The sequence below is a fragment of the Haemaphysalis longicornis genome, unplaced genomic scaffold (genome assembly GCF_048455015.1).
Source record: "Haemaphysalis longicornis isolate Haplotype H1 unplaced genomic scaffold, Haemaphysalis longicornis Haplotype H1 scaffold_5, whole genome shotgun sequence".
NCBI lineage: Eukaryota > Metazoa > Arthropoda > Arachnida > Ixodida > Ixodidae > Haemaphysalis > Haemaphysalis longicornis.
The window spans coordinates 17,686,973-17,831,151 of NW_027526385.1; the positions used below are offsets into that span (position 1 = coordinate 17,686,973).

Here is a 144,179-nt window from a genome sequence, read left to right on the forward strand (position 1 = left end):
GCGCGTGAATCTTTACAGAAGTACTCACGGACGGGGTGAGTGGCTGTGGGAAAGTTTTGCCCGTGGCTGAAATAAACCCGACGCGCTTGTCACCCCTTGCTTGCGTTTTAATAAAAAGTTGGACCGAAAACATGGGCTAGTTGGCAGGGATTCGCCTTCGATGCAGCGCCTGTCGTTTTACACGCGTTTTCGCACGATCCAGCTAGAAGACTTGGCGAGACAGACTGTACACTCGTAACGCTCGCACCCGATTCCCGCTATTTGTGATGCGAGACCTGAGTGTTCCGTAGCCTTCGAGACGAAAAGCAGGCAGATCGTTTGGGGCCGAAACGGCTGGTTTCGTGCCGCGAGCCGAGCTCTTCCGTACAAGCCGTGCCGCAACTCGCTGAAGGGTTTGGGTAAACTTCGCGCTGTTATAACATAGCACTAAGAGCAGGGTGTTAGAGGAAGGTTAACAAGGTACGTTCCATTTAGAGGCGTTTCATGCCACGAAAGCCTGCGTATACGGTGCGTGTGTGGCGTCGCAATACTCACGGCTGGTTCCTCCGGTCGAAGTCAGTGCCTGCGCCTTCTGATTTCGCCGTGAACGCGTGGTCCGAGCGCCGGTGGAATGTTTCACCCAGTGACCGCGGGACAGACAGCTTGCGTCCGCCACTCATCGGGTCGAAGGACGAGCTGCGCGATAAACGGACTTCTCGAACGGTGATGAGCCGCGGCGGCCGCTTTTCTGATGTACGCGAAAAGCAAAAACGCCCGTGTGTGCGAGATTTCGGCGCACGTTAAAGATCCCCAGGTGGTCAAAATTAATCCGGAGCCCTGCACTACGGCCCGCCTCGTCGCCTTCGTTGCGTCGCCGCGTTAAACCCCACAATCAATCAATCAGTCGATCGAACGGTGATGAGCTGCTGTAGCTCGAGTATTGTCACAGGTAGAGCTTGCACGGCCCTCGTAATGGGCGGTTAAAAAGCGAACGTGCTTTGTTGCTTTACGTGCACGTAGGATAGGTTTCATGTGAGGTGAACTCGACGTATTGAGAGACTATGCCTAACCAGAGACTGCGCCCTGGTTGCTGGGCGACCTTGCGGCGAATTCGTACGGGGCTACAAATGAAAGTACGATATCTAACACGGAGAAGCGTACATTCTTGTCAATAACGCAATAAAGACGCTCCATGGAAGATAATGCATATGCAACTGGCCGCACCGCTGGCGGTTACATCGGAGGACGGAAAGCGTGCATTGTTGGCTCACGGTGTACTACAAGGACAATTCGCGCGAGGTGATGCATATAATATATATGCAGGGACTATCCTGTCGGATACAAGCTTTAAAATCTACCATCGTTCGTGACTCCGCAACGCTGCGGAACCTATGTCGATTTGGTAGCTTTCATTGCATTCGCGGAGTAAAGACCAAGCTATTGGCTGCGTATAATTTGTCAGGCTTGAAAGCCGGTAGCAGTGAGGGCTGAGTCTGGCTAATTCGACCAAGTCCTGCTTCGCTTGTCGCGTTCGACTGCTTGCTGTCCCGGTCCAAGTCGTCTGTAGGAAAAACTGTGTTGATCCCGTGCTGTACGGGCGCGCACACACTTTGGGAAAAAAATTGACAATAATAAATTCGCGCGTGGCTGCAGCAAAGCGAATGGAAGGGGCTAGCTAGGCTTCGGACGAAGGCCAAAGCGGGGCATGGCTGGCGTACGGCTTTTCCAGGCTACTCGGGGGAGCGAGAGAGCTCAGCTAAAGGGGTTGGCGGCTGAGGGAGGGGGAGAGAGAGAGAGGTGGTGGCCTCTCGAAATAGCGCCCGAACCCTGGGCCCGCCGCGGCCTGGCACTGGGACCCTGAGCGCTGCCCATTCTTGGGGCTCTCAGGGCGCCGGCCCGCGCGGCACAGCGCCGCTGGGAGGCTGCGCGCCGCCGGCCGTATATGGCGCTGGCCGCCGGGCGCTCGGCCGACGTCACGTCCGGGTCACGTGGTGCGCGGCGCGCTTTCCGGCGCCGGGGGTCCCCGTATAAAACGGCGGGCCGGTGCCGAGAAGCGTCACTCCGGGCCTCTCGGCGTTTACGAGAAGTTTGTTCGTCAAGGCGGGGCAGCTGCTCACCAAGGTGGGCAGCCGGTCTCATCTCGTGGATTACCTCCTCCTACTACTACCTCTGCAGATTAGCGCCGTGCTCGACTTATCTGCCCGTGTAATCGCCTAGGCTGACGTGGTAGCTGTAATCTTCTGCGACTCTGCTCTCGCTCGACTCGGACCCTCGGGGGAAAATAACGCCGTGATCTACTCTTCTTCAACCGGCATTGGATTATCGCTCACCGCGCGCTTTGATTGCCGAGTGCATTCCCGCGCCGCCGCCATCCTTGAGTTCTACCACCGTCGCGGTGTGGTCGTGAGTACCGGGGGCGAGAAATCTACATCCGAAACTTTACTTTTCCGATTGCTAATTGGCTTGCCGGGGGGATGCGGCGTTCTGGGTCAGCTCCTTTAACGGCGACGCCGCAGCGAGCGGGCACCGCTCCTGGGAGGGGGCGTGGTTCGGAGACGCGAGGGTTAGTTGTTCTTGGGGGCGCGCCAAATTTGAACGCGTTCAACGAATAGGGTCGCAACTCTCGCATCGTGCTCCCTAAAAAGGCCGCGCACGCCTTCTGGGCGCTAGCTTCTCGGATCGGTCCCGCAGGGTGAGGTCTTAGCGTTGCGTTTGTCGTTTACCGCGCACTCGCAGAGTCGATCGCGCTGAATGTAGACCGTTAGGCGGGCAGTGAAGTTGCGTTGGTGCCTTGCGGAAGCGGAGATGAGATGCCACGAGCTTGTGTGGTCGCTGTGTGCCAATTTGTGAGGGCTTAACCGATCGGGCAATGCATAACTACATAAACCTTCGGCACTGTCCCGCCGGGGACTAGCACCAGCGGTAGCTCCTGACGTCTCTCGTGCGCTTTCCGCAGTCTAGCCTCGGCGGACGTCGTGACGTTGGCCGTGACTAACGTGTTATTTTTTTTTTCTCTTCCTTCTCTGTGCAGCTAAACAGTCAACATGTGTGACGACGAGGTTGCCGCCCTGGTGGTTGACAACGGCTCCGGCATGTGCAAGGCCGGTTTCGCCGGAGACGACGCTCCTCGCGCCGTCTTCCCCTCCATCGTGGGTCGCCCCCGCCACCAGGTCTGTATGCCCCCTCCCCCTCTCCCCCCACTTTCTTGATCTGGCTGCAGAGGCCGCGGTGTGCGAACTGTATGCGAGCAGCGTTGGCCAATTCCTTATGCACGTGTGCTCACGTGCTTTAGAATTGACCACCTGCGCAGGCCTTCGTATCGCCACCTCTGCTTCTCGGCTGATTAGCACAAGGGCTACTAAGAACAACCGTCAAGACAGCCATAGCAGCAAGAATTAAACGATTTTGAGGATAAGATTGGCAGCAAAATATGGGCGGCTTAATTAGCGCAGGCTAAAAAGCAAACTGGAACATAGCTGAGTCGGTCGTGGTCATTTGTAATCTATTACGAGGAGGGGAAACGCGCGCAATCTTCAGCGAAGCAAAATTTTAGAGCGTTGCTGCCCGTTCTGTAACTTTCAGGTGGCGTCGGCGATGATAAGAGGCGTTCTATGAGACGAAAGGCAGATACGCGGACCTCCACCCCTCGCGAGCCTTATCGGCGTACCGTGCAGCGTGGTTAACTGTTTTTCTTTCCCTTGGCGTACCGACTGGGGCCGCGCATCCCTTTATCGCCGCTTAATGACCTCCTCCCTCGCCCCGGCACCATTGCCCTCGATCTTGAGCGCATTTTTCCCCCTCCTTGTCTGGAAGCCCGCCAAGTTCACGGTTACCTCGGACGACTGCCCCTTTTGGAGCTTCGCGGCGGACCGGGGGCTTCCTCCCCGCCAAAGCGTCGTCCCGCTTTGGCGGGGAGCAGATATGGCCCAGACAGGTCCGCCGTCTAATTGCAGCTCTCGGCGCGTTCCTTTACCCGCCCGTGTCGGCGTGCCGACGCCCAAAAAGTGGGCCAGCCTTCTTTTTTGGGAAAGGGGTGGCGCGTATACAACGGCAACTCTCGAAGGGTAGGGCTTATGTCACGGCGATAATGGCATTACGCGGCGTAACGAGTAAATGGCGCATAAGCTGCTTTGTTGGCTGTACGCGGGCGCCGTACGTCTGGCCTTAGCGTTACGTCGTCTGGTGGCCGGTTTACGTACGCCACGATTAAAGATTCTCGTCCGACTAACTAGCCTCGGGTTATTGGCACATCTGGGTTAGATTGAGGGGACGTTAGATTATTAAGGGCGGACGTATCGTCGTCGTCGGGCGGGACTGACCGCGATGGTCCCTTCTTCCCATAGGGAGTCATGGTTGGCATGGGCCAGAAGGACAGCTACGTGGGCGACGAGGCCCAGAGCAAGCGTGGTATCCTCACTCTGAAGTACCCCATTGAGCACGGCATCGTGACCAACTGGGACGACATGGAGAAGATCTGGCACCACACCTTCTACAACGAGCTGCGTGTGGCCCCCGAGGAGCACCCCGTGCTGCTCACCGAGGCCCCGCTCAACCCCAAGGCCAACAGGGAGAAGATGACGCAGATCATGTTCGAGACCTTCAACACGCCCGCCATGTACGTGGCCATCCAGGCCGTGCTCTCGCTGTACGCCTCCGGCCGTACCACCGGTATCGTGCTCGACTCCGGCGATGGTGTCTCCCACACCGTGCCCATCTACGAGGGTTACGCTCTCCCCCACGCCATCCTGCGTCTCGACTTGGCCGGCCGCGATCTGACCGACTACCTCATGAAGATCCTCACCGAGCGTGGCTACTCTTTCACCACCACGGGTACGCCTCCTCCCCTTCTCTCATCGCCGCGTCTCTCGCGGGGTGTCGGGGTGGTGGGGCTAAAGAACGCTAGTGGCGAGTGTACTCGGGCGGGAGTAACGGGAGAAATCGACGTTAGCTTAAATATAACTCTTCGGATACGACGTGCTCATCGCGCGCCAGTAGAGTATAACATTATTTTGCGAATCTATCGGCCTAATTTCTCCTGAGCGCATCGTAAGGCGACCACTGTCGCAGCTTTGAAGCAACTTTGTAGCGTTCTCGGGCGTAGATAACCTTATCGTCACCTAACGCGATCTTCTCTCCTCCTCCTCCTCCTCTTCTTCCCCGACAGCTGAGCGTGAAATCGTGCGCGACATCAAGGAGAAGCTTTGCTACGTCGCCCTGGACTTCGAGCAGGAGATGGCCACGGCCGCCTCCTCCTCTTCCCTGGAGAAGTCGTACGAGCTTCCCGACGGTCAGGTGATCACCATCGGCAACGAGCGCTTCCGTTGCCCCGAGGCCCTGTTCCAGCCCTCGTTCCTGGGTATGGAATCGTGCGGCATCCACGAGACCACGTACAACTCCATCATGAAGTGCGACGTGGACATCCGTAAGGACCTGTACGCCAACACCGTCCTGTCCGGCGGCACCACCATGTACCCGGGTATCGCCGACCGCATGCAGAAGGAGATCACCGCGCTGGCCCCGTCCACCATGAAGATCAAGATCATTGCTCCCCCCGAGAGGAAGTACTCCGTCTGGATCGGCGGCTCCATCCTGGCTTCCCTGTCCACCTTCCAGCAGATGTGGATCTCCAAGCAGGAGTACGACGAGTCCGGCCCCAGCATTGTCCACCGCAAGTGCTTCTAGGCGCTCTGCTCCTCTCCCTACCTTCCCCCACCCCACCGCCATCGACATCGAGCGCCCCGCCGGCAGCGCCATCTGGGGGCACGGCGACGCGAAACAAGAAAATCGACGACGAAGAACAGAACTTTCTCTACAAAACGCCGACTTTTTTTTTTCTATGGTCCCGGAAGGCTTTTTTTTTTTTTTTTTCGATTAGGCTGAACTGACGGTTTGGGTCTTCGTTCCCCGCCCTCTTTACCGCGGCCTGTGCCTTCTCCAGGCAGGACTAGCGGCGCCTCTTCGCGCGGTCTCCGGCCCCCTGTGTTTCTTGTGCGTGTTCAAGCGGGAGCCTTCGGCTGCCGTCACGTGCTCGCGCACGGAGCGGCGGCTGTCGGTCGGCCCGTCTCTCTACTGCCTGGGTTTTTCCGCGCCTTTTTGTCTAGCAGGAGCGTCGCGTTAGGGGCGGCGTGTTTCTAACGGTGGTGTGCGCGCTAGTGTGTTTTTCCACGTCTCGTCGACGAGGCGCGGGCGGAACCCCGAAGACTGGCGGAGGGCGGCACCTTGGGCGGAGACCGACCGGTCACGCGAAATCTAAGTTAACGAGGAACCGTTTTTTTTTTTCTTCCAATTGGAGAAATAAAATTGCTTTTTTTCCAGTACCTTTGTTATTGCCTTGGTCCGGTGGTCTCTCTGCTGTGCGGTGTCTGGCGGCTGTCAAGCTGCCTGGACACTGCTAAGCGGAGGGTACTGCGCGGGTCTGTTCTTCTACTGTATAGTCGTGCTGTAAGTGCACCATCCTCGGACTTCATCTCTTCGTGCCAGGTTCTACAGAGGCCCTCTGCTCCACGTTTGGGGAGGGTGTGGTTGCGGTGCCTACAGCGTAGCTCTGCGTTGCAGCAACGTGCCTAAAGACTACTTTCGATGACCACTAAGCTTTGTAGGATTTCCAGCTACGGTGCATCTTAAGCTTGTCTTGTGGCTTTGTTACACTGGGCAGGTTTCCTTCTGTACTGAGTCGGGAACATATCCCTGAGGCATATTATCATCGGGAAATGGGGCCTGTGAAATCTATGTATGCCATAGCTACGGGTGTAGGTTTTCACTGGTATGTGCTTTAATGAACAGACTAGTCCACGGCAAGAACATACTCCCTTTTGGCTCTGGCGCTTATGCAGGCTTACTAGTTCAGAACGGCAACAGCGCATGCGCATCACCCCGCCGAAACAGCGAGGCCATGACGTCAACGCGCGCGTCTTTTGAGTGGTGGTTACGCTCCAGGCGTGAGACCATCAGCTTTTCTCGAAGTTCGTATTTAGCCTGCTGTTATTTTCGTGCTTCCGGAATACTCGCCGCCGTAGCAACTCTTCGCGTCGTGCTGAGGAACAGCCGGTTTCGGCGATTGGGGGTGGGAGGGGGGGGGGGGGGGGGTTGCGGAACTTAACTGGTTAGCATCTGTATCCAGGGTGCCCTGTATCATGCGCCTATAGATTGTGATGAAGCGTTCTGTTCGTAACCTCCTTTGGTTTGGGCATTTCATTCTACTCGTGCGAGCACTACCACCCACCGTGGCGGGTGCTCGGCTTGGGACTTGGGTGGCTGCGCGGTCAACCGCTCCGCTTTCAGCGGCGAGTCATGTAGGTATCCGAGCTTGGGCACTGCCAGTGGCCGGCTAGTGTTGCGCTGAGTAACGGTGCATCCCTCCCTTCATATTGTTGGCTGCCTTCGGCAGGTATACAGTGACAACGCCAGAGCTTGGGGCGATCGAAGGTAAGTTGCGCTGCGGTCAGCCACGGTCCTGGGAATTCGAAGCATACACAGGTGGTCTCACTAGCAGTCGATCATTGAGGCCATTGTTGACAATTTACAGTGGTCGCACACTACCAATTGGTTTAAAGCGACGAAAAAGCTGCGTTAGTAAGTGCTGCCACGGCCTTGTGCATTCGTGCAACAGGTAAGTGCGGCTGGCCTGTTAACCGCTGACAGCTTTTACAGACGATAGTCTTTATTGGGCTACTTGAACGCTGTAATTTTGGTATCTCTCTGTCCCTCGATTCAGCCAACCGGCCAAAGTGATACAGGTGCTGCACAACAGGTTTATATACGCACAGCCGAATCTGAACTGCTAATTCCGGTGGCAATGTTTGTACTTGTCAACATAGTTGCGCAAAAACAAAATATTACTCAAGTGACGTGTTTTTTTATGAAAATACAGGGATTGAATTGAATTGCTTTATTTTCCTAAAATACACATTTTATGGATGGTTGATTTAGTGTAAGTTACGTACATAAAAATAGAGAAGTGGTCGCCCGCGGTCCCCCTAGCGGCATTTTAAGAAATGAAACGGCGACAGTAACGAAATGTTCCGCTAGATAGTTTTCACGCTCCGCGTGGAACGCACGTGCAGTGGTAAGCTAGTGAGGCTCTACGTAGGGTGCCTCAATTCACGCGCGTCTCCGCCGTACGGCAGCGCTGGCGTCGAGGCATTCGGCGTGGAGCAGTGGAACGCGGTAAATTTAAATTGACTTTAGCAAACCGCTACCCTTTTTATCTTGGGAGGAGCGAGACGGGAGAGAGACAGCATGAGGTGAGTAGGAAAGAGAAGGGAGGCATTTACTTGGCAGGGGCGCCAGACGACTATCGTATTTCGTCGACATTCGAACAAAGTGAGCAGATACGCGGCTATTTTTTCCCCTGTAGGTTGTAGTTACTTTAACGCCATTCGAATTCAAAACTGAATCATCGCTATAATGCAAATAAAGGCCCGACGTCCATATAGAAAAGTTACCGATTACCGCACTAGTGCACGCATGCGGCGTATTACAGCACTGGCCGTTGCCAGGCTAAAGAAGAAAAAATGAAAGGGGACGTCAGCTGTGTTGGTTAGCTTCCTTTTGCCTAGAACTATGAGAAGGGAGGAAGTGAGAGTCTTCGGGGTTCCTCCCCCTCAGATGGCGTCATGCAGCCCTTGGGCGCGAGCGGCATATCTGGCCTGTCTCCCTCCCGGGACGGCGGTGGTCGGCCAGTCGTGGCAGCGGTGACCAACGTTACTAGAACGTTGGCGATGACGGCGCCAGCGTAACCGAGGAGCGCTGGACCGACATTCGAATGGTTCGGCTGCTGAGCTCCCACTGTTCGAGCGTGACCCGAGCGCAGTGGCGTGTCAGAGATGTTGGGCGGTCCTAGGGTTGCTAAGGGGTCCTCCCTAGCGTCACTAAATAAGCTAAAAAAAGCCTTTATTTAGTGACGCTAGTCCTCCCTTAGCAACCCGGGTCCCGGTACTGACGGTAAGCACGGGAAACAGGGAGCATACGGAGTGCTAAAACTCTATTGCCGGAACAAGCAGAGGATGTATCCCCGTAGCAGACGGGAGCGGTTCTAGTGCACAGGTAGCGCCTGAAGTTCGCTTAGATGAGCGTGTCGCGGTGAATAACGGGGTAATTGAAGCAACAACACTGCTGACGGGCGGACAGCCTGCACACACGAGTGGCTTCGATCGGGGTGCGTAGTTGGTGGCTAACGTGGCAGATTTGAAGCTGCGGTCGTGTTCAAATTGAATTCGCTCTTGAGCGGGTAATAGTTACAATCTTGCTGCTGATTAGATTAAAAGCCCGTGTGGTAGGAGTGGCGTCGGATCATTAACCGTGTTAGCAAACGAATACACAGAGCCGGTGTTCTTGCGAATTCGAAATCACTTTTATTCAGCAGAAATACGGGATAATTAGCTCAGCTATATAGTTCTGATTGTAGGGTTTAACGCGCCGACGCAACGCAGGCGATGAGGCGCGCCGTAGTGGAGGGCTCCGGATTAATTTTAACCACCTGGGGGTCTTTAACGTGCGCAGAAATCTCGTACACATGGGCGTTTTTGTTTTTTGCCTCCATCAGAAAAGCGGCCGCCGCGGCCGGGAATCGAACCCGCGTCCTCGTGCTCAGCAGCGCAACGCCTTAGCCACTGAGCCACCACGGCGGGTCAGCTATATAGTTGCGTTGGGTGTCAGACGTGGTACTTTTTTGCGCAGAAAACGATAGTTACAGCCGTATTGTAGAGGATATAGAGCCGTCTTGTGTCTCTAGTCGAATTACAAAAGCACGGTCGCTGGAGGAAACTTCTGCCATCGAATGGCCGTTCCCTTTGGACCCCATGTATTTGAAATAAAGAGCTCATGAAATCATTTACTACCTCGCGTTGGATTAACTGATAATAATAATGCAAAAAGGAGTTAGCCGCAGAATAAAACACCGATACAACTCGGGTGGTTCGCGAACACTTGCTTCGCGCGTGAAAACAATTTCGGTGTATGTGGCGCGAAAACTCGCAGGTGCGCACCGGAGGTGGCAGAGGAACCTTGTAGCGGATCACACGCGCCAAATCGCTTGGCTAGAAATAACTTCCCAAGTGCTCCATATGCAGCGGCAGGTATTCATTTGGCTGAAGCCTGTTGTGGCTAAGCTCCCCGTGGCGTGCAGGTAAGGAAACCGGATACAACGATAACGGCTTGTCCACGAAGGATGTTTTTTCTCGTGAAAGGCTGTTTTTCGTGCGAAAAAAAAAAATTGTACATATGTCGAAGACTGGCGAATAAGGCGCCGGCTAGAGAACCGGGCATACAACGCCGCCATGCTCTTCCGCGCCTACCCCTAACGCTTCACTCAACTGCCCGCACTATCAATCCACTGCCACCACTGCCCTCATCGTCTTCCCGTGTCATCCCAGCCCTGATAAGTGGGTATGCGCGCAGGCCAGCTGAAACATGCAGACCTGCAAGCGCAGCCTGAACCACTTGAGCAAGAGGCGGAGCGCAGACTTGTGTGCTGAGAAGTCCATGAACCTTTACTTATTTATTTGTGGCTTAATAAACATTTTACCAACCGCCCCACTTACCTACATTCACAGCTTGTTTTGGCAATTACTTCTGCCATATTCGGCGCCCAAGTGTTTCAAGTGCAGTAGCGATCACAACACCCTTATCGCGGCCCTTCCCTCATCAAGGATCTTCTGCGTTGCCACCGTTTTCTGGTACGCATGCGCACAAGTGAACGCACTGGGGCAATTGTGTTGCAACTTGCATATAACCGCAGTGTTCCCACTAGTCGCCGTAACCAACGAATTTAAATACGTTAGAGTCGCATCTAAAACGCAGCGTCGTGGTCGTAAGCTGCAATAACCCTACCTTCCCGATTTGCAAGCCAGAATAAGAACTCACATGTTAAAAGACCCGACTCTTAGTTGTGAAGCGACAGCAGCATTTTCCCCCCACGCAGTAGGGTGTAGCACCGTCGCGCCGTTCGAGCCACATCGCATCGCCCATCTTCAGCTTGTTGTCCAAAGGCGACCTGGATAGACGAGGTTCAGGTTGCCGCCGTCGTCACAATGCGGAAGTTTTGTTTTCTGCCACTGGGACTACGTCTGCTTACTAAATTAATTTTGATCACGTCTCCCTGATAAAGGCCTTCCCCCCGCCGCGTGCTTTCAATGTACGTGCTCTCAGACGACCATTTGCAGACGATGTCCGTAGCTTTTCTCGACATCGAGAATGGTTACGAAAAATACTCGGTGAAAGTGTCGTTGACAGTAACCTTGGTGCTCCTTACGAATACGCGCTCAATATTCTATATCCTGCACGACACGAAGCCTATACCGGATGACTAGGTCAGTGGATTCTTGTCAGCGGAGGTATTTGTAAAAACAAGGAAGTTGCCCAGTATTAGGTCCTACGGGCCTGTATCATATGCCAACGTTAATGGGTAGAGAAAATGGGCAAACGAGGGATATTGAGATTCAGGCTGCCGATAATAAAAATTCGAAATCTAAAGTATGTTCTTTTTTCTTTAACTAAGAAATATGTGTTGTAATTTGGCTGAAAGGAAGTACGCGAGTTACAACGGAGAGAATGTGTTTAATGGTGAAGGCGAAGTTTAACGTTCAGTGCATGAAGTTTCGTTATGCGTATACGATGTACGACAGTTAAATGACATATATGCTCCCGTAAAATATGTGCGCAATCTTCTATCTTAATTGCTTTCCCGTTCACAATCACATTTCGCGCATGCACAACACCTCTGAGTTGTAGTGGGTAGCCCACAATTAGTGTTACGCTGCTTCTCGCACTTTATGTTCGAGCACCAGGTTTTCATTGTTTATGGCAAAACACTTCGTTCCTTTGAAAATCTCCACACTGCGATAAGTATCGTGGGATCGGGTTTTTCCAGGCAAAAAGCCTTATATGCCTTATGAGTAGAAGAATACGGCGATTCTGATGGTCCACAGCGATTTGTAAGAAAAGCCTCGCGGAACGCAGTGGCTGACGAGAACACGTGATGGCAGGTGAGCAGAACAGGGGCATCCCATCCATAGAAAATGCTGGCTCTGGGTAAGTTGTGGAGTGAAATGGAGGTGACTGCATTTCAAAACAAAATAAAATAAATAATTCTGAGCACATAAGTCTGCAACGTATGGCCAGGAAAGACATAACGATTTCGCATTCTAAGTATGTAAGCACACGTAAGTTCACTGAATAGCGTTTTTCAGGAAAGCGCGAATTTTAAGAATTAAAAAAAATTAAAAAAGAAAAAATAACTATGAAAAAAATTTAGAAAAAGAACAAAGAGAAACGAACGAACAATAATCTGGATGTGAAGTTGAAAGCGCAAATTAGCATGAGCTTGCAACTACGGTCTTGATAAGATTTAAGTCAGAGAACGCATTTTTTACTGCTACTATAAATGTAATAAGCCTAATATTCTCTAGCCTAATATTCACCTAATATTCACAGCCTATATTCTAATATTCACATTCGACTCACTCACTTTGGTGTTGACAAGCCGAAACCGAAACTGAAACCGCTGCCAGCGCCACACCGGAAAAGGCGGCCGCAAGCCGCTCGCACTCGTCTTCCTCTTTCAACCATTATGGCGTTCCATTGAAAAAAGCAGACGAGCGATGGATGCTTCTCGTCGGGGCCTCTACGATGGGGCCCTGCTGGGCATACTGTCCAACGAGGGCCAGATATATCCTTTCCTAGATGCCATTTTCGATTTCCTCTACCGCCGGTGAGTGACTCGGAGATGACATTTCAAGGATTTCTTTCCGCTCGCTCCACTTACCCGTGAAGGTCCCCTCAAACTCGGCGTCGCGGCGACTCAGTGCCGTGATTTGCTCGCAAGACCGATTTTCCCCAGAGACATTTGTGACTTAGAATCTAGACACCTTCCAGGAAGCAGTGTCTGCGTTTCTTCATTTCATAATCACCTTGTAGCGCCCGGCGCGCCAGAAGGCAGCGAAGGCGTACGAAGCGCCGCTAAATACCGATTTACAAACGTATAAATTTTCTTGGCATTTCATTTAGAAAGCAGCGGAACGGCTTCGCGAGTTTACTGGTGTTGTCATTTTTGGGTTTGTTTCTGGCGTTCGTTCGAAAGAGAAAGGAAAATGCGAGTTTGGTTGTTTTTGATCCCTTCAGTTACCCAGCTGGGTTCAGTTACCGACACCTTCGGTCCGACACCTAGAGACTGCTATTCCTCGTATTTCATGGTTGATAAAAAATAATAATAAACAAACTTTGCCAGGGCTTTTCTAACGTGATGTGACCGGTGGCGGGCTCCGGGACATGGCGGCGGGAGGCTCGTGAGATCTCGCGCCAGTTCAGTCCGCTTCCGAGATGTGTTAGAAAAGCCACCGCCTCCTGTATTTTTACAATGCCAAACGCATCGCCCGCTTCCCAGTGGGAGTGAGTGGTACGCCTGTAGTGCCCATATGTCGCAAGGTGGGGCCCCGAGCTGAACCGGGATCACCCAACCGTAACTGAATTCGAGATCAGCTTGTGCCTGGTTGCCAAGGCAACCTATGTTTGAGATCGCCGAAGGAGGGGCGCCCCCCGCCAGCGTCAGAAAACTCAGGCTCGCGGTGGAGCACGTTTTGCCAACGTTGTCGCCTTCCACCACGCGCTACCCGGGATGAACCGGTCTCGTGACTAAAGCGCTGGGAAGGCTAGAAGATCGGGGAGAGTGGCCGGAGTAGAGGCTTGGTTGGCCGGTCCGGGCTGATGCGTTTGGCATTGTAAAAATACAGGAGGCGATGGAAAAGCAGACGACGTCTCGACAACGTTCTTACTTACTTGCTTATGCTCGTATTTATTCCTTAATGGTGTCTACGAACGTGTCAGTGAGCTTCATATTTGCTGCTGGTTTAATCCTGGACGTGTTCAGCCGTCTTAACTAGCAGAGATACGCACTAGGTACGATCAAAGGATCTGTTTGCTGGGGCGCGTAGGCAATCGTACTGCGTACGGTGACCTAGGGCCGTATTCCGAGTTCCTCCTCCCCTTTATTTGCTCCTTCCACTCGGTTGAAGAGAGGATTCCGCAATGCTTATGCATGGGAAAATCGACTGGAGGCTTGAAATGCTGAATTTGGCTGATGGTTCATGGAACTAGCTCGGTTTGGATGATATTAATAATAACTGGTTGGCAAATCCATACTGCGCTGCTGCCGTCCTCAAAAGCCCCAGCCTGTTTTAAAATTAGAAAAAAAAAATTGAAGAAAGGCGCGACAAGATTTGCATTCAGCATGTTTACTGACCTGGCATTATCTTGTTCGAAGAGAAAAAAAATCCCTGGCCATCTCCACTGACGTGAAACCTGGTGAGGGGCGAAGCATGCAGTGTAAAAGTGTATTCTTGGTGTCTTGGTGTTTTTTCCAGCAGAGATAAAACCATTGAAGGGTACTACAGCTTTGCTCTAAAAGTCTCTTGTCTTTGAAGCACGAGGCTGTCTAGCGCAAGGCGTAAACGAGTGTCCCGGTGTTTTTTAGTAGGCGTTACGTTCTAGCATGAGGCGTAAACAAGTTTCCCGGTGTTCTAGCCCCAGCCCCCAAGCGGCTTCGCCCCTAATAAGAACTATGTTGAGTGGAGTACTCAAGAGTGTGTCAGACATTAGTCTGCATTGAACTTGTGGAGGATTTTCAGCTGCTTAATAGAGATGTGCCCTCATGGTGGTTCATGTTAGTGGATGTTGCACTCCTGTACGTTTCTCCGCATGCAGCTGCTCACCGAAGTGCTCTTGTCACGTGCCTCACGCAGGACTGACTTCTACCACATCATATCTTCCCCGACTGACAAGACCGGTTTTCCTCCGGGAGTGGCAAAGCGTCTGGTCAGAGTTGTAAGTACGGCAGTGCGCACGTGTGCTTTGAGAGCCACACCAGTGCAGTGAAGTGGCGCACATTTGATATGGCGAAGCACTTTGTGTGAGCATCGTTTCTTTTTGTTGCAACACTGCAGGCCTTCGACAAGTACAACAATCTTGCTAAAGAGAAGCGAGAAAAAGAGAAGAAGGATGCTGCTCCCCTGGTGCCAGATTCTGAAGGTATGTTCAAACAGTTAGTGTAATGAGACAGACATTGGAAGCAACTGTACCTGCTGTGTTGTAAACATTAGTAATGTCGCCAGCTTGTACACCATGAATTTTTTTGCTGCATTTGTCAAGGTAGGTTTACAAGGTTGGCTTTTTCTTGCTGAAGCTCAAAGAGTACGTCCTAATACAAAACTAATACAGTGAAACTTGAGTAATTGAAATGGTGCCAAGTCATTGAGAGATATTTTCGCTGACCTTGTTTTTTGCTACAAACAGCTGAAATAGTTATGACCCATTGGTATGTTGTAACATGAAGGCTTAAAGCTTTGAAAAACATTTACACAGCAACAATGCTCAGCTGAAGGCGAGCATGCAGTAAGCATTAGCGGACATCTTAACTCGTAAGGGAGTTAATTTGCACTTACCAGACACCCAGGATGATCTGCAGCAACAATTAGCCAGTGCTTTGAACACAACCCTCTGCTTGTGAATTTTGGTGTCAAATTCCCAAAACAAATTTTCCTTTGCTGTGATAAGTCTGCGAAATCCCGGAACGTATCCGCCCCATCCAGTGATGTTTGATCGACTATATTGAAACCACATTTCAGATGCTTGTGTTGCTGCCAGGCAACTTTTCAGAAACGAAAGATTGGGCAAGTTTGTACATTTTAAAAAGAATAAATGGTGCAAAAGCAATGAAACACAGGAAAGAGTATGAACAGACACAGAGCTATGCCTGTTCACATTGAAGTGTTTAGGTGTGCTGTTTGAAATGCAGATGCAAGATGGACGGGAAGAACAAGCACAGATGAGTTTTGTGTCAAACCGTGCACCTAAACACTTCACTATGATCCACAACCAACTAGCCCACCGCCAAGCTTTCCTGAACCTAATTACCATATTTTCGCAGTTATAAGCACCCCCTGGTTCTAAGCACCCTCACCTACTTTCGGGAAAACACTTTGCTTGCGAATCTTATCTAAGCAATCATCGTTACGTGGGTGTCAGACGTGCGGTAGTGGTCCCAAGTTGACGCTGTGGCCAAGTAATTTATGAAGTTTTCAATTCAATTACAAACCGCTTCAACGGAACAGAAGATGGCCCTTTGGGAAATACTGAAGGCAATGGCCCAAGCGGCACAGTGGACTCGAATGTTAGAGGGGGCAACACTGAATACCAGACGCGAGCGGTGGGTTGTATCTGTGCCTATTTTTTCATGTTTGCCACATAAAAAATTATTTCTTGCGCTTGTCTCGTCGAGATGTGGCAGGGTGGGGGGGAGGTAATTTAGGTCTTTTGAATCTAAGCAGCCCCCTCACTTTGTGCATCACGATTGTAGAAAAAAGGAGGTGCTTAGAATCGAATAGATATATCTGTTCGTACTCCCTTTCCTGTGCTCTATTGTTTTTGCGTTGTTTATTCTGTTTACAACTTGTCTCCTGCCATCGTTCTAAAATGCAGTTCCGGTTGCTGTCGAGGTTGAAGTCGAGACGACGAGCTCGGACAACACATTGGAGTCGTCGGCGGTCGAGAGCGTCGCGGCAGAGCCAGTCCAGACGGTCGCTCCTGCTGCCAAGTCCAAGTCCCAGTGCTCGCAGAAAGGAGATGCTGAGACCGTTGTTGAGGCAGCAGACGATGGTGGCAAGGTGGAGGGCAAGGCAGATGGTGAAGCAGAAGACAAAGTGGAAAAGAAAGCTGGTGGCAAAGCTGAAGGCCAGGACGACGTCAGCGGGCCGGATGAGGCCGGTGCAGACGACAAGGACGACTATGATCCGTGAGTTGTCTTCAACGCAAGTTCTGACGTTCGGAAGCTAGGTTCAACCCTTGTGGTATGGTTTAGCGTTCTTTGCCTGCAAGTTGCGTTGTCTTTGCAGGGAAAGAAAGCTGAAGTTTAACACAGGAAGCGATTGCTGTGTGCGAGAGTGAAGAGTTAGGTTTACTGGACAGCAGGCATCAGTGGGAAAAAAAATGGATGAGCATCTGTGGGAAAGTTACGTGGAAGTGCACTTACATAAATGAAAGTGCAGATGCGGCCGCAGGTGTTAATTTTTAAAAATTACTGTTGGTATGTCATGCCTCAGGGGATTTTGTTGGATGAGATAAAACGTGTTATCAGAGATGGGGACAAAAATTGAAGATTTTTGCAACATTAAAAACTCGGAATGTTGTCATGCTCAGATGGACAACTGCTGAGTAGTGCTCAGTAGGAATAGTACTTCAGGGAAGGGTGCAGGGGACAAAGAATCAGTTGGCATTCACATCGAAACTTCATTTCTTCAATCTGCATTATTGTACTCCCACTTTCTGTGTACTTGCATTCAACACTAAATGCGGATATAGAAACAAAGTGACGAGTTCTCTTGGAGCAGGATCAGTGGAAGTCAGTGCAAAAGGGAGTAAAATGAGGCTTGCAATGGCAACAGAGCTATATGCAGAGGGGCAAATTGCTCTGGAGAGCATAGGGTAAAGAGATGGGGCCGGAAGTAGAGGCACTGTTGATAGGGGGAAGGCCGGGATGCTGTGGAAACAAGTCATCGCGGAGTGAAGAGAATTTCCTCATCGGGGACCAGTGAACATCTGTGGGCAGGCACCTTTTGCAGGTTTACAATTGCGATCAAAAGTTACGGCGGTGTCAAAGGCGGACATAGGGCAATAAAGACTGTGCGGTCATGTTGATTAATCATTTCCATTTAGCAGCATTATGAAGCACACTAGAGTCGCAAAACATAGTATTGACGTAGTGTATGGTGCGTTACTTGCTACGAGGATAAAATTATAGTGACGTTTCACTTTGCTAATGTGGGTTACACACAAGCCTAGCAGGTGCCTTTTTGCCGGTTCTGTTCAGCTGGTCTTGCACTGGGTCCATGACCAGTAATGTGCACGTGATCGGCAGCTGGCTGCTCTTATGTCCAGATCTGACTATACACCCAAGTAACTCATGTGGGCTACTCCTTACTATGCCGTGGGGAGGGAGGCATGTTGAGGTGCTTTTATCATCACCATCACCATCATCATCATCATCATCATCAGCCTATTTGGGTCCAGTGCAGGACGAAGGCCTCCCCCATTGACCTCCACCCGTTTCTGTCCTGTGCTGCCCGTGTCCATGCCTTGCCTCTAAATTTTCTTATTTCACCTCTCCGTTGAGTTAATGGCCTTCCTGTTCTAGTCCCGTTTCGCGGTGTCCATTCTGTTGTCCTTGTGGTCCACCTGTTGGCTGTTCGTCGTACCACATGGCCAGCCCAAGTCCATTTCTTTTTCTTAACCTGGACTATGACATCATCTATCCGAGTTTGCTCCCTAATCCAGGTAGCTCGTTTTCTGTCCCTAAGTGTTACTCCTAACATTACATGCTCCATGGCACGTTGAGCGGACCTAAGCTTGCTTTCTAAGTGTTTAGTAAGTCGCCAACTTTCCGCTCTGTATGTCATCACGGGCAGGATGTATTGGTTAAATACCTTTCTTTTTAGGGATAGAGGCATCTTACTTTTCATTATTTGCGAGTGCTTGCCGAATGCACCCTATCCCAGTCTTATTCTGCGCCTGATTTCTTTCTCGTGGTTTGGGTCTGCACTGACCATCTGGCCAAGGCAGTTATATTCTTCTACTTGTTCCAGTGTTTCATCTCCTAGTCTAAAAAAGGCGAGTTCAGCATGTTTGTTCATCATCACTTTAGTTTTATTCATATATATCTTTAGCCCCACAGCGAAGCTCTCGGATTGTAGTTCCTCAATCATGTTTTGGAGTTGCTCTATAGATTCACTGAGCAAGACTATGTCATCTGCAAACCTTAAATGGCTCAAGTATTCGCCGTTTATCTGTAAGCCTAAGTTTTCGCAGTCAAGCCTCCTGAATACATTCTCCAGACATGCTGTGAACAATTTTGATGAGATGGTATCTTCTTGTCGCACTCCTCTTCGGATTGGCAATTTATCGCTTTGCTTGTGAAGTGTAATTTTGCCGGTGCATTCCTCATATATGTTGTCTAGGGGTCGTAGGTAAGTCTTCTCTATTCCTTGGTCCTTTAAGGCGTCCATCACTGTGGCGGGGCTTACTGAATCGAACGCTTTTTCATAGTCTATAAATATCATCTAAAGTGGTTTATTATACTCTGCGCATTTTTCTATTACCTGGCTGATGACATGGATGTGATCCATTGTAGGGTATCCTTTTCTGAACCCAGCCTGTTCCCTGGGTTGTTGGAAGTCTAGGCTGGCGGTTATGTGGCTAAGTATTATCTTGGTAAATAGCTTGTATACAACCGACAGAAGGCTGATGGGTCTGTAGTTCTTAAGATTTTTGTTATCTCCCCTCTTGTGAATTAAAACTATGTTGGCGTTTTTCCACGCTTTTGGTACTTTTAAAGTCCCTAAACATACTGAGAATAGTTCAGCAAGCTTTTCTAGTAATATCCCTCCACCCTCTTTTAAGAGGTGTATGGTTATGCCGTCGTCCCCGGCAGCTTTCCCTCTTTTCACGCCCTTAAGTGCCTTTTCTACCTCTTCTTTCATTAGTGGTGGAACATCGCAAGCAACGCTTGTAGGCTCGGCACTTAGTCTCGCTCCAGCGTCGCTGGCATATAGCCTGGTGTAGAACCGTTCTGCGATTTTTATTATCTCTTTCATATTGTGCGTAATGTTGCCCTGTTCATCTCTAAGTGCGTACATTCTGTCTCTGCCAATAGCCAGCTTCCTCCTTGTTGCCTTCAAGCTTTCTCCTCTTTCTAAAGTTTCCTCGATGGCCGCCATGTTGTACGCACGAATGTCATTTGTTTTACTTTTGTTTATTAATTTTGACAGCTCCGCTAGTTCAGTTTGATCCACCGTGCTCGACAATATCATCTTCTGGTGCTGCGAAATAAGTGCCTTTGTTTGCCTAGTTAGTTTTCCAGTTTGCTTCCTACATGCTGCTTCTCCAGTAGCCGCTGCTGACTCCGTGATTGCTGTTGTTAGGTTATCATTTAGTGTCCACACTGTCCTCATTCTGACCGTCTAGAAGTGCGAACCTGTTCTGAAGGGTTGTTTTAAACTCATGCATCCTGTCTCTTACTGACCTGACGTTGGGCTTCTTACGTTTTACGAGCTTCCTTCTTTCTTTTTTGAGATTTAGCCTTACTTTGCACCTAACCATCCTATGATCACTGCACCGAATCTTGCTTAGTACCTCCACGTCTTGCACAATACCTGGGCTGTTTTTTGTAATCCCGTCAGGACTTTTCCGAGTCCATTTCCTACTCTTGCGTTTCCAGAAGAATGTGTTCAGTAGTTTGAGGTTATTTTTCTCTAAAAACCCACCGGTGTGTCATCTTGACAGTTGCGAGTGCCTATTCCAAAATTTCCCACTGATTTTTCTTCTACTCCCTTTGCACCTACTTTTGCGTTAAAGTCTCCCATTACAATTGTGAGCTGCGCGGATCCCTTATTCATTGCTGACTCGACCTCTTCATAGAAACTATCCCCGGCCTCGTCCTCGTAGCTAGCTGTTGGCACATACCCTTGTATTATCTTTCACCTGTACCACTTGTTAAGCTTGGCCACAACGACTCCAACCCTTTCATTAACACTGAAGAATTCTTCCACATTTCCTGCTATTTCTCTGTTGATCAAAAATCCTATCCTGTGCTCTTTCTTTTCGTGAGGCCCCCGATAGCACAAAATATGCCCGCTTGTCAGTACTATGCAGCCTTCTCCTGTTCTTCTAACCTCACTTAGCCCAATAATAGCCCACCTAACGTCTTTGAGTTCCTCTAGTAGTACAGCTAAGCTACCCTCGCTAGAGAGGGTTCGTGCGTTGAACGTTGCCAAGTTCAAGTTCCATAGGCGGCCTGTCCGGATCCAGAGATTCTTAGCACCCTCCGCTGCATCACTTGCCTGACCGCCGCCGTGGTCAGGTGTTCCACAGCTGCTGGGGACTGAGGGCCGAGATTTGGGTTGGTCACTCATGAGGGGGTTGGGCCAACTGCTACACCAGGGTGGCCAGATTCATCTCCGGTGAGGGAGTGCTGTTTGTGTCACCAAGAGCCTTCATGGCATTGTTGAACCTTTCTTTTGTAGCCTCCCAGTTAACCGGGTTGGCGTTTTACTTCCGGACCAGACAGCACTCCATACCTGGGATATTTTGGCATGGAAAAAAAAAAGAAAGAAAAGAAAAAACTGTCAAGCGCGTGTTTTCATAATAAATCTGCTGCTGAGCGGCATGTTAAATTCTCATACGGTGCTACGGAAAACATTCTGCGTCTATCTAGAAAAGTCGCAGTTGTTGTTTGGTCGTTGTAGCTTTTACTTACATGGTGTCGGGCAATTCCTAGTAAAGCTGAGCGAGTGAGCAAATAAATTCTGGGCGTTTTATTTTTGATGCACGCCTGCTTTGACTTTGACCTGTGCGTGCCCTTCCTCCTCCTTCATCCTTACTGCTTGCTTTAACAAAATGAATTATACCCGTGCCACACATACAAGAAAATGACATTAAAAGGCCTTAAGATACCAGATGACATTTGGGCAGGCTACACGCGAAAACGCAAAGGCATTAAATGTGTTGGGCATCATGGTGATGATGACCAAAAAGAAAAAGAAACGCACTCACATTTTTGAAGTTTTTAACGTAAAGAAAAATGCCTTACAAAGGTTAAAAATGTTTTTTGTGAACGAAAACATTATGAGAATTCGTGTTTTCTAAAAAAATGATGCGAGCCGTTCCTAAAAGTGGCTTCAGCAGCTGCCGTCGCCTGCCAGCGGTAGCCAAGTCCTAAAAATTCAAAATGACGAGTAACACGATGTTTTGCCTTTTGCCGCTGTTTTAGTGAATTTTGTCTTCTTCAGAACTTCGCCACCAAAAATCTTCGTGCACAAAAAATCGCCTTATGTCGAAGTTTAGCTACGTTTCCGCGTCAACACTCTGGTGCTGAGAGTTTTGTTGGTTTCATTTGGTGCTTGTCACGTTCGAGAGTAGGCAGATATAAGGTGTTCGTGAAGGCAAATGAGTTGTGCAGAACTCCTTAAACCAAAAATGACTTTAGAGCGAATGGCACTAGGTTTTTCCTTGTAGCAGCGAATTAATGGCATTAAAACTTAAGGCATTAAGCACTTAATGTCATTTTTCCTGTGTGTGTGGCACAGGTATTTATCAAGCAGTGGAATGGGACCGTGTGGAATTCGGCAAACTTACCCGCCGCGGTGGCTCAGTGGCTAAGGCGTTGCGCTGCTGAGCACGAGGTCGGGGGTTCGATTCCCAGCCGCGGCGGCCGCTTTTCTGATGGAGGCGAAAAGGAAAAACGCCCGTGTGTTCGAGATTTCGGCGCACGTTAAAGATCCCCAAGTGGTCAAAATTAATCAGGAGCCCTCCACTACGGCGCGCCTCATCGCTTGCGTTGCGTCGGCGCGTTAAACCCCACAATCAATCAATCAATTCGGCAAACTTTTGGGGTCGACATTCCTGTTGTTATCGCTGGAAATAGTTGCTGGGTTTTAAGGATTGGGTGTGCAAAGATATGCGAAGAACAACAGTGTTTCTGTGCCGAACTTTGCAAATGCCTAGGCATTTGCAAAGTTGGGCACAGGTTCTAGTAACGAAATAGCTAGCTAGCTATTTCGTTACTAGAACCTGTTCTGAGATGGCTGAAGTTTGTCATGCCATTTGTATCCCTAGTGTCAGTTTCCACAAGATATGCAGTCCTACTAAGTTTAGTTTCACCTGTACGTTCTTCAAAAGCAAGTCCTGCCATAAGCAAGGATGACATCTTATGGTTTTGTTGGATGCTTCCTCCTCTCTCCAAGTTCAATTAATAAAATGCCACCAGCATTAATTTGGAGCAGGGGTGGTGTGTATCCTTTCATCTGTACTCTTCAAGTGCCAAAAAAGGGAAGTTTTGTTTTCAAATCAGGACTTTGTGAGATTGTGGGGACATAGAAGGTCTTCATGGGAAACTCCTTGCTCAGGTTAAACTATTTACTTCACTATGCTGTCCTGAGGAACGGATTTTGCACAATTAACCCGGTTATATGTAAACCGTACACTTGAATGTTTAAAAGCGCAGTTGCATACTGCACAGAGTTTTTGTTTCAGTGGTGTCATTGCCTAATGCTACACAGAACACTTCTCTCTACGCACTCTTCCACTAGTCAGTTTCTTCTGTAATGCAGTGGGGTTTCTTGTTGCAGTAAAAATTTCCACGATTAAATGGGTTTGAAGGGAAATGCTAGGTGTCCATGCATCATGGTTGGCCACTAGTAAAGCAGTGAACAACATATGGTACTGTATAGGAGTAATATCATACTTTTACCGAGATGGACTTTGCAACAAGCTTTTGTGTTCTGCCCTCAACCATGTTGGCGGCAATGTTTTTTCATGTCAACTGGACTACCGGGTAAGGATGGTTCAGTGAAAGTCCATTACAGTACACTGAAAATATCTTGTAGCAAAACTGAAACATTACTTGCAGCGCAAAACTGCGTGTTCAGCTGCGTTCATTTGGAGAGTAACGCTTTCTTCAGATAATTTACAATTTTTATCACGAACTTTATTAACGTACTATGAACCTTTGTGGGATAGTTTAGCATCTGCTGACTGAGGTATTGGCTTGTCAAGTGCTGTAATTGAAATATTTTAAGATGAGCGGTTATGAACTGCATGGCACCTACGACAGTTCATTTGGGATTGTAAAAAATTGATTGATTGTAGGGTTGAACGGGCCGACGCAACGCAGGTGATGAGGTGCGCCGTAGTGGAGGGCTCCGGATTAATTTTGACCACCTGGGGATCTTGAACGTTCACCGAAATCTCGTACACACTGGTGTTTTTGCTTCTTGCCTCCATCAGAAAAGCAGGCCACGTGGCCGGGAATCGAACCTGCGCCCTCGTGCTCAGCAGCACGGGATTGTAAAAAACCTTCTACTTACAAAAAAAAAAAGGCTGTTTGGCCAATCCCTGCACTGCTGACGACAATGAAAACTGTTTTTTTGATATGATTTCTAAGCTCTTGATGGGTCTATCGTATCGATATAAAGGCGATGTTGGCGAACCCAGCTGTGTTGACGGGGGCGCACGTTTTATTTCTAGCTTCTAAGTGAATCTCTTGCGGCAATGAAGAAATGATAACAATGATATTGTTTAGATTTACGTCCTTATTGTGTATTGTGCGGATAGAGACGATGTCAATGAAGGGCGTGTCAACGTGGGGAGCACAATTTCTATAGGTGACTACAAGGAAAAGTCACTTGGCTTTACTACCGCACGCTGTAATTACAGCTCAAGTTTGAGTTTTTAGTGTACTATGCTTATATGGCGTTTGAAGCGTACTAAGCATATTTCACGCGACATCTCCAGCAACCGATAATGCCGGGAGGCGTCAAAAACAAACTGCACGCTGTGTCTTTATGCTCCAACGGGGTACCCTAGTTACTCTGCCCTGTTTTCTCGGAAGAGTAATTTCATAGCTTTGTGTCCGCCGTATACATTCAAGCAACCAGCCCACATCGCGTCCTCCGGTTATTGTTTTGTTCTTGCCGCGTAAGCATGACGCTGCAAGTCATCAGAGGTCAGATTTCTGTCGCGCGGGCGAGCCTAGGGGGCCGGCGCAGCCGACAGGCGAAGTGCGGGAGTCATGCGTGCCCGGTCGTTGGCCCGTTTCCGTGCCCTTTCCTCGGGCGGCCGTAGCGGTTCTCGTGCCCGTTTCGTTCGCCCCGCGCCCGCATTTTGAGGCGCCGCGGCGCGATGTCGTGCCGTACGACGACGACGAGCTACACCGCCGACTTCAAGCGGCAGGTGATTCTGTTCGCCGAGGCTTCGAACGACTGCGCGGCGCAGCGAACGTTCGACGTCCACGAGAATCTCATCCGCGGCTGGCGCAAGCAGAGGGACCGACTCTTCGCCCCCGGGCATGGCGACGACGACGAGCTGGAGAGAGAGCTGCGGCTCTACGTGCTGGACGAGCGCGCCAAGGGAATGCCGGTCACCTACGAAGACATCCAGGTGAAAGCCGAGCAGTTGGCGCGCCGAGACGGACGGCCGGCGCTGAAGGCGAGCCGCGGCTGGGTGCAGCGGTTCATGCGCCGAAACGACGTCTTTTCGCAGCGTCGGAGGACGGCGACTGCGGCCACGACGACGTGCGACGAACGGCTGACGTCCGACTCGGACGCGGCGGAACTGAGGCCCGGAGGACGCCACGCGCGGGACGCCCGTGCCGAAGTCGGTGACGGCGAAAAGAGCGACCAAAGTTTGCTCGCTGACAACGGGGATTGAAGGAGAGCACACTGTGAAGTTAAGCCCGGCCTGGTGCATTTCAAGTTGCGTGGTGTCGTCAGAAGGCGAGCTGAAACAACCGCTGCATTGAATGAACGACGCGATGCTGGTACAGCCGTCAACCGAACTGTATGACAGCGAAATCGCAGAAGAGAGATTCCGCGGTGGGTCAGTGACGCCGCCAGATGTGCGAATGACACCCCTGTGTAATTGCTTCTGCAAAGAACAGTCAAGTATCGCATCGCGCGGTGGACGCTAAACCGTCTACTTTATGTGTACCGACGTGCTCTTGGCTGCGGTGGTTCACACGGCTGTGTAATGTAATAAAGGTTTGTCTGCTAATAATTTTAAGTTGACACGCGTGTATGTCTGACCTAGTTTCGGGTGTTCCCATTAATTCCCCTGTTTGCCGTGCTTCGAGGTCGCGCATTTTTTTCGCGGCCGGCTCATAGAAAGCAAAATGTAGGTCAGCCGACCGAAATAATTGCGAGTCTGGTGAAAGGAAGTCCTGATTTTAGAAAATTATTTCTGAGGGCGCTCATTCTACTCAGCATTATAATCCTTTGATACATTAGCGCACCCAGGATTTTTGTCGGGGGGGGGGGGGGGGGGGGTTGAAATTTTGGCAACAAATATAAAATATAATAATGTAAAAATATAAAAGAGCAAATATAAAGACAAATGTAAGTAATACAAATAAATAGAAAGAAATAACCATAAAGCAGAAAATATATAAAACTATAATGAGTAGGTGAGTTTTTATTATTTTACACGAAAAAATTACGCATTAAATCAGCCGCCATGCTGGAGGAATATAATAATGGGTGCACCTTCACATAAAAAAAGAAGATGCGCGAAGCCTTTTGCCATTGCCCGAATCCCCAGACCCAGGTTTGGAAGTAGAATTGGAAGGAAGGGAATTAGAGCACTGCACGTGCCCGGGCCGGCCCAAAAGCCCGGGCCCGGCCCGGCCCGCCGGCCGGGCCGGGCCGCCCAAAGTCGATTATTGGTGGGCCCGGGCAGAGCCCGGGCGCAATGCCGCGGGCCCGGGCCGGGCTCGGGCTTGAATTCATAGGCGCGGCCGTTAATAGGTCCGACGTGAAGTGTAAGAAAGAGCATCAAAATGAATATTCTTGGTTTATTGTTGCGCGCTTCTTGGTGTATTTGTACGCATTGTTTTAAAAACGTGTTTTGCTAGGTCTGATGATCATTATACTGCAATTTTAATGACATTTCTTGTACTGCATCGAGATATATTTTGGTGTATAACATACCAAAGATACGATTACAAGGAATACCCAAGGGGGAATGAATTAATTCAGATATCCTGGAGCTTTGCAGCTATGTCTATTTATGTACACGTGTGTTTTAGATGTCGCACCAATCAAAATGCGTCTGCCGTGGCCGGGAATCACACTCGCGTGCGAGAGAAACACCACCGCTTAACAACCTCTGCAGGTGAAGTATTTCAACGCGCGTACAGTACTCGTTGATTCAAACGCGGATCAAAAAATTTCAGCAATACCAACTTGTGGCCTAGACAACCACGTGAAGTTGCCAAGAGTCTGGTAATCAAAGGTGATGATGCCTCTCGTGCAAGAATACGAGCTATTATTACGCCGATGTGGCGTCAACTGCAGACGGCGAAAGCCTAACTACGTGCACTTTTAAACCCTTATTTTTTGCGTTTCAGTTCATGACGTGCTTGTACAGACTAGATGCTCCGTCTGATCGCCCGGAATATAATAAACAAACTTTCTTCAGCGTCAAAGACCGGGCCTGGTCACACACGCGTGGGCCATCCCTAGGCCAAAAAATAGATTACCGGGCCGGGCCGGGCTTGAGATGGCGGGCCCAGGCTGGGCTCGGGCCAGGCTCACTTATGAATGCCCGGGCCCAGACCGGGCACAGGCTAAGTGTTACGGGCCCGGGTTGGGCTCGGGCTTCGCGAAGCGGGCTCGGGACGGGCTCGGGCCTTAAAATCAGGCCCGTGCAGTGCTCTAGAAGGGATGACGGGAGATCAGGTTGGGGAGGAAATAGAATTAAAGCATTCCTGAATGCCTTCTTCACTGATGAAGTAAAGCCAAGAGTAAAGCACGTGCAGCCTCCTCGTGACATTTATTTTTACAAAAATGCAGAGAGAAAAAACTTCGCAGTACAGTTGACTTTATGTAACGACGAATTGTCCCTTTTCTACCGTAGCATGGTGATCGGCAGGGAAGCAGTCGAGAAGTTCCAGTATTTTTAAGCTAACTGGTTCAATATACTAATAACATTGGCAGATCATTAATTACACATACAAATTTCAAACAATACACTTATTACATGAAACAAGAAAATGGCCAAGAGAGTGCACGTAGCAACAAAATTTGGCCAATAACTGCCGCTACGGCAGCATGTTGGTCGAGCGGTGAAGCAGTCGAGACGTTAATTTACTGATCTAATTTACTGATGACCTTGTCTGATCTTGAACACATACAAATTTGAAACAATACAATTATTTAAAGAGAGCAAGAGTGCTTAACGAGGCATGGCTGACAGGATCGTGGTCTCCTGGCGAAAGGGCTGAACGGCGGGCGGAAGCGTTTCTCGAATGATTTCCTGGTGCAGGGCCCCCTTGCAGCCGGCGGAGCGAGTTTATAGTTACTTCAAGTGAACCCGTGGAAGAAAAGCAAATTCTGGCCCTACTTTCTGCAGCCAATCCGGGAGACACTTATGGAAACCAATCAGCCATGTTCCCGCCAAAGAGAAAAAAACCAATGACACGCAGACATGAAGTTTGCACTCGAAAAGGTGCACTTGCAGAATTATTGACGCAAAGAATGTAGTTCAGACAAAACACACCAAAGTAAACAGTGGAAAAGTCAGCAAGGTCGTTTGAACTAGACTGAGTGCCTGGAGCTCGAAACCGGCTAGTGCCGACGCCACGGGGGGTGTGGAACGCCGCTGCCGCGCTGTAACCCAAGCTGGGCCGATGACTCCCCGTAACAGTCGCTTCTTTTGGTCGGTCGGCGCGCATAGACATACTCCGCATGCATTTCTTAGAAAACCTGGACCTTGGCGGCTGAAGAAGTAGTTGAAAGAAGAAAGAAGCAAATTGAACAGGGGCTTTGCGACAAGAGCAAAAGTACTAAACGGAACATAGCTGATGGTGAGGGTGTGGACCAACGATGGGCGGCAGCGTTTCTGAAGTGAGACCCTGGCGCCGGCAGCTGCTCCCCGTGAACCCGGTGGACAGGGCTTTGATTTGTTTCGACCGGGTTATTGAAAAGGAAAGCTCATTCTGGGCACACTTTCCGCAGTCAATCAACCATGGTCCCGCCAACAACAAATTAACCCAACACTAACAGACACAACGTTTGAACCCGAGAATGCGCGCTCCAGCAACAGAATTATTGACTGAGACAAAATAGTTGAGACAAAACAGGGAAGCAAAGAGTGGAAAGAACAGGAACGGCTGTTGGAAGTAAAGAGAGGGCTCGGAGCCCGGAGCGAACACCCCAAGGAGTGCAGAATCTTCTACAACGCGGATACCTGATGCCCTGCAACACTCGGCCAGGACGATCTCCTCACCCCGTAATAGCCGCGTCCTTCGGTCAATTGGCGCGCAAACACATGCTACATGCGTTTTTTAGTAAAAAAGGGGCCTTGATGCCCAAAGTAGTTCTAAACAACACGGAAAGACGGCAAACGCAACGAGGGCTGCACAACAACTTTTCGCTGCTATACCAGATACTAAAAAAAGGCTGTTCGCCTGTCTACCAACTGCAAAATACGGTTTACACGGCGAAGCCAGTTTCGAGGAACAGACTGGGCCCAAACTTAAAAAACGTCTGAATGTGAAAGTTTACTCACATTCGATCTATCTGCAAGTGAACGAAATCTGTTTGTACAGGTTGGCACAATTTGCACTGAACAGTCACATTAACACATATTTCTGAAAGCAACACAACATCATTGTTATCCGTGATCAGTGGTTTTCGTAACTGCGCACGAAGCGTTGCTGCCTTCCTGGCTATAATGTTACAAACTCAGGCGATATATATAAAGGAAAACCTTTTTTTATTCAACGGGAGAGGGAGGGCTCGCACAGTGCTCAGTATTGAAAAAAAAACAGTTGTTTAAGCTTTCAAACGAAATAAAATAACTTCGATCTGATCTTTCTAGATTTGATTTGAGGCCAGAAGGCAAGCTCGACAATACTGAGTGCCAACCTATGGGAAATTTCAGCGTCCTTTTTTTTTTCTAGAAGACGACGAATGATTCAAATCTCGTGATGGAAGTTGCGCACAGAAGTTCAGAAAGTGGTATAATCTGGCCCTACAAAAATTGTGCTACTATTTGCGGTTTAGCGTGGGCTATGAGGCGTGCCGTAGGGGGGAGGGGGGCTACGGAATCATTTAAAACCCCGAGGGATTCTTAAGGATTCAGAAATTTCCTGACCACGGACACTTTTTGTGTCACAAAAATTTTTTCTCGTTCTTTTTCTCAAACTGCTTCAAGTTATATACGCAAGTTGGTCCGCACAGTCTTAAAAGCGCAATCCTAAAAGCTCATGCTCTAGTGTTATTTTATTTTTTAATGCCGGTCATACAATATTCTTCTTTGAGATTTAACTGTGAATGTCCAATAATAAAAGCTTCCGAGACTACACACTTCGCTCGGTGGACTTCGGTTTCGGTTCGGCGGAAGAGGTATGCGGAGGGGGTTTGGGTCGACGGACCTCTGGGGGGGGGGTCACTGGTCACTACCCCCAAACCCCCCCCCCCCCGTGGGTGCGCCACTGCTTTGATAAAACAAGTGAATTCAGAGGACAACGGAAAAACAACAAAGTGATAAAAACAGACTTGCATGTTGTTTTGGGCTAAACATCCGTCCACAGTTTGGACCTAACTTTAAGCGCCAGTTCTGTCTGAAAATAAACATAAATGAAGGAGCGTAAAAAATTGGCTCCAATCCACGCTGTGAAGGTGGTCGGAAAGCAAAGCCTTAAACAACACCCACAATAATTGCCCATGCGACGTCACTTGAATATTCACACACGTGGCTCTACAAAGAGTGAGACAAGAGATTCAGCCAGCCGTAACATCGGTTTCGGGGGAGCGGCGACCCGAACGCAGCAGTGTCGACTACGGCCGGGTTAGAGCGATAGGTGCCGCTGCCGTAGCCTGGCCGTGCGTCAGCAGAAAGAAAACAGAGAGGAGCGTCTTTCGAGGGGTGAGGCAGCGGAACCTAGCCATCCTGATGTGCTAGCTTGGGGCTACACCACCACGGGACACAGGCGTAGACACCGAAACAATTTGGCATGTGAGCTTAGGGATCCCCATTTATACCAATTTAAACTAGTTAGTTTAGTAAGTTTGAGGACTGCGAGAACGCTGAGGGAACTTTTATAATCACTATTGATTAGAACCAGTTGCTCCTTTCGTCTTGTAATATCTGTTAAAACACAACCGAATTGGTATTCACCAATTTAGAAAATGGAGTCCCATTTGTGGAAAGCAGTGGCAAAAGGTAGCGTTTTCTAACAGCCGTATGTCTGTATGTGGTCTCTACATTTTTTTTTCCCGCCCTGCAAACCAATCCTTTAAAATTAAACCTGTACAAAACACTCGTCCGTTCCAAATTAGAATACGCATGCGCGATATGGGATCCTCACCAAAGCACGCTCACCCTGGCTCTAGAATCTGTTCAAAACCGTGCCGCTCGTTACATATTATCATCTTATTCACGTCTTGCCAGTGTCTCATCTATGAAAAATACGCTTAATCTCCCCAGCCTTTCTCACCGTCGCAAATGCTCTCGTCTTTGTTTGTTTCACAAAATTTATCATCACAACCCTACTTTAAAGGATCAACTTATCACTCCCCCCCATTACGTGTCATCTCGAATTGACCATTTCAGTAAAGTTGGTGTACCATATTGTCGTACTGATCTGTATCATGAATCATTTATCCCCAAAACCAGCGTAGAATGGAACCGCCTCCCTCCCACCATCGCTGCCATTAATGAGGCCACTCTCTTTAAAGCAGCCATTCACAACGCTTCTTGTTGAATCGCTCTTTTGTTCTTGATTTCTGTTTCTATGCCGTTTGTGTAAAACAACTGCACCTTATGTATTTATCTTACCACTCCTTTCTGTTATGCCCTATGGGCCTTGAAAGTATTTTCAATAAATAAATAAATAAAAATCCTTAACGTATCTTTGCCGTACGCCCACTTAATTCCGTCGGGTCCGAGTTACCCAGGAGGTGCTGTCGAACAAGTTAATCAAGCCGTGCGAAGGAAGTGCGCAATGGACGCGAAGCTGTGCCAAAACAGGCCAAAAACAACTGTCGCTAAAGCAGACGACAAAGCCGTTCCGCCGACGTGCCCGCCGGTGTGAGCAGGCACCTGCACGCGGGGAACGCTGGGTAATAGCGCCCTATCGCTGAGCCATCAACATTGTGCTCCAGGAGTGAAAATTGCCCTCCCTCTCTCTAGCAGCGTCGGGAGTTTCTTGTTGGGCATGCCACAGAGGAACAGTTGGGTGGTAGAGGCAGAAAGCTTTGCTTTATAAGATTAGCGGAACACAGCCATACACTACATTTTATGTACATTTGATCAGTGCGCAGATAAACTGCATTCTTATTCTGATCCTGAATTTGGCAATGAAGAAAAGTGAAGCTCAAAAGGATTTTAATATTCCTGGTGTACGTACAGCCGAACCAACTGTATCTGCTTGAGGTCACACCAGGTGGTTTGGTGAAAGGTGATGATGTCGGCAGATAATAATTTGTGACGGGTTGTGGAACTATCTCTTCCTTGCAGTGGTAGTCTGCAAGCCTGTAATGGACAGTCCTTTGGGGGAAAAAGCGGCGATGTATAGGAGTCTCCTTTAGAGCACTCACGGGCCGGATTTTAAGGCCCGAGCCCGGCTCAAGCCCGCTTTGTGAAGCCCGAGCTCCACCCGGGCCCGTAACACCGAGCCCGGGCCCGGCCTGGGCCCGGGAATTCGTAAGTGAGCCTAGCCCGGGCCCGCCCTGGGCCCGTCGTCTCAAGCCCAGGCCCGGCCCGGGCCCGGTCATTTATTTTTGAGCCTAGGGAGGGCCCGCGTGTGTGTGACCAGGCCTGGTCTTAGACGCTGAAGAAAATTTGTTTATTATATTTGGTCCATTGTCTTCGTAGCGGGAAATTAGACGGAGTATCTATGTAGGCTGTACAAGCACGTCCTGAATTGAAACGCAAAAAATAAGGGTTTAAAAGTGCACGTAGTTTAAGCTTACACCGTCTGCAGTTCACACCACATCGGTGTAATAATAGCTCGTATTCTTACACGACAGACACTATCACCTTTGATGACCAGACTCTTGGCAACTTCACGTGGTTGCTTGGTCACAAGTAGGTATTGCTGAAATTTCTTGCTCCCCATTTGAGTCCACAAGTATGTGCGTGCGTTGAAATATTTTCCCTGCAGTGGTTGCTAAGCGGTGGCGCTTCTCTAGCACACGAGTTTGATTTCCAGCCATGGCAGCCGCATTTAGATTGGTTTGACAGCTAAAACACACGTACATAGACATAGGTGCACAGCTCCAGGTTGTGTTAATTAATTCCTTCTCCGCCAGGACATTCCTTGTAACCGTATCTTTTATATGTCATATACAAAAATATGTCATATACAAAAATCTTGATGCAGTACATGAAATGTCGTTAAAGTTACAGTATAGTGACTATCAGACCTATCAAAACACTTTTTTAAAACAATGTGTACAACTAACATCAAGAAGCGCGTATAAAAGCAAACTCAGAATACTCACTTTTATGCTCTTTTCTACACTTCACGTCGGAACTATTAACAGCCGGGCCTATGAATTCAAGCCCGAGCCCGGCCCCGGCCGTCGAGCCCGAAACCGGCCCGGGCCCGCGGCACTGAGCCCGGGCCCGGCCCGGGTCCGCCGATAATCAACTTCGGGCGGCCCGGCCCGGCCCGCGGGCTGGGTCGGGCCCGGGCTTTTGGGCCGGCCCGGGCCCGTGCGGTACTCTAGTCTCCTTAGTGTGAACACGTTGGGAGTCCAGAAATATCCAGTAGCAAGAGTGTACATGTGGTTACTCGGTGAACTATGTTCTTGCCTTATTTTTTTTATTTATTTAAAGCCTTGTGGGTTTTATTGCATGGAACAAGGACTGCCATTCACAAGTGGTTGAACTGGCAAAACAATGGTTGTAAAAATACGACTACTTTTTGTTCTTGACTCCCTTCTTGTGTACGTAGCAACGAAAGCTGAAAAGAAGACATAATAGCGCAGAAGTTCTTCTGCGTACCTCTCCATGAAGCAAATTTATGTCTGCTGGGGGGCTTTTCTTTTCTGTTCCCGTTACAGTAAATACATCTAATGCTGACCAGATAAATCCCTGGCCATCTCCACTAACGTGAAACCTGAGGTGGGGCGAAGCGTGCAGTGTATAAGTGTATTCTTGGCGCCTTGGCGTTTTTGCCAACGGAGATGAAACCGTTGGGGGTAGAGGTGTACAGCTTTGATGTAAAAGTCTCTTGTCTTTGAAGCACGAACCTCTCTAGCGCGAGGCGTAAACGAGTGTCCCAGTGTTATGCGTTACGTTCTAGCACTAAGCACAAACGAGTTTCCCAGTGTTTTATTACCGTGACTACATGGGGTGATGAGTATGACGACGACGACAGGAGACGCCAACAGCCTCAGTCCCTCAGGGGCTTCGCCCCTAAAAGTGTTCCTTTATAAATACTGATCAAAATGACATTTTACGTATAGTTATTTATTGCTCAGTATTGTTGTGGTGCTGAAAGAAAGAAATGATAAGAGATTTTGGTGACTAGAGACATTTTGATGACTCAGGATACAGGTGGTTGAGCGGCATTGTACAGTGCCCAACGCGCTGGTCTATAGCAGCGAGTTCAGCTTCAACAAGTTACATCTGAAAACTGCGAGAACAAACTTTTACAAAAAATGTTGGAGAGAAAAGGGGCGGGATTAGAGTGAAGAACACCGCAGCTTTTTGCAAATCCCACTCAGGCAAGGCAGGATAAGGCGGAAAGTACCAAAGCTGTGTTGTATACCAGTGCTGTATTTTCGCGCGTATAACCAGCACTCAAAATGCGAAAATTTCAGCGGCAGAAAAGGGGTGCGCGGGGTTTTTCCTTTAGTGCAGCTTCATGGAAATGTGCGTTGTGCCATGAAGCTCCCACGCAGTAACACTGAGTAAGCCTTCCATGGCACAGCAACTGCGCAAAACATACTAGGACAAGGAAGGAAAAACAAAAACGAGCACGCTCTAACAACTGAATTCTACTAGTGAATTGCGACTTTCGCCTTGCAGTCGGGTGTATTCTGCTTGCTAAATATACGCTTTCTCTGCCTACAGAGTACATGATGTGTTGCTTGAGCAGTAGCTTTGGATCAGCCTTTCCTGTATCAAATGTACGGGCAATATGCGAGGATTTTTTTTCTTTTCCAGCGGGCGGAAAGTGGGGGTGCGGATTATATGCAGGGGCGGGTTATACGCGCGAAGATATGGTATGCTGCCCCCTGTACATCTGATGATGATGATGACGCGCCTGTGATGTGTGTCCCAGTGTGCAGGCCGAGTTCCAGAGCCACCCCGAGAGCTACAACGGGGCCATGCGGGAAAACTACTGCTGGAGCCAGAGCATCTGCGACCTGGACGTTCGAGTCAAGGTGCGACCAATCACCAGATGGTTGTCGTCCTGTTTTTATGGGTTGTGTCCGGCCTTTGTGGGGAATCATCCATTGGTGATCAATCTGGTTTGCACCCTACATTGTATAACACAGTTGAACGTCACTTAGAACATCAAGCAGAGCTACATGCCAATGTACCATTGTCCTTCGGAATGCAAGGGTGCTGTTGCATTTGGCTACCTTGCTGTTATTCCAGGAGCCCTGTAAGGGGGAGCTCAGGGAAGAGGGGGTTTGAGCCCCCTCTCTATCATCAAAAACAAGAGGCTCCCCCCCTTGCCCTCCGGGTTTTGGCATGATTAGACAAACCGTGGCTCTAAAGCAAAGCCAAAACTGGCTGGAGTGGTTTAAAGTGGGAGGCTCAATACGGCTGAGTCATTTGCCGACCAATCTGCCAATGATAATCATCACTTAATTCCCGATCTCATTTTTTTTTCTGCTGTCTTGTTACTGACACATTACTATGACTAGGGTTCTGTTACTGTGAGGAGTAAATGATTTGCTTTTCATAAATGTATTGAGGATGCCGATTGTATCAGAGTAGTTAGAGTGCAAGTCAGAGTGTGCGATTTCTCTTTGCTAACCAAACAGTCATAAACTAATTATTATAATATATACAGGATTTTGAAAGGGGATAAATAGTTGTTAAAAATAAGTGGTGTTTGATTCATGATTCAAGGCCAACCCCTGTGAGAATACAAAAAACAAGAAAAGACAAAGAAACAACAATCCATTTCAGACGCCAGTAATCACAACCAGAAAACCACCATCATTATCATAATGCCGTAAAAAGAATAATGCGCTAAACAGGAAAGGACAAAGGTAGACACAAGCAACAGATGACACCCTGTTCTTTTGATTTTACTACAGAAATGAACCAACTAGCTGAACAAGTTTTGTTAACCCATTATCGTCGTCATCATTGATTTTTTTCAGCCCCCCTCCCCTCCCACCTTCATAACACCTCCGAAGCCGCAAGTGGTAGCCGCTTATATGCTCTCTCTGTTTCTGCCCTGTGTCATCGTCGCAGGTGGGTCCCGAGGTGACCTCGCGGAACCAGGTGAAGGTGACCATTGGCGCGGAGCACCTGAAGGTGGAGCTGCTGGACCTGGCCACCAAGGTGTGGTCGACCCCCGTGGACGACGCCCTGCACAGTCGCGTCAAGCTGGATGAGTCCATCTGGACCCTGGTGCCGGGCGACCACGTCCTGGTGAGCGTTCCTGACCACTCCCTCTGTTCCACCATTAAAACTGTTCGCTCCGGTATTTGGGAGAACGTGACGAGTAGTGAATGCTGTGTGAAGTAAGTTTTTCACCAGTAAACAAATAGCAGAACAAAAAAAAAATTGTGGTCCAGCTCTTGAAGGACTTAGTATGGGCAGATTATGACAACATTATGGAGATGGAGGAATGGGATCACGAGTTTGGCTTGTCATGTTCATGATATCATTCCCTGGTGTGAACATTGAAGGGAGGTTCTTCTTGAACCTTGAACATTGAAGGGAGGTGTGTGACGAGGGAAAAACCCAGAGTGAGTAGAGTCTCTTAAAGGAAAGTGCACTGCAGTACTGAAGGGTTAGAAAAAGTGAACGCACTATTTTGACATTGTGAAATGTGAAGGGTTCAGTGACCTGCATTCAAAAGCTGAGAGAGAAAGTATTTGCATCAACGACTAGATGAATGAGTCCCAAACTCAGTCAGAATACTAAAGCATAAGAGTCCCGCAAAAATGAAGCAGGAATAATACAAAAAAAAAAGGTGTTCTCACGAGAGTTCAGAGTCTGATGTCAGGCAATACAGAAATGGGTGGTGGCAGTGAGGCAGTGTCGAAGCATATGTGCATTGATGCAGTGCAAGAATGCAGTGCACTTGTGTCTCTCGCGTCAACGCAACCACCCTCAAACCCCGAGGTGGTCTTTCATAGGGCCATTAATCGCACGGCGCATTTGTGGTGTGTGCAGTTACGAAGTTGCACCGTTTGCACCATTGCCACACTTGCGCGTGTAGAATACAAGCACCGAGTGAACACCGTCGACTCCTACAACTTGTGGCAAACCTTACTGGCTATGTGATGTCCCCCCCCCCCTCCTCTTCCCCATTTGGCGCCATCCTAGTGTAATTTACCACGAAAGCGTCATTTGAGTGCACCCTGAATAGAGCAGAGAGGCAAGCATTATTGGTGGACAACCTGGCATTTCAGGTGAACCTGGAGAAGGCCCAGGAGCTGTGGTGGGACCGGCTGCTGGCCAGTGAGACCCCGATCAACGTGCGGGCCATCGACCCCACCAAGCCCTTTGAGGACCTGGACCCGGAGGCGCAGGCCAAGATCCAGGAGCTCACCTACAACCAGATGCTCAAGCGGGCCGGCCGGAAGACCCCCAAGGAGGAGGTGAGGGGTTCGCAAGATTCAGTTCCCTAGTGGGTACAAGCACGCCACTTCCTGTGCACACCCAGTGCCATCTACTGGTTCGCTTAGAACATTCCTCTTGTTGTTTTGAACAACTGCTGAAAGGTGACAACTGTTCACCCTCGGTAGCGTAGGGGTAGAATCGTGGGTTTTGGCACGAAAGACACGGCTTCGAGCCTCAGCAGTGCCAATTTTTTTTTAGGCCGTGTCTACAGTGCCGTCCGACGGTATTATAGGCACTCCACTATATCGACGTCCACCGGCGTTTTGTAACAAAATTTCTGCGTCTGGCACTACATCGTTCTAGATAACGTAAATCTAGGCAACCTAACCTAAACATAACATAACGTGACCTAACACGCACACAGAAATCATTTAAAACACCAAAACTAACCTAATCCATAAAAAGTATAGTTCAATTTAAAGATGAAAAAAAAAAAAAATACCGAGGGAAAAGCCGGTCTCGAACCACTGTCCTTGGGATCAAGAATCTAAGGCGTAACCTCTACACTGCCACGACAGACGCTTTGGCAGTTGCTAGCCCAGTCTTAACTATTTAAATGTTGCCAGACGGCACTCTAGCCGTGCCTGCAGCGATCAGCTGGAGTGCCGTCGGACGGCACTCTAGACACTGCGTTTTTTTTAACTTACTTTTACTGGGACTTACTTTCTACTGTAAAATGTTCTTCTAGCTCAATTCTACGCATTATTTTTATAAATATTGCAGTTTAGTATCATTTACATCAGTTCTGGAATGGAATGCGGCATATCAATGCTTTACACGTTCCTAAACCGCGCTGTGTTAAAAGTGAAACAGACAAGACAAGAGCACACAAAGACTGAGTGATGCGCGACTCAAGTGCAGTTGATGAAGCGTGCTTCAAGAACATGTATAACCAACTAGCCCCCGTTTTAGCCTTGCTGGCAGTTATATCAATGTTTTAGTTTAATTTCTGCACCACACGGGAAGTGCCTGGCTTGTATCTGTTTCTAAACAGAATATTGCGAGGGGTTCAAGCGGCAGCTGCTCATAGGGGGGATTGGCCTAGCGATGCGGCTGTCGCATGCTGCTATGAGGGTGATGATTACTATGAACTGAAGAGAAATGACAACCACCCACTCAGGAGGATTGGTCAAGAAAGCAGCTGCTTCCCGTTCAGCTGCTTCCCTATAAAGAAATTTTAGTGCCCCTCTACTATGTGAAGAAGGTTGGCTAGCGTAACTGGGTGCAGTGCAAGGACTACACAAGACTAAACACATCTGTTTATAATTTGCAATTGTGCACACTTCCTAGTTGATTAGCTGAATGAAACTTAAAAGGACTTGAGCTTTATTCCAGGGGACGAGCTTATTTCCTCATGTAGAAGCCCATGTAGTGACAGCGGATGGGAATTCCACAATGTTTACAACTTCACCGCGAGCTGCATATTTATGAAAAGTGAATGAAACCTGGCATAATGTCAGTCTTTTTTGCAGGTAATTGTCGTATGCTTTATTATGGGACAGTTTCGCAGAGTTCTGGTTGCAATTTAGGCTATAACAGTTGCGCTGTAAATACTACTCTCTGTTGGTCGCAGCAAATTTCAGGTGGTTGTCCATCAGTTTTTCGTCTCTTTCGCACTTCTGTCTCCTCCACTACCGAGGGACCTTTGCTCCAATTGCTGTCAAAGTGCTGGGTAAAATTCCATCACAGTGCTCTGCCCCCTTCAAATCCGGTGGCATCCACCTGTCAAAGGGCCTCTCTCTACAAGGTTTTCTTTTCTCCTTCCTTCAAGAATTTCTTGGACACTGTTGTAATAAGTCAGCGTTACCCAGTATACCCCCCCTTGGGGAGGGCATGTAATGGGAAGGCGAGATAACCGTTGGCCATTAAGGGTAACAGAGTGGATCCCTAGAGAAGGCAAGCGTTGCAGGGGCGGCAGAAAGTTAGATGGGCAGATGAGATCAAGAAGTTTGCAGGGATAAATTGGTCGCAGTTAGCGCAGGACCGGGGTAATTAGGGGTTAAGAGGAGAGGCCTTTGCCCTGCAGTGGGCATCGACAGGCTGATGATAATGACCCAATATACACCAGTTGCGAAACTCAACATAATCCATGTATGAAAAAATATTCCCGGGCCATGTCCACTAATGTGAAACCTGGAGAGGGGTGAAGCATGCAGTGTACCGGGTGCGCGAGGTATTTGAGAACAGAAGGTTGGTGTCAGGCACAGCAGAATATCTCCAGCAAAATCAGACATATTTTCACCATACTTTGTGAAGTACTTCTGTTATGGTTTAATTCCATAACTACTCAATGAATCTGCCATCGGCAGCGATAAGTGATTCGACAGGGCTTTGCAAACGGCTGCATACACGGATCTGGTGCTCCTTAGAGATGTTGGCCATTGAGTTAGAAATGGCGGCCCTCAGCCAGCATTTTGTATTATACGGTCCTTTGTTGGCCTCTCTCTCAACGGCGCCCCAGACAGTAGGATTTAAATCTGGAGAGCTAGGAGGCCACAAGTTCGTAGCGATGGGGTCGCAGACGTTGCTAGCCGGGCAATATTGGGTGACGCAGGCAGTGTGGGCGGGAGCCGGATCTTGCAGAAAGATATATGATCTTTCTTTCGAAACACTCTTTATCCATAGCTTTACAACAGTAGCAAGCAGATTCATGTAACCGGCAGCATTAGTGCGGAGTCCTGACTTTGTAAATGAGACTTCGCTCCTTTCATAATGGTAGCAATTTCCCATTTGCTGTGGTGCGCGGCCTAGGCGACGAGGACTGCATGGCATTTTATTTCTTGCTTCAACTTGTACACTTCCATCTCTGAACAAACTGCGCAGTATGAAGCATAAGGGGTCGATGAATAAGAAGCCGTACTTCTAAATATATATGATGAGCCTGCTGGTGTCTACGGCGATAAGGAATAGCGTCCTCAAATACCTCGCGCACCCGGTATAATGGCGTATTCGGTTGGCCACTCCGGTCCTCTGGCTCGGAGTCGGCACATACCAAGGCGGCTCGCAATCAGAGCGCGAGAGGCAGCGTACCAACTGAATGCGTCGGCGATCTCGGAGCAGCACGCCTGTAGCGCCACTGTGCAGCCAACGCAGGAAGCCGTCGGGTAAACCGCGGCGTTTTGTGTCACGTGACCCGTCCTCCCGGCCAGACCGCACCACGCTCTCACTTTGAAGTCAGAGCGGTTGGGAGCGGTCCGAGTCGGACGCTGCTGCTCTGAAAGAACCAACCGAAGGTAGTTCGAGCGCTCGAATTCTACCAACCGAAGGCGCGGCCACTTTTCAGAGCACTCCAGAGCGCTCGTAAACGCCCAACCGAATACGCCATAAGCATATTCTTGGCGCCTTGGAATTTCTGTCAACGGAGATGAAACCACTGGGGGGTGGAGGTATACAGCTTTACTGTAAAAAGTATTGTGTCTTTGGAGCACGAAGCTCTCTAGTGGGACGTGTAAACGAGTGTCCTGGTGTTTCTTTAGTACGCGTTGTGTTCCAGTGCGAGACGTAAATGAGTTTCCTGGTGTTTTAGTATCATGACTACATGAGACGAATGACGACTATGACGACGACGACAGGAGGCGCCCCTCCGTATAACAACGATGGTAGTTAAAATGCAAAGCCTTCTTGCATGCTGCAATCAAAGTCAAAGTGTCTGTGATCAACGTACAAACTGCCTGAGAGTCAAAATCCAAATACATATGAATGATAGGAAACAAATCCCTCATGAGAAAGCGGAGTACCTCCCAATCGTCGTCGTTCAGAGTGAAGCGTTCAGATTTGCTCTAAAATTCAAACTGCTTCAAACTGTGTCATAATGGTGCAATCGGATAGATGTCAGCTTCATGATGCGAGGGACCCAGGTTCGATTCTGACCACAAGAAGCATTTTTTAGATGCGACGCTCAGAGCATCTCTTGCCGGCGGCCCTGTCCTTCCTGCGTGCGTCTGTTGTTGTCCGCGGCGTGCGTCCGTTGTCCGCAGCCACTCTCCCGCTCTCCTCTCCGATAGCGAACACTCTCTCGCGAGGGGCACTGGATTGGATTCGATTGGATTGGCTTGGATTAAAGTGGATTGTGTTGGATTGTGTTGCATCATAGCCGCGGCAGATGCACTGGCGCCAGCGCGTGCCCAGGTGAGAGCGTGTGCGGCCCAGCGCGCTCTCACTCCGCCGGTGGGTGGTGCTGCGCGCGGTGCTGCGCATGTGCAGTACTCTCTCTCTCCGCGGTTTCCTCTCCTTCAGGCGCGCTGCGCATATATAGTGCCTAGAATATAACTGGTGTGCCGCTCTCCGGCGGCCTTTCGGTCGACGGTTGCTCTTCGCTTGCGCTTGAACCCCCTCAGCGTCGCATCACACCAGGGTTCCCGCGAGGGGAAGTGGGCGTAATTTTTCTTGTGTCGTCATCATCATGCACACTCCCATTGTATGAAGTTGTCTTTGCTGCCGTGTGTTTTGGTTGCAACACCGCCATCAGTGAGACCAAGCAAGATTTGCTCTAAAGGGGCCCTTAAGACAAAATGCAACATTGGTTTTTTAGAAAGATGGCCTCATTAGAGTAACACCGACACCACTTTTAACGCAAAATTCACTGCAACAAGCTCTATAATCAGAAAAAAAAAGAATCACCATGGCATTCACTAGCTCATTTCCCTCAGTAGAACTTATAACGTGTTACGGGCATTGCTATTGGCTGAGGCAACCAAATTCATTGCAAATAAAACAGGGCATAAGCTTGCAGAACGACCTGTTTGCACCTAAATGTAATGCATATTTTTTTTTTATACCCATAAGATTGTTGGGCTGAGCAATGGAATTTACGAACCAATTAGACAGCAGCGCACACTATGCTGGCTGACGCTGCACAGTCGTCGAGCGTGTTGGGCTTGTCCGACACTTCACTGCCCAAGTGGCACTTGCTGACACTGACCTACTGGCACTTAGTGACATTGCCACTTATGTGGCCTTCCTGTCGAGTGATACACAATATTCCACGACACAATTACTTCACTACCAAGCGTAACAATAAGCCAAGCACAATTCTGGTCAGAAAAAAAAAAGATACTGTGTATGGACAGTGGTTCTTCAGCGATATTGTCACGTCATCTATGAAGGGCAATGGTAACGAGGCTATCGAAAAATGTTTTTGCCGTGAATGGCAGCCTTAGTCAACCTACTAACGTCTGTTTTATAAACCTGCCCTGGGCATGTTATTGCTGACAACACGAAACACATGATGCGGCTGGAGATGTGAAATTTGGGCTTAAAAATGTTTAATTTCTCAGTGTATAAAGCATCGTTTGCTGCCAGACAAGCGCTGAGGGCACTATAAAACACCAAATCTTTTGACTAAAACAAACTTGTATTTTATCTGCATGGCCCCTTGTGCTGGTTGCAAATGGGCAAGCTTGGGTCCAGTTGGCTAGATTGCCATTTGTCGACAAGACGGTGAAGTAGTATTGAAGTGCTTGCGGCTGCTTCTGTAGTCATAAGAAAACTGTGGAAACATGGGAAAGCGTTACCTAATTAATTGTTTCAAATTTGAAAAGCAGGCTTCGTTTTGTCAAGTTGCGTTATTAAAAGTAAGTGTTGAGCAAAGTCCATTTTTTGTCCTCTATTGGACCGCACCAATGCACTTCCCCTTCCTCAGCTTCCACGAAGCGGGGGTACTGGTGCGACCGAGATTCTGAAGTGGAGTTTCTCAACTGGTGCACATTGAAGAACTCTGGCAATAAGTGGGGGTGCCTTCTAGTGGACTTATCCGCCAAGCCGGCTCAATTTGCCGGTTCTGAATGGTCCTCTGACCGTCAAAAAGACTGCCGTGAGGCGTACTGAGGCATTGGAAGACGAAGATGAGTCCTTTTGGGCAGCCGTGCATGAGCACGGTGAACCTCGAATGCAGAAGCCCGAAACTTGGCATTTTTTGCCAAGCTTGACTGATAACATCAAGTCAAGCAATGGCAAACATGCTCAAAGTGGTGCACATGTGAGGCTAGCTTAAAATCTTTTGAGACTGTGGCCAGAAAGTGTCGGAGAGAGATTCTCGAGGATGTGTTGACTGCGACATCATTTCTCTGGATGAAGCCAATGCCATCACGCTAGAAGGCCCCGTATGCGACTGGTTGCAGTAAATAGGAAGACTGATGTTATAGCCAAACATGTACTTGTGTGCCACGCTGGGGCCAAGAAGACAAGAAGCAGAGAGGCGAATGCGAATAGGAAAAAGTTGTGGGTGAACAACAGGTCCGACAGGACGAAATGGAATTTGTTTGAAAGAGGCCTTCCGTCCTGTTGCTCGTGATGATGATAGTGATCGTCTGCCAGTCAGAACACAGCTGTTGTGCAACTAACCATAAGTTTGGGTTACTGTATAATAATAAACTGATGTGTAAGGAAAGCATTGAGGGTGACATGCAACTGAGACAGCTTTGTGCTAGGGTTACCAGCAACCTGTCACTTGCCTCAAGCGGTGGGTTCACTCCTACAATCTGAAGAGGGCTTCGAATTCAAAGTTTTGGGCAGGGCTGTACAGCCTGCATTCAAACACATAAGTTGTATTCTTTTTACAAAATTCTTTGCACTGTCCCTCTCTTGTGGGAGAGAATGGGTGCACATTCGAGCAGAGGTTCCCCTCGGGATTACAACATTCAGCTGCATGTTTGTAACTTCTTCTGATGCTCTTGGTTGTGTGCAGAAAATGGAGAGCCTTCTGCGAGATGCCTGGGACAAAGAGGGGTCACCGTTCAAGGGGCAACCCTTTGACCCGAGCATCGTCTCCAGCTGCGACGGCTTCTGACCACTCCTCTCTCACCGGCCGCCAGCTACACATCTTGTCGGTGGCCTGCCCAGACTACGATGACGACTGCTGCTATCTGTAGTGTACACTGTAATGCAAGACTCCTGAGCATCCTGCAATGGCTCGTGTGTTTGTGTGTGTGTCTCCGTGACCTCCCCTGACCTTGAAGCGACCCCATGACCTCCTCTGACCTACAACTTGCGTCTTGTGATGAGTGTGCCGAGGTGTGTGCAACGAACTTCGTGTCTGCGTGTGTGTTGTGTGTGCACTTCAGCAAACTGCCTGTGATTTGGACAAACCTGTGTTGTGCGACCTCTGGCTTGCCGACGTTGCCTCACAACGAAATTGTACTTTTAAAGATGCTGCGTCGGTGCACTCTCGTTCGTGCCGAAATCTTGGAAGATGAAAAAGGCGCTGAGCTGAAGACGGCTCAATAACTTCTGCGAAGCTTTTTTACCCCTGCTACAGCAGCGTGTTCCTGCAAGAAGGTTGCCAACTTGTGTCTGCGGCTAACAACCCTTTGATGGTGTACAGACTTGTGGCTGTTTGACATCAAGTTGCTAAAGCAAAATGAGTGTACAGACCTTCTCGTGACTGAAACGAGGAACTGTGGTGATGGTGGGCAGCCGAAGGTAGTTGCTCCTGGGACTGTTTACGGGCAATACTCGGAGTGCCAAATGGTTTATTCGTTACCTGCATTTGCCCGGCACAAGTGTAAAAAATCTGGTGCATTCTTGCATTTTTCGCCTGCAAGAAGAAGGGTGCTGTAGGAAGCGAGTATGTAATTGATAGTAAAAATTTGCGTTGCACTAAACGCCGAGTGTGAGGCGCGTGAAAAGTGCTTCTTTTTTTCTCCCTCCGTGTGGTGCAAGCTAGAGACTGTAATTTGTTGACAGCATAGTCTAGTTTTTAAAGATTTTTTAGCAGCTTTATTTTGGAGACACGATTCAGTTCTCTCGGATCAAGCTTGGCAGGCAAGGAGGCAGGTTTTAGCAGTACAACTTGCCGCAGCAGTCGAGACAAATTTTATTCTCGTTGGTTCTCCAAAGTGCAAAAATAAAAGCACTGCCACAGATGCTGGAGCGCAATTAGTACGGTTTTGTGTCTTAGAAGTCTTGATTTGGTACTGTTGTTGTGCTCTCTGCTCCCACAGATTCCCTCCCACTAACACTTGCACACGAAAAAATGAACATATAATTGTTCTCCCTCATATGACAATCATTTTGCACTGTTTTTGTGGGCTCAAAATGCTAACAGGATTAATGGAAAGCAAAATACGTGCTGCAGAGTGGTCAGTGCACTGTCTGAACGCATTCAACATGTCCAAAGATTAACTGTAAGCAGTTAATTGCCCTCTTAACCTTGCACTATAGGTTCCCTAGTGTCCTTCATTCAGTGCTGTACTCCAAGGCGAGGTACTTCGCACTTCTACTCACCTATGACACCTAAACATTTTCAAAGCTGAAACCACACTCAGCATTGAAAAGTTGTGACTGAAATTACTGGGTAGGTAATCAGCGCAACACTTTAGCATACGAGCTTCGTGTATGCTATGATTTTTTCTTTTACTTTGCCTAAGGCCAGCATTTATAAACTAGAACGGACCACGAGTTTAGTTTACACTGTTTATGCAGGCTTATTCATTTATGCTTGTTTCTGCTGGAGTGGCGGCTCCAGTGGTACACTGGTACACTGAGTCAGTCTGAGTGTGCTCCGGTAACCCCCAATGTTCAGATATACCGCACAAAGGTGGAGTCAAGGCAGCCCCCTCTGCCCTTTGTGCACTTAGAAAAATTTCAGCGATTATGAAAGACCATTTAGCGTGTGCGCTCTCTGCGCGGCGAGTTTGTTTGGAATGGCAGGATCTAGACGGGAGTGTCATATTTCTGAATTGCGCATGATGTATCAGTGGCTCGCTGCATCAGGGATACTTGAAATACCGTATCAGCACAATTCTAACCTGCACCTTTTTTGCTAAAAGTAACCTTCAAATTTGTGCGTGCGTTACAATCACGTTCAAAGCTGAAAGCGGCTTCGAAACAGCCAGCAGCATTTCCATGTACACGAACACCTCCAAAAATACAATTCAATTCAATCCAATCAAAACAAACATTTCTTTTTCAAAATTGTCAAGGTAATCTTTTCTGTGCGTTACATTTGAAGGTGCGTTAAAATTGTGAAAATACGGTATCATCTAGGCAATTTCTTGGAAGTTAGGGTTAGCCCACTGCCCAGCTCGTTGGCCGAAGTGCAAGCTGGTTGTAGCGCAGTGCTAACTGCAGAAACAACAGTGAGCAGAGGTCTGTGAGCGCAACATTTTATGTACAACTCTAAATTTACAAAAGCTCAGAGCACACACCACAAGTAGGCACTTCTTCATCGCAATGCAAACAACTGCGTCACAAAAATAGAGAAAGTGCAACATGCTTGACAAGCAATGTGAAGTGGCATTAAACTTCATGCCACCAGAAATACAATCGCTGTGCACTCGCTCAGTTAAGTATGCAGGCGTTTCGCCTTAAAAGCAGTCTTTGGCTCTGATAAAAAATCTTGGGTTACAGCATGGAACTTGTGTGATACAATGGAAGGTCCAAATCGTGGATGTGAATGGCACGTCGGCAAAGTCCATATTCAGCGGGAAGGTGCTGGTTCATCTCAGCACAGAAAGGTGATGATGACAATGAGAGCTGACAGAAGGGCTATTAGGGACGATGCTGTTCGCAAAAGTACTTTGTTCTGGTAACACAGCAAGCATGAGCAGAAGTTTGCAAAGGCTGCACAGAAGCCTGTCACAAAAGTTAGCTCGTAAGTACAACAAATCACCGCATAAAGCTTATAATAAATACAAGTAAATAAACATGATAATGCTGAAAAAAAAAACACAGTCTGAAACAATTACTGAAAAAAAAAAAAATTAACTGAATGCCATTATTTCATCACACGTGCTATTCGGAGCGTATTCTTAAGCGTGTTGTTTATACAAGTGCAAGTGCTAGTACGAGTGAAGATGAGCGCAGCCTAGTTGAGAATCAACATTCACGGTGGCTCAAACCTAGCATGCACTGGTTTAGCATAGGGTCCCTGCTTCTAGAAAGTTACAATTCTATTTAGAGCCGCCCGGAAATCTCGCAAATTTGTCTTTCTCACAAATGGGTGGAAACTTGGCTGACATTTGGCCAATGCAATCGTCGTACAAGCGCCGAGTCTCCCAAACCCTGATCTGGTATCGCAATGGTACGAATGTGACCTAGAATCTCCAAAAAATGGACCCAACTTAGAACAATGGACCCAACTTTGAGTAGTAACAGTTCCTCCTACGTTTGGACATGACTGGTTTCCCAAATTTTTTTTCCGTAAGGCTGTTTAAACAAACAAACGCAGTTAAGTTGGAGTTATACTGTACTGCTCCCGCAAAATAAGCATTTGAATTTGCTCTAACTGCTGTGAAACTGAGCAAGTGCAATTCAAAGTCACGCAACCATGTCATGTCTAGAGCCCCTAGCTTTCCGCGATTCCGCGAAAAATCGCGGAATTGAAGTGTTTTCGCGGAATTCCAAAAAAAAAAAGTCAAAAGTGTGGTGCTACGTCTCCAAAACGATATATTCGGTGAAATGTGGTGGGAAAGTGGTATTTTCTATTAGTAATAGCAAAATGGTTTCTATTAATTGTCTGCAACGTTTTTACTGTTGAAAATTTAAATTTGCATCTGCGTATTCCTACCTTATCAAATAATAAAAGTGTCTAGGTGGCGCAGCCTCCACCCGAATCAAGGGGCTTGGCCATAGCCACAGAAAGAGAACATCACACACGACAAAGCCGATCAGATTATAAAAACAAATGAAGGGTGCAATGAGTAAAGCGGCTAGCAAGGCGCTAGTATACTTGGAGAACTCTTCCACTTGGAAGTTCTTCAAGAATGTGAGGTGCTTGGATCCCCAGCAAGTTGGGTGTCTCTCAGAGTAGAGATCAGAGTTAGGGGCCGTTCCTGGATTTATAGCCCTAGCTGCTAAATGGCAAGTAAACCTGAAGTCTGCCCAATACCTCAAGTCTAGTGACAGGGACTTGGCACCATTTCTTTCTAAACAAGAAAAACCAGGTGGAGATTTTGATGTCCTGGCTTTCTGGGCTAGGATGGAACACCTGAGTCCAACACTTTCTTCCATTGCCCTTAAATACCTGTCAGTGCCAATCAACTCTGTTGACGGAGAGAAGTCGTTCAGTCACTATGGTGGCATCGTGCTATTCTCTTGATGAAGAAAGCACAAAGCATCACCAGATGCTCAGCCACAACAGCTTTCTTCAGTTGTAAATAAAATCTAGCATGTTAGGAATCTGAAGTGTCTACGTAATAAATGAACTGTTACATGTACCTTATGCCGTTTTAATGTTGTCGTGGAATTTTGCAGATTCCCCTATCTAGAATTGCAGAATTTGAAATGTTCCACCGCAAAAAGTAAGGGGCTCTAGTCATGTCACAAAAATTTCATGGACACCTCACCACATACAATTTAATGGAAATGCTGCCTGATGTGAATTGCGTTTCCATATTCACCAATTGCCAAACCTCACTTTTCGTGGTAGTCGACTGTTTTTCATCTACCATCCCACCCTGCTTCGCTGCTCCTTCTAGACGTTCGCATATCTGGCGGAGCTCTCTCAGCATGATCCTTGCCATTGTTTTTAAAATGTTAAAAATGCAAGGCAGTATCATGCAGAGCAAATGCTGGTTACGTTTCCCGCCATAGTTAGCATGGTCATTCATAATAGATAGTCCTGGAACTTGGCTTTGCTACCTACAATAACAAAAACCTTCTCCCACTGTGTAGCCAAATTTCCCAGTGTGGCAGATACAGCGGAGTTTTTTTTCGTCTGCACCAAAGCTGTGGAACTTGAAGCTGGGAACAGTTGCGTTCTGTCTATTTCTTACAATTCATGTGTAAGGAAAATTACGAAGGAAAATTACAACAAATTTGAAAGAACCAGGCCTTGGTAGATTACTCAACCTAATTCCAGCCCTGAAAGATGTTTTTTTAACAAAAAAAAAAAAAGACAATATTGAATTTTCACTCAGTGCAAAAAACTTTTGCAATCTTCATTCCTGGAGCAATTAGCTGATCGTACAGCAAGGCACAGCAGCCGGTGAAACATGCAGATATGAGAGTGGACAACATTGATAGCAAAAACAGTGCTGACATGTCGCTCATTCGACAAAATTTGTATTCCAACCTCTGCACAGTTAGTTCATATGTTAAGTTTAAGTTTAGCAATGGTTGAAACGTTGCCAGTGCTTTTGAAACATGCACTGCCTTCAAACCGGACAACACTGCAGTATTGCAAAAACTGCCAACAAAAACCCACGAGTTAAGAGGCTTAAATAAAAAATAATTTTGGGAATTTCACGTGCTCAACTACACCTCAGCTAGGAACTGCGACGTCGTGGGGCCGCCAGACGAATTTTGGCCATTTGGAGATTTTTAACGAGCACAAAATTTTGATACACGGGTGTTTTCATTTATACCCTCCATCACAAAAATGGCCGGTGCAGCCAAAAAACTGGCTTGAATTAAAGGCACTCACAGACAACAGTTTTCTAGAAGCGATTAGGCACATAGTTCATAAAGCAGCTGGAAAACGGTGCTTAGAATGTAGCAATTTAAAATGGTTGTACATGTGCATCTTTGTTGCAAAATTCCCGTACAACCCACACGAGTAACCACATTCTTGATTTTGTGATGCCACACACCAACTTACATTTCGCTGCCTCATGCATAGCAGCAGCTTGGACATGTCTACAAAAAACACTTTGGATCACTTTGAACATGCGGCAATGCAGATACCAATACATGTGCCACGTTAATGACGTCCCAAACCAACTTGTCTTTTACCATGTTTGTCCGGACTCACTCATAGGCAATTAGCCCACACCAGTTCCCCAACTCGATGCCTCCTCCCCACAGACATGAGTGCAAATGGGGGAGGGGCTGAAAGTTGAGCTGCAACCTTTGAACATGCGGCAATTTGGCCCAACAGGCCACAACCGACGACGTAACCTTACAACACGTTTCAACAATACACCTCTTCAAACTGGACTTCAGCATTCTTCCTGTAGTCAGCACACCACACACACAAAAATCTAAAACCAGGCCTCACAAGAACATGTGCATCTGCAGTAATGTGCACAACCATGTTCACATGCACAAACATCAATGCTCGGAAGTGCACGCATGCACACACACCAAGGCAACCGTGCCTTTAGAACAGAATAAATGTCCAGTGCTTCCATTCGTTTGGTATGGTTCCTTATGCCACCATCAGAAAATTCTCCCCTTCATGTTCTGGTGCTCCAAAAATGACAGGAACCAACTAAAAACGTGCAGCCTGTAGACAGAACTAAGAACACTCCTCACAAAAGTTTACGCGCTCAACAAATATGCTTAACACACACGAGGGAACATTTGACAGAAGCCTTTTTCAGTCGGGTTGACCACACTGTCGCTCGAGAAAGGAACAGAATTGTCTCGCGAAAAGTCAAGGACCCCTCCTTTGTAGATCTTGCTTCGGGCTTGGCTTGGCTTGGCTTTGTAGGGCTTGGTTCGCACCTTGCTTCGTTTGCATTCAACGCACGCGAGTGCACCCGCACACGTCGCACTCACAACTTTGCACTGCACGTCTCAGCGTTCGTCTGCGCCGTCGGCCGCTTGGCCCCCTTCTTCTTGGACGCCACCTTGCCGACAGTTCTGGCCACGCGCTTCTTGAGGCTGCGGAAGGGCGCAAACGTCTTGCTGGCGGGCTTCTTGGCGCTGTTCGGGGTCGCACTGGGGGCCTGGCGCACTGTCGCCCACTCTGGAAAAGGGGCGCCAACATCGAAGGTTTCCGTCCACTCGCCCGAGAACTCCGACTCCTCATCGCCCAAGGCTAGCTCAGCGGCATGCGAGGAGGCAATGAGAGAGAGATGGAGGGAGGGAGGTAGGAAGAGAGAGAGAGATGGGAGAACACAAGGGAAACTATTGAAGCGTGCAGGAACATCGTTCTTATAGCAAAACGATATTACGGATGCTCATTTACGACATACGGATGCCAGCTGTATTTGCACGATTCTAATGCGCGCTGTTTCTTGCTTCGAATTAGCCTTCAAATTTGCGAGTGCGTTACAATTTGGCTCAAAGCTGAAATCAGCTTCAAAGTGGTCAGCAGCATTGCCATAGACACGAACTCGTCCCAAAATCCAATTCTAAATCTGCGCGAAGAAATTTCTTCCAAACTTTCCCACATAAACGTACCTGCACGTTACAATCTGGGGTGCGTTAGAATTGCGCAAATACGGCACTGATTTGCCAAAAGAGAGCAACACTGAGTTTGCAAAACTTCGTGCTATTAAAATGAACTAGAAGTTGCCTTAGGTAATGCAAATGTCTCAACAGCCCCAGTCTTGAAATAAGCAGTTTGCTTTTACTTCAAACACACTAATCGGTAAAACTGACAGTGCTGCGGTCTATATCTCCATTGTGAAGTTACACACATTCTGCATGATCTCCATTAATTCTTTTTTTATTTTGAATAAATACAGAATGCATAGCTTGGCATTTAAATGCTCTCCGTTGCAAGAGATTGCAGAGTCTAAAAAATTCACGTTTAGTTCGTTTGAAAACAAGACGGCAAAGGCCAGTACTTCACTAAAGTGGTGCCAACTGCTAAGCCCAACTAAAGACAAACAATGCTTGGCTACTTAATACATCTTTACATTAAAATGTCTGTGCAGTAGCTGGTTTCCGAACAAACAAACAACTCCTGGTTGAGCAGATGGCGATTCTTGCTCCTTTCTGCACTGTAGACAAAACAAATCTCTGAAAGCAGACACCTTATTGGCCGCTTGTCCCGTCAGCTTTCAGACTGCCAGTCTACGGTGCAAATCAGTACAGATGCACAGTTGTATTGGGAGAACATACAATTCTGTTTTTCTTCGATATAGGTAGTGAAAAAGAAGCAAGGAAAAAAAATCAAGACACAAAAGAATCAGCACTCACCTCTTCGCCACTTTTGATACTCTTTCTCCATCTGACGCAGTTCGTTTGCAGCCCTGCAGGGAAGCCAAGGAAGTGCTTTGAGATTTTTGTCACCACAGTTGTGAACAATTTTTATATCACAGTTATACCCGCGCCACACGTACACGAAAAATGACATTAAGTGGCTAAGGCCTTAAGATACCACATGACATTATTTGGACGGGCTGTGCTACATGCGAAAACGCAACGGCATTAAATGTGCTCTAGAAGTTTAGAAGTTTTTAATGCAGTGAAAAATGTCTTACGAAGGTTAACAATGTTTTTGTGAAACAGAACGTTATTAGAAATAGTGTTTTTTTAAAAAATGGTGTCAACCGTTTCTAAAGTGGCTTCAGCAGCTGCCGTCGCCTGCCAGCGATAGCCAAATCCGAAAAATTCAAAGCGACGAGTAACATCACGTTCTGCCTTTTGCCGCTGTTTTAGTGAACTTTGTCTTCTTCAGAACTTCGCCACCAAGAGTGAACAAAAAATCGCCTTATGTCAAAGTTCAGCTACGTTTCAACACTCTGGTGCCGAGAGTTTCGTTGGTTTCATTTGGTGCTCATTGTGTTCGAGAGTAGGCAGATTTAAAGCGTTTGTGAAGGCGAATGAGTTGTGCGGAACTCCTTAAACCAAAAATGGCATAGAGTGAATGGCATTAGATTTTTGTGCGTAGCAGTGAATTAGTGACATTAAAACTTAAGCATTAAGCACTTAAAACATTAAGCATTAAGCACTTAATGTCATTTTTCGTGTACGTGTGGCACTGGCCACCACTCTTCGCCAAGTGTAAAGTAAATAAGTACAACAGCACCAGTTTCCAAGAGTGGCAAGATATTGGCCCAAGTGAGAGGAAAAAAAGCCTGCTAAGCTGGCATGCATCATCATGGAAGATAATCGGGGCGTTACGACACAATCATACGGATAGCGGCTGAGAATGCGATAGGCAGTTGGGCTTACCTGCGTTGCTCGACATGGTGTTCGGCCAAGATGGCGTCCCTCTTGTTCACAATCCGTACTATCCTCACTATCAGGTCGTGTTCCCGATCCCGAACCTGCGCCGTCTGCTTCTCGGCTGCACGGAACAGACGATGACGCGGAACGTTAGTTGTCCGACCGTTACACACAACAAAGATGGCACTGTACAATTAGAAGACTTATCCTGTGACAAGGCAGTTCAGTGAAATCACAAGAGCATTCATCAACTTCCACTGCAAACAGCAGCAGCAAAATCCAGTCGTTTCCTTTCCCCAAGCTCTGATTTGATACAAGGGGAAAGTTCGTTCTCATTGACATCTCTCTTTTGTGCATGTTCTCAATTTGTATTAATAAAAAGTTGGCTCAAATACTTGCTGTTCGGAAAACGAAAAACGGAAAAATTTTGCTCCTAAACTACTAATACGCTTTGAATCGATATAAGCGCCCGTTTTAACTCGCAGCCCAATAGTTGGAATGAACAAAAATAGTGCTTATGCGTTCGATGCTTTCTGCATGAGCACGCTCACAATGATGAAAACTGGATTGGCCAAGAAAAATGAGGCAATTTCGCAAACAACTACAGAAAAAAAAAGATCGTGATACCCAGATGAAGCGCACGACAAAGGCAGGAGTCGAAACACGCTGCTGACAGCTCTTACAAGCCGTTGTATCGTCGCTATGCAGCTCTGCCACCTTCCTGAACATTTTTTCGTTTCCTTTGAAGTTTAAATACCAAAGACAATTTAAATAACAGCGCTAACGGCCCATCAAGAAATTATAATACGCAACCATGACTAGCAATTAAAGGTATTTTCGCTGTTTTTCTTCTCTTTGTATATCGCGGCGTCCCCCGAAATAAACTTTCAGTTGCAAGTCAGCGCGGTATGTTGTTGTGTCGTCGTTTTTTAACAAATTTGCGCCAATAACCGCCAAGACTCAATTGAATATTAACCGTTGGCTTCGGGAGACAAGCAATCTACGCGTGCTCCTTACGCAACGATGGATCGTCGGTCCCTGAGCGGTCGCCGACGCACGAGTCTCCGTCTCTGCCGCTCCTCGCGTTCCGGGTCCGCGGACTCCGAGCTGCTGGTGCTGCTGCAGCTGTCGTCGTCTCGAATGGTCTGCAGAAGCCTGACGTACATGAGGTCGGATATCTGGCGGCTCGTCATGATGGCCATCAGCAGCGGATTCGAGAGAATGTCGTTGATGCTCATCGTGGGACGCCAGCCGCGCTGCTGCGACGGCTCGGAGGACTGCTCTTCGCTCGACTCCGACGATCCGCCGCTGTCCTCCTCCTCTTCCCGCGCCATTAGGATCAACATCAGCTCTTCGATTTGGTCGAGAGTCAGCAGAGTGAGCAGCAGTCTGCTCGACATCAGGTCTTGAAGATTCATGGCCGAGCGAAGAGCTTCGGACTTCGCGGTGCGCGGACAAACACGTTCCTTGTCGTCAGGCCAGTCAAAGAACGCACGTGGAATACAAACAGTCGTAAAAACAAATTTGCGTACAGATAGGCTTGGATTGGCTCGCGAGTTGTCTTCAAAAAAGATGAAAGTCGGTTTCGGTTTTGGAAGGTACCAATAGTTTCGCGTGAAATTATTTGCTCCTTCAGGCTTTGTTCTCATCGGTGTAAATGGACGTTGACCTTCAATTCATGGAGGATTGAGGGTTGATGACTTTCGTGTCACATTACCGACAGACGAACGGTTGTAAATAGTGGGGGCTGCAACGGTATTGAAACTGAAAAAAGTCCGAAGGACGCCCAAGCACTTGCGGGTTATGAATTCGAAATCATGAATGTCCACTTGAACTCCTGGGACGCCTTGCTTCCGCCTTACGTTGTCGAAGGGTTTTGTAATCTTTGTAGCCGGAGAGTTGACGACAACGGTGAATATCGCTTCTTGTCTGCTCGCCCGTTCGGCTGCGTTCTTCCGCTCGTTTAATCTCTGGTGTACTTGCCTCGTTCCATGGAATGATTTCGATGGAGTAGTTTTTGTGTTACGGACACCAACTTCCTCGCTCAATGGGTCTTTCATTGCTGCCGCAATAAAAAATACCGTTCCTCTCTCCCTTAGTCGGCACACATACAGGGTGTTGCAACGATAACTGGAACACTTTAAAAATTTTTCCTGAGTGATCCGCCGCTCTGTTCGCGCTCAAACTTCACACAAAGGTCGCATTTTGTGGTCTATTTTGTTTGACACCGGGAACAACAACGGTACTTACCTGTTTATTCTGTAAATAAATGAAAACGATTTTTGCCTATGGGAAAATGGCCGCTGATTTGAACGTGCGAGCCAGCGCAAGTTGATGTTGGAACGACGGAACCACCTGCAGAGTGAAACGCACGTTTGGGATTCACGTACGGAGCCAAATGGTGCAGCAGACGATCAGAAAATGCACCTAGAAATAAGCGAACAGACGATCAGAAAACCCGGTTTTCGGGCTCGCACGTCCAAATCGCCGCCATTTTCCCATAGGCGAAAATCGTTTTTATTTATTTTCAGAATAAACAGGTAAGTACCGTTGTTGTTCCCGGTGTCAAACAAAATAGACCACAAAATGCGACCTTTGTGTGAAGTTTGAGCGTGAACAGAGCGGCGGATCGCTCAGAAAAATTTTTTAAAGTGTTCCAGTTATCGTTGCAACACCCTGTATGTATGGTTTCGATTCCGAGCGGTCGATAAATCCAGTCTTTGTCAAAATTTTCTAGGCCTAACCTAAGCCTTCCGGACCACAAAGAATTCAAAAAATGAGCTTAACCTTTAACTTCCACAAAATTATTTTACGACAGCAAGAAAGAAAAGTGTTTTCTGTAGCTTTCCGGCATAAAACGTTTCAGCCTCGCTCGAGACGTAAGCTAGCTTGTACATTGGTTTTTTTGCGGCCTCTCCAATTTAGTCTTGGCCTGGAAAATTTAGACAAAGACTGTACATCCGTACGATTACGAACCTATTGTAGGGGCCGGATACACGATGGGGCTACCTTGAAGGGGTGACAAGCAAATTGAAAGGCTTTGGAGGTAAGAGCGGCTGAAACAGCGCCCCGCTCGATACGCCTGCAAATAAAGTGTTGCCAGATCGCAGTTGGAAGCGCAATTGCCAGTTATTGCTCATTTTCATTGCAGTTTCCAGTGGTATATTTCGTGAGCATGGCTGAGGGTCAATCATTTTCCCCCTTCCTGTTTTTGTCTTTTTACCCCACTGGCCGTCGGCTTCACTTCCACGTGTGAACCTCCTCTCCCACCATTTAGCCAATCATCGGCGAGTCCTCCTTCCTCTTGCTGACGGACAAAGCTTGAGCTTTGTCCGTCTGCGTTCGCCGAAAAAAAAAAAAAAAAAAAAAAAAACATGCCAAGAAAAAATGCCGAGCGCGCGTGAGCGTGAACCTCATGAGGAGCGCCCGGCATCGTCCAACTCTACCTTTGAGAACATTCTGCGCAGCGTTCGGGGCGTGATCTCAAGTGTGGAGCACAGACGCCGAGTTCGCGATGCCGGTTTCCGCCGGTCCTAGCGCGTGCTAATGCGGTCCACTTTAGGAGAGATGTGAAAGGCTGGGGACAAGAGGGTCCGGGCCTCCCAGAGATGGAGAAATTTAAGCGTCAAGTTGGGAAATCCATGTGAGGTGCAACAGCCGGGTCTCCGACGAACGTAGAGGGGCCGCCAGCTCTGCTGTTGTGCAAGCTGCGCCATTTTTTTTTTGTTTTGGCTTTACATTTCATGGCCAGAAAATATTGAGCAGCTCGCCAAACAGTGTTTCACGTTATAAAACATGTCAGCTGTATATCTGCATCGTTAGTTGCAAAAACACCGGCATACAGAAACAGAAAACAATCAGGTAGTCGACGAATTGGTTGGTTCATGAACTTACGAGGCAGTGTTGCGATTCGATGCATCTGTTTCCTGAGCCTGTTGGATTCCTCTTGGAGCAGGACGTCTTGCAGCCTGCGAGATATTCGAGTTCTTACATTATCCGATTTTGTATACCCGACAAACCTTATCAGAGTTACAGACGCAAAAGTCTCGTGTTGTGACACACCAACATAGTGCAACAAACTTGGCAACGGATCTCAAGGTAAAATAACTGAATAACCTCTACAGTACCTGCTGTATCAATGCCAAATGTTCTTTCACATTGCGCAGTCCTTTTAATTTATGTATGTATGTATCAAGGGGCACGGGCCCCGTCAATCCTCGTTCTCGTTTTTTGTCGGTTCCCCTGACATTTGCAACGCCAGCGCCGAATAAAGTTTGAATTGATTAGACTGTTCAGTTTTTACGTTTAAACCAACAAATTAAATGACGGACGAAACAGCCTCCTAACGAAAAAGTACTGCTGAAAATTATTTTCATAAAACGACTAAGAACACTCGCAAAGCTAAACTGGGCTCGAGCTTAAAGGGACCCTGCAACACTTTCGATAAGCGCTTTCACTCTTTTCTTCACGTCTGGAACCACTGCGGAAGATGTAGTTATCGCCAGCACGGAGCGGCACTGCGCGTTTCTCGTCGCACAAGATACCCCTTTCCTGTCCTGCTTTGCTTTCGTGGTTTTTTTTTTAAGTTGCTATCGAAAAGCGTTCATTGCTACAACTGAAGGAAAAGCGGCCAACAGCCGCTACATGGCCTTAGTGACGTAATTCGAGCCATCGAAGGACGTCAAGGCCGGGAAACAGAAAAATCTTTTGGGCGAGTTTACAAGTTATCTGATGGGCATATAGCAGTAATTTTTGGCTAGGTACTTTGCGACCCCCTAATCTAAGTTCTGGATGTGTTGGGTGACTACATTCTGCAAGCATTTAGGATTACAAAAAAAGTTGAAAGAAGTGTTGCAGGGTCCCTTTTTTAACGTCGTGACCTAACAGCATAGCAACAACTGCGCCTTTACTAAGTACGCACAGGCAATGCTCCAGATATTAAAAACTTAATTATCTTTGGGTTAAGTATAAAACGTTACAGGGCGAAATTTCCAGCTAGTCCAATTCATGTCTGCTTGAAAGCGTTCATTTCGAAAGAGCCCTGATTGGCTGAAGGCAAACGACTCGGATGTGACGCGGCGCAAGCAAGGCACCAATTGTTTCTTTACACGTCTTTGGTCGGAGGCCTCGCAAGCGTGACTACGTCATGACTGAACCATTTCAATCGCGAAATGAACATTTTTGAAACGGAGGCACCCAGAATTCCGCTCCATGGTCTCAACTGCATTGAAGTGCAGTTTCGTCTAAAGCGACGTCAACATAGCATCACTACGTGACCACAAAAGATTAAACAACACTTTTCTTTTGTCGCTGCGAAGTCAAATTAGGATTGAGCGCCACAGAAAAGTTTGCTGGCACTTCGCAGATAGCCGAATCGAAAAACAGCGGCGCACAGGCCCCCCACCTGTAGACGAGGTTGTTCGCCCTGGCAACCATGTGACTGTGCATCCGCTGGATCTGGAACAGGCCCTCCTCGACCTCCTCCACGGTCTTGCGTCCCTGGCTCGAAAACTGGCGCAGGGCCCCGGTGTCCGCAACGGTGATGCGCCGGACGTTGCGCACTTGGCGTGCGTAGGCCACGCCCATCTCGGTCAGCAGCTCCATCTCGCGGAAGTGGAAGGGGTCGCTGTAAGAGGGGCCGCCCAGGGGCGGCCGCGGCTGCTGGTGCAAGAGCTGAGGCGGGGGCCTGGGCGGCACGCCGCAGTTGATGACGGCCACGACGCCAGCCGGCGTCACCTCCGCTGTCCGGCGTCGGCGGACTGGGGGGTCAGGGGGCCCGCCTCCTCCGGCTGCGTCACGCATAGAGGACAAACAGACGGGAGATTGAGGACGGATCACGATAACTCATGTGCGCAGTGTGCACCATTGTTTCCTACATATCTGAGAGGGTGCCTGTATAGGTGATGTTGATGATGATGATCCTACACAATGGTGCATACCCACTAACACGGAATTGGCCAAGAATTTGGTTTAGTCAATGACTCCTCTCCTGGTGCAATAGCAGCCACATACGTCCTCTTTAAAGTAAATACGTACTCATCATCACCGCCGTAATAATCGCTACAGTTACATAACGATAACCATCGTCTTCCCAATAATCATAAGTCTCACCGCAGTCGTAATCATCGTTATCCCGTTGATATTATTTAAATTAATTAGAGCACAGACGGCGCTGCGCGAGAATAAGTACAATACGACCCTTTTAGAGAACCGCAAGCTAACCGCAACTCAGCTGGAACGCTTTGAGGCACTGGACCACTAGATGAAGACCAAGGCGTGCCCAGAAAGGTTCTGCAGTAAAAGAGGAGGAGACCACGCTGTGGTTGCCAAACTAAAGATGAAGAACTCCACAGGTTTGGCTAATCTCCTGTAGGGGTATGTTCCATTCACCAATCATTAGTATTATCATAATCAACCACAGCTATCGTGAGCATACACCCGAACAAGTTCGAGACCGAGCGGGAGTCGCTCACTCTAGGAGTGAGAAAGAATGCTGGCAATCAGGAGAGGGTGTAAAAAAGCCGAAGGCCCTGCAGCTGAGCCCCTGAACTCGAGCCGCTCGTGCACATACTGGACAACGGCACTGTCCAGGCTTGCGAGATCGGCAGGATCAAAAAGGACGTCGAGTACTATACATCGACACCTGCCAAGACCCATGAGAACGATCACCCGGAGCTGCGCGACACGACGGATTTACTGACCAGACCGTGTCCCAACCAGGAGCGCGAAGACCGATTGCAAGCTAAACGCGGTTCCCACTAACGAGAACGCTGCAGAGCTGCACTGAAGACCAACATGCAAGCGTCCACAACATACCCAAGCAGCCACAACATCTCATCATCGGCCACCTCTCCTCAAAGCCACGCCTCATGGCCTTTCTATGTCGTTGCGGCAGGATCCACAAAAGGTGCTCGCATCCTTCCCCCGACGTCGACGGCACCCTTCTTGAGCCGACCCACGGACCATATACATGCGCCACTTGCCTCTGGAGCCCTCGCACTCGTCCCGTGACAATACCCACCAGCAGGGAAGGTGCTCCGACCGTACACTTTCAATTACTATGGTCACACATAATCTGAAATGCACTACTGCTAGCAGTTACAATAAACTTTATTTCAAAGAGCAGACGGCTTGTTTTCCGTCCTGAGCTGGTGGCGTCTCTACAATTGTGGAGATCAGTGGTCTCTACCCCTGAATGTCATGGGCCCCGGCCGCCCGCCTCACCCTGTCCACCAGCTAGGGTTAACTTGGTCCTCAGGATCGATGCGGCCAGCAAGTCCTCCCGCATGCTTTTTGTTTGGCTAGGTAATGGGTGGGACTTCGAGGCCCGCAAACTCCTGCATATATGTAGCACCATTGGCGGATCCAGAGGGGGGGGGGGGGGGGGGGGGGGTCCGGATGTCCTGACCCCTCCCTTAATTTTTGAGTATGTACCCCCAAGATGATGACCCCTGGGGTCGTAGAAAAAGTCTAGTTGAAATTTTTTTCTATTTGTCTAATTTTTGCTTTTCCAAAATATGGGTGAATAAAAAAGGCTTCTCCTCCTCCTAATCATCATCATTATCATCACTGATGGAAGCTGACCCCCCTCTCAGAAAAAACCTGGATCCGCCCCTGTGTAGCACAGGGTGTTTGGAATAGAGCAGTGCTTGCAATAGAAGTAGTTTACCGGATACATCGCATGCAGTAGGGTGCCGTACGGGAACTAGTTGGTACATTACGATAATGAAGAACCCCTCAAAAGACGGGGACAAAACGGCGCCGTTTGTGTCTACTTCCCTTCTTTTGTCCACATCTTTTGTGCAGTTCTTCATTGTGGAAACGAGTTCGCTTGCAGTCGCCTAAATGGGACCGCCTCTTCTCCGGTGAGGCGACTTCAAAGCGGAGTCGCTCCGCTTTACTAAGCAACGGCGCTCCTTCCCTTTCGTTTTATCAGCGCGTGCTCTCTTCGTTACCTGCGGTCGCGTCCGCAACCTGAGAGACCCGTCACTCACGACGAGGCAGAAGCGCTACCCTGTGAAAATGTATGCCCCAACCTCCATTTTTAAAGACGATAGTCTTTCTTGGGCTACTTAAACCCATATATTTTGGTCTGTCTGTCTGTATGTCTGTCTGTCTGTCTGTCTCTGACTCGATTCAGCCACCCGGCCAAAGTTAAACAATGGCTGCGCAATAGTCTTATATATTCATAGCTAAATGTGCACGTCTAAGTCCGCTGTAATGTTCATACTTGTCAATATTGTTGAAGAACAACAAGACATTACGCATATATAAGACAACAAATTAATACAGAGGTGATATTTGCAGCGTTCCTTTATAAAAAATCATACATGTTTGATTTTGGCGAGAATAAATACTTCATCAACTGAAGAAAAAAAATAACTCCGCCGTCGCCTGCTGTCGCCCGCGCCATATAGCTTCTGGCGGCATTTGAAGAAATCAAGTGGCAAGAGTTACGAAAGGTTCCACTAGATAGGTTCCACGTTCTGCTTGGAACGCACGTGGACTAGGAAAACACGGTTCTATAAACGTTGAAGTAGGGCGCCTCGATTCACACGCGTCTTCGCCGTACGGCGGCGTTGGCATCGAGACACCCGGTTTGGAGCAGTGGAACGCGGGAAATTTAAAATGATTTAAGCAAACCTTTGGCGTCTTTACCTTGGGAGGAGCGCGACGCAACAGGAACAAGATGAGAGGTGAGCGGGAAAGCGAAGGAAGGCATTTTCTTGGCAAAAGTCGACAAAGATTATCGTCTTTTGACGACATTTGCAACGAAAGGAGCAGATACGCGGCCAATTTTTCCTTCTCGCTCCATCAGAATACGATGAACGCCAGCAATTGATCGCTGCGGCGGCGCACAGCTTCGCAAGTCTCCAAATCCGTGGAACAATGGCTTGGGGGTATGTCAGGTCACCTGATTTCGCCGCTCCTATTTATAGGTGGTGTCTGGTGGCTGATTAAGCACTGCAGCCCAGCTACGCAACAAAACACACTTTCGGCGCCTCCAAAGGTGAGTTTTGCGATGTTGAGTGTTTTGAGCATGAGTAGCGGCGGGAAAGAAAAGCAACGAAAAAAAAAAAAGCAAAACCTTCCAAGTGGGACATGTCAGATAATCCGTAAGAATATACCACTCCGCTAATACATTGAGCCGTTTTAAAGTCAGCTTCACTACCATACACAAATAAATATCTGGAGAGACATTTCTCAGGGGGGGTATTACCATAAGTAGTCTGGCATCAAAGTATGAATGGCTTGGAGCCTTTCATTAAATGCGTCCACAAGAGCACATGTCCCGAGCGGCGCACAAATCTTCTTTAAAGTAGGCTTAAGAATTATACACAAATGCGTTGCTGGGGAAACATATTTTCCGGGGCAATGTTCGCTATCTGATATCCAAGCGTGAAAGGCCTAGAACCTTTTTAATAAATGCATGCATAGGACAGTGAACCCCTTAAAGTCAGCTTTTTTACTATACACAAATACCTGGCTGAGAAGATATATTTAGGAGCAATGTAAGAGCAGTTTTCATAGGAAAATGAGGGCCCTAGAGAATTTTAGCAATTGAATTTTGTTATGCAGTGAAAGTGTGACGCAGCAAGTGTTACAGACGGACAGACGGATTTGTTCGTTGAATCCACTTATAGAAATGCTGGCGCATTTAAAGTTGGCACATAATTGCGGCATACTGTCGCGGTAATTCCAACACGCCACCCTTGCCAACCTATTCGAACCTTTTCGGTACTTTGCGGACACCCGTTAGACTGGCCGCTGCTTTGACTTAACTTATAATACTATAGCGCAAAGACGGCTGACTTCAGGTAGGCTACCAGATGACGCCAAAAACATCCAGTGGCAAAAAGCGTGGCGAATTCTTCCCACAAAAGACAGATTATTTCGCTGGGGAGTAACACAGAACTCTTCCTGTCCCAACTGCGGTCAACCAGAATCCACGGCTCACACGTTCTCAAGCTGCACTGTTGCGCGTTGCTTTTGGCGCATCATACACCGTGCCGCTCCAAGTTTGGGGCTTACACGGTATCAACTGAGAGAACAGTGCCCTGGCACTCCCCTTGGCAAACTATTCGTAGTGATTGGCGATTATATACTATGGCGTAATCGCTGCAGGGCTGTAGCACAGAATCGCAGGCTACGTATGCAGTGGCCCTTGCTTTCCTTCTTCAGACAACACCTCGTGACCTTTTTGGAAGGCGAGTTGGCCCTTTTGGGTGAGGAAGAGTTTTTGCGACATTGGTCTACCCGGTTTATTGAGGTTTCAAACAAAAGGGTTATTATTCATGCCAGTTTTCCAGACCTGTGTCCTTAGGGATTTTCGTTGTAACAATTGATCTTGGTGTTAGAATTGAGTGTTAGTGCGCTACAGTACCCGTTGTGACATAAAACCAACCTTGTTTTGTATATTGCTGCATTCTTGAAGCGAATGTTTTTGTATCATGGTTTTCCTCGCATGTTAATATTTTGGTTGTAAGCAACTCTAAATTGTTTGTATGTTAATCTTTTGTCTACAATCAACTTGAAACTGTTTATGTGTTTCTGTAAGTGTCTGTAACTGGCAGCTTTCGCGCTCTATTAGTTTTGTAGCGACAGGCGCTGCACTTGTTTAATTGTTTCTGGTTGTTACGTTGTATCATTGATACCAGGATTTTTTGATAATAAATTTATCCTTTCAGAACGGGAAACGAAGACAAGTAAGACGACGGGACGTTTTCGTTTCGAAGACGACGGGACTTGTCTTCGTTTCCCGTTCTTTGCGCTATAGTATTACAATGATGTCCTACCAACTTGCCCAACAGTACTGCTTGCTAAGTTATATTTGACTTAACGATGTACAGATTTACGTGTGTACAGACTGACCCGCTCGAGTTCTTTGGGGGTACCAGTGCCTTGTTCCGTCGCGAATTCTTTCGAGGATACCCATATTGAACGTTGTGAATCCCGGAGAACAGCTGTCGTAAATATCCTCGCACGCCGTCACGCCACCGTTTAAAAAAGTAGCGTCATCGAAGCGATGAGACTGCTCTCAAAGCGTCCCGAAAACCAGCATTTTCCCCGCAGAAGGCCGGGGCTTCTCCGGCTCCACGAATTCGCTGCTAATTCAACGTCGATGTTAAGTTGTTTCATTCTCTAAGCTTGACAGCAAAGAGCGCGGAATATAGAAGACGGCGGCGCTGGCAAGACAGTATGCAGGGCAGCGTAAATGCTTGATATTTATAGAAATATATTTATAGAAATTTATAGAAATATTTATAGAAATATAAATCAGCAGCCTGGCAGTCCTCTATGCTGTTTGTATCGTTACTTTAACCAGGCAGTGGCTGTGGTCGTGTGATGAAGCGTACACGGAGCCTCCCGATGTTGCTGGAATTGGTTTCCCTGTCCAAGCCCTGTGTCATACCTACACATCTCCCTTACAGAACAGTGACAAGGCAGGTTGAATCCGTGTCCGATCCAATATCGATGGTGGTCCGTATACGCTTGGGATGATTTATAACAATAGACGGAGGAACGCCGATTATAAACTAGAACGCAAAAAAAAAAAAAAAGGCCACATGAAAAGCTAAGAAGGGGGAAATGAAGTTATAATTTTTATTGCGTTTTACAGTATCATGTTTCCCGGACCACGTAGCGGGCCGAACATTGCCAAGAGCGCGCGTACCCGCGAAAATCAGTATAAAAACAAACTCTATCCCCATTAAATTTCGTGTCTGCGAAATTTCATTGCCCTTCGCAGGTTGATAGACACGAGCAGGAAAAATTCTGTCACACTTATTTTTTTGTGCTTGTTACTTTTGGCATCTGCTTTCTTTTTTTTTTTTTTCATGCTTGTCAGTGTTTTTCCAGATTGCGCCGGCGTCTGCAATCCACTGACGTCCCCAGACCAGCCCCTCCGCGTAGAGTTGTCGCGCAAACAAACGCGAACGAGTCACCCGTGGACGATGGTTAAAAAAAAAAAAAGAACATTTTTATTACGGTGTAGGCTGATCCGCCGACTATCGGAGTGCACCTGTCAACCTGATAGCATCACTGATCTGCTGGAGACTTCACATGGTAACAGCGAATCAACCAGCCGACGTCGGTCCGTTCAGCTTGAAATGTTTTAACGTATACCGTATTAACTCATTTATAGCTTAACCGGGAATTCAGCCCGACGGAAACATTATACAGGCCGAGGAAGACATCATTAAAAAATTATTACCAATACATCGAGAACTCATTTAACGTTGAGTGCAGCTTTTAGTAGACAACTATACCTGTTTTGAGCGCTTCGCTTACAGGAAAGCAACTGAACCCTCGGCGCCCTCGCGATATTGTCGCCGTTTTCACGAGCTCCATTACAGGGCGTCGCGTCACTTCCACGTCGTTACTTTGTTCCACCCAGCGCCTTCACTCGTAACCGAGCCTTCCCGCAAAGGAGCTGGAAGGTTGGCTTTGCCGCGCGGCATCAAAGCGAGGCGGTTGAGCTTATCGCGCGTTGAAACGAGAAATTAAATGGTTATATGCGTATTGTATAGTTTAATACGCTTATGAGAGAAGAATAATGGCATTCTGAAGATGGGCGTTTCGGGAAAACAATCGACCGGCTTCGATTCGAGAAAATGCGGTGTTTTCAATCGAAGTTTTGGACTCCGCGTACCGACCACAGTTATGCTACATTTGCAATCGGACTAAGCTGGGGTACACCCGCACTAAATAACACTAATAGCTCGATTACAGATAAGGTCATATCTGGATTGGAGGCAACGTGGTTATAGTTTCAGCTGCTGAACACAGCTAACCTTGCTAATCTTGCATGATAAAACAACAACAACGACAACGACGACGACGACGACAACAACAACAACAACAACAACAACAACAACAACAAAAACGACAAAAAATAATTCCGGTGGCATTTTTTTTCGAGGAAGCCTTGCGAGAGTGATGAACAAAAACGTGGGAAAGGCGTAAACATAAAGAAACCAATCACAGCGATATGTCTCACAGAACGATGATAAAAACTGAATAACATTTTTTTTAAAAGGGAAGCCTAACAAAAAAAAATACATTCCCAGTTTCAAATATCCATTCAATCATTTCGCAACTTTGTAATGTGCTGACTAAAGTATTAAAATTGTTGAGCTGTCATTTAAGTAATTTTTCCTTGGATCTTTAGAGCGTCGAATTAAAGGGGTTCGAATGAATTCTCGTGCCGTCAAATGGACAGTTCCTTCGTCGAAACACGGTACGATTCAAACCTCAATTCAAATCGTGTGAGAGAGAGAGAGAGAGAGAGAGAGAGAGAGAGAGAGAGAGAGAGAGAGAGAGAGAGAGAGAGAGAGAGAGAGAGAGAGAGAGAGAGAGAGAGAGAGAGAGAGAGAGAGAGAGAGAGAGAGAGAGAGAGAGAGAGAGAGGTTTCTATTCAAATCACAAATCCAGTACCGCGCGAATTTGTTCTGAAAAATCTGCGTTTCAAATGTCTACCAACGCACCCACACGCAAAACTCTCAAGATTTTTTCCCTCGCATTTCAGCCTAAAAATACTGCTGCGTTGTCAGCTATTGCGGCGTATGCCGCTCGAAAAGTTTCCGTCGTAACATTCTCACAGGAAGTACATTTCATGCGCATGTATTCTCAAAGAAGTGTTCGCATAGACAGCGGGATGAACATTCCGACAAGCTCGGCAACGTTCTTTAATTAGCGCGACTAAGGCGTGCAGACAAGCACGGGATTATAATAATTAAGCTTAAGGGAGTAATTGCATACAAAAAATGAACAGTTTGGCACGCAAGCCCATGCAAGCGTATTTGTTATGCAGTTTGCCATGCAAGCGCAAAGCGAGACTTTAACAAGCACATTGCGAAGGGCACACGAACACCCCAATGCATGGGAACTCGTGCGCATGGATATCTGTTGGCCCAAACTGCGGAACGACTTCCAACCCGCACAAGACAGACAGATGGCACTTGAGTATTAATGAGAACTGATTTCACTGCCAACGTACCCTTTAATACAATCTCGTGGTTCAGCTTCACTGCATTGTACTCCATTGACCAGCCCATTAAACCAACAATGGTATTTCGGCGAATGACGGTGTCGAGCACACGGTTTGACTAGAGAGTTCAGTCTGCGCGGTGGCGCCACGCAATCGCAGGCATGACGCCTTCTGCATTGCGAGGTGCCGCAGCTTGGATCGGATTTGTGATTAAAATGGCAAGTTGCTGTTATTTGCCGAATATGCATTGTTGGTGGCATGGATTGGTCACTCCAGTGCCTTGTGGTGAAGCTGAACCACGGGATCGTCTGAAAGTGCAGTTGGACACTGGAGTTGGAGTTGGAGATTGTGGAGGAGTGCTGCTGCTGAAGCAGCTTCTGTACTTGTGTGTGTGCGTGTGTGACCCCTTTTACAAGTGTGCTGTGTCCTTTGTAGATTCATGTGTTGTCTATATCTGTAGTGTTTCTCTGTAATGTTAATTTTCCCAGTGTGTAACCCTTTTTTTTTTCTCTCTTCTGTGTTTTATATTTACCCTTATTCCCCTTTTTCCTTTTTTTTTCTCTTTTGTGTTTTATATTTACCCTTGCGAGAGTTACATGCATTGTAATGTCAACCTTCTCCCCCTATCCTCCTATTCCTATGTATTCTTTTCTCCCTATCCTCCCCCCCCCTACACCAGCAGGCGTTCCGGTGTCCGCCCCCTAGGCGAGACAAATTACGCCTGTTGGTGGCTTTTCCTTTTCCTAAGTACAATAAATACATACATACATACTCACACTTGCGCACATATGCTCACTCACTCACTCACTCACTCACTCACTCACTCACTCACTCACTCACTCACTCACTCACTCACTCACTCACTCACTCACTCACTCACTCACTCACTCACTCACTCACTCACTCACTCACTCACTCACTCACTCACTCACTCACTCACTCACTCACTCCACTGAGCGCTCACTCCAGCACTCGAATAACCTCCATAAATCCATCCATGCACAACAGACACCTCCGCGATAGCGGACGACGGCGAAACAGCAGCAAAAGCGACCACGTCTCACAACGATGCGGGCTCCGACTCACATGTGCGGCGGGAATTAGCGAAGTGGGCGTATCCGACTTGTTTCGCGCGCCCGTACGGCCGACGCACCGATCCCATTCGCCTTGATCTCGACACTGGCAGGTATACGCGTCGCGTCGGATGAAAGTCGAGCGAGCGCTCGCGCGCTCTGCACCTGTGGCTCGTTTGGCAAGGCCGACTCCGGTGCGTGTGTGGTGGGACGGCTTGCGCGCACACGGGGCTGAAAAAACACTGCGTGCGTCGCGGCTCTTGTGCGTATATAGGAGCGCTTGGCGCTGCCACGCCAGCGCCACCCCCGATGTGCACGCGGCAGCAGGCTTGTAGCGTGTACGCACTATTCCTTCTCTCGCTCTTGTGTAACATGCCGCGAGAGGGAGGAGGAACACCTGAGCCGGAAAACTCGCTTCTCGTAGGGACGGCGAATTGCTGACGATTACGGGGAACTGCTGACTGAATTTCTAGCGGATTCGTCATTTTGCACTGCCTAGAACTAACTGTTCCAGAGCAGCTCCCTATTTCATTTGCCCATGAAATTTCTATCGCGAAAGCAGTTCTGGAGTTGCACACGAACTGCTCAGATAGTGAAATGTTAACGAAACGATGTCGATTTAGTGGCCGCGGGAAGACATAAGCGAAGTGTGGGGTGGGATAGATGGAGTGCACTGACAAATGCCGAATTTTTATCTGTCACTGCAGGTTTTTTGTAACGCTCGCCATAGGCTGTCCAACCAGGGTTCAGCTGCGCTATATACGTTATTTTTGTCGGATGTACCAGACTACCTGTCTTTTTCCGTACATTAGTATTCTTGATTTTTCGATTTTCGTCGCGAACTTTAGGTTTAAAGTAGTCCAATTTATTGTTTATGGGTATCAGCTGCTACAGGAACGAATAACCTTTTCTCAGCACACACTTCAAGTCATTGGTCCATTGAGAAGCAGGAAGTGTTCATGACTGCGGCACGGCTGATGTACGATACAGTTGCTTCTTGTTCTGTCTCGAAGCGTCAACAAAGTACTCCCGGACTCCAAAGACGTCGGCTTTTGAGCCCTGTTCACCAGTTTTACACAGGACAGCTGTTCTCTTCACGCAGAACCTATCTCTAGTGCTAACCGTTAGGGTGGGCCATGAGGCATGGTTTTGTAGCGTAAGCTACACTGGCCGAGGTTGAGCAGTTTCGCGTGTGCCGTTAAGGGCCGTTCTGCGCAAGCGCGAGGGACATTAGATTGGATTGGGTTGGATTGTCTTGGCTTGGCTTGGATTGGGTTAAAGTGGATTATGTTGGATTGTGTTGCGTCATAGTCGCGGCAGACGCACTGGCACCGGCGCGTGCCTAGGTGTGCGCCTCAATTGCGCAGTAGCCAAGTCGGACGCTGCACCGGAGCCGCTGGATAGCCGTTTCGCGTGGCTCGTGAAGAGCCGTGCTGAGCATGCGCGAGCAGCAGTGACTGGACAGGACAGGACAGGACAGGACTGGACTGGACAGGACAGGACAGGACAGGACAGGACAGGACAGGACAGGACAGGACAGGACAGGACAGGACAGGACTGGACTGGACTGGACTGGACTGCTGAACCTTAGCTCACGCTACGTATATCCTGGCATAGCAGAGCTAAGCCACTACTAATTTTTTGTCTGCGGATTAGTCTGGACCGTATCTGGCGATCTACATTCGCTGCACTTGTTTGGGCGCAAACGAACTCGAATGCACAGGACAGTTACACGACTGGGTACTCTTCGGCTGTATTCAAAGGGTAACCCGGCAACTACGCAAAATTATAGTTTACAACATCTAACGTTGTGGACACCTGAATTTTTGTATCTTGAATTACAGGCGGCTAAAGAAAGGATTTACCTGCAGGAAAACGTAGGTAATTAAAGAACCGTTTAACAGAAATGGCTCACGTTAAAATTTCTGAAGCAATAGTTATCACGAGCGGAGCAAACACGTCATGCACACAGTGTTTCGTGGAAGTTTTCCTCTGCTTGAGATTTCGCAGCCTGCCGTCACGCTATATCTATAGTTGGATGATTGGGTTCATCCTCTCGCTTGCGCTGAAGGGTATACGCGCAGACAGCTCAACCGGCGCGCCATTAATGGCGGTACTGAGGGACCTAGCGCTGGGGAAGCAGTAGTTAAACCGTCGCCTAGTCACGTGGTTCGCTTGCACTGAAGCGTACGCACAGACGGCTCATCCGGCGCTGAGCGATCAAGCGCAGGGGAAGCAGCCGCTTCATCTTCGCCTAGTCACGTGGATATATCGCAGCCGCGAGGCTCCGAGCGAGCCAAGCGATAAGAAAGGCGCTGCTTGTGCTCCGGCGGCTGAAGGTCACTCGCGACGCGATGAATGACCTTGAAAGATGCAGTCCAGTAGAGCTTTCGCTCTAAAAATCTTCGCGCCACCTGCGAAACTGCCAGTCTCCATGAACACACTACCACATGATTTGGGAATGCTCCCAAACTCCTATCCTCACTATCATTCCCTGCCCTACCGTCGGTCACTCGGCAGGCGTGTTGACCAGCTCGGACTCAACCGACCAGCTTCGCCTGGTCAACCGCACCCGCCCGGCCACCACAGTCCTGGACTCCTGGACCAAGGAGCCTGTATACGTTAGTAAGGTCCTAATAAAGTTCGCTCCTGCTCGTGCGGCCTTGGGTGTATTTCAGCGTTTAGCGATTATTTTAGCCCTTGCGCTCTTTTTAAAAGCAATAAAAACACGTCCTTCGCTTTCGCATTGGCTCTATAAATGTTCATTTCAAGCTACTTGTGTCCCTTGCTCGAAATCATCCGTGTGGAGAGGCACCCCTTCGTGTAAGCGTCTCTCCCACGGTTCGTGGCATTAGTGCTAGCATGTTCTTCTTGTGGACGAGAAAAGCAACTACGTAAGCGACACAGGAAGCCGCTACATTGACGTACATACCACCCACAAGAGCACGAGGAAAAAGGAACGAAAACCGCAGACAGGCGGGCAATCTCTCCGGTTGCAGCCGAATCATTGACACAGCTGCAGAATTAGCTCCTCTCTCTTTTCCATACTTCCTTCTTTTCCGGGTGGCGTATGCGGGCGCACCAGTGATGAAACCTTGGCGCTAGCAGCAGCTGACTCGCCGTTTAGAATGGAACGTGCAGGCTATGTAACACGGCGCCAGTCTTGTTGCACGTACTGCGTGCGCTTATTATGGCATGAGCGGCGTGTCCCCCAAATGGACTAACTCGCGGTTTTTGTCCGGAGAAAAATGTCTAAAACTTTGCATGCCCCTAGGATAACGTGGCTTGCAAGCGTAGTGCAGGAATTGCTCTCCATTGTGTTCCCCAGGTCTTGAATGCTGCTTGTTCCGTTCAGGGGTAACATCACCGGACACCAAGGGGGCTGCGCCAGATTATGTTCCCCAGGACACACACACACAAAATTCCGGGCCATCTCCACTAACGTGAAACCTGGGGAGGGGTGAAGCACTGTTACGAATCGGCCCGCCGCCCTACTTTCCTGCAACACTCCTCGGCTGTGCGGCAAAGCCTCCAGTGCGTGCGCCTTTCAAGCAGGCCCCCCCCCCCCCCCCCCGTGTCGGTGACTAACGCTTGCACGTCTCGACAAGCCTAGGATCTCTGGCGCCTATCTATCGGCGCGATCAACATTCGGTGGCGTGCCGACGCAACACGTGGAGACTTGCCCCAAGGACACAGAAGCCCCGCGTCCGCTGCAGCGACCTCCTCTCTCCCCTCTCTCTGACTCAGCGTGCGCCGCTACTACCGACTGCTCGCGAACTCTGGAAAGAGTGTTGTGTGTGTCTGTGCCGTTCGTGTCGGGTGCACAATCTAGAGGGAACACTTGTTTCGACCGTTAGCGCTTTGGGTATAAATACGACCCCTCCAAGCGCTGTATTTCATTCCTGTTTGAGCAGTGAATCAATGCTGTCACTCTGCTCGAGTTCTGTACTGTAACCTCGCCCGTCGGGGCATTGTTCTTTGGCTTCGGCTCATCTCTCGCTATGAAGTAAACAAGTTACATTTTGCCTACGGCTTCTGGTCTTCTTCACGGCTGCAACATTGGCTGGCCGCTCGCTTCAAACCACGCTACCACACGTATGTCGGAGGCGACGGAGCTCGGCTCGGGTCGGCCTTCCCGTACGCAGCAACGAGTTGTCAGCGGTCGGATGACAACGTTGCAACAGCATGCAGTGTATAAGTGTATTCTTGGCGTCGTGGCGTTTTTGACAACGGAGATGAAACCATTGGGGAGTGGGGGTTGGTAAAGGTGTACAGTTTTGCTGTAAAGATCTCTTGTCTTAGAAGGTCGAAGCTGTCTAGCGCGAGGCGTAAACGAGTGTCCCGGTGTCTTTTTTTTGGTACACGTTACGTTCTAGTGCGAGGCGTGAACGAGTTTCCCGGTGTTTTAGTACCGTGACTAAATGAGACGACGATTACGATGACGACGACGGATGACAGGAGACGCCAACAGCCCCGGCCCCTATGGGCTTCGCCCCTAACAAAGTCCGTCACCAGAACGAGATTGGTCCCTCAGGAGTCAGGTGTAGTGTTCGCCTACATCCCCCCATTTCGGGAGAAGCCTTTGCCCTCCAGTGGGTGTAAATACGACGACGACGACGACGCGAGATGATGAAGTATGGCTACGCAACGTCGGTGTTCCGTGGAAATGGAATGACGCGTTTCGGTGGGACGAAGCAACGCTTTATTCCTAGTTTATGTCTGTATCCTTTTAATACATCTGGCCCCGAGCTTCTGGGAATTGTAGAATCGGGAATCAAGGCTTGGGAATAGTGCTAAAGGCAGCATTTTGCGCGTTCCCCACATCTCCTCTCTCTCTCTCTCTCTCTCTCTCTCTCTCTATATATATATATATATATATATATATATATATATATATATATATATATATATATATATATATATATATATATATATATACATATATATACATATATATACATATATATATATATATATATATATATATATATATATATCTATATATATATATATATAGATATATATATATATATATATATATATATATATATATATATATATATATATATATATATATATATATATATATATATATATATATATATATATATATTTATCTCTCTCTCTCTCTCTCTCTCTCTCTCTGTCCCGGTGCAGAATAGGTGGCCAAAGAACTCCTTTAGGATGTTTTTTTTCTGTTTATTTTTCTTGTCATTAATGCTAACTTGCACTCTTCCCCACGTTGCGGACTGTTTAAAAGTAAAGTGGCAACAACATTCGGCGTACCCTCCCAAACCCGTTATGGTGGGTGAAAACGAGTCAGCTTTGTGCAGCGTACTTCGAATGTAATACCAAATGCATGGTCTAGGCGTTGCCAGGCTGATATAGCTGGTACTCCGCTCTCCTTGGCTCCACTGTGAACAAGGTTTCCGGAGAGCAGCCCGAAGGTCTGTTGTTAGTTTTTTTTTTTAGACTTCTAGAAGTCTTATTTGCTCACTGTCTGCCGTTTTTTATAAGTTGTATTCACTGACGACGCACACGCATGCAGGCAACCATGTGACTGCGCCGTCACTGGTTACGTCGGGCTCCGCGGGATGGCGGCACTTGCCCGTGCTAAGCACATGATTTGTGTTGGACGTTCCAAACTCTACCCCACCGAACGCGAAGTAATCCGTATAACCCAATGTGAGCGCGAGTAATAAAATCTCTGTTGACACCACCATTGATAATCGGGTTGAAACGGAGCAGACGACGCACGCCAGTGCTTTTTTTCTTCGGCGTGCGGGCGCAGTGGCACAAGCCGCGCCATGTCCGTGGCCGTTTCCAGAGTTGCCAAGCGAAGAAACTGAAAGCTAATCTTTTCAGTGAATACCATTTATACCTTCCAGTTTCAACCCTACACTTCAGCTGGTATTCTGCGCTGAATAACTAACACGGCGAATCCGTTCAGCACAATGGCATAACGGGACTTTGTCGGTAGGTGTTTGCACGAGGCGTTGACCAGACGGGGATTTGCGAGCCCTCGGAAGGGGACAATGACCGCGTCGTAAAATTCCCGACAAACAAAGCGCAGTTAGCGGCTTTCCTCTTTGCATAGCGCGAGCAGGTGGCGAAGTCCACCGAGTTTCCTGCACGCGTAGGTGGAGATGTTTGCGTCGGGCGAGTTCTCCACAAATGTAAGTATTCGCGCGGCTCACCGCGTGCGTCACGGCCGTCCTTCGCTTGTACTAGGGCGGATGGGAGTTCGGTGCCTTGAATGCCGCTTACGTCTCCCCGGTGGCGGCGAAAAGCTGCCTTTGCAGGAATGCACGCGCGAATTCACACAAGGTTCACCATGAACTGTTGTATGAATTGTGACCTTTCCCTTTCTCTCCCCCCTACCCCATCCTTACTTCCCAACAGGGCCTTACGGACTCTCGTCTTTGATAAGGTGTTTTACGCCCTAAATGCTTTTTTATAGCGAAGCTGTCTATAGTGCTCTTTTAGTGGGCTGCTTTTGGTGGGGAAAAGATACAGTAAAAACTTGTTAATTCGAACTCGGTTAATTCGAACTTTCAGTTAATTCGAACTGACGTTCCCTGGTCCCGGCACAACCCTGAATGTTTCAATAGGAGAAAACTCCCGATAAATCGAACGGGTCGGTGTCCAAAACGGTTAATTCGAACTGGGGTCCTCTGGTTTCCGTCGCTCCTCGCAAAAGTCGGCCCAGGAATCGGCCCAAAATAGAAGTAATCGACCGAGTATTTTTTTAATTTTGATTGTCTCGAACCTGCAAAGTAAATAAACGTTTTCGAGCATACACAGCGTCGTTATTTCGAGATTAGATCAATCAATTTTGTTCGCTGTTCGAGCTACACGATCATTATTTACGAAATCACTTGCCACACACGTGTGGTAGTGCCTAATTCGCGATAACGAGTCCAGAGGTAGCTTCTTCGTGTTCTACCCGAGAAGTGTGGCGGCATGTCCATTCGTTCTAGCGCCCACCCGCTAATTCAAACTCCGCTTAATTCGAACAATTTTATGTTTCCCTTGGAGTTCCAATTAACGAGCTTTTACTGTAATACGAAACAAAAGCCTCCGCGAGTTCAAGATTTCGATATTAATCTATAGCCCTCCACTGGAGCTCTATTGGACATTTGCTGTGTTGAATTATAAGGAGAGCGGCCCAGTCTCTCCGTCACAGACTAAGGGAGCGCACGATTGTTTGGCAGAGACAACAGCATAGGCGCTATACTCGGTGACAACTTAAGAACGGCACCGGAAGTTGCCGCTGTGCCTTATCACCGTAGCCGGATGTTTCTCCGCGCGGCGCAATTAGGGCGTTACTGGGAATATTTTGAACATGGCGTGAGCCGTTCCCGTGATTTTTTGGACTTAATATGCTTTTAAACGACTCCAGTGACGACAAACAAACTGCGTGAGACAAGGCAGACGATATCACGCATTCATAGCAAACCCCTTTCAAAACGCGCGCGCACTGACGTCACGGGTCCGGCGCTTTGGCGGAGTGATACACTACATGAGGTGGTGCCGTTCTTGAGTTGTAACCGAGTATAGTGCGCCGCACAGGGGGCTACCGAAGAGGGCGCGGCATTGCGCAATTGCAGAAAGGAGAGCACGCCACGCGTTGCGGCGAACCGGGAAAGAGGCGGCAGCAGTGGAGAGGAGTATATAGTGGGACTGTGACTGTGATTTTTTTTTTTAATACATGGGGCCTATGGAGAGTTTTGCAATTGGTGTATATTGGGTCATCATCACCAGCCTATCTACGCCCACTGCTGGGAAAAGGCCTCTCCCATTAATCTTCAATTACCCCGGTCTTGTGCTAACTGCGACCAATTTATCCCCCGCAAACTTCTTGATCTCATCTGCCCATCTAACTTTCTGCCGCCCCCTGCAACGCTGTCCTTCTCTAGGGATCCACTCTGTTACCCTCAATGACCAACGGTCATCTTGCCTTCGCATTACATGCCCTGCCCACGTCCATTTCTTCTTCTTAATTTCTACTAAGATGTCCTTAACACGCGTTTGTTCTCTGACCCACTCCGCTCTCTTCTTGTCTCTTAATGTTACGCCTCTCATCTTCCGCTCCATTACCCGCTGAGTCGTCCTCAATTTAAGTTGAAACCTCTTAGTGAGCCTCCAAGTTTCTGCCTCGTAGGTGAGTACCGGTGACCACACATCCATCCGTAAATGGTCATGCTTCACTGTGCGAGATATGATGCCGGAAAGCCAGCTTACAAAAACCAAGCTTGCACCGATCCTTTTTAAGGTAGGCTTCACATCTAAGCACAAGAGCATTGCTAGGAAGACGTCTCTCCAGAGGCGTTATACGCCGTCTAACCGACCGTTTTTTCGGGCTCCGAAAATTCGGACTTGCTGGATATTTCGGAGTTTCCCGAGGAATCACCAGTTGTCCCATATGAGTAGTGACTCACGGATCTTTCGGACTGCTCTTTTATTCGGACTATTTCTCGTTCCCCTCCACGTTCGAAAAATCGGTCGGCTACTTATATGGAGGTCCTGGGAGCTTTTAAAGCGAAACTTTTTACGCCTCACTGATGGCGTTCCATGCCGCGCCGGAACGCAACTACAGGAAAGCCAACTTTATACAATGGGTCTCAAAAATATGATAACTGAATGTATATCAAGCGCCTCAAGAAAAATAAAAACTCCTCCCGTATTCCGACATGGTCGAAGCAGTTTGGATTTTGGAGTTTGACTTTGACTCAGGTTGCATGGGAATAAGCTTCGCGTTTTAACCATCTTTCTCTTAATAAAGGGGCTTTGATATTTTAGGGGCGAAGCGCCTTAAGGGCTGGGGATATTGGCGTCTCCAGCCGTCGTTGTAATCGTCGTCTCACGTATAGTCACGGTACTAAAACACCGAGAAACTCGTTTACGCCTCGCGCTGGAGCGCTTCGTAACGCGTACTGAAAAAACACAGGGACACTCGCTCACGCCTCGCTCTGGAGAGCTTCGTGCTTCAAAGACAAGAGACTTTTACAGCAAAGCTGTATACCTGCACCCCAAGGGTTTCACCTCCGTTGGCAAAAACGCAAAGGCTCCAATAATACATTTACACACTGCATGCTTCGCCCCTCCCCAAGTTTCACGTTAGTGGAGATGGCTCGAGATTTTTTAAAATATTTTTTTCCTACGCTGAACACACGCCTCTGAGTAAATTTTTGCCGCCGTCGCGAGACCCTGGAGTCATATAGCCGTGTACAGGTCCGCTGGAATAGCGTTGGGGATCGAGTGCTATTTTTGGATAAGCAGGCGTCGTTTCCGTTTCCCGCTTGTTCAGCCAACCCTACACCAGACGCTCACACTTAATGATACAACAGGCGGTAATGATTATAGCGCGCAGTGCTTTCACGAAGAGAAAACATTCGAAACAGAGAAGTCCCTCGAACGACTGCTTCCTGTGGCCTGCAAACTGTATGACGCCTGAGGAATCGTACATCGTTAACCCCAGCAGCCAAAGGGAAGATTTGCGCTACCAGTAAGAGCTACTGCAATGTCTGCAGTACTTCAGCGTGGCCAAGTACACAGTTCACGCATTTATGGAAACGGAAAATAAAACGCCGTGTTTTGTGCAATCCCTTTTTATAGCCACGTGTTAAATCGAAAAGAAAAAGCCAATGTGCTCGGTTTTATTTTCTGCCCTATACCCCGGCCACCTTAATTGTCTTTTACCTTAACTGCTTAATTCCATTTACCTTAACTTACAATTTACCTTAACCTTTTTCTATTTACCATTTAACCTTTGACCATTTACCTTACCAGTTACCTTAACCTCAACTTCCATTTACCTGAACATTTACCTTACCTTAATTCCATTTACCTTAGCTGCTGGATTTTAATTCCATTTTAATGATCGCCCATCTTTATAAAAAGGTTTTCTTCTCCTTGGCGTTCTTTTCCTTTTTCTAGCCTCACACCATCGAACAGTCAGCTATCGATCGATAAATTCAAAAAAGGGAGAAAAGAAGTCCTTTATCAGATAGCGCATAAGATGCGTTCTTTCTGAAGGCTCAGTTCCGCGCATACACTTCTACGTATATTTGCCTCGGAGGCCCCGTGCCCGATGTCCCACGACATTTCATTGAATGCCTTTTATTGCGTACCCCATCAAACCCGTGTATTCCTGCAGAGCGCAACGTGTCGCGCGTCGCGGACGAACGGACGGACAGGTTTCTGCGCGGAGTCACCTAAAAACGCTTACGCAGTACAAAGAGGATGTAACGCCGCAACGCACCTGAACCTGAACAACAAAGCCGCTGAACAAGGAAGGCGCTGAACGCACCTAAACAAAGAAGCCGCTGAACAAGAAAGCCGTTGAACGCACCTAAACAAAGAAACCGCTGAACAAAGACGCCGCTCACCCGAACAAAGAAATTGCTGAACAAGGAAGCCGCTGAACACACCTGAACAAAGAAGCGTCTGAACAAAGAAGCCGCTGAGCGCACTTGAACAAAGAAGCCGCTGAACAGGGAAGCCGCTGAACGCACCTGAACAAGGAAGCCGCAACGCACCTGAACCTGAACAAAAAAGCCGCTGAAAAGGAAGGCGCTGAACGCCCCTAAACAAAGAAGCCGCGAACAAGAAAGCCGTTGAACGCACCTGAACAATGAAACCGCTTAACAAAGAAGCCGCTCACCCGAACAAAGAAATTGCTGAACAAGGAAGCCGCTGAACACACCTGAACAAAGAAACGTCTGAACAAAGAAGCCGCTGAGCGCACTTGAACAAAGAAGCCGCTGAACAGGGTAGCCGCTGAACGCACCTGAACAAGGAAGCCGCAACGCACCTGAACGGCCAGTCACTGCGTCCGAGGCAGCAAATTTGGCGAGTAACGAAGAGGCCACACAAAGGTTCTATTAAATTAAAATAAATTCAGTGCCCTACCACTCTACAAAGAAGGACGACCAGCGAAACTGGGCGAGATCTAGGGAGTGCACGGAATAAAACACGAAAACACTGTTGTTTGCGAATTGCGATTGACCATACTTCAAAAGCTCAATGAAACTTTGAAGGACGCCAGCTCAATTCCGTCCATTCCACAATGTTTACAACTCCGCTGTGAACAAATAAAAGCCGGTTAACCTCAAAGCAATGCTAAAATCGTCTTAGCGCCTAATTTTCGTATAGTTGGAATAGTTTCTATTTCTGTCGCCATAACATCTCCATCCTCCGAGACGGTCATGCATTGGCAGCAGACGGAAATTCCATAGCGTTTACAGATTTACTGTGAACTAATTGCTACAATAAAACTAGGTTTAATAATAAATTAGTATTAGCAGTCAATTTCAGTAAGACTTTTTTACAAGACACCTACGTTATATTAAAAACTACAGGGAATTTGACATTAGCTATGGAAACAAAAATTTTTATTCTATGAGGCTTTGTTGATGTACGCCGTTTTGGTCGCAACTTAGCCATGAACAACTTCGCTGTAGAAACGTAGCTAAAGGAAATACGCCATTACAGTTGACCAAAACAGCTGTTAGAATGCAGACGCAATTTGCAAGCTTCGTCACTGGTCCTGCTTTCTCTGATTATGTATGAAGGACAATAGGACTCGATCTAGTAACAGACCTGCTTATAATGAATCCGCTATAACGACTTTAATTAAAATATCGTACTGAGGGGTTGAAAGGGGGTGGGTAGATTGTTTGACTCTTGTGGTGCGGCATTGCGTTTCACCACACGGACGCCGCATGTGTTTTTTTTTTTTAAGTTAGAGCATTCAAACAGCTCGATTCCTGCATTAGTTATTCTTCATTCTTTTCTATTCCTCTACGTGTCGTCTGCATTAAGGTTTGCACTAGCCACCGATGTGTGTTCATATGGAAAGAATGGTGAAGAAGCAACTCACATTGAAAACAAAACAAAACAAAACAAAGTTATAAACGTTGTCTTTAACCACTTAGTAACATTATTTATCTTGTTCTCTCTCAGGCTTTTAGAGGTTTCCATTAGCCCGAGCATACCGATGAAACAAGCGTGCCTGACAACAGGCGTCCCTGCAAAGGACGCCTGTTGTGAACGATGCATCGAAGAGCAAAATAACTGTTTACCCTTTTCATTGTCTTGCGAGCACTACAACACACGATGACAAAAGGAACATTACGAAAACAAAGCATTTCTCACAATCTGCACTATATTTTTTTCCACCACCGCTCACCGTACACTGTAAAACGGGAAGAAGTGGTTTACTATAAAGTAGTGGAGCTACAAAAAAAACACAAAAAAAAACACGATTGGTTACTGTAGGTTTTTCGCTCAAGGAGGATATACATGCCATTTTTCTCAATCGCACTAAACATATCGGTTCAACCACCTTCCTGATCAAGTCGAGGGTTTGACGGAAGCCCGTCTTGTCGGGAGACATGTTCAAGTAAAAAACGGAGAAACCGACCATAACTTTAATGACTTTAAAAATAACAAACAAGACAGGGTCTCCAGAGAACCGTTTCCTCGCGTGGTCTGCAAGATTTCCTGCGCAGATTGCGACTACGCATACATCGGTGAATCGGGAAACTTTAAACAGAGATTCAGGCAGCATCAGAACGACGTTCAAAAAAAAAAAAAAAAGCGAATAGCGTCGAATGCTCTTGCCGAACTCGTGGATGCAACGGGCCATAACATTGATTGGGATAATTCAAGAATCAATGGCCAAGAAAGGAACTTCAAATCGCGGCTTTATCTCGAGACACGCCACACGCTTAATGGGCATGAAGGGTCCCTCCCCCCGTCGTACACGCGCTGCTTACGTCACGTGCTGCAGAAAACATAAGCGTCCATGCACTTTCTTTCACCCCATTGTGAACAAGGCTTCCGTAGCGAAGCCGAAACGTATTGTTTGTTGTTTTTAAAGTTTTTGAAGTTTTTAAACTTTTTAAGTTTCTTATAGTCGGTGCCTCTGTTTTTTTACTCGAACTATTCCTGATCAATACGTTGATAGGACCTGCACCACCAACAGTGTTTGGCTGATCACGCCCTGTGGAGACGTGTTTTACTCGTGCGTTTTTACATTTGAGTTTATGCCCAGAAGAGGTTTTGAGGAACACGGAGCGAATGGGCTCTTAAGAAAATACATTGGGAGTTCTTTACAATGAGTATTTTTTTACCGTCTTTTCATCTTGGAACGAAATTGTGTCTGCTCGTCTCAGACGGATATGTCAACTGTCACAAGCGCACCTGAATTAAAAAGAAACAAGGAGTCTTTTCTTATTCTGTTTCATAAACGCAGTGAACAAGATGAATTCATACCAAACAACCTTTTCAATGGCAGATTCCATAGGTTAGGTACGTGTTCGTGGCCTTGTAGAGCTGTTTAACAGCGGTTCCTAAGCGGATTAGGCTAGTTTGCGCCACTTGGTGTAAACGGGATACATAGGTGCGCGCAGGGGTAACATGCAGCGAATTTGACGTCACTGGATTGCGTTCAAGTCAGCCGACGACAAACCGGAAACAGCCGACTCAAGCTTTTCGATGAAGCCACAGTCGCGACGGTAACAAGTGGCGGAAGCGAACGGCACATGTGAAGCGTATCGTGAACGTGGTTTATAACTGCACATTGAAAATATTAAATCCAAATAAATGACAGAAAGAAGAGAAAAAAAATCAAAATTACTACATAAAGGAGCCGACATTAATTATCTGTAGTAAAGAAGTGATTATGCTGTAGGGTTCAAGGGTGGTTGAGTGGTACTATCGCAACCTTTAGGAACGCAGCCCATACGCAGATCACAATGGATCTTACTCGTAGCGAAATATACTGCAGAAGAAGTGACGACTGGGCTAGTTGGTAATGCATATGGGACATCTTGAAGGTAGCGCACTTAAACACGGACACTAGGGAAAGAAACGACAAACCACAGCGCTCTGGTTTGTCGTTTCTTTCCCTAGTGTCCGTATTTAAGTGCGCTACCTTCAAGATGTCTCGTAGCGAAATCTTAGTTTTATTACTGATAGCAACAGCCTCCTGTTTAAGCTAAAAGGCAGAGAGAGAGAGAGAGAGAGAGAGAGAGAGAGAGAGAGAGAGAGAGAGAGAGAGAGAGAGAGAGAGAGAGAGAGAGAGAGAGAGAGAGCATTTAATACGAGGAAAGGGGTACTTTCAAAATCTTGCGCCTTCAGGATCTATCCGGCATTATTGCGTGGCCCTACGTATTGCTCGAAGGTTACAACCGGAATTTTAAACATGTAAACTCTATTGGCAGGATAAAAATTCTGAAGGGTGAAAAATAAAGATCACGGAAGGCATCGCTCAAATCGTTGAGCGATAACTCCAAGAAAATAGCACGCTACCGCAGACAATGCTCCCCTTGTAAAGCGAAAATCACGGGATTACAACAGGTCCCATGGCTCGAGTCACGTAAAAATGCGCGAAAGCAGAAATAGCAATTAAGCTTACCCATGTGTTAGTTGGGCCCAAGCCTACACAGCAGGTAACTCCGCGCACTAAGAACTTGGAAGCGATGATCCGCTCACAAACCGATCGCGAAGAGTTGCCGGCGACACTATATACACTCGGCACAAGCAGCTGCTCACGTCTGTTCGCCGTCGGGAGGTCGAGCGGTGATCCGGCGGTGATCCTGTATACCGTCGTCGTCAAAGCGCATGCACTTGTCGCGCGTTTTCGCGGAAACGCGAATTCCGGCCGATACGCGGCGCTCCGGGGGTGCTAGCTACGCAGGGCCGGTATCGAGAACGCAGCGCGGCAATCGTTTCCGAACAGCGGCTTTGCTCAGCCGTCTGTCGTTGCTGCTGCCTTTTTTTATGTGCAGCCGCTCTCGTTGATTCAGGTGTACTGCAGGCGTGCGGGCTACGTGCGATGCGTGGACGGAGAAATTTCGTGCGCGAGCATCAAACGCGCACGTTGCACACACTCACACAAAACATCTACGTTATTTCACGAACGTAACATTTCCTTTTTTCGGGCATAAAATGGGTTACGCGCTACGCTTCCATATATGGAAAGGCGAAATTGAACATCAACCCGAAACGCAGCCGTAGGGCTCAAAATGAAAGCTATACGCCGCTCTCAGAAACATCACCGTGTAAGAAATATCGTGACACATTGCCCTCTGTGAAGGTGTGTGACCATGCTTTTTATAAAAGGAGCCCAGGACGCAAAGGTGGCACATAAATTAGATGAACGGTACGAGAAAAGTCCATTTCTCGTGGGCTTTGATGGTGGCCGTCCCTGTGAAAGACAAGCTCAAACTTGACTCTACTGACTTGACTTTTGGCAAAAGTGATCTTAAGAATGATGGCTCTTGATAATTAATCTACACACAATGCATATGTAAGTGATGAGACGTGAAAACTTCATGTCCAAATCATATATTGAACGATTTGGGTATTATTAAATAAAAGTTTGGGGCATGATTCAATTCCAATTGGGACGATTGGGGCATGATTCAATCCCAATAAAAGTAAGTAAAAGTTTCAATACAAGTAAAACTTTTATTGAAACGGGAGACCGATGGTCTAAACAGGGAGAGGGACCGGGGAGAGGATAGTTAGAGTTCTGGGGCAATGGTCTTGGATGGTGGTTGGTGGTGGTGGTGGTGGAGAAACATGTATTCAAGCGAAAGAGGTTCGCGCTTGAAAGCGGGAGAAGCCCTCAGTCCAGGGCCCCTGCGGCGGCTGCGGTTCTGCATGCCCGGTCCACCAACTGTCGCTGGTCCTCAGGATCCGAACTGCACAGCGCGGCCTCCCACTGCTCGAGGGTGGGGGTGCGAATAATGGGGGCTGCTGGTGTGTTTTGGCAAGCCCACGTGGTGTGGTACAGTGTTGGATGTTCGCTGCAGTGTGGGCATGTTGGTGGATACATTGTGGGGTGTATGATGTGCAGGAAGCTAAGGTGGGGGTATGTGTTGGTCTGTAGTTGCCGCCAGGCTACAGCCTCCTCTCGGGTGAGCTTCTGGTGCGGTGGTGGGTAGGCACATCTGGCAAGGCGGTGGTGTTGCAGAAGTGTACGGTACTGCTGCTGGACAGGCTCTGGGTCACGGAGCGACTGGTGCGGTGCCCGGAGGGTGCATGCTCGGGCTGTAGCGTGTGCTCGCTCATTTCTGTCAAGCCCTGCGTGACCGGGCGTCCATATTAGTACAGTTGGGTTTAGGGTGTCCTTGTGCTTTTTTAGAAGTCGGAGAGCGCATATTGAGATCCGACCGTTGCCGTAGTTTCTGCATGCCTACTGGCAGTCTGTAATTATATGAAGTGGGCTATTTGAAGTTGGAGACGTCATCGCCAGTGCGATGGCCGTTTCTTCGGCTTCAACGATGTTTGTGGTTTTTACGGTCGCAGTGCGAACGACATCGCCCGAGCCGTCAATGACACTAACTGCTGTGGCTCGATGGGACGCGTAGTGGGCCGCGTCCGTGAAGCGCACATGCGGGTGGTCAGAGTACTTCCCTTGCAGGAATTGTACCCGTGCTTGTCTGCGCTGTACGTGATGCTCAGGATGCATGCAGAGTGGCAAAATCTGGAAGAGTCCCTGGGCAGTGATCACTATATTGTCCAGACTATCATCCCGACCGCTCCTTTACGTCGAATACTCAAGTCCACAAAAATGACTGACTGGACCACCTTTCGCAAGCACAGAGCCCAAAGCGACACAACCGTCATAAGCTCACTTGAGCAATGGATCGTGGACCTGCACCACGATGTTAACAAACACTCGAAAGAGATCGCTCTCACCACAGAAGCGCCTGCAGTGGACTCCCACCTCCTCCATCTCTGGGAAGCACGCAAAGGCCTCCAACGAAGATGGAAGAGGCAGAAACATAACAGAAAGCTAAAATGCAGGATAGCAGAGATATCGCGGCAAGCAGCGGAGTACGCGGCCGAGCTCACGAGACAAAACTGGCGTCAGCTTTGCGAGAGCTTACAGGGTACTCTGGGAATGGCAAAGACATGGAAGCTCATCCGCCACTTGCTGGACCTCGCGCAGAGTAAGCTGGAGAGTCAAAAAGCAATCCAGCGCTTGCTACACTCTCATCATGGCAGGGACGAAGAGGTGCTGGATAAGCTTAAAGACAAGTACATTGGCACGCCTTTACCTTCCGTGCCTCCACGCACGTACTCTGGCCGTCCCAACCCGGAGCTGGACAAACCAATAACGACACAGGAGGTCTGGCAGGCACTTCAAGCCCTGACCCGCAACACCACTCCGGGTAAAGACAAGGTCACTAACGAGGTACTCAGAAACCTCGACAACACCAGCATCCAAGCCTTAACGGGGTACTTCAATGAGCACTGGGAACGGGGCACAATACCCGCTCAATGGAAACACGCTGAAATGGTGCTCATTCCGAAGCCAGGCAAACCTACGAAGCTGGACACATTGCGCCCCATATCGCTAACGTCGTGCGTAGGGAAGCTTTTTGAGCATGTGATCCTTGCCCGCCTACAACCATACATAGAAGCCCAAGACATTTATCCACACACATTGTTCGGCTTCCGGCCCCACCTGTCAAATCATGACATCCTCCTTCAACTAAAGGAAGACGTCTTGGCGCACATTTCTCCTCACTCCAGCAGGGCTATCCTCGCTCTCGATTTAAAAAGGAGCATTCGATAATGTGAGCCACGACGCCATCCTCGAAAACCTAAGTGACACTAACTGTGGAAAACGAATGTTCCAGTACATCCAGGCATTCCTCACGGATCGCACGGCGACTGTGCGCATCGGGCCACTTCGAACGGCCCTTCAGACCATGCCCAAACAAAGGAACGCCACAAGGAGCGGTGCTTTCTCCAACATTATTTAATATAGCTATGGTGAAGCTTCCACAACAACTTAACACCATTCCGGGGATTAAACATGCGCTCTACGCAGATGATATTACGATTTGGACTACTGGTGGGTCAGAAGGCGACATCCAGGATGCGCTCCAACAAGCCGCTGACGCAGTCCAGCAGTACGCCAGTGTGCGCGGCCTTGAATGCTCCCCGGAGAAGTCCGAGCTGATTATTTGGAGGCACAAGCCACGTGACAAGGCCCTGGAACCCACCACAATACAAATAAAGCTCCAGGGTAGCTACATCCCCGTAGTCCCAACCATCCGCATACTGGGACTTTATATCCAGCAAGACGGAGGAGGAACGCTAACAGTCCAGCGCCTCATCCACCCTGCCTTGCAAATCATGCGTACGGTAAGTCGAGTCACAAACCGTCACCAGGGTTTGAAAGAGGATGACATCATCAAGTTGGTGCAAGCACTTGTTGTCAGCCGCGTGGTGTACTCTACGCCTTACCTCCCGCTGAAACCGCGGGAATTGGACCAACTTGACATACTACTGCGGAAGGCGTACAAGCAAGCGCTAGGCCTCCCTCCTCACACCGCCACTAGCAAGTTGGAAGCGCTCGGGGTGCACAACAAGGTGCGGGAGATCATTGATGCCCACCTTGTCAGCCAACTAGAGCGGCTCAGACAAACTTCGACCGGTCGCACGGTGCTGAGGCAGCTAGGCTACCGGATAGCGGACGCCAGCCACCCTCGTCCGGAAACTGTTCCTCAGGACATCCGCGCGCTCATCAGGGTTGCTCCGCTCCCGCGAAACATGGTCTTGGATTTCACTACTTTTTGTTCACGCGGATCATTTCTTGTCAACACCATTCTTGAACGATGGGCTACTTTTGTGGTGAACGCGTGCTAGTTAAAACACACCCCGGGACGTTCGCTTTCCAACGCCTCGCGCTGTAGTACTTCTCGCCTAGAGCTTATTTAGTGACGCTAGTCTCGCCCTTCAAAGACAAGTGGGGCTTTCGGGAGTCTTTGTTGAGAAATACACGAAACCCTAACCTTATAAGCTTCGCTTAAAATCGTCACTGACACGGGATTCATCGTAGACCAGGACAAATTCTCCAACTCAGCTTTCCTTTGTAGGCGTATACGGCTGCTTTTAAGGTGGATGTTGAATTCTCCCTCCACAGAAACTTACTCCACCTTGGGGGCTTTCCGTGAAACTGGCCGACTTTTCATATGTCTTTGAAGATGTACAACGAGCACAGCTTGGAAAGCAAAAAAAAAAAGTGCAACCCAACTGGCATTGCAGGTAATTGATGCCTACCGTGAGTACTGTGCACTCGCCGACGTGCAGGGGGCAAAGCGTAAACGAAATAATCCTGAAGTGATTCTTAGACGTGATTCTACTTGCATTTTAAAAAAATGATAGTCTTTCTTGGGTTACTCTAACCAGAAAAGAAAATTTTGGTCTGTTTGTCTATATGACTGTCTGCTTGCCTGCTTGTCTGTCTGTCTGTCTGTCTGTCTGTCTGTCTGTCTGTCTGTCTGTCTGTCTGTCTGTCTGTCTGTCTGTCTGTCTGTCTGTCTGTCCATTCATCCATCCGGTCAAAAGTTAAAGGAATCCTTGATCGAGAAGTTTATAAAAGCATAACTTTACCGAACCACTAAATTTGGAAAGATGCTGCATACCTGTCAACATTGTTGAGCGCGAAGAAAACATTGGGCATATTTTTGGCAAAACGCCAATGCACAACCGGTACCCGCAGTGTTCTTTTAATTGAATTTAAATGTGTGCTTTATATTCCAGATAGGAAATTTACAAAGAAATACATTTGAACCTCGTTATAACGAACACTCATATACTAGCAAATTATCGGCTATAGCGAACTGAACACAGACTTTGGTTGGTCACGCTTTATTTCAATGACACTTATTCTTTTATAACAGGAACTGAAACCGTGAAAGCCGGGTGATGTCGGATGTAACGAAGAAATATTTGACCAGGGGGCTAAGAAACTATAATTGGAAAAACCCCCCGTAGTCCGAAACTGCAGCAGTATAAAGGCCTTTTGTTCGTGGACACTATGTAAAACTTCATCCTGCTCAGTGCTGTGAGTAGCCACCACACAAAGATCACATCTTTCCTCGAAAAAATAGGAACGCAGGCCTGTTTTGTCAAGTGATCTTTGTTCTGTTGTAATTTCACGTACTCATGTTCCAGTTCATTGGGCTCGGAATGCAACAAGGAGAAAGGTAAGGGTTGCCTTGTGTATAGTGGGTTCGAAACCTCCAAGTATTTTTCCGCGAGCCAGGTTGTCGATTTGTTATAGCCAATTTTCACCTCTACTGTTATAACGAATATCGGTTATAACGAACTAATTCGTTGTCCCGTTATAACGAGGTTCGACTGTACACTTAGGAAACAATGTCGTGAATAAAAGTACGAAAAGGTTCGCGGCCAAGCCAAGGCAACGTGGCGGCATTCCAAATCCAACAGCAACAAAAAGTTCCAATAGATGGCGCGCGAGCAGTGGAACGCGGGAAATTTGTATTGAATTGAGCAAACCTCTGCCGCCCTTATCGTGGCAGGAGCGAAACGGGAGGTGGAGGGGGGAGAGAGACAGAGAGAGAGAGAGAGAGAGAGAGAGTTGAGGGGAAGGGAGGGGGATGTCTACGTGGCAGGGGCGGCAGGCGCCTATCGTCTTTCGACGCCATTTGCAGCGAAGTGAGCGGATACGCGGCCGATTTATTTTTACGTCCCTTTTATTCTCTCAGCGCCGTCGGCAATATTCACGTGAGTTGAGGAGCCTTCCCGCTGCCACAGAGACCGAATGGCGGTTTCTTCGGTCAATGGGCCATTTAATTCTTTAGGGTTAAGTGTTGCGTCATAATTTTACCGACCAACTTCATAATAGCCGGCTAACCACTGGTAGCACGCAGAATTTATATCACTATCACTGACACCGCAAACGCGCGATCACGAACGCCATTCCCTAACACCTTAGTTCCCTTCAACTGAGGCGTTTTAATTTTCGTACTTTCCGGGCACAGTAACTGCATGGAATCCGCCTCTTTCATTGCGGTGTGCTGCCACCTAGCGTGCCTAGCGGAAGTTGAAGCCGTAGGGTTTGCCGGCGTTTCCTCCGGCTGCGTTCTCGTTGTATGCACGGCAATCCCACATTACGGCGAGGAGCAGCCGAAGTTTTTCTTCTGTGTTGGTGTTATAACGCCTTAAGATGACAGCCCCTGGTCATCACATAATACCAGGCGGCTTCTTATCACTGAATGAGGGCTGGCAAAGAAATCTCGGACAGATCCGTGTGCCCGATGTGCCGGCCGAGTAGCAGAGCGAGCAGTACTTGGAGTCGCCTGGCATGAAGTGCGATCGCCAGCTCAACAAAGGCCGGCAGTTCGCAAAATGCCTTTAAGCGCTGGACACATGTACGATTGGTACACGCGATTCGCATGCGACTGATCGTTACGACTGTCGCCACGACTAGTCGTACGCGTGAATTTGAGACGGCCCGATGCGCGCATGAGATGCGTCGTCGGCGTCGCTCCGCCCACTGTTTTTGCTCCATGGTCAACTACGATGATCGCTGAGCTGAATTTGTAGATTCTGCGCGTTTGTTCGCAAGAAATGGATAAAGCAAGCAATCGTGAAGCGTTTTCTGCCCTCGGAAACAGTCCGCGCACACGCCGGCCGCGCCTGCCAGCTCGGCACACTCAGCGGCTCGAACCGACGCAGACCACGGTAGCAACCGCGCTTGTCGCTGCTCTTCTGAATCAATCTGATCGCTAAAAAGTTCCACATGCGAGAAAGTAGGTGTTAGTGTGGTGAAAAATTGTGCTAGGGATTGTTGTCAGGGCTTATTTTAAAAGCGGCGATCAGATATATCTGCCGCGATGCAAGCGTATACGCTGACCGGTCGCCGCGGCGCGCGTTGCGCCGAGCGGCCCAGAGATGGCGATACCTGCGCGGAAGCATCGAAACAGGCTACGCAGATGTCTCGGTCACCGATCTCTCAAACGGCAGTTATAACTTAAATGGAGTTCCACATGCGAGAAAGGGGATGATAGTGTAGTGAAAAGTTGTGTTGCGGATTGTTATTCGCAGTTGCACAGATAGCAGCGATCAAATATCCGCCAGGATGCCAAGCCTAATGTTCCCAACACCCGAGCCGACGCGAGCGACGCAAGCCGCCGTAGCCGATCGCGTGCGGCCGACGGGAAGCGATACAAGCCGACACCGTTCCCTTTTCGGCACTCCGAGTTACAGCGGAACGCAGCACAAGTTGTGGGCATTGTTCCGCGCACAACGAGCACACACAAAAAATCAAACGATGTAAATACAACCACGACCCCTTCCCGCTTGTGCGGGAGCTGTGGGGAATGTCGTCTGCTGCCCCTACTGGACTGCTTAGGGACTTGGCCGCTAGGGGATTGCGCATGCGCAATGGGGTTGTGAAAGAGGCGGATTCATTAGCACCACCAGCATCTCCTCACTGATGATACAGATTGTTCTTGCTTTATGGTATGCCGTTTTTTTCCCTCTCTCTCCGTGCGTTGCCTTGCTACCTGAATGTCCACCACCCTGCCTGAATCTTCACACTCTGGAGGACAAACAAACAAACAAACAAACAAGCAAGCAAGCAAGCAAGCAAGCAAATAAATAAATAAATAAATAAATAAATAAATAAATAAATGAATAAATAAATAAATAAATAAATAAATAAATAAATAAATAAATAAATAAATAAATAAATAAATAAATAAATAAATAAATAAATAAATAAATAAACAAATAAATAAATAAATAAATAAATAAATGTTCTGCTCGGTGTGCAAGTAAAGGCACATTGTTTGAATACTCGTTTATTCAACCTCGTTTCTCCATCTACCATTTTTAAGCCTTGGAATTCGTGAATTAGTGAGTAAGGCGACAAACGCGACAAAGGAACGACCGTAGAGAAACAGCGTTTTGTGCTTCCTTGAGGGAACAGCTTAATCGTATTCGAAGAAATTTTAATGAAGGTGCACCCCTGAACTAGTTGGGGTGATAAATGCCTGGATCTAAACACATTCCACACCTTCCGGAAGTCCAAGCAAGCTGACAGAGTTATAATGCCAATGACGCGTGATAACAGCGCCGCGGTTCAGGTGTCAGCCACGCCATTCACAACAAAGCCGCAACTCCGCATTCCGGAGGCGTTGACATTACCGAGTGAATGTTACAGACACCTAAGGGTTGAATGCACTGTGCGGCATGGTGTCGCGGTACTTTGCGGGTGCGGAAAAGCTGCTTTTGTTTGGGCGAAGTAGAGAGATAAAAAGGGAAGCGACTAATGGGAGGACCGCAGTGAAGGATGCGAATTTCCAGACGCGAGTTAAAAAAGATGCCGCGCATTCAAACACTTTCGGCCGTAACTACGATCATTACTCGTGACAGCACATCAAGTGAGAACGGAGTTGGCGAGCTCGGGGCGGGGCTTAGACGCCGCTGAGGTTGTTGTGCGCACACCCGCAGAAGTTGAGAAAAATGACAATACAGTAATCCTTCGTTATAACGAAACCGCCGGTACAGGAAACTGGATTCGTTGCAAGCGATGCTTCGTTAAAAAGATTATGAATTAATTCCTATATGCACTGCAGTGGAGACTATGACACGTTTCGAGTCGAGCGAGATTTAAAATAAACCGAGATCGCTATAACACGGTTTTGTTGTAACAACACACCAATTCTTGTCTATTGTCGGAATAGAGATATTATACACTGTATGGTATAGGAAATCAACGTTTTAGAACGTGCACTTTCAGAAACACTCATTACTTGCAGAGCCCGCACCGATCGGTCGTATGCATCATCGTGCCTTAATAATCCATCGGAAAACTTACAAGACCCCCCTCTCCCACTGTTGTATCTATGTATGATTCGGTTCATTCCTTGAAAAATCTGATGAATTATCGCAAATTAATGAACTATGACCACAGACGGAAGCGCCAAGACGAAAGCTTTAAAAAAGTGTACTACTATATACGAGGGTATGTACTATACTGTATTGTACAACACTGTATACTTTTCCGTACTGTACCTCACCGTATTGCACTGCGCTATGTATATGCTGTACTGTGACGTGCCATACTATAGGCCTCGAGCGCGGCCTGTAGGGGCGCCACTGAAATCCCCCTAGCGGCCCGTTTCGAAAGCAGGCGCGGGAGTCCCCGGCCCGCTCCCCCCTGTCGCCGTTGCTTTTGGGGCTCGTTCAAGACAGCGATTTACCGCTTGTCCGCGTTCGAAATACCGATTAACGTGGAGCAGGCACTCTGTTTGCAAGCGGGGTGTGTTCACGAGAGAATAAACGTTTATGACGCGCTCTTAATGATATCTATATGAGCACCAGGCGTGTGTCACAGGCCGGCGTCCCGAAGCCAGCATTCGCATGCAGCTGATTGCAATTCCGCTGCCCTGAAATTTAGTGGCAGTGTCTCCGTAAGCAGTGTTTCCTCCGATGGTCATGTTGCGGCCATACACACTATGATGTAAATCGACTTTGTGCACTTACAAAATCCAGCGGAGCACTCATACCTGACAGCACGCAAGTTACGGCTGTCAATATCACATATCAGATATTGATCAGTACCATGAACACGCCAATGCGGCATAAATTTCACAAAGATTGTACCAAAGAAGTACGATGGATAATGCAAAATTACACTCCGGAGTCAGCACACGACGACAAATTTAATGCTGGGTCGTCTTGTCCCGAGGTGAGCGCTCGCAAAGATTCATCTGTTACATTTGTCCTCCACGAGAAGCGCAAAGATGCGCTTATAGAGTAATCCGCGTCCTCTACCAAACTCTTCTTTGAAACATCGTCGTATGACACAGGGAGACTGCAGAATCTAGCATAAACCGAAATCAGAGACCCTTATCAGATACGACGCTCTTCCAACAAGCCCGTGTGTACAAGATTTCGGCGCACGTTAAGGATCTCCAGGTAGTCAAAATTAATCCGGAGCCCTCCACTACGGCGTGCCTCATCGTTTCCGTTGCGTCGGCGCGTTAAACCATGCAATCAATCAATCAACTCTTCCAACGACACCTCGTATCGCTTGTGAACTGCCTACCCTGTATTCTTCAAAAAATGCGTCCGCCGAGTTATCAGCCGTTCGTTGAAGGCGAAAAACAAACGAAAAGGGAACACGCAGCTTGTGTGTGTGATTACTAAAACGTTCATTCGTTGATTTCGCTCCGCATTTGTACACAAGGATAGTTGAGCGTCCTCCTCCTCACACCCCCCCCCCCCCCCCCCCCCCCCCCCCATGTCAAGCGAAATATCGGTGCATTTCGCATCCAGTTGGTGTGGTGAATACTACAAGCTTGCTCAAACAAACGTTTTTAGCATTTCAGAAGCTGCACTCGTTTTTTTTTTTTCATTCCTGTACGACTATTCTATTTATTCCTCACTTGCAGACCTTTCATTTTCCCGTGGTTTCATTAACATATACCTTGGATCTTACTATAAGGCATGAGTGGGCACATATATGACAATGCACAGCCCTTGAGCGTACTTAACATTTTCGCGTGGCTTATATTCTCATAAAAGGCACAAGTTTTGTCAGCTATTGGGTTATCACATCCCCGACACATATTTTTCTACGACGTACATATTCGAAGCAAATGCGCATTTGTCGTCTGTGCTGCAAAACGAACCAACCTCTTATAGTGCCAATATCAGGTCTAAACGCGGCGACAATAAATAGAATTCACTTTTGCTGACGTCTTCGAAGGTGACAGCGGTGATATGCTGCTGCCGTCGCCGACGCCCGCAAGAGCGGCCAAGAAGCGCGCAGAACCGCCTCCCCGGGTAGCTCTTGTTGGCATTAGCAGCGCTCTACCAAGACGCAGCTGTTTTTTGTAAGTGCCCTAAACGTGCAGTTAGCTTACAGACGTCACCATAACAAGTTGTTTAGTGCGCGGAAAGGCAAAGAGAAGCGAAAGAGAACCAAAACACTGCATGACCACCCATCAGCCACGCAGCGCTAATCCCGCAAACGCCGCGGAGAAGCGGCGGCAGGCGGAGCAGCGATCGCGATTCTCGAGGCGTATACTGCACTACACTGCACTATAATATACTACACCGTTGCACGGTATGATATGCTATACGGAAGCGCATATGCTGTATTAAGGAAGATGTTTATAAGCGAATGGTGGTCGTAAGGCTTCGAGAAAGGCCGTCAAACTTTGTTAGACAAAACATTTCACTTTCGTTGCCCTACATAGTATTGAGTGACGATGGTAGGCGTAAGGCTTCGAGAAAGGCCGTCAAAATTTGTTAGACAAAACATTTCGCTTTCGTTGCCGTACATAGTATTGAGTGACGATGGTAGGCGTGACCGGTTTATTCGGACACTCAGGTGAAGGAACCCTTCAAGCGGTGGTGATGATTATGTAAAGGTCATGATGATGCCAAGGTCATCGAAGCTAGCCCTGATGATAGTGTGCTGAGTATGAGGAAGTGTCGGTAACGTCGTGAAGAGTATACAGGGAGCGGGGTCAAAGTGTCTCACAGTATTTCCACTTCTTATTATTTCTCGCGGACGACTGCCTGCCCAAGCTACGACGGTAAAACAACTCTGCTGTTCGGCGCCCGAAAGTAGCCGGTATACGTAGCACTACGGCGCCGTCTATAGAAATCCACGAAATACGAGCGCGTAGGACTTCCGGTAGAACACACGTTCTCACCTGCTGTCTCGTTCCCGCAGAAACGGCGCGACGATGGCCGCTCTGTCTCCACCAGAAATAAACACGGATGTTGCCCGTTATCTTCTTGGCGGTCGTCACATGGCTTCTCCGCACAACGCCCCAGCCTTTCCTGTGTACACACATCCGTGGGAGAATAAGCAGAAGGCAGCCGGACTGGACGGTTGGCGGTCACCGATAGGCCTTCACGTGCTACCTGAAGGACTAATCTATCGGTTGATTTTTCGCGCCACTATAGCACGACAGAGTTTGAAAGATTTATCGGTCAGTGCGAACAACAACAAAAAATGTGAACGAAGGGAACGATCAACACTAGGGCTGAGTACCAAATTTTCTGAAAGATGCAATTGACAGTAGGCATTTGTGTATAGCTCTGTCGTTTCCCGTTTCAGCTGCATCAGCTGAATCATATGTACTAGTATAAGTTAAACTAATATAGGGTAACGATTCAGCAAGAAATATAAAGGGGTGTGGAAATATTAGCCAATCCCAGTCTAAAATGACAACAGGAATACCGCAGAAACCTAACTAGGATTCCTGTCGTACGACAAAAAACTTTGTTGTGACAACAGAAACCCTGTTGTTACGACAAAGCCATCGGTTGTTACGACACGAATTTACATGTCGTAACGACACAGTCAATTATCTCAACGACAAACATTCCTGTAGTCCCAACAAAACTGCCTGCCGCTACGACAGTTATCATGGCGTACCCGCCACGGTGGCTCAGTGGCTAAGGCGTTGCGCTGCTGAGCACGAGGACGCGGGTTCGATTCCCGGCCGCGGCGGCCGCTTTTCGATGGAGGCGAAAAGCAAAAACGCCTGTGTGTGCGAGATTTCGGCGCACGTTACAGATCCCAAGGTGGTCAAAATTAATCCGGAGCCCTCCACTACGGCGCGCCTCATCGCCTGCGTTGCGTCGGCACGTTAAACCCTGCAATCAATCAGCTATCATGGCGTCGTGACATAGCCAGCTTCCAGAATCACGACAGAAGAATACAAGACGACAGTACGACGCGCAAAAATACGACAAACTACAGGGATTTTTGTTGTCGTCATTCTCGATGCAGGGTTCTTCCCGTTCACAAGGTTTATTAGAGCGAACTTGCGCTCCGCTGCAACCAAGTAAACATAAGCGGCGAAGAAGCGGTCAACAAAGCGATGCGCACGGGTATATTGAATGCCGCGGCGTTTACCCCGCGAGCATTTTGCGTTAGTACACTTTCTGCAACCGTCGAATTAGGTTGAGAATAAAGAAGAAAGTTCCGGTCTAATGAAACAGTGCGAAACGCTCTCCCCATCAAATAAGATATACTGGGGTGCAACTTAAGAACGCGTCAACGGTAGTTGCCGCCGTGCCTCGTCACCGCAGCCGGATGTCGCTCCGCGCGGCGCAAGTAGTGCGTTACTGGGAATATTTCGAAGATGGCGTGAGCCGTTCTCGTGATTTTTTTTTTTTTGCTTACTGTGCTCATAAGCTACTGCACGACAAACTACGTGATAAAAGGCAGACGACATCACGCATTCATAGCAATCTCCTTTCAAACCGCGCGCGCCCGTTGACATCCGGGTGTGCGCTTAGGCGGAGTGATACCGTACATGAGCTAGTGCCGTATTTAACTTGTTCTCGAGTATAGCATGTGCGGCATACAAATGAGAGGGACGGAAACACGCACTTCGAGGCCAGCCGCTGGCAACACAACGCACAAATAAACAAAACAGAAGACATATGGTTCGTGCCGATATGATGAAGTCGGAAGTGAATGTCAAACAGCCAAGTTGACAAACAGCCGCCTAGTATAATAACAGTAAAATTCTATATGTAATGGGTGGATATTGTTATCCCCAACTATTATGCAGTGATACCCAAACCACGGGAGGGAAGTCAGGCGAAGGACTAACAGTAGCTGGAGCCGGTTCAGTAAGCGCACCCAAATAACAAGTAGCTCTTCACTGCCATTAAAAACGCAATTGTAGAGCCCATGCGTATCTTCGTTATTCGCTTGTGGAGAAGAAAAATTTGGTATTACGAAGCGCCTTGAAAGAAAAGCTCGGTAAGCTCAAAAAACCACCCGCCGCGGTGGCTCAGTCGCTAAGGTGTTGTGCTGCTGAGCCCGAGGGCGTGGGCTCGATTCGCGGCGGCGGCATCCGCTTTTCTGATGGTGGAAAAAGAAAAAAACGCCCGTGTGTCCGAGATTTCGGCTCACGTTAAAGATCCCCAGGTGGTCAAAATTACTCCGAAGCCCTCCACTACGGCACGCCTCATCGCGTGAAGCTTCGGCGCGTTAAAGCCCATATAAATCAATCTCAAAGAACCATGGAAAACGATGGCGTACTCTATTCAATCTCGAAGATACAACGCACCAACGGTAAATTGAAAAACAAACTGAAACGAAGGAAATTCTGGGTAAAAATTGAAAACAAAAATGCTAGCTTACCCGTCAGGCCTTTTCGGTACAATTCTGCCATTTTGTATACAAGTGACACGATTTCGCTCGACATCTTGATTTCGCGAAAGATCTGCGGAACACCCGAAGCGCGTGCACTTCCTCGCCGCATCTGGCGCCGTTGTGATCAACATGCCGTATGATCCACGTGCGATGGGCGGTCGGTGGAAGCGCTTTACAACCTCCATTAATAGAAATGTGTTTTCGATGTTCGCCCTAAAACGAGATCCGCGAAGGCACGTGCGTTGCGCGGAAGCGGAAAAAATCGTGACGTCACTTAGCGTTGCACGATACGGACACAACCATGCGCACGTAAGGCATCGAACAAACCGTGCAGCTGCGTGGGTTGACGTCACAAGCGGACACCAAGTGCTAACAGTGGGGTCTTTCCAAACGCCCCCGACGTAAGACAAAGGCCGTAATACAGGAGTCTCCACCCGGACGCGATTGCGCCGCTGTGATTGGTCACATTTCATTGACGTCAGGAAACGTCACCAGGCGGTAGCGTGCGCAGCCAATCGTATTGCGTAAGGCGGCGGGTACGATGTGAGGCCTGGCCGATTATAACGGCGGTGTTGGCTGTGATTTCTTGTCTCCGCCGGAGCAACCGGAAGTTGGTAACCAGACGGCGTCTGGCTGCCGGCCGGGAAATGAGCTTACTGTGGCTAGAAGTAAGACTCGTGTCAGCTGTGCCATACCTCTAAAGTGAAAAATCCGGGAGGCTAAATGCAGTCTACTAATGGCGGATACAACTTCCAGCCATCCGGCTGTCGATGGAAGGTGCGCGACATGGGTCATGAATGGAAGAGCTCGAGGCGCCCTTTGCAGCTTTTGTGTGTATAGCAAGAGCTCCTTAGGACTATTGTATAGCCTACGCTTTGTGACCGTGAAACGATTGAATTAAAACTCTCGCTACTCTCAGGAGAAAACGCCGAGGTGAACTCAAAGATGCGAACTTGGCACTGACTTCGCAATTTCGTGCATTTTGATGATGAAACACCCTGTTCACCCGAGGCGATATGCCGGAACAAGTGGAAAAACATATCCTGGGCAGGTTGTAAATGCTGGGTCCAACAACGAGAAAAAAAATAGCAGTGGCTTAGCTCGGCTAATTGCCACCTTTCGTTGCAAAGCTCGTTAAGCTGACTTAAGTTTTATTTTTATTCCTAAATCTTTGGTTCCTACCGCATCACTGGCACTACGCACTGTTTGTATATATACTACTCTTTTAAGTCATATGGAAACTCTACTATATACACGTTTACTCTTCCCGAGCACACCTTGGCCCCTTCTTATTCTTTTGCGGACTTTTTGTAGCGGAAGCTACACTGGCCGAGGTTGAGCAGTTTCTCGTGAACCCTGAAGGGCCGTGCTGCGCAAGCGCGAGGAGCATTGAATTGGATTAGATTGAATTGAATTGGATTACATTGTATTTGGATTGGATTAAATTGGATTGTATTGGATTAAACTGGATTTGAGTACGGGTGTGTAGAGAATTGGGTCTGCACATTCGCCGGTTGTCTGCGCATTCCAGACGAGTGACGTCATAGCCGCGGCAGACGCACTGGCGCCGGCGCGTGCCAGCTGTGCGCCTCCGTTGCGCAGTAGCCAAGTCTGACGCTGCGCCGAAACCGCTTGATAGGCGTTTCGCGTGGCTCCTGGAGAGCCGTGCTGCGCATGAGCCAGGAGCAGTGACTGGACTGGACTGGACTGGACTGGACGGGACTGGACTGGACTGGATTGGATTGGACTGGATTGGATTGGATTGGATTGCTGAACCTTACCTCACGCTGCGTATATCCTGACATATTAAGAGTAAGACTCAAAGATATGAGAGAGAGAGAGAGAGAGAGAGAGAGAGAGAGAGAGAGAGAGAGAGAGAGAGAGAGAGAGAGAGAGAGAGAGAGAGAGAGAGAGAGAGAGAGAGAGAGAGAGAGAATGCTCTTTAAAGGTCAGCCCTGCTAGGGAGGCTTGCTACACCAGATTGGGGGTGACTACGTTGATGAGTGGTGAATATCAGGCGTTAGGGTTATAGCAGGAAGAAGACAAACATGAAACATTAAAAAAAGGACAAGAAAAAACAAGAGAACACTGCCAGCATAGTCCGGACATAAAAATACAACTGAAAAAAAAATCGTTAATGGAAAGGCTGAAAAAAAAAATGAAAAAGTAAACGACGGGCAAAAATGAGTAACAACACCAACCCAAGAAAAATAAATAGATGAACGCCACAGTGCGAAAGAGTAGATATCGTGACACACTTGCTCTGTCTGACATCTAGAGAGATTTGTCCAGTTCGGTCTCTCGTAGGAACTGGAGCAGAACTTTTGTACCTAAGGTACTGTCAGCACTATTGGGCCAGGGCCCAAGAAAATGAAAAGTTCGAGACTGCCTCCATGACGTACACAAGAGAGGGATCTCGCTGCAGTTTTTCTCGCAGTAGCGAATCGAGGGCAGACGCACAGCAAATGGTTTACAGGCTCACGCAGAGCGCAAGTCCGGCCCAGGGGGGAATTTCCCCAACCTATATTAAACTTAAAATTCCGAGTAAACGCCACATTCAGGCGCAGTCGGTGCAAAACTCCTTCACACCGCTTGTTGAGGCCGCGTGGAAAGTGGAAGGGTGGAAGTCACGGTGTGGGTCAACAGCCTGCAGTGGTAGATACCTGCGGTGAGGGTCCTGTCACTCCGACATTTGTGCAGCCCATCCACTTGCGAGGATAAGGGCGTTGCTGTCCTCTCGGGAGAAAGGTAGCTGGGTCGTGTTGCTCATAAAGTGGCCTGCGCTGGCGGCTGCGTCGGATCTAATATTGCCTTGTATGCCCGAGTGACCAGGCAGCCACTGAAGTCATGACCTTCGCGCACTGGAATTGTTTGAATTTCGCCAATTTCACATACAAGCTGACTGCGGTTGTTGTGAAGCTTTCGAAGCGCTTGTAAGGCGCTGCGCGAGTCGAGGAATATTACCCATTGCTGGGCATGATGTCCGCTGATGTAGTGAAGTGCAGCTCTTACAGCTGCCAGTTCGGTAGCAGTCGAGGATGTTTCGTGGCTAAGTTTTCTTTTGATAGTTCACCGGGCTGATGGGATCCACACGCCGATGGCGGATGAGCCCGCGGGCGAACCGAGCCATCCGCATAAACATGTGTGTAGCCGTTGTAAGTGCTGGAGATATACTCGAGTGTGAAGAACTTGAGCGCGGCCACAGGCATGGCAGACTTTTTGCTAATTCCGGGTATCGTCGTGCAAATTTTCCATGGCGCCAGTACCCACGGTGCTGCTATCGACTTTTGAGGTCTTTGAAAATTCGCCGGAAGTAGGTCATTGAAAATTCGCCGAAAAATTTGCCGGAAGTAGGAGACAAGAGGAGACGGCCAGCCGTTGCCACAATACTTTACCGCCACATTCTCTGGCTGCCGTCTTATCACGTGACGGGCTGAAATGGAGGGTTTATTTAGTAGCTCTAGATGAAGCGGTGCGGGTGGTTTTGACTATTTTTTCCTCGAAGAAATCGTAGGCAGGTGGACCGTAAGTCCTCTCCCCTAGGGGACATGGGGAGGGAAGACAATAGAGAGTTTTAGCAGTCCGTCTGCTCCATCGTGTACGTAGTTACCGTGTTTACCGGGACCCGACACCGCCTGCGCGCGCGGATGGGCGAGGAGGCGCATCCCACCGTGACGAATGCGCGGACATGGCGAAGGCCGGGCCGCGGAACTAATCCCCCCTGCCGCGACGAATGCAGAAGTGCCCACACGGGTCCCGGTCAGCACAGTAACTACGTACAACACGGACGGAGCATACGCAGTGCTAAAACTCTCTTATGGTTCTTGCGAAGGGGTAGGGTTACGGGTTGACAGACAGGCGGTCACCGCGGCATTTCAGGAATGCTACCGCCTTTAAAACCAGAGCAGGCGATGTTCAGAACTCGCGACTAGCACAGTGAAATAAGCGCGCGGTGGAGAGACTGGATAAATTCAGTAGCTTGCTGATGTTGCACGCCGAATGGACAAGTATCATGTGCTTAGAGAGGCAGTGCACTTCTTTTTTGGCCTTGGCCTTTTCACCAGAAATGAAATGCAAACGAGGCTTCGTCTCGACAGGCCTTACTGCGGTTTCATTATCGTCTGCTCTTGCAGGAGTCCACGTTTTTTTTTACTTTGGTAGTTACTTATCTCTCTGTTTACGCAACCTGACTTGCTCCAACCTGCGTAACTGCGAACCTTTTCACCATAAGAGGAAATGAAGCGAAAATAAAATCGCACGGGAAGCAAAAGTAAGTCCGTGAAAGTGGCTGGCTGCCACCAACGAAACCGTCACCATAAAGGCTCGAAAGCGTGCACGATTCCATTGTAGTACGAGATGCGACAACCTAAGTTTTACACAGTGTTCCGCTGATCTCTGCCTAGATTTAAAAAAAATACTCTGCTAAAGTACGTCCGATGTCACGACTGACCAGAGGCGGAAAACTGTGGGGCGGGGGCAATTAGCGGGCCTCCCTCTTATGTGGAAGGTGTTGCTCTAGCTCGCGCACATGTGCGCCGTTGACGCAAAAGAGAGCGCGGCACGTGTATTACGCTTACGTAGCGACCTCCGCATGCAGTTACCGCATTTGTTGATCACTATTTTTGTGAAAAGCCTGGAAGAACGATTAAAAGTTGTACCACAGTTTCACGAAATGTCTTATAGCCTGGAAAATTGAAAAAAAAAGAAAAAAAAAGAAAAAGAGAACGTTGAGCATGATCTTAGATCCAGGATAATGTCTGCCGCACCACATAAGTCTTTCGAGCTCCTGCGCCCTTATCTCTGGACAGAAAGCCCGCAAAGAGAGGAGTGTATACATCAAGCGGCAAGTGATCAGCAAGTACATTAAAGGCCCTGCATATCTGCCCTACCACCCGAACACAGAGAAAAATTTGTCAGACTACAGCAGCAAGGCGGCAGTCCTGTAAATTTTTCAACAGTTTGTGGTGGGTAACCAATTTTTAAGTTGTTTACATATATTAAGAGGGCAAGGTTCACCCCAGAGGTCGACGTTCAGGGCGACCGTTTATTCGAACGCAGAACCAGCGGGCGCACGCCATTATGACGGGTATTTGCAGAGATGAATGAGGAGGCGTACATGCGTTTCCTAGTCAGTACAGCCAGCCGTCACCTGAGCTTGCTTATGTGGGTTATATCACAGCGTAAACGTACCTAAAGCATACTAAACTACCCGAAATGAAATAAATAGCACACAAAAAGGACCTGCAACGGTTGAAAACCATGGTGTAGAAAAATGTTCAACAGAAATAGCCGAAACCGACCTAAAAGGGGAAAACTTGCAAAAAAGTACAAGAAGCAGTGGCTGAAACTGACCAAAAGGCAACGAAAATACCCGTAATCCCATTTATAATGCATAGAGATGTCATAAAAAGATTGTATGCGTGGTAACCAATGTTAACATTCAAACATGGCAAACCCTTGAAAAGGAAAAAAAAAAAAAAAGCGGTGACGGGATTTGATCCCGGGTTAGGATGTTTGCTTCGCAGAAGCGGAACCACACGACGAGACCAAGCGGTTCTGAGCGAATAAATTGAGGGCCATATGCACGTGGACATAGCTTCAAACCTGCCCCTAGATGGCGTCACGCGTCGCTTGGCTGTGCTGACTAGGAAACGCCTATACGTAATGAGGAGAGGCATGTAAACTAGGGGTCAAGAAAATGTACAGATGAAGAGGGAGACAATATCGCTAACGATGAAACCGCCGGGAAACCGATTCGCTTAAGCGCTATTTACATATGCCTGAAATGCAATCCCAAGCAACAATCTAGCAAGCTATATAGCACGACCAATCTTAGCCTCCTTGATGATTGTGTATAAAGCCATCCTAATGACAAATATTTCCGTAAAACAGAGGAAAAAATTGCACTTCAAAACTTCCGCTAAGTATCGTAGGAATATTTAGTGTACAGACACGGACAGCAGATATGCCCAATCTCCCTTGCGACAACATGCGGCAAGGTCCATTTTCAACACCCATTTTCGTGGTCTGCACCAGGTGCTCTGGATGGTCTGGCTCAAGGCAACTCCAGCTTTACTCGATTCGAACGTTGCGTCATAAAACAAGCGGGTGTCGGCTACAGCACCAGATCCGTATGTGCAGTTAGCATGAAGCACGGTTGCATCGCTGCCAAGCAACAGACACGTCTCCTTTTTATTTTGTTTTGATTTTGTCGTATAATTCTGCCTTTATAGTCGGCGTCAAAAAAACGAGCAAGTGTGGACGTTGCGTCAGTAGCCCGGTGTGGTGAATTTCGGGGAAATGATGCAAGATAGGCTTGTGATGATAGCGGCTGCCAGCTGTGCAGGTATACGACTGCACGAATACATGTGCCATATGTTTTATCACAGCGCAGTACCATACGCCACCTTCCGCATAACGCAACGTCGAGCGCATGCATCTGTCCAAGTATTCAGTGAGGAAACGTTAGAGCTTTAGATTAAAGTGACCCCAGAACAACTTTTTATTCAACTTTTCTCACAATCCGAAATCCCTTCAGAACGTAGTGAACAAGCGCATTCAGTACTTAGGTTAGGCGACCGTTAAGTACACGTTAAGTGCCGTCTACGAAACCTCGGGCCTCATTTTCCAATGTGGTCGACGCTCACTGCGGAAGCCTCTCCTCAAGATAGACAACCGCGGAACGACCATCATCACCCCTTCGATGCCTCTCGCAGTAACAAGTGTACCTAAACAGCCCAAGAATAACCAAGAAAGCGAATATGCCACCGCAAGGTCTTCAACATCTCTCCACGCAATTTTTACATGAAGCCTACTGAGACCGGATTCAGGTCTACACTAATGGTTCGGTGACGAACTCCACTACCGCGGCATTTGTAATCGTGCAAGCGAGATCTGTAGACATTCATTTCAAGCTGCCCAACTTAACGACGTCAACCGCATCTGAACAGCTATTCGCGAGGCTCTTATGTATATCAAGAAAGAATCGCTACAGAAATGGGGTGCCTTCTGCGACTCTAGGCCAGCTCTTCAAGGCGTGCAGTCTGCTCTTCGCTGCGGCCCGTTCGAACAGCTTCTGGCCGATATCTGTCATGATTATGACCTCCTGGTCAGACATGGACTTTACGCTTACACATGTCACAAGTACATGCAGAAAAACAGTATTTACTGGGCTAGCAGGCCTTGTAGACGACACACAAGCTTACATTGGAACTGAAGCACCAAAAGCTGAAGCGCTGTTGTTGTTGTTGCTGTTGTTGTTGTTCCTTGATATTGGCGCATACCCAATCAGGGGATCGGCCAAACATCAGTCATTAATTCGAATGAGATTACTGCCTAGGTGGATGATTCAAAGAAAATTAGAAAAATTTGGAAGCTTTTTTTTTCTTGTGTTGGAGTAATTGAAGCGATAGCTCGTCAACCCCTTCGTCTTCTCCGACCCTCCATCTTTGAACAATCGTACATACCCCGGTAGGAAAAATGGCCTTGTGCCACAGTTGGAAACAGGGAATACTTGCTGCAATATTATTTTTCAAAGGCTCCCAAGTCCACTGCGGCATTTCTGGGAATAAACGTGCAGACAACGCGGCTCATTCTGCCCATGAAAGTGCCAAAGTGGCCTGCATGCCGTTATAGCGCCATGACACTGCAGGTCACTGCGCTCCCTAGCCCGCAAAATCACGATTACTCTTTGTAATACGCCGGAGTTTTCAAGCTCCCGCTTGTAGTCGCTCGACCCCTACCTGCACCGCCACTTACGCACTGACTTACGCACGCGATTGGATGCCACCCTACTGTGCCGCCTGTGGGTAGGAGCCGCTTTCCCCAAGGCTTACTCCTTTCGCTATCGGCATGACTGACAGCCCTGCTTGTGATGTGTGTGCCACGGACGAAACAATAGAACACCTCTTGTGTCACTGTGCCCGGTTAGCAACGCTGGGGCAGCACGTGTCAACCGCACTCCGGAAGCTCGACAGCCAGCCATTAACTGCGCAGGCTGTTTTATGTCACAGGCGTTGCCCATCGCAGTCCCAAAACCCCACAAAAGCACTACTTCGTTTTCAGAAACACATGCTTGTCAGAACTATTGCAGGGGCACCGTGTACCGTCTTTTATTTGCTCATTTGACTAGTTTGCCTGTTCTATTCTAGTCCTTATCATCGCCCATGTTTTTTTTTTCTTTTTTTTGTTACCTTTTCTGTTTCCGCCCCTCGAGCTCCGCTTCCCGTATCCTTACGTACCCTTTCTTTCTCTTCAAATCCCTCCTTTCCAACTTCCCATGTGTAGGGTAGCCAAGCGGACTCTTCTCTGGTTAACGTTCATTGCCCCGATAATTATCATCCCATCTCATTAACATCCGTGTCTTGCAAAATGTTAGAACACATAATATGTTCCCATTTAATTGAATTTCTTGAATCCAATAACTTTTTCACTAACTGTCAGCACGGATTAAAAAAAATGCTTTCTTGTGAAACGCAACTACTAACATTTACTAACGATTTGCTCGCAGATGCTGATTTGGGAATTGAAACCGACTGCATATTCACAGATTTCGCTAAAGCCTTTGATAGTGTCCTGCATGATTTATTAATTTTTGTGCTCAGCAAACTAAACATTGATCGCACAATTTTCGAATGGATTAAAGACTCTTTTCAACCCTTCCCAATTTCTTATTGCTAATGACCACTCATATGCTTTATCTCCGGTAGAATCAAGCGTGCCACAGGGATCGGTACTAGGACCACTTCTTTTTCCTTGTTTATATCAATAACCTTCCAAACTGTGTTCGATTCTCATCAATTAAGCTATTCGCGGATGACTGTGTAATTTATCACAAAATTGCTAACCCTGCTGATATTCAAAATTTGCAAAATGACCTTAACAGCGTAACAGTAACAAATGGCACATGAAGCTTAATAGTACGAAGTGCAAAAGTATGAGGATTTGCCGGCAGCCCAATAAAACATATATGCATGCGTACTTTCTTCACGATATTCCTCTTGTACAGGTTAACTCATATAAATATCCCGGTGTACATATATCTGATAACCAGTCATAGAACATTCACATTGATCACGTAATAAAGAACGCTCGTTGCATGCTAGGTTATTTGCGCCAGAATTTTTCTTCTGTAACTTTATCCTTAAAATTAACCCTGTACAAAACACTCGTACGTTCCAAATTAAAATACGCATGCGCCATATGGGGTACTCACCAAACCACGCTCACCCTCACTCTTGAATCTGTCCAAAACCGTGCCGCTCGTTACATATTATCATCCTATTCGCGCCTTGCCAGTGTCTCATCCATGAAAAATACGCTTAATCTGACCAGCCTTTCCCACCATGCTCTCGTCTTTGTTTGTTCCACACACAAAATTTATCATCACAACCCTACTTTAAAGGATAAACTTATCACCCCCCCCCGTTACGTGTCATCTCGAATTGACCATTTCAGCAAAGTTGGTGTACCGTATTGTCGTACTGATATGTATATATATATATATATATAGTATATATATATATATATATAGGGAGTAGTAGAACTTTGAAGATGGTAGAGAACACAAGAGAAGAAAAACTTCGAACAAGGTAAAAGCACGATTGTGGCCTACGTTTCAGCAAAGAGAACTTGCTTTCCTCAGGGCAATCTCTCGCCTGGCAGGCAGTGTTTATATAGGGGTAGGACCCCAGGTGAAAGGAGAGGGAAAGATGGAAGGGAAATTGAGCAAGCTGATTGGTTTCGGAGTGTGTCGGGGGAGAGATTGAGGGGCCAATAAGGTTGTCTAGTTTAAGCCGCGAAGTAGGTCACACGGAAGTCAGCTGGTGGTTGATATTCGTGGAATTTTTGGACAGACAGGATGAGAGGGTGCTTATTGACCCGCCGCGGGGTATAGGAAAAGGATCTCAGAACCGCCGGAAGCAGACCTGGCGGTGAGGGTGGGGTCCTTATCAGAAACTATCTGCAAGCCTCAGGTCAAAAGAAAAGATAGAGACTGGGGGAAAACTAACTAGGTCAAGAAAAAAAGAAAAAAAAAGGAGAAAAAAAAAAACAGGGAGGGAAACCACAGAAACCCACACACGACCCGGCAACTGAAATGGCACGTGTCACCCACGGCAACATTCCTGGAACAGGCCTGTCCTGAAACTCAAAAACGAAAAGATAAAGTTAGAGTGACGTACGGGGCACAAGACCACGCGGAGTAAAAAAAAAGAAAAAAAGAAATTAAATAAATAAAATTGAATTCAAAAACAAAGGATGGAGGGATGAGGGCGAGTATTAAGCTAGACGCTAAGGAATAAAAAAAAAGGGGGAAAAAGAAATTAGGTGACCAGGTACGGAGCAGAGTGAACGGTCATAGTCTTTGGATGAGGTATATGCACGAAAATGCCTAATGCTGCATTCCCGGTGAATATCGCAAGGATTCCAAGTTGCCCTTAGACGCATTAATTCCAGCAGGTTCCATGGAGTTGAATTTGTGAATTAAGTAGGATTCTCGGTATTTCCTGTCCCCAGGAGACTTAAAATTTGACTGAAGTATATATAACTTAAGGTCATCAAAATTGTGGCCTGGTTGGTTGAAATGCTGCGCTACAGAGCTGTAGCGCAGCATTTCAACCAACCAGTTTCTATATATATATATATATATATATATATATATATATATATAGCGAATAAGAAAATGGGAAATGAGGGGTTCCGTGAAATAAGACAGAAAATAAGGGTTGGCAGTCAAGAAAACCTCGGAAAGCAAAGGGGCGCGGTTGTGGCGGGTCATAGAAAGAGATGAAAAATTTTTCGAGTCGAAAAGAAAGTGGTGAAAAAAAAAATATATATATATATATATATAATGAATTGTTTATCTCAAAAACCAGCGTAGAATGGAACTACCTCCCTCCAATTACCGCTGCCATCGCTGATGCCACTCTCTTTAAAACAGCCATTCATAACACTCTCTGCTGAATCGCTCTTTTGTAATTTGCTCTTGGTTTCTGTTTGTATGCTATTTTTGGAAAACAACTGCGCCTCATTTATGTATGTCACCACACCTTCTTGTTATGCCCTATGGGCCTTGCAAGTATTTTCAATGAATAAACAATAGATAAATAAACCTCCCTGTCTTTCATGTACTGTCTTATACTCCCTTCCTTCATACCCCAGACAAACAATACTGCCCGTCAGATAACTTGGAAACTTCCTCGATTTTCCTCCCTGCCTCGGTGTCAGAATTGTTTGCGCGCTCAAACGACGTTCTTCGAGCGATGTCGGAGCTATTGGCAGGCTTTCTTTAATTTGCACCAATAACCCATTCGCTTCAAAGAGTATCACAACCAACACAAAGCAGGAGCTGGACGACGTGTCTGCTGCGCTGAGTGAATCACGCACTGTCGCTCTCTGCTGGTGATAACGCAAAAACCCGGTGGCATCTACCAGTTCGCTCGGAACACTCCCTCTATTCCATTGAGCAGCTGCTAAAGGAGCCCCGCTGCTCCAACTCAGTGGCCTAGGGGTAGATGCGCAGGCTTTGCCGCGATCGGCCTGGATTCGGGCCCCAGCAACGCTAGAAGTGGTTATAAACGGAATATCGCGAAAATTATGAAGCGAATATCGCGGCGATAGCTATAGCAGTCGCATTGCTTCCAGGCCCGATGGAAAGATTTAGATCGTTTATTCGCAGTGCAGCAAATTTTCTTTAGGTACATGCATTTGCACCCGGAGGGAATCGCCACGATGGATCAATGGCTAAGGCGTTATGCTGGTAATCACAATGTCTAAGGTTTGGTTCTCAGTCAGCTGCCATTTTGGATGGAAGCGGAATGCATAAGACCTTGGGTACATTAGGGTATCCTAAATAACCACAGCGCGTCCGGTAAGGATGGCCTGGTAATATATGTGCTGCTTCTTCGAATAATACTTAAATTAGGCATGTAAGTTAATATTTCTCTTGGCGAGTTCCTTGCGTGTATGAATTCAGAATCGCGGGAAGGAGGCGTTTGAGGTCTCATCAGCGGCTGCATTATTTGACAGGTTAACTGAGACTCAATTTCTCGATTTGGTTGCGCTAAAATGCCGTTCTGCCACGATTAATTTCGGGACACGCCCGTGAGATTGGCGCTCTGGTGACACGGGTTGTCACCACCGCGTACAAAGTTCAGAGAGCAGTCCGCGTTCATTGCGTCGAGCCCGCACACATATTGCTGCGGTGCTTGACTGCCAGCTTCTTCAGCGGCTAGCCTGACCACCCCGCAAAACAAGAGCAGCACAACGCAGTTAAAATAAATGACATGGCCGGTGACGGTTCAATACCTCTGACTCCCAGACAAAATTACAGCCGTTCCACTCAATGTGAAAGCTGTCGGAAGTGCAGAGCAGTGATTCGCCATAACGGGCCGTGGCACCGTTATCCGCTCACTCTTACCACTCTTCACGCTTTTCACCGCCCTGTCTCATCCCTCTCCTGATGAATCCAGCGGAATTTTGTCCAGCGCATTTCAAATTTCCCGCCTTGGCCTTGGTCTTTCACCAGGTCTGGGCCTGGGAGCATTGACTACGAAAATAAAAGTTGATTTGTACAATGTACGCACACAGTCTTACGTCTTTCTTAATGATGTAATGGGCGAACTTTCACGGGCGAGTTACGGTTACCGATGATCTCCCCCTCTCGAGCTTCGCCCCACTTATCATCATTCATTCCGTGGATATGGCGGGATTTTTTTTTTTTGCGCTAAACAAATGTTTGACAAGCGCCAGATGTTCAACGACTTTCGAACGCTTATGACTATGTAAAACGTTTGTCTTTCGAAGCCTATGTGGGACGCCGCGACCAGCACTGCTACGACGGAACGCCGTGGGGCTATATACTTGGGTGAGCGAGCGAGCGACGACGACAAGGCGAGCCCCTAAAGTGCTCTGCACTGAAAAAAATCAATGCAATTCCACTCTGTGAAGGTGGATGACCAACGGAGGTGTTCCCGTTCAGCACGGGCTGTAGCGCCGGGGAAGCGTGCTGCGGGATTGAAGTCACGCCAATGCCCGTTTTCCGCCTCACGGTATTCGAAGTCTCGACGGGCACCGCGTTTGTGCTTGGAGCCCGCGGCCCAATCGTCGTCGGAGGCCTCCTTCACCACGTCCGTGCCCATTTCCGCGTAATTTTCCTATTGAGTAGGCTACACTGTGCAAATCACAGCGTGAGAGAGCCAGCTCGCAAATCCCTAGTTTACACCGCTCGCCCTGAGGTCGGCTTCACTTCTAAACACAAAGGAGTTGCTGGGAAGACCTCTTTCCAGGGGCAATAGACGTCATCTTGTATCAATATATGAAACATCTGAGACAAGCAGGTGGCCGAAGGGAGAGAGTGCGCATCCAGCGGGGAAGGAGAACACGTTCGGTCAGCCACGGCACTTGCAGAGAACACCGGCCTTATAACAGCTCCGCTGTAAACATTACAGCAGCCTCTGACTACACGCGCCGTTTCGTCACGAAAAAATGTCTGTCAAAACAGCTTGCATCACGGATTTGAGAGTGAGCGCCACTTATACATATATAGGACGTTATTAGAGACGTGACTAAGGGTGTAGGATGAGACGAGACTGCTCAGCGAAGCTGGTAATGTGATTCTGCGGGGCTACCTTCAGAGCTTTCTTTGCGGAATGGGGAATCCTTTAGTACCGCCCCGGTACTGCTTCGCTGCACCGCACTACGTTGACCTCATGTTGGTGACGTCACTGGTAGTGTATGTTGCGTCACAACCAACGGCGACGCGTCCCCTTTCATCGCGACGTCAGTAGTGACGTCACTTCCAACAAATACGTCACGTCTGCTGCTAAATAATTCTGTCGGCGCCGATCGCACATAACGGAACCATTTTAAAGCCAGCCACTTTGCAACGCCATTTTCGTCTCGTTGAGTTGGCGTTTCTTTTGCACGACCATATACGGTCACCACTACTGCAGGTTAAATCATGATGAAGTTTAATTATCGACTGAAGCTTTATGATGGGCGTCATAATTAGCTCAGTTAAATTTGTTGGAAGCAGAGGTTGGTTATTTAGGTGGATTGTGAGGAAGAATACCAATGAAACGTTTTTACCATGTATAATATCATTTGAATGAGTTTGTTATTGGCTGTATCAGTTCACAGTGCTAACCCTGACACTTCACCCATTACTTGCTGTGGCTATCTGGGATTTCCATAATTTTTTTTTCGAGGTGCCACGTGTGGCTCTAATTTTTGTGCCCTGGGAACCGACACGACCCCGTTCTTCCAAACGACCCTAGATGAACCGTGGTACGATCGTTCAGGTAGCCAGTTGCTCGTACAAATTTATTACATACATTATTGCAGCAAGTTCCTTCCGCCAGCCGCATGTTCACTGTTGGCTTCCTGCTTCGCACAGAGAAAAAAGGCATCGGATCGCCCTCGTGAGTAAGCAGCAAACAGCTCCGGCAGCAGGGATCAAAGCACTGAAGAACGCTTCCCCGAAACTTTCATAACCGGACTGTTCTAGGTAGTGCTGCACTTAAAACAGGCACAGTGTACTTCCGTGTACGAATCACTCGAATTTGTTTAGATTTGCTTCATATTTCAGGATGCGTTTAGACTGCAGCTATACTTTTGTCAGGTTTTCTTCGATCATCTTTAATTTCGTACTCTTAAACTGGCTATAACTTGTTACGATATGTAGGAATTCAATGGAAATTCTATGGTTTATGTATGGTCGATATAATGGGGAAGGATTTTTGTTACATTTGCTGTAATTTACTCGCATTTGTTTACGTCTGCTACATTAGCTGAATTTATTTAAATTATGTAAAACAATTTGGATTCGTTTATACTACATTAACATTTGAAGGGTTTTTTTATTTTTTTAAACCGTTAGTATGTGTTTATGGTGATGGTTGCAATGATTTATTTGAATTTGATAAAGTATTCTTTGTGATTTGCTATGGTTTGCTGGAATTTGTTCATATTTTTCATATTTTCTGCCAATTTTTTTACATATATAGTAGCAGTGGTTGACCTGTTTAGGTTTTTAGGGCTTTGGTTCAAATAAATCTGCTGCAACTGGTAAGGATTGTTCAGATTTGCTATGAATTATTCTTACGGCTGTCTCACAATTGGTGTTTCCTAACTTTACTTTATATTTGCTAAAATTTACTTGAAATATTCAGAGCCGCTATCATCTCCTTGGAATTTAAAGGGGGTAATTTTGCTAAGAGTTCACCGGCGTTCTACAGAAAGAGCAACATCGAGGGGTGTCTGCTACCAGTTCAGCGCAAAAGACTTTACCTTAGGTGTGTATAATTGCCTAGGGTCTGTTTACACTGTCTCTAATTTGCTAGTATTTTGATTTGCTGTAGCTTACTGGAATTTAGTTAAAGTTGTTATTTTACAGGATATGTTCGTATCTGCTTATTTTTTGGAATTTGTTTATATTTGGTATTGTTTTCTGGTATGCGTTCACTGTTGGCATGATTCTCAATAGTACGTTGACATTTAAATAGCTTGGTAGATTTGCGTAGGCTTGCCATATTTGCTAGGATTGTTTATATGGTCTATGCTTTGGCGGATTTTGTTTATATTTGGTACAGTTTGCAATGATTTGCGCATATTTTGTAACACTTCGCTGGGATTTGTACAGGTTCCACATACTGTGTTAAACTTCGCTTGATACACTGCAATTATTTGCTCGTGTTTGTTCAGCCTCTGTTGATCCGGTCGTGCGGTGCTGGCGCAACTACGTAAACCTGTGCCTGTCTTATTACTATACATGCTGTTCAGGCTTTTAAAGTTTGTCGGTATGATAAAGGTGTTTATTTTGCAGAATAAATGATTGATCGTAGAGTTTAACGCGCCGACGCAACGCAGGCGATGAGGCGCTCCGTTGTGGAGGGCTCCGGATTAATTTTCACCACCTGGGGGTCTTTACCATGCGCCGAAATCTCGTACGCACGGGCGTTTGTGCTTAAATTTCGCCTCCATCAGAAAAGCGGCCGCCGCGGCCGGGAATCGAATATTTTGCAGAAAAGGTTGCAGTCCATTAACCCTACATTTATTATGCTTCGCAGTGGATTCTACTGAGGTGCGCTTGCATGTTTTATGTTGATATTTAAATCCCCACACATTTTGGAGCTTTGTCAGATCCCACGTTAACAACACGCATGGTATACAGGCAGTTATTCGCGAAAATGACACGGAAATTAATGAAAAACAAAAAAAAAATTATGGCTGAATCATGTTCCTCCCGAGTTCGAAATGACGACAGAATATTACGAATTATATATTTATTTATTTATTTATTAGTAATACCCTCAGGGCCAATGGCATTTTAGAGGGGAGTGGTTACATTCATAAGTATAACGAAAAAGAAAGCAGTGAACGAAACACATATCAAACAAACATCTTATACGAAATAAGGCAAAACAACAATAAAAGAAACGCAGCAAGCAAGCATAACTGCACACAACAAAGCATGAATTACACAATGTTGACTATGGCATTTTTGAAATGCGTGTGATTTACAATGGTTGCTGTAGGAGAGGGAAGGCGATTCCATTGTAATGACGTACGGGGAATAAACGACTGAGAAAAAGCGGTCGTTCGGCTTGATGCTATACCGACTTTGTGAGCCTGATCAAGGCGAGAAGAAAATTACAATGGAGGCAAAATGAGTTCCTCATGCAGATGTTGGTGATGAAATATTTTGTGCAACAACGAAAGTCGGGAAATTTTACGTCGAACTGCTAGGGATTGAAGGTTAAGGGTAGATTTCATTGTTGTTAAGCTGGCAGTTCGGTTATAGTTAGACAGGATGATACGTGCAGAATTGTTTTGTACCATTTCCAGTGAGTTTATGAGATTGTTAAAGGGACACTGAAGTGAATTTGTCAAGCTCCCGTTTTTGCTTGCACTGCGTAGACTGGCTCAAATTAGCACACTTTTCATCGTTTATCCGGTTGCCAAATCGGTAATTATTTTACAAAGCGCGAAAGAAGAAAAACTACCATGCGCGGTTTGCGGCGGCCGCACCAACTAAAGCTGTGACGTTAGGAGGAGCGGGCACCGTGATTGGACGATGCCCAAGGTGAGCAACCAAACAAGTTTCGGTTTCGGTTCTGTAAAACACAACTGGTGGCGTTGTTGGATGGGCATTCTCAATAACTCAGTAATCATCGTACCGCGCTTCTGCCATGTTGTCAGCTGTGAAAATACATAAAGATAAGCCTCCCAGGACGGCTTGGAATCGTAGCATTCACTAGCCGAGGCCTACGCAGTGCATGGACGCCCTCCGCGTACCCGCAGACGCCCAAATGTCATGCGCTTTTCCCCCATATTTGGAGCTTGCCTCACTCATGCCTGTACCGTAAAAAGCGTGTTCGCACCAGGCCAAGGGTCTGTTCATTCTGGCCTGTGCCCACTGCCCGCAAGCAGTCGGTGCTTATGGCAACAGCACGCCAACGAGAACTCGCTAGCGCGCCAGTGCCAGCCTGCGCGCGTTCTGTGAACTAGTTCGTGGAGCCATGAACGTTGCGGCCCAAAAAAAAAAGGTGAACTTAATGTAGAAAACATCGGCAGAAAACGAAAAAGTTAACTTAAAAAAAAAACACGTACCCGCGGGGACTCGAACTGGTGACTTGCAAAACACTTGCGACAACACAACTAGCGCTCTAGACGACTAGGCCACGAGACCGGCTCAGCCGACCTTGGTAATATAAGGTATATATTGTACAACACATTTACACTTTTATTTAGTTTTGGCATTTCAAGCAGCTTAGGTGACTATTTGTTGTATTGCGCTCGTGCAGTAAGCGTACCCCGAGTTTCCACAATAGCTCACGTCTAGCAATTGCATTTCGTAGACGGAAAAGCGTTCGCAGATGCGTAGTCGTGCTGCTGACCGCTGTGGTTGTTCGCCCAGGGCAAAAAAAGTGCTTCCCGCACCCTAGTTTTACGCTGTACGGTAAAAATATCAGTTGATTTTATTTCCTTAGTACCTATATTGACTTCGCTGACTCTTCTCCCGCCTTCAAGAGGCCTTGTATTTTCCTACTGGCGTACCAGTCAGCGAAGCGTCGCATGTGCGCTTGTGCAGCGCTTGTGTGAAGTGACCTTGACTTCGAGCTAGATACAGTGTACAAACTAACCAAGTAAAGAAAGGCACATTCTTACATTCACAAACGTGTCCTGGCTTCGTTTCAACTGAGCGAACGAATTGCGACGACCCGTCGGCGGCCGGCGGACGAAACGCTGGGCCGACTGACTCTGTCTGAAGACCGGGGAGCCGTGCAGTAGCGCAGCCAATTGCGAGCTCGGCACCTCCTGACGTCACACGAAAACGCCACAGAAAATGGGTGAGCGTAAAGAGAGGAGGACAGCATTTTCGAATTAATTTTTCTACTAAATAAAATCGCGTAAACGCGCCCAGAGTGGTCGAAACATGGCCTGGGGACTCCGGGCTACAATTTGCGCTAGTAATCCCGCAATGTTTACATGTCACTTCAGTGTCCCTTTAAAAGAAGGATCCCAAATAGACGAGGCGTATTCTAATTTAGACCGAATAAGTGTTTTGTATAACAGTAGTTTGATGATGGTGCCTTAACAAAATTACGCCTGAGGTAACCCAGCATGCGATTTGCATAGTTAATAATATGTTCTATGTGAACGTTCCAGGTGAGGTTGCTTGTGATGTTAACACCGAGATATAAAGGGGAAGTGTATATTTTACGAGAAGAACTTCGTTGCAAGGTATAAAATGATTTTCCCAGAGGCCTAAATTAAAAGGACGCATGTTAAAGGTATCTGGATTTATTTATTGCATGTCCAGGCTCTGGTAGCTGGATCTCGCTGGTGAGGGGGTCGGAGAAGATCATAATTGAGGTTGAGATGTGCGTTTCGGGGCACTCCCGCACTGTGTGGTAGAGGGTACGATGTATACATAATTTACAAATTATTGGAGAGGGTATCTGGTGTGTAGACAGGGACAAGTACGGGTCACGGGTAAACGCTGCAGAATAATTAAGACACTTATGGTTTACAGGCGACACTATCTTGTTCAGGGAGTCTGAAGAACACCAGCATGAAGTGGTTCATGGTGCAGGACATGTGCTCGGAAAGCTCCGCAGTAGCGTCCAAGATGAATAGGAAGAAATCGAAAGTAACGTTAAACATACATGGAGAAAACATCATACATAGCCTCGATTATAATAGGTTTGAATATGTGGACTAATATAACCATATTCGACGCGAGAAAGAAATACAGCTTACAACTAGTGCGGACTGAGGGGCAAAATGAGGCCCTGCTCCGACGTTTTCGCCTGAGGGTGGCCCTCGCGCCGGCTGTGACCTCAGTACCACGCCCCGTTTGACTCAACGCGCCCCTTCTGCTCCGCTCCTGTTGAGCAGGCCACAGCGGAACGCTTGGTTTGGAGCATCCCTGCCCTGCATGCGAAGCTTACGTCTTGTGCACATCGCCTTTCGCGGCCCGCGCCCCTGGTGTCCGCCAGATTTCATGGCGTGGGTATACAAGGTCCACATCCTGGACCCCCGCTCCGATCCCGTGCATCTGTACATATAGTTTTTTTTATGCTGTATAGCAAACTATCGCAATAAATTTTTTTTGCCATACAGGCGGGTACAGGAGGAACCCTCACATAAGACATTATCGCGATATGGTAATAGGAAAGCACACACACGAACGCATACACACGCATGCACGCACAAACGTACGCACGCGCGCATAAAAATCCAGAAAACGTGACCGCACCAGAAAACGTGACCGCACCATTTTCTCTAACTTCGAAATCTTCAGCTCACGACCAACGATCAAGCACCAATTAGGACATTCACACGCACTTAGTCACTACACGACAGAGCAGGATCAGTGGCTTACCAAGTAATCATCCCTGAAGAATGAATTTGACCTTCCGGGGACTAAGCAATGCGGGGACGCATCGCCGGTTGAATTCTCCACTCAAATGCGGAATGCAGTTTTTTATCCGGTGACTACACTTAGACGGCCCTGCAACCGACCATCCACCGCTCCTCCTCTCTAATGCAGAAACGTATACAGTCCATTGCCTCTCAGTTGTACTGCGGATATGGCATTTCGGTTCTCTAACGCACCTATATATGTCTGTCGTACTTTCACATTCTACAGAGGTTAACGGTTACGTGCATCTCTCAATGACCACTCGTAAAAAAATACGGATATTTATTGCTTTGAGTGGCTATACGACCCGCTGAAAAATCACCCGGAAAACACAGTTTCCGGGTGTTTAATTCTGAAACGGCTGATACTCGGGCCGGCTCAAAGTAGGAGCACAATGGGTTTTTACAACCGATTTTCCGTCGACCCCAGCACTTTATAATACGCGCTGTATGAACTCACGAAGCGTTCACCTGATACCGCATTGAGTAGAAATATAGGGTTACCATCTATTCCCCGAACATACAAAGACGTCCACTACCGACTCTTGCGAACCTACCAGCGACCCACGACAAATTGACTAATTAAGAGGCTACGACGTATCGACGCGTCGTAACCAACACGTACGTCCATGGAACCCTCTTCCACGCTATCCACCCCACCTTCTACCAGGCCACATACGAATTTTGGGTGGCGGGACAAAGTGACACGTGGGCTACTAGTATAGTCTTCCATTACGGCGTGCCTTACAGCAATAGAGCAAACCGTACTCACTAAACTTTTTTATACCTTTATGAGTGCTAAATAAGTTTATTGAACATTTTGCACCCTTTCTGCACCATTCGAGCACCCAAATTTGCCTCCGACACCTTAACATGAGGGATGTTACCAAATAAGGGGTGCAAACACTGTAAAAGGGTGCTACTAGAGTTTGAAAATGTACTGCAAGGTATTCCTCAGTGATTAGGGTTTACAACAGAACCTTATCCTCGGGGTGCTTGTATTCTATAATAGTGAATCGTAAATACGCCACAGGGCCGTAACGACGCGCCGGATGGCTTGCGTTACCAACACCACGTGACATTGCCTGATGTATGTTATCTGTTTTCGCAATAAACCTAATTTTCAAGTCACCGCCTGTCGTGAAGCGCCGCTGTTGTGGTCCGTGGTCTCGTTGAACGTTGATCTGACGAGATCATCATCATCGTCATCATCCTATCTACACCCACTGCAGGGCAAAGGCCTGCCCCGTGGATCTCCATTTATCCCGGTCCTGTGCTAACTGCGTCCAATTTATCCGCGCAAACTTCTTGATCTGATTTGCCCAGCTAACCTTCTGCCGCCCCCTGCCACGCTTGCCTTCTCTAGGGATCCACTCTGTTACCTTTAATGGCCAACGGTTATCCTTTCTATTACTCATTATTCGATTACTCATTAATCTATTCTATTCTAGTCTTCTATTATTCTATTATTCTATTACTCATTAATCTATTACTCGTACCACCATCCTGTATATGGTTCAATATGGAAGAAACATTAGATGTTCTTTGACGTGCGCCGAATTCTCCTGCGCTCGGTTTTTGTTTTGTGCCTGTGTCAAAAGGGAACCGCCGTAAACAGCTATGCCTAATATCAACGAATTTCACTTGCGACAAATGCTTAGTACTGTAAGGAAGCGCAAAAGAAAGTTACCGGTATGTCACTTCGCTTTTAACAACGACAAAAATGCGCAGCTGTGAACGCGGCAGGGGTGACTGTCCGTCTCACTCTGTCGTTTAAAGAGGCACATTTTTGTTCAACGCAACCAACCGTGCTCAAGCATGTAGGTTTACGATTAAGGCAAGACCCTAGAAGCCCGCACAGAAGATGTTGGTGCCCTGTTCCTAGGAACTGCAGAAGATGCTATTGCGAGGATTGGTGTAAATTTTAGAGATGTGTAAGCCTGTCACTCTTCATTAAATATCAATACATGCTAATAAAGCTTCCTAACATGGCGCATAATCTGTAATGTGTAAATTTGCACAACATGTCGCTGATGATCGTCACGAAATCGTAAATTGCACAGCACGTTAATTGCACGTTAGTTGCACAACAGGTGCGAAAGCAACAACAAAAAGTCTGCCACAAAATATCAGACATCCAAGTGTTTCTGATCTGAGAACACAAGAACAAAATAATTAATATTTCGTGTTTTTCGTTTTCCCATTTGTAAAACAACAAAGTATTCGAGGATACGTAAAAGAAAAATAGTGCATCGAGAACTTACGTGCCGCTTTGCTTTTGACGCTTGCAATCATAGCAAACAGGTGACCTGCGGTGATCAGCTCAGTGACGCGACGTGGACAGCTGTCGGATCACGGGTTGTTCACCAGCGGCACGCGCCGACGGTGTACCGGCGAACGCGAAAACACTACGCAGAGCCGTCTCTCTCCGGCACATGACGGCGAAATAGCAGCAGCTGACATTGTATATTTCCTCTTTCAGGGAGGTAGGGCGCAGTGCTAGCACGCAGACGACGCGAAAGAGTGAACACTCGCCGGCTGTATGAAGTCCCTTATAGCACGGAATCGGAAAAGCCCGCGTTAACGAACAAAACGAGGTAAACTGGACGCAGATACAATGTTCAACATTCCAGGGTTAAACACAGACGTTAGCCGAAACTGCGACAAAAAATTACAACGAAAGAGAATGGCAGATGGGTTGAAACAGCCAGCGGTGCAAAAGATCGTCTGCTCGAGGCGCACGCGTTGCAGACGACACCGAGCGAGCGAACGCAGCGCTCTAACGGCGGCTGTGCGAACTGCGGGCAGATGCACTGATTGTTTGCTCGCTTTTTTTGTTAACCTGCGGAATTCACAGCTAGCGATCAACCGGAAAACGATCACGTGACGGACGCATCTGTTGGCGTTGTCTCAGTGTCAACGCCCCAACACCGTTTATAAGCGTCACGCGGCCAGCAAAATAGCAGAAAGAAAACGTCGCGACTTCGGAATGCGAATATGCGGGCGGCGAAGGTCGGTCTGCAAGGCTCCTGTGTTAACTGCCTATGCGCGCGCTGCGGGCCCGACCTTAACGTAAAAACATCCTTGCCGTTACTTCACATAGCTAGCGCGTACGAGAACCACGCAAGGAGAAATCAGCCGTCACAGTGACGCGATGGACGTCGGCGGATGGCGAAATTAAGCTTCCGCTTGTAATGCCCGGATACCGAGGAACATCGTTCCGTCTTCTTTTAATGTTGCGTTGTTTTTAAGGGTATCAAGGTCGGCTTCGAGCTAAAGGAAGAATAAAAGAATGCGGACTTTCCACATTTGGAACTTTTGCTGACGCAAGCTCGCTGCGATGACACAAACGGAAGATATGCGAGGTTGTGTGGAACACGGTATTCGAAATGACCTTAATTAAGAGGACAGGCCTGGCAAATTCAATGTTGAACGGATGTGCTACGTATAATATGAATGAAGGCTTTTAACCGCGTCTCTGATGGCATTGGTCATAATTTCGCGGTGATCGTTCGCGTACATGAGCAACAGAACTCTTAAGTCTAATCTGGTGGTATGTCAAAATTGCTACGCAGTTTAGGCAGTAGTACGGCTTCTGCGAATGACGCACTAAGCTACATGTCTATTCAAAGAGGCATTGTTGTGCGGTTGTGGGCTGAATGAATGGCTGTTTGCGTTTATGCACCGATTCCACTATCTCCAAAAAAGGAAAATAAAATTGCCTGGAGAGTCTCGGTACAGCATCTAGAAATTTAGGCAAATATTTGTTGAATGGATAAAGTAACTGTTCTGACTAAAACCCATGCTCACTGACCCCTCAAGTATTAAATCAACATTGTTTTCCCTGCAAATCAATAAACTATATGCTAACAATGAATGTACGCACACACGCGCGCACGCACACACACACACACACAGACACACACACACACACGCACGCACGCACGCACGCACGCACCCCCACACGCACACACACAGCCCCACTACGCACACGTACGCGCGCGCGTTTGTTAAAATGCCCATTGTGTTGAAGAATAACGAAAACAGCCCACCCGACCTGCGGCGAAAAGGCTAGTTGAGACTGCTAAGGTTACTGAAAAAAAGAGTTCGATTGATTGACGGTGGGGTTTAACGCGCCGACGCAACGCAGGCGATGAGGCGCGCCGTAGTGGAGGGCTCCGGATTAATTTCGACCACCTGGGGATCTTTAACGTGCGCCGAAATCTCGTACACACGGGCGTTTTTGCTTTTCGCCTCCATCAGAAAAGCGGCCGCCGTGGCCGGGAAACGAACCCGCGACCTCGTGCTCAGCAGCGCAACACCCTAGCCACTGAGCCACCGCGGCGGGTCGAAAAAAAAAAAAAGTTCAAGACGACAGTTAAATATAGACCAAGTAAATGACACGACAGAAAGTGAATTCTAGGTGCACCTCGCAATTCTCGCCGAAGTGATTACTCTGGAATGATTCAATGCAAAGCAAAGTATTTGCGCACATGTAATACCGAGGGCAAAGGCTTGCTATGTGTGCTGTTTCATGTTTACCCCGCAGCTTTAAATCCATGGGCAGCAATTTTGACAAGAAATCACTCAAAAAATATTTACATTCTGCAGGATACTTTTACAGTGTTCATATATATACAAGTCGACTCCTTGCTGTCTGCTAATACCTTTCTGCAATGGCTTGAGGTTTCTGAACGGGCAGCCTTTTGAGAGAACAGCTGTGGATAAATAGGTTTATGCGTTTTCAGATAACACGGGAAAGCTCCAAGGGTATACGTGTGAGGGAGGGCGCTGCGAACACTCTTGAGTTTGGGTTTACTGTATTACAAAATATCAATGTGCTCCCTGAAGGCGTTGCGCTGCTGAGCACGAGGTCGCGGGTTCGATTCCCGGCCGCGGCGGCCGCTTTTCCGATGGAGGCGAAAAGCAAAAACGCCCGTGTGTACGAGATTTCGGCGCACGATAAAGATCCCCAGGTGGTCAAAATTAATCCGGAGCCCTCCACTACGGTGCGCCTGCGTTGCGTCCGCGCGTTAAACACCACAATCAGATCATCAATGTGCTCCCTGAAACTACACTCTTAGGCAAAAAGGACTAAAATAGGGACTAAAATACAGCCGTTAGTCTTCGCGGGCGACCGTTCATCTTCAAGGGGAGTATCTGCGGCAGAATACGTGCCGTGTGCATAAATGCGGACTAACTGTTCGTCCCCGCCAACCAATGAGGAGTAACGGCAAGACGAAACGCACGCAGTTAGTCTCTTTGCTGCGTCGTTAATCCCCTAATGGCGTCGTCGTTGCCCTTTCGCGCATATGTCTGCGAACAGTTTTATATTTCCAAAACACAAGCCAGTGCAGTCACTGGGTGCTTTAGATGGTGCCACGGGAGAAACTATTGATGTTAGTTATAAGAAAATCGTCTAGGGTTAGTAGAGCGGCGGGTAATGGCAAGGAGCGGCGAAGCCCATGTTACGGAGCCTATGTTGACTGCACGGAGCGAGGTTATGTTGATACGCTGTGTTGCATACGATTCGTGCAAGGTAATAACGCCCAATGAAAGCTTTCAAGCGCCTTAACAGTAACGCAAAAATTAGTGACAATAGCAAAAGTGGATTCCTGAGCGTAATGAATATGTATATGTTTAACAGACGAGAAAAAACGCATGTTGCTGATGACAACTGCAAAACAAAAATGCTCGCTACAGGTAAGCGTCTCGAAGTTATCTTTTACACTCGGTGCATAATTGCCTTGGGCACCAAAGCTATGACAATGCTGCAACTGCTGTAAAACTCGCTTGCATTTCCCAGTCGCAATCGTCTAGCGACGCGAATTTGAAGAATTCAAGCTAAGCAATACCGAATTCGCTTTCGCCGATGCAGGAAAATATGGCAAACGACACTTTTCACATACTTTACATAGAGCACTTAACATATGTATCGAACACTAAGAAAGCACTTAGCTTGCGCTAATTTGTGCGGAAACAAATGAGTCGTCCGATCGCCCAGCTACCTATCGCAACTAGGCGACGACGAGTTGATTGTTATTTACGAGAAAAACGATGGTTGTGAGGCTCTACTTCGAATCGAACTGAGCAATAGTCCCTAAACCTAGCAAAGCGCTAAGTGCAAGGCGCGAAACGCGGTCACGTTCGCTTGCACAGATAGAAATTCGGGCACCAGTTGCAATAGATCTGTTGCGTTATGCACAGAACTACACGCTGTAGACTTGAATATTATCTACCGCTGCAACCACCCGGCGACGTGGTCTAGCGGATAGCGCGTCGGGCTTCTTGTGTCTAATTCCGTGCGTCAGGGGTTCGACCCCTGCCGGTGCTGAAGTTTTTTTTCTTTTTTCTGCACTCTACGCAGTTCGTCCTTGGGGAGTATCGGAACGGACCATCCGGGTGGGGGACTAACCGTTCGTCCCCTCGCAGTTAGTCCCCAAAGGGACTAATGATTGTGGCAGAGGCCGTTAGTCCCCGAAAGGACGAACTTTTAGTCCTTTTTGCCTAAGAGTGTACACTCTAAGCTGGGTAACCCTTAATAGAGGTATACATTTTCGAATTTTTGTAACCTATAATTTATAAGGTACAAATGTAACCTATATCTTCGTAACCTTTGTATACGTATACACGTAAGGGTTACGCAGTTATCGGTTACTTTGCAGCTTTCACCATGTATACCTTTATATAAGTTACATCTACCGCCGTCCAAGGCCACAAAAATTGGAAGGTGTGATGTTGCGCGCCAGGCGCGCTTTCGCCGGTGCCGCTGTGGCGACACCCCGAAGGCGCCTTTCCCGCGTGGTAAACAAACATTGCGTTAGTGGAAGATATGTGCGGCCATGCTGTCCATTGCGCCGTCTAAACTTTTGCGTCGGGTGTCTTTTCTTCGTCCCTTGAATAAACTACCGGCCACACGGCTGGGGCTACAAGAGAAGTTAATTTTATAATTCCTAAAACAGCAGTGCCAAAAAGCTTGAAAATGTTGTCTTAATATATATGCATTGCAATACTTGTTCGATAATCGTTACCCAGGTTGTCACCCAAAAATCTTCGTGAGTATTGGCAACGCTTAAGTCTTATAAACAGGCATAACTAAATTTGATGTTTGCATCAGCTCTGTGCCATTTAAGAAACCAGTATCAATTTCAAACATGCATGATAGGTCTTTTGGTAAATTGAGCTTTAGTTAAACAATATTAGACTTTAGTGAAACCAGGCTTGAGTGGAAACATGCACTTGATAGCATACTTCAAAAGGACGCCAAAGTTATGATAACATAGCCTTAAGCCAAAAATTCTTGTCTGACAACCTAGGCCATGATTATCAAAAGAGAATTGCGGTACATGCACACATATTTGCGCATTTAACAGGAGCACATTTCCAGAAGTTTGGCATCAGTAGTTTTGAACATTCACATTTATTATTATGAAACACCTGTGGACTATTTATTAAAAAGCAAAGCTGCGAACCACCCCAACGTTATTATCGTTCCTTAATGAGTATTAGACGAGTGCGGATTCCTGTGCGAATTGGTGTTTCCTATGTTGCTTTAGACTTCCAGGTAAAATTCGGTTTATTCATATATCCTTATTAAACCTATTTAATAAATGTTGCGTGAACAGCTTCACAAACATGGCCAAATATACAAATTCTTTACCTCAATATTTGCACGGATGTATGCAAAGCATTTCAAATTGTTTGGATACTGCCATTGAACAATTTCAGACGAATTCGAGTTTGAGCTACATTTATAAGATGGTTCTCAGGGGTGCACTTTCCCAGTACAGCGTTCTTGTCATGGTTCCCCACAGAAAAAACGCAGAATGTGGGAAAGTAGAAAGAACATTTATTACAAATTCACTTTTTCATACAACGCAGTGTTTATGGCTATGTTCCCTACATTCTCTGTTTCACTCAGTCTAATATTATAGGTTCCTCTTTACAGTTCCAACTGAGTTTTGATTCCCACGCCAAGTTATCGTTTTTTATGCAGCACTAACAAGTTCATAGGCCGATTGCAATCTGTCTTTTGGACAAACTTTAAATGGGATCTATAATTTCCTGCATGAAAAAAGGCGCGTGGAAAAATTCAGAGATAAGCTTCGCAATTTATACGTAGTACACAAGCAGGCACAAAATCAAGGCACGCTGAAGATTTCCCGCGGTCATCTTGTTCCCTGCTGCCGCAGATGGAGGTATTTATGTGAGGGGCCGTCACTTGGATTTCCCCACCTTGAAGAGCAATCTACAGAAAATTTCAAAAAAAGAACAAAATCTAGTGCAACCATAAGCCCCTCACACCAAACCACAGGCATGTGAAGTACGAAAAATATATTGCACGGAAATGAAGACGGAGACCAGAGAATGAAATGAAAGGCCACACCAGAGGAGTGATTTACGGCCTTTCCTAATAATTTCACATCATTTCAGTAGTCGTTACAGAGTAATTTGGCCGCATTGTTCAGAACAACGCGAAGCCACTAGTCATACTGTCCAACCTTCCCGAATTTTAATCGTGCCGTGTTCCAGTATATATCGCGAAATGTTCCTGCATGCTCACCCAGAACAGGCAGAAACTTTGGGCTACGAGATAAACTGACATACATTTGCAAAAAAGAAAACAAAAACGTTTCCGCGCCTTCATGTGGAATCGCTAGTACACGCAACAGAGCGAACGTCGCACTAAACCCAGGAAACGTGCTTTCACGATGCTGACGCCACCTGCGTCACATTTTTGGCTATACTTAAACATCCTCCTCCCGCCCCCCCCCCCCCCCCCCCCGCCCCCCTTGTACTGGCAGTTTCATTTTGAACAAGGATCCCACGTGGAAGCCGAAACGTTTTTCATTTAAGTAAAGTGTTCTTATCGGTGGTTTCTTCCTCGGCTATCAGTAAAAAGGAATCGCCAACTTACGTTTTTTCTTCGTCCAGATGTGTTGTGGGAGATGATACATATAGAACTTGCACCGATCTTTAAGTGGCGTTCCCAGGAGGTCTGTACCTGTAATGACTCGAAGGGTTCTTTGGGTTAAAATGTAATAGGCTTTAGAGCTAGGCAGTTGGTATACATTCATAATGAAAGAACACCTCAAACTTGACAAGACGAAGAAAAGAACACAGCACAAGCACTCACTAACAACTGGAGATTTCTTACAGAGCTATTTTAGAAAAAGAGTTCTTGTTGGCTCTGCAAAACCACGCATCTTATAGAATAGCTAGAGTTGCTGAAACACTACAAAGCTCCATGCCGAGGAAATCGTTATGTGAATTCATAACGTCCATGTAGTAGCGAACTGATAGAAAGAGTCACTAAACATGAGGCAAAATAAGATACGAAATATAACATCATAACACTTGAAGAAAGGCCTCGCATTTTTACAAGTGAATCATTCTTATGTCTGTGCAGGCCTGGGTGCCATCTTTACAAAGAATATTGGAATGAATGTGTTTTAGTTATTGCATTTTCCTACCGTTGTTTCCGCTGAAATCAGACTTCATTTCAACTTGTGTCATACGCAGGGGAGTCCTGGTTGTCAGCTCAAGGAACACTGCCTGCAAGAAAAAACAGTAGTACCGATAAGTCATAGCATAGGTAGCCAGATGCAACCACACTTTTTGAACAACCAGGATCCGATGAGGGTGCAGAACCCATTTTTACACCTGCACCTGTCTCTGTGTAATTCGTCACAATTTCTGTATCATCAAAAAACAACAATCAAGCAGCCTGCATGCTGGCTCATACATACCACCATTTTTGTAAAGTCGCTTTACTGCACTACACTAGGATCACGCGAGACAATCATTTGCCCTGCAATACCACGCGAATAAATAAACGACTGATTTGTGCGAATCAGAATAATAAACCACTTAACATGGTGGAAATGGCCCGCTGTCTCAAAATGACTAACACCAAATTTACCCACTCAAGGAAAAGAATGAAAAAAATGAAGAGTGTTGTACATACGAAAACTTTTTATTGTGCCGTGAGGCAAACTTTCACAAAAAAGAGGCTTGTGCTGGACAAAAGTGAGTTTAGAAATTTCGGGCAGCATTTAGTGGACTACTTTTCTGCAGCACACACCTTGTGTTTATCCGGATATATTACTACAAGACCAATAAAATGGACACCATTTCGAATATATGCAGCGAGAAAAATGAACATTTCCCGACGACTGAAACAAAATGATAATACCCAGAGAATAGCGCGATAATATAAGACTTTAATGGGAAAAATTTCAATTATTCAAACAGAGCTACCTGACAATTACATGGGCCAATAACTGGTCAAGTGCGCCCGATGCAGCGAACAGCGTAAACAAAACGCTCAACACATGACGAAGGCGCGCAAACAGAGCAGAAAGCAGGTCACGGGCGCCGTTATTTGCGCTTTCGCGATCGTCCGCTCTAGTCTGACGCAACGAACGCAAGCCCGTGATTTCATTCAATTGCCGTCGCGGACAACAGAAAACGTCCAGCGAAGCAGCCAGTCAGGTAACGAAAATCCCTCTCGAATGCTGCAATTTTAAATAGAAAAGCCCCCAGCGAAAACATACATCCAATGAAAATACGGAAACCGTTACGGGAATATGCTCACCGAGTTCGCTTTCACTGGCGCGGGGGCATTGGTCCAACATGCGAACTTGCTGCTGGTCGTAGAAGAACGGGCCGTGAAGCACTGCCAGTCACAAATGGGCTCGCCGCAGCCTCCGCGACTCACGCCGACAAATAAGTCTTGTAACAGCAATCCTCGCTTCATCGTAGGGGTATCACAGCGGTTAAAAGGCTCGAGTGGCGCGAAGACGCGGCCACCGGGCCTGCCGGCGCCGCCATTTCTCTATATCCCGTCATGCAACGGAGAAATCAACGGCCGCCGGGAGAGAAGGTGCGACGAGCATCTCTTAGAGGTTACAGGGCGTTTTATAGGTTACAACGTAGAGGTTACATGTCAGATTTTGTTGATGTAACCTATAAATCATTAATGTAACCTATAAACCGCTTTCATCTTCACGCTTGTAACCCTTAGAATGGACTGGGATAAAGAAAACATCAAAATGGATTCATTGTAACCTTTATTTTATAGGTTACTTCCGTTTAGAAGTTACATTATGGGTTACCAGGATTAGAGTGTAGGATAAGTTTCGGCGATGGGGCTTTTTTTATGCGATCATCACACAGTGTACAAGAATGGGACGAAAAATTTACCATCCTTTCTTAAAGAAAGAAAGTTAAGAGAAGCGCGAGAGCTTCATCTAATCCAAGGAAAGTGCGTCCAATCGACCGTCAAACCTTACAAGTGCCCAAATCGCAAAAGAAGCACGAATCCGTGCAACGATTTTTCGCTCACGAAGTAAATGCATCTAGGAACGATATGAATGTACACCGATACACGTGGTTCGATTATAAGATAAAGGTATACTGTTGTACTCCTTCTTCGGGATCGATGCGTCTATTGTCTTATCTAGAAGCTTTCCGTTCTCGCGATTTTCAAGTGACCGTTTTAACACAATGGAAGCCAGGTGTCACGCATGCGCCGTGTGTCCGGAGATTTTACCACAGCTTTTCGGTAAACCAACCGGTCTATAGGGAAATGCATTAGTTTTATGACAGGACGTCATCGGGCACACTAAAAAAGCTTTCGCTTTAAGATTAGATGTTAAAGTACGGCGGAGTGCCGGATTCGTCGAAATGCATAGCTGTGGTTGTCAGGCGTGCTATTTTTAACAGGGAAGCTGTTTGTCAAGCCGTCCACTTTTTCGTGTCCACGGTTAAAAATACCAAGAAATTGCCGAGCGCGCGCCCGTGAGCGCCCGCCTCCAGCCACTCCCCCGGCATTTATCAAAATCAAGAAAATGCCTAGCGCTCGTGTGTGCGTGCATCGCGACGACCGCCCCGCGTCCCCCGCGCACGTTTGTCAAGAGAAGGGTACCACTTATGGAAATTGGCCAAGACTGGCCAAAAGCTCCAGCGTTCGCCGTAATTGTGGCAACACTTGCTCGGAACGAGAAAGACACGTCATAGCGCACGCCCCTCCAAGGTGATGGCCACTGATTATCACTTCCAAAATAATGAAAGAAGATCGGACTTATAGCAACAATAATGTAGTAAAGGTCGTTGGGGCAACGAAGAAGTAAATTCGCTGCAATGCTGGACTTAAACCTCGATTGATTTGATTGATTGATTGTCGCGCCGACGCAACGCAGGCGATGAGGCGCGCCGTAGTGGAGGGCTCCGGATTAATTTTGACCACCTGGGGATCTTTAACGTGCGCCGAAATCTCATACACACGGGCGTTTTTGCTTTTCGCCTCCATCAGAAAAGCGGCCGCCGCGGCCGGGAATCGAACCCGCGAGACTTATACCTTCGTGATGGCCGTGATGGTTGCGAACAGCTTCGCTACCTTCTCACATCTTTCGCGTTGGTGTGAGCTTCCTCCATTTTTGTATAATCTTGTATTTGTAAGGACAAGGCGTGTAGCTTTTAAAGACTACCAGGAATCTGTCCGGTGACGATGGGGGATTATTTAGGCCGGAAATGAACAGGAAGTGTTGTCAGTGTTCCGAGAAAACAAAACAACGTGAAATGCAGGGAGAGCATCGCCGCCTTCCTGACTGTATGGGCAGCTTTATTTCACGGACAAGGATTTAGGGAGCGCGAACTCTGATCCGGAGCTTTACGAAAGAAAAAAAAAAAAAAAAAGAAGAACTCCAAGCACGGTTATAAAGCAGCAACGAAATAGAAACGTTGTGACCAGCATAGTAGCTTTCGTTCAAGGTTGACGCTGTACGTCGACGTTCCTTGGGAGCTGATAGGATTTGCGCCATCCGTTTCCTGGCAATAGAGACTCATGCGCGAATAAGTCCTGGCGGCTGAATAGTCTCGGCTAGTGTCACTAGATACGATAGAGTACCGTCACTTCGGCAGGCAAGTGAACAACGGCGGCCATGTTGGTGTTTATCAGCGTTGCCAGACTGCCGCTTCTGCGGCCTCACCGCTAACTTTGACGATGCCATTTGGAAACAACACTGCCGAAGACGCAGAAAAACGGCATCTTCGGACACCCTTTTGCAGCTGCCATGCCGTTACCCGCGTTATCTTTGATTCACGTTCGGAACGACGTGAGTCGCGCGCAGCCGCAGAGCAAGGAGGGAAAGATAGGATTACCACAGTTGATGGACTAAGAAGCATAAACAACAAAATGGCGGCGGTGTAAACAAATGTCACGGGATGCGATTTGACCAGTGATTGCCGATAAAGAGTGCCGATACTCTGTAACCTTTCGTAAACAAAAAGAAAGCTATCGACGTAAAGAAAGCTATCCAAGTAGCGCATGCACGACGAGGAAGCGCGGGTGCGCAAATGCAACACCCTCGCCGTATTGGCCTACTATTTACTTCCAGCGCCAATACAGGCTCCAAGTCTTTAGTTAAACAAGGGTTGGTTAAACGGTCGTTCTTTGAAGGGGCCCTAAAGACAAAATAGAAATTCAGTTCGTTAAGAAGACTTCTTTGTCCCGATAACCACGATGCAAATTTTATCGCGAACATCGAACAAACAGTGGAGATATTAAACAAAACAATCAAAGTCCCCTTTTTCAAGAAAAAGACGCCCAAAATGCGAAACTTTTCCCCATGAAACCGGTCCAAACTTCTCCGACCGTATCGGTATGACGCAATCGGATAGAAGTCGGCTTCATAACACGAGGGGCACAGGTTCTATTCCGACCACGTTCAACGTTTTTAAAGACGATAGCCTTTTTTGGGCGACTTAAATGCGGAAAGTTTGGTCTGTCTGTCTGTCTGTCTGTCTGTCTGTGACTCGATTCAGCCACCCGGCCAAAGTGTAGCACACGCTGCACAATAGGCTTATATACCCACAGCCAAATCTAAACGTCTAAGTCCGGTGTCACTGTTCATAGTTGTCAACATTGCTGAACAAGAACAAGGAAGGCATTACGCAAACATGAGGGAGAAAATCAATACATCAATGATATTTGCAATGTTCCGTTATAAATAATTCATGGATGCTTGATTTTTGAAAATGAAATACTACATCCACTGCAGAAAAAAAATCACTCCGTCGGCTACTGTCGCCCGCGCCAGTATATAGAGCTTCTGGCGGCATTTTAAGAAATCAAGCGGCAACAGTTACGAAAGGTTCCACTAGATAGGCTCATTTTTCGCTTGGAACGCCCGTGGAGAAGGGCAACGTGGTTCTGTAAACGTTTAAGTAGGGTGCCTAGATTCACGCGCTCCTCCGCCGTACGGCAGCGCTGGCATCGAGGCACGCGACCTGGAACAGTGGAACGCGGTAAATTTAAATTGACTCGAGCAAACCTCTAGCGTGTTCATTTCGGGATGAGCGCGACGGGAGAGGAACAGCATGACAGGTGAGCTGAGGGAGGCATTTCCTTGGCAAATGTCGACATTTGCAACGAAAGGAGCAGATACGCAGCCCATTTTTTCTTTGACGCGCTTGGAGTGCGTTCGCTTGCCATCATCGTCATTTTGTAAAACCCACTGTGTAAAGTTGTCTTTCCTGCTGTGCGCCTTGCGCGATGAACGACACCATCAGGGAGGCATGGAAAGCCTCGCTTTAACAGGGGAAGCAGTGGCGACCCCGCAGCCACTTTCGGGCGATTTTTCTATGACGTCACTTGATCTAGTCGGCGTGATGGGCGGCCGCCGATCTAAGGCTGCGTTCCAATTAGCGGACAGCTTGGTCTACTACAGCTTACGGAGCAGTCTAGTTAGACGTCTAAAGGAAGAAGAATGGGAACGGCGCTGCGGTCACCAACGCAGACGACAACCTCGTAGCAGACATCTCGACAACCGCAAGCCGAAGGTTTCGTAAGCAATGTTACCGTTATTAATATAAACATTACGTGATTTAAAAAGTAAAAACAGCGTCTTAACCACTATTAAATTATGGGAAATATTTAAATAGAAGAACAAGTTAGTTTGTAGCAACATTATATTACGCAAAACGGTGGCGCTGGCGTCACTTTTTAGCGTATACAAAAAAAGTAGCCACGCCTCGTTGCTGACTTCGATGCTGTCTCTGCGAAGCAGTCTTCGTTGACGGCTTCGTTCCAATTGGAACCGGGCTTAGCATGACGGAGTGTCCGCGAAGATGGCAACGAAGCCGTCTAAGGGCTCAATTTTTTATCACGCAAGTACTCCCTTTGGCATAAACTAAATGTATTCAAGTAGTCCCGTCACCTCAATGAAGTCCAGGAGGGGCCGGTATTGGGGACCGTGCATCCAGCGGTGAAGGTCAGATGGTCGCCCTGGGTGGTCCCCAAGGGCCCTCATGTGACGAACTTCTGCTGCCTGGAGACTTGGGCATGTCCCCAGGAGGTGGTCCAGGGTCGCTTCAGTGGCAGGGGCTTTACAGAAGGAGCATGTTTGGGGGGAACTCGCGGCCTCCATGAGGCCTTTATCGCCGGGGTGCAAGCTGCGCCCACGCGGATTCTCCGAAGCGCCACCTCCTCGCGGCGGGTTAAACCGCCAGGAAGGTCCGACCCAACGTTACTAGATTATTTTATCTATCTAGTAACGTTGGGTCCGACCCACGCGGGGGAAGAAGGGCGCGCGTGGGGCGCCGGAGAGACTCGTTGTGAATGATGAGGGTGTCACTCTCCGACAACTGGAGCAGGGGTAGCCGGCCTGGTCACCCTCTGGGGATGGCACGCCGCGTAAGCGTCGGTGTGGGCAGGCGTCGAACGTCTAGTCCACATAACTCGCACGGGGAAAGGAAATGAGTTCACAATGCGATGCACATCGCAGGTCAAGTCGAGCGACTTGGAGACGCGTCGGAGTTCCCGAACTGCCTGTGTGGAGTCTGTGTACAGATGAAGGCAGGACGGTGTGTTTATGCGTAGGCGAGGCTCCAAAGAGGATAGCCCGGCCATCCCGGATGGCCACAAGTTCTGCCATGATTGAAGGAAGAAGTGCCTCGGTGAGGCGTGAGCAGGTCTGCTGCACTTCCGAATGAGTGGGGGCGCAGCCTAAGCCACCGTCAAGAAACATGACTGTGCGATTGTTCTGAGGCCCTTTGGAACTAGATTGGAACTAGAAGCCCTGTTTGATCGTATCGCTCGAATGCGACGTGCAGTTGAAACGCTGATAAACACGCTTTTAGGGTCGGCCCATAATACGTCACCCCCGCCCCAATTACGTCACTGCGGCGTGAAATTTGAAAGTTTTCCGTGTTTTTTTTAGTTTTTTGATTAAAAAAACGTCTTTCACTGCTGGAACAGAGCTGAGTGAGCTATCCAACAAGGCTAGTTGTTCCAAATTCAACAACGTAGTATTTTGTCTTCATGGATGCCTTAAATAAAACTCACGCACACACACTCTTTTACTTTTTTGCACATGCGAAGAGAGACCAGAATGCCGGCTGCGCCAAATATTGCACCGCCAGCATAGTGCAGCGGTAGAATGCGTATCTGCTCCTACAGAGCAGGGCAGCTCAAAAAGGTGTACGCGAACGCAGCCAAATTGTGCCGCTCAATCGTAGCGGTCACGTGACTCCGGAAAGCGGCAGCGATCACTCTAATATCGCGCAGTGTTTATTTATACGCGTTATACCAACACCTCAGAGGTAGCAAGGAAAACCTAATTGTTGTAAGGTCATCATTTGGAGGCCATCTTGCTGTCGCTTTTCGCAAATTTTCTGTGACGTTAGATATCTTCACGATGCATTGCAAGCAGAGATGGAATGGACATGACAATATGATAGGTGTAAGGTGCGTTGTGGCCTTCTCATCGAGGTGACGTTGGTTGTACGGCTTCTATTTAAGGAACGCAGGCGCATGTACGGCTGCCGTTAGCTGCAAAAAGGACGCGATGTATCAACCCAGCTGACGTCACAGACGTAGCGCGCCTGGTATGGCTCCTTTGAAGTGCGGGGAAAAAAGTTAGCATTTAACTACCGTGCGATGGACAATGTCAACAGGAAGATTTAGAAGATACCGCACAACAGTTACTAACTAAAAAAACGCTTGAAACGGACCCAGAAATAGTCTTACAATAAAAACAGTTCGGTGGCCCACTAAAAATCTGTTGTAATCTGCGGCTCGTACCCTATCGCTTAGCGCCAGAACCAGTGACTGCACATCGAGACGACCCCGGCCGAACAGCAGGCTGCTTCAACTGTTGCTCATGGTAACACCTGGAATGTTCAAAGCGAACCAGTAGATGGCGCAAGGTGTCGTCAGGAAGCGCTGCAGGACCTCGACGAACACTGCAAGCTCTGCGGAGGAATAGCAACAGGGTTTCACGCAATGTGAACGTGCCCTCGCCTATGGGGAAGGCACCCGACAACTCCTCCTCTTTACCAATGAATCATGGGAAGCGGCCCTACCCAGTACCTCCCTACATAATCAACTCGGCCTGATAGAGAAGGCCAAGGCAGGAGCCAGTGCACTTGAACCCTCGAATGGGTCCCACTAGTGTCACTAAAAAAAAGCTTATTTAGTGGATCTAGGTTACACCTGTGATTCTGGTCGTCTTTACAACCTTAAACACCCCTCCTTCGTGTTCTTTGAAAAAAAAAAAAATCCCAGGTCATCTTGCCTAACCTGAAACCTGGGCAGGGGCGAAGCATGCAGTGTATGTATTCTTGGCGCCCTGCTGTTTTTGACAACGGAAATGAAACCGTTGGGGGGTAAAGGTATACAGCTTTGTTGTAAAGGTCTCACGTATTTGCATCACGAAGCGTTCCAGCGCGAGGCGTAAACGAGTGTCCCGGTGTTTTTTTAGTACGCATTACGCTCTAGCGCGAGGCGTAAGCGAGTGTCCCGGTGCTTTAGTAACGGGACTACAGAGACGATGGTTATGACGACGACAGCCCGAGCCCCTAAAAATCAAAGCCCCTTTCTTAAAGGGGCCATGCCGACAAAGCACAAGTTCGGTTCATTCGAAAGATTGCCACGGTAGAATTATACTGACACCACTTAGTCTAACGCACACTTCGCTCAAATAAGCTATATAATTACGAAAAAGGGCCCATCTCCCCGCGAGGGGGACTCGAGTAAATGCGTCGCATAGGGAGTGGGTGTGTTGCGTTAACGTTAAGTGTTTGGGGAGTTGGTGGTAGTGAATGCGTTGTATCAGCAGCTTCTTGACGTAGTTTGAATGAGTCAAGGATATAAGGCGCGTTCGTAGCCTTTCATTCGGTGTCGGTTTTGTGGCGCAGTGGGAAGAGCACCATGTACCTCGCGTTCCGCCCACAGGTAGTGAATGCGTTGTATCAGCAGCTTCTTGACGTAGTTTGAATGAGTCAAGGATATAAGGCGCGTTCGTAGCCTTCCATTCTGTGTCGGCTTTGTGGCGCAGTGGGTAGAGCACCATGTACCTTGCGTTCCGCCCGCAGGGTCGTGGGATCGAAACCAGGCGCCGGTAAGTATTATTTTTTTATATAGTGTAGGGGGAGGGGTGCGGACCTGTTGTTGAGAGCGAGGAGGGTAGCGTGATGCGGGAGAGGAGGAGTGGGGGAGAGGGCGCGCCTGCGCGCTGAGCTGTTGCGGACGCACGGCGGACGCTACATGTGAGTTAAAGAAATGCTCTGCATTTAAAAAGGGAATGGTCATGCGACCCACTCGCTCATTTTCCGCAAAGAACCTATGATGTCATATGTACCGAGCTGCGCGATTGGCTCAGCCCGGCAAAAGCAAACGCAAGTTAGGCGGGGCAGATCGAGCTATTTTCGCTTAAATTTAATGTATTTTCACTTTATAGCAGTAAGAATGGTAAGGGAAACAATGGAGGTTACGAAAGTACACGTAAACATAGTCATACCAGTGCGTACTGCTGTCGGTACTGCGCACACTATGGTTGTTATAGCTGGACAGCAGTCTGCCGCTTTGGAGTTGCCTCACAGGCCGAGTGGCGTTAGCGACATGTCTTACTTGACCCTGTTTGTCGAGAATACCCCATGTTTCACGAAACGATTGCTACCTACCGTGAGAAACAAGCCATGTGCAAGTACGGTCAGAAACAAACTAAAGGCGCGCAGAGGTCCTGCTCAGTATGGTGACGCCATCTAGGAGGACTGACGGTAAAGAAGGCGATCCGCAGTCCACTGCAGGCTAATCAGCACACTAACATTCGCTTCAAGACCTGTCCTGGTTACCCCATCGCAGACGTCACGAAACACGATTTGGCGGGAGAATCAAAATTTTAACTTGATTTATTAGTGAATAAAGCATCTCTTGCCCCCGGACAAGCGCTGGGGGCACTGTAAAACACCAAACCTTTCGAATAAAACCAACTTGTATTGTGTCTGCATGGCCCCTTTAAAAGAAAGGTGATTAAAACGCGAAGCTTTCGCTCATGCAACGTGAGTGATCGAAGGTCAAAAATCCAGGCTGATTCAACCATGTCGGACTGACGCACAATAAAATGTCGGATTGACGCAGTCGGATTGACGTCGGCTTCGATCTTAACGCGAGGGACGCAGGTTCGATTCCGACCACAGGAAGTGTTTTAGGGGCGAAGCCCCTTAGGGGCTTGGGCTGTTGGCGTCTCCTATCGTCATCGTAGTCGTCGTTTCATGTAGTCACGGTAGTAAAACACCGGGAAACGCCTCGCGCTAGAACGTAACGCGACCTAGAAAAAACACCGGGACACTCGTCTACGCCTCGCGTTGGAGCGCTTCGTAACGCGTCCTAAAAGAAAACACCAGGACACTCGTTTACGCCTCGCGCTAGACAGCTTCGTGCTTCAAAGACAAGAGGCCTTTACTGCAAAGCTGTATACCTCTACCCCCAACGGTTTCATCTCCGTTGGCAAAAACGCCAAGGCTCCGAGCATACGCTTCGCCCCTAGATTTTTGCTCGATCAACCAGTCTACGGGGAAGTGCATAAGTTTGGCAGGACGCCATTGGTCCCCCTAAAAAAGCTTTTCCTTTGAAAATACACGGAACTTTAGCCGTATACAGCTTCTCTGTAATATACAATCACCAGCCAGTGTTTGTAGTGGTTTAGTTTCCCTCTTTGCCGGTTATCATGCTGTCTTCAACGCAGCATAACGTTCTTCCGGTGGAGCATCCTGACAGCAGGCTGAACAGCCGACATCGTCCCTGTAAGAGCCAGCGATGTCAAAGGAGAAAGCGTAAGAGTTTTCGGTAACTTTTTGTTCACACTTATTCTCTCTTCTGGGGCCACAAATCAGGCGCATGTAAAGGGACATATCTATAAGCGTAGTCAGGCTCGTTTTTCTGGGACAGTCCGGTTCAGCTGCTGAGGATGCCATAACTATTGGGTGATCACTGTCGTTGTTAATTACGTTGCTGCGTCTTTAATTTCGATTTCCTATTATGTTCTTACGTACAAGTTAACGTTTGCGTATCGGATTCAATTGAAGCACAGTAGGTGTTTTAGCTCTGCGCAATTCCCCCTTGTCGGTGCGCTCCAAACATTTTAAGGCGTGATCATCGTCATCATCATCAGCATCACCATTATCATCAAATTCACGGTTCTATACTGCTCCCTTCCGACTTGCCTCAATACTGAAGTAAGAGTAAACTAAGCAGCAAAAAGTCGTAATGTATAAAAAATTAGTAAGTGCCGTCCCAACGGAGTGGTTTGCCAGTATTTGCGCGTGCATTCTTGCAGAAATGTCTACACACTAAAAGTGTATTATTCGCATAGGCGATCGGCATAACTTTAGTTCCGGGAGAACGTGGGTTACATGCCTATAGGCCTTTATGTAACGGTCGACTTTTCACTCGTCGGTGAAGCGGACATTGGAGAAGAATGTTTAAGACAGGTAATTTCGGCATGCCTGTTGCGAATCTGTTATAACTGCATCTGCGGTCGTCTAAGAGATGGCCAGGGCAATGGCAGTCTCTCCTGCTTGGTCAGTGGTCGTGCAGGGAAGCGTGATGCTGGTAATATGCGACGTTGCGGTTGTCACAACGGCAGTCATCGATCCCCTTCTGACGTAGTCTGCCGCATCAGTGTAGACCGTGCGGTCCCTGTTGTCGTTGGCCTTTCCGATTGCACGAGTTCTTGCCTCTCTCCTGCCTGCATGGTGTACTGGATGCATGTTGCGCGGTATGGGCGCTACTGCAATATTCCCTCGCAGTCCGATTGGCACATCCCGATACTGTCTCTCTACAGGGGACGTCATTCCTAGTCTGTATAGGAGGCTTGTCCAAGTTATAGTTGGCCCCAATCTTTGTCGCTGGTTTGATAGATGAGCCTCGATGATTTCAGCCACTGTGTTGTGAATACAGTCGAACACGGATATATCGAACACGGGTATATCGAATTATTGTCTATATCGAACTCATAAATTATCCCCTTGAAAATTCTGTGTAAAAGTATAGGAATTCGTACGTTTATATCGAACCGTATTTTTCCCGACATTGGTTATATCGAACGCCGCGCAAGCTGGAAGGTGCTCTTCTGCGGTCGCTGCACCCCCGATTGAGGTTGAGGAGGATGTGGAGGAATGCGCGGGCATGGCGAAGGCTGGCTCGCGGAACTAATCCCCCCTACCGGAACGAATTTGCGCTTGCCCAGCTCGGCCTCCGCTACCGGCCGCCGTAGCGTTAGCTGACGGAGCCCGGTATGCTAAATCTCTCTAGGCACACAAGCCCGAACTCTCAGAAAATGTGACAGTGCGAGGTAGAGATGCCCCGACTGCGGACGCCCTTTTTTTTTTTTTTTTTTGCGGTTACGTACGTTCCCCGGCTTGCCAAAAAAGAGTTTTTTTCTCTCTCTCTTTCGGTCTGTCTTCCCCCGATGTCGTCTCGGGTTTGCTGCTGCTGCTGCTGCTGCTGCTGCTGCTGTTGCATTTTGCTGCTGTTGCTGCTGTTTGGCGAGTTGTCCCGCACCTTTCGGAGATCACTGTTTCTCTCGGAGATGACCATCGCGAGGGCTTTGTTGAAGTCCGGTCAGAGAGCCTTGAAATTGTTACCTTCAAAGTTCTTGTGGTACGTGCGCGCTGTACTTCTTTTGCGTGCGTGTTGTGCATGGTGTGCGAAGGCGCAGCGTACTGCTGGAATTTTCTAGTTGTGCAGCCTCGAGAAGATCAAAGACCAGCGTCTTTAATTTCATTTCAGGACGAAGAAGCAGGCCAAGATCATCGATTTTTTTTTCACGGAAATAAAGCGTCCTGTTGCGTTGTGAGTGCGGAATTAGTTGTCATTCTTGAATGCGACGATCGGTAAGTGATCGTCCGCCATAGGTGAGGTCTCAAAGCCCATATTTTTTATATCGAATTTTTCATATATCGAACTATTTCGCGATCCCCTTGGAGTTCGATATATCCGTGTTCCACTGTACACTGTTTTAAAAGTTTTTCATTCGAGGTGCTTATTGCAAGCTCCAGAGCCCGCTTAGATGCCTTTCTGATTAGTGCGTCCAATTTACCTGTTTCAGTCTTATTGAGAATGGCATATGGAAGGATGTAAGCCAGTCGAGATATCACAAAGGCCTCGGCGAGTAGAAGTCACGGTGTCCGCGCCTCTTTCATGCCCGTAGACTTTGTCGCCATTCTTCGGAGCATATGCGTGACTTGTTCGGTAGTGGGTTTGAGCCGGCTGATAAGAACTGTATTTCTGCTGTCTGACAGGAAAAACATTCCCAAGAACGTGATGTGAGAAGTCCGTCCAGGTCGATCTCGACGTTTGGGGCTTGCCGCGTTCCACTGTGCGCCATTAGGAGCTCCGATTTTTGCGGTGTGCAAGAGAGGCCACAGCTCTTGGCGTCTTCATTGACTACCCCGGCGGCAGGTTGTAAGCGGTCCTGCATCTGCCCCACCGAGCCTGTGCCAGTCCACACCGTTATTTCGTCGGCGTACAAGCCATGGCGCAGGTCGGGTTCCAAACCGGGTTGCAGATACGAACGGCCATGCGAACGGCGGCGAAACGAAACATCTAAAGATAGTGCCAGCGAGAACGGTGGCGCCACCTGGCCGTGGCATTAGGAGATCCATGGAGTTGCGCGCACACGGCCTCTGCCAGGTGGTGCCACCATATCCAGTTATTCTGGGGCTACCGGCCGCTCTAAAGGGAAAGACCCCAAGTACCTGTCTATTGGAGTGGCTCGGGCCCGCGAAGTGGCTAGTACTTCATTTTTTATCGCAACAATGAAGCATTTATGTCATTTTTCATAAAGGAACACTGCAAATATCACTTATGCATTGATTCGTTGCATCAGATGCCCGCAATGTTTGGTTTCGGCTCAACAATGTTGACATGTACGAACTTTGCCACCGGACTTGGATCTTTAGAAATGGCTGTGGTTGCGTAAACGTTTCGTTCAACGTCTGCAGTAACTTTGGCCGGACGGCTGAATCGAGGGACAGACAGATAGACTGACCAAAATTTTTGCGGTTAAGTAGGCCAAGAGGAGTTATCGTCTTTAAACCAACCTCGGGACACCTCCACTTTCGTGAAACCTCAGGAGGGGCGAAGCATGCAGTGAATAAGTTTCTCTCTCTTGCCACATGGAGCGCGCTCATCGGGCGCCAGAAAAGTACTGGTGGGAGGAGCAATCGCGCGCTTGCTGAGGTGGTGGCGCCCTCTTTTGCGTTGAACCGCATTGCGTTGAAATGGTAGACAGACAGGCCGCAAGTTGCCTTCATGTCACACGCAGTATGCTAAGAAGTGTACTTTGCAAGAGAAAACCTGGTGTTTGAAACCAATTTTGAGACGGAATTTACAAATTTCTGCTATTAATGCGAATGAATCCTGATTCTACTATTTCAAATTACCGTATTTACATGATTCTAACGCGCCCCCGATTCTAACGCGCACCCGATTTTCCTGGCAAAAAAAAAACCGAAAAAACTTGCACCTCCGATTGTAACGCGCACGGGACTTCGTGAGCCAGACAAATGAATGCGAGAGAAACGGGCGATTTATTTCCCCAAGTAATCTCACTCATCTCACTCCTCGTCGCTCTCTGCTGACCACAACATCTCGGCCTCGGTGCCTTCAAGCGCGTTCGCGATGCCACATTTCTGAACGAATGTTCAACCATGGTTGATGGGATCATGGCCCACGCCTCGCACGCCCATCCCGAGAGCTTCTTAAGAGGTACACGCTTGAGCCAACCGCTCGTTTTGAACACGTGGGAGCCGCTGCTGCCATTGCTGTTATCAAGCGCGCAAGTGAAACGATTTGACGATTTGTGTGAACGCCGATAGAAAAACCTAGGCGCCTAGGCTTGCTGCTATATGGAATAGTTGCTGCGTCCGAAAAATTGCTAAAAGCTTTGGCGCCATCTTGAGATGGCGATGGCGATGGGTGGGACGAAATTTCCGCTGTTTCGGCAGTTTCGGTTTTGTATCCGATTCTAACGCGCATGCGATTTTTCGGCATATTTTTTCGGAAAAAAAGTGCACGTTAGAATCGGGTAAATACGGTAGTTCAAATCTTGTCAGTTTATTTCGAACGGGTTTTATCCATTATAGAGTTGTCTTTTGGTCTTCGTTTGACAACTTAATTTACCATGACGACATGAGACGACGGTAGGAGACACCTACAGCCCGAGCCCCTAAGGTGCTTCATCCCTAAAACTTGCGAGCTTGATTCGACGTTATACAACGGACCGACGCTAGCTGTTCGCTACTGCGGAGAACGAGAATTGGTTATAAGATTAGAGCTTAGAGACTAATGAGCTTAAAGAGGAAAATAATGAGATTAAAGCTTAAAAAGGGGACGAGGACCATAGCGGGAGGGGCAAGAAGCGGAGAGAGTTGGATTGAAATTGAAACGCAGAGAGAGAGAGAGAGAGAGAGAGAGAGAGAGAGAGAGAGAGAGAGAGAGAGAGAGAGAATAAGCTTTATGTTGGGGAATATTAGTGATTATGCATCTTGAATACAAGTAGCGTCGAGTGGGCGGGTAGGCGGTGGAGGAGGGCAGGAGGGAGGCGAAGGGGAATGGATGGCGGCGAAGGGAAGGGTGGGTGTGGGAGGGGGAATACTGTTATTGCCACCATGCTTCGAATTCACGCACCGCAGCCCACGTTAAGCACCACTACAGCCAGTCTGTCATAACCCTGAGACCAACGTTGCCTGAGACCAATTCGCCCCGAGATTGAACACAGTCGGCCCCTGGCGGCGGCGCGATGAACCGCTCCTAGGGTGGATGGCGCTCTCGCGTCGTCTGCTCGTTCACGCTGCGCGCTGCGCAAGACGCGTGCTGCACACGATAAAACAACGAATATGTGTAATTGTTTTGCAATAAGCAATGACATAGTTACCTCTACCTCTGAATTTGCTATAGAGACGCAATAATCAGGGGCCGTTGCGGGTCAATGCGGTGGTTTAATTCCATGAAACATGTTCGCCCTGGTCACTGATTGAGTGTGAAACGTGAAACGTGTTGTAAACATTGCTTCGACGCATTGCACTTTTTTTATTGATGAGTGTAGTCGTCTGCCGTTTCGGGAATGTCAAAGGGTGCCTTTTGAAGTTGGCGTGGTGGTTATTTAAAGGATAAAAGTTTAATACACGAAAGGGGTATGAAGCGACATGACCTGTGCATACCCGTGCATTTGCCACACTCTTGTAAAATTGCGCTCTGTCCTTATAGAAAGAAGAAACAAACAAGAACAATTACAATGCACACGACCCGTGCGCTATCGCCCACACGTTACCGGGGACGTATTTTACAGCGACAAGCGCCTTTGGTATCGCGAATTCTTCCTGTACCTTTTCGAAAATAAATACCATTTTTGGAAAGTCTTTGCGTACGCTTTGTTGATAATTTTACATATTATTTAAAATACGTTTGTGTGGACGTGCAAGCGTATTTCGGGGGGATTCCTGGGTAAAATTAAGCAGTTGTGAGTTTGCGCCCGTCCTGTGGCACTCCGCGTGTCATATTTACACGTTCTACTTTCAGATCCCGACATGAATCACCTTGTCCAGAAACGTGTTTCATTCAGCATAACTAAATGCCTAATGTGCACGTCTCGTCTTAACCTCTTAAAGTGGACCTAAGTTTAAAGAAGGAGGAAAAGTCGCGTTATACACGTTGTTGCCCACATTTGGGGAAGGTGTGTGCCATGACTCACTGCATGCTATAGATTGAACGTTGAGGAACCGAACTACAGCGTACCACTCTTGTCTGCGCCTTTCGTGCGCACATACGGCGTGAGAAAGGCACGAAGCGCGCCCGCAGTACAGTGAACTAGAATTCTAGTTCACTATACCCACAGTGTGCATTCTCCCGGGCCGCTCAGCGGAGCGTCCACACTAGCAGCGCGACGGTGCCGCCACCTACATGTCGACCTCGCGGCGAATAGGTGCGAAAATAGTGCTACTTTGTACGAGGAAAATTTGGTACATGTGGGAAAGCGAACTGGAGTTATGGTTTCAAGCAGGAAGTCTGTTGCATTGCTTCTCATGATTTCGAGGCTCTAGTTTATTCGAGTTGGTAAGCGTGATGTAGGAAAACACGCTCAAAGTTTGACGTAAACCATCGAGCTGTTCTCCATCAACTTTTCGGAAAGCAATTTCAAAAACATCTCCTTCAGAGATGTGGGAAGAATGCAGGTATGCAAAGTTCTGCCTGCTTGCGCGCGCTGCTTACACATCCCTGCTTACCGAGGGAAACTCAAGGGAAATGAAATTTTTGTTGTTTCCATGACTGCCGCTTTTATACACACTCTGCTGGGAATTGGTTCATTGACATAGGGTGATTTATTGAGCTCAAAATCAAGAGGAAACGTTCTGAATGTTCCGGGTGCACAAAGTTACGTAAAATGGGGGGGACATTGCTGCCTGCCTGTCCCTGACCATGGGCAGCTTTCGTTCATGGACGAGGATTTGGGGAGCGCCAACACTGATTTCCGTCCCGCGTATGGTCGACCCATGTACGCCTTGCACAACTTGGGAGCGGAAGGGATTTTCACAGCGCGTTCCCGGTTGGATCGGGAACTGGAGGCCACATAGGCTCGACGTATAAAAAAACTAGTTGAGCAGTGAACGATGAGAAGCAAAGGGCGTCTAAGGGTGCGTTCCAATGTACGCTTTAGACGGCTTCGTCTTCGCGGACACTCCGTCCGGTTACAATTCGAACCAAGCCGTCCCGAAGACTTCTCCGAGGAGACGGCGT

The 144,179-nt window shown here is 47.8% G+C and overlaps 3 protein-coding genes across 8 annotated transcripts; 2 read left to right on the top strand and 1 right to left on the bottom strand.

The window, feature by feature from the left end:
* Positions 1-1,962: 1,962 nt before the first annotated feature.
* Positions 1,963-6,296, top strand: LOC144137930 (actin, clone 403). The gene is made up of 4 exons (XM_077669959.1): positions 1,963-2,100; positions 3,011-3,149; positions 4,323-4,809; positions 5,144-6,296. The coding sequence occupies exons 2-4, from the start codon at positions 3,024-3,026 to the stop codon at positions 5,659-5,661; spliced, it is 1,131 nt and encodes a 376-aa protein (XP_077526085.1). The 5' UTR covers positions 1,963-2,100; positions 3,011-3,023; the 3' UTR covers positions 5,662-6,296.
* A 6,233-nt stretch (positions 6,297-12,529) lies between these two features.
* Positions 12,530-45,214, top strand: LOC144137931 (nudC domain-containing protein 3). The gene is made up of 8 exons (XM_077669960.1): positions 12,530-12,688; positions 14,715-14,796; positions 14,916-15,000; positions 16,450-16,762; positions 34,814-34,916; positions 35,965-36,144; positions 37,134-37,322; positions 44,030-45,214. The coding sequence occupies exons 1-8, from the start codon at positions 12,579-12,581 to the stop codon at positions 44,129-44,131; spliced, it is 1,164 nt and encodes a 387-aa protein (XP_077526086.1). The 5' UTR covers positions 12,530-12,578; the 3' UTR covers positions 44,132-45,214.
* Positions 45,215-46,432: 1,218 nt separating this feature from the next.
* Positions 46,433-119,687, bottom strand: LOC144137932 (uncharacterized). 6 transcript variants are annotated; one of them, XM_077669965.1, is made up of 6 exons: positions 119,362-119,687; positions 58,532-58,916; positions 57,022-57,095; positions 53,134-53,248; positions 52,156-52,208; positions 46,433-51,046 (listed from the first exon to the last, which is right to left on the bottom strand). In XM_077669965.1, exons 1-6 carry the CDS (start codon positions 119,390-119,392, stop codon positions 50,781-50,783), a joined length of 924 nt encoding a protein of 307 aa, XP_077526091.1. In that variant the 5' UTR covers positions 119,393-119,687; the 3' UTR covers positions 46,433-50,780. The 6 variants fall into 6 exon arrangements, with proteins under 6 accessions (XP_077526091.1, XP_077526090.1, XP_077526087.1 ...); XM_077669964.1 differs by lacking the exon at positions 119,362-119,687 and adding an exon at positions 97,160-97,317 and having other exon boundaries at positions 46,433-50,974; XM_077669961.1 differs by lacking the exon at positions 119,362-119,687 and adding an exon at positions 97,160-97,316.
* Between the last annotated feature and the right edge of the window lie 24,492 nt (positions 119,688-144,179).

Excerpts from the sequence above, each read along its gene's own strand:
- LOC144137932 (XM_077669961.1), bottom strand. The coding sequence starts at position 97,280 with ATGCGGCGAGGAAGTGCACGCGCTTCGGGTGTTCCGCAGATCTTTCGC. Across the intron at positions 52,209-53,133 it reads CACCATGTCGAGCAACGCAG|GGCTGCAAACGAACTGCGTC; the intron begins GTAAGCCCAACT and ends GCTTCCCTGCAG. Across the intron at positions 51,047-52,155 it reads GTATCAAAAGTGGCGAAGAG|CCTTGGGCGATGAGGAGTCG; the intron begins GTGAGTGCTGAT and ends CCGCTGAGCTAG.
- LOC144137930 (XM_077669959.1), top strand. The coding sequence starts at position 3,024 with ATGTGTGACGACGAGGTTGCCGCCCTGGTGGTTGACAACGGCTCCGGC. Across the intron at positions 3,150-4,322 it reads TGGGTCGCCCCCGCCACCAG|GGAGTCATGGTTGGCATGGG; the intron begins GTCTGTATGCCC and ends TTCTTCCCATAG. Across the intron at positions 4,810-5,143 it reads CTACTCTTTCACCACCACGG|CTGAGCGTGAAATCGTGCGC; the intron begins GTACGCCTCCTC and ends CTTCCCCGACAG.
- LOC144137931 (XM_077669960.1), top strand. The coding sequence starts at position 12,579 with ATGGATGCTTCTCGTCGGGGCCTCTACGATGGGGCCCTGCTGGGCATA. Across the intron at positions 12,689-14,714 it reads TTCGATTTCCTCTACCGCCG|GACTGACTTCTACCACATCA; the intron begins GTGAGTGACTCG and ends TGCCTCACGCAG. Across the intron at positions 14,797-14,915 it reads CAAAGCGTCTGGTCAGAGTT|GCCTTCGACAAGTACAACAA; the intron begins GTAAGTACGGCA and ends GCAACACTGCAG.